Genomic DNA, 133,220 nt, shown 5'->3' with positions numbered 1-133,220 from the left:
TGCTGGTGCTCTCTGTTTTGCAGGTAAAACAGCTGCCTTCATTTTGCCTGTGCTGGAGCGCTTGATCTATAAGCCTCGTCAGGCTCCTGTGACCCGGGTGCTGGTTCTGGTGCCGACCCGGGAGCTGGGTATTCAGGTGCACTCTGTCACCAAAGAGCTGGCACAGTTCAGCAGCATCACGACCTGCCTTGCTGTGGGTGAGTATTATCCCTGGGGCTGGGAGTTTTAGCTTTCAGGGGCTACACTTAGCATTAACACTAGGGGGTGAGAGGAGCATCTTGGGAATCCTGCAATTAAAGCTGCTTGGGCTGTGGGGCTCTTCTGGGGCTTCAGGCTAGACCTGCGTCTGCTGGGCAGGAAGGGGAGGAGGTCCCTCCTGCAGATTTCCAAGCTTCCCACTGAGAGGCATCCTTCGCCTGGTGGAGGCGGGTTTGGGGCTTCTGTCCTTGCCCTACTCCACAGCTCATGGCCCATGGCGGGGGGTTTCACCTAACAGGAGGCTTGGATGTAAAGACTCAGGAGGCAGCGCTGCGCTCGGGGCCAGACGTTCTCATTGCCACACCCGGGCGTCTGATCGATCATCTCCACAACTGTCCATCCTTCCATCTGAGCAGCATTGAGGTGCTCATCTTGGATGAGGCTGACAGGTAAGCTGGGCAGGGGCGGTGCAGGCCTGGCTCTGCCACATCCATCCCCAGCAAGTGCATCGTGCCCAAGCAACGGGGCTTCCAGCATCATAGGGGAGCAGTGTGTGCCTGGTCCTGATGGGGAGACCAGTGTTGCTCCAGCTGCTGCACCGCACTGCTCCTCTCCTCTCCAGGATGCTGGATGAGTACTTCGAGGAGCAGATGAAAGAAATAATCCGCCTCTGCTCCCACCACCGGCAGACTATGCTCTTCTCTGCTACCATGACAGACGAGGTAAGAAAAGGCCCTTGGGTGGGCTGCCAGGTGGCCTGAGCAACTGGCTCCTTCTTCCTGACTGCAGTGACACGTCTCCGCTCCGCTTCGGCAGGTGAAGGATTTAGCTTCTGTGTCCCTGAAGAATCCTGTCCGGATCTTTGTGAACAGCAACACGGAAGTGGCCCCCTTCCTGCGGCAGGAATTCATCCGCATCCGACCCAACCGAGAAGGGGACCGCGAAGCCATTGTGTCAGGTGGGTGAGCCCTTGTGGGTGGTGGGCGAGTTGAAGTCCGTGGCTTGTGAAGGGCAGAGCTGACTGGCCTCCGTCTTCCAGCTTTGCTGACGCGAACCTTCTCCGACCACGTGATGCTTTTCACCCAAACCAAGAAGCAGGCTCATCGGCTGCACATCCTGCTGGGGCTGATGGGCCTGCAGGTTGGGGAGCTGCATGGCAACTTGTCTCAGACGCAGCGTCTGGAGGCCCTAAGGTAGGGTGTCGTGGGCAGCTGGAAGGAGGAGGGGTGGTGGGCAGGAGGCAGCTGCGTGACAGCCTGTGCTCTGCCTGTGTTAAGGCGCTTTAAGGATGAGCAGATCGACGTCCTGGTGGCCACAGATGTTGCAGCACGAGGACTGGACATTGAGGGTGTCAAAACAGTGAGTGCTTGCAAGGCTCTGTTTCTCCAGAGTTGCAGAAGCCTGCCCCGGCTAACCCAGCTCTCCTATCCAGGTGATTAACTTCACCATGCCCAACACTGTAAAGCACTATGTGCACCGTGTGGGAAGGACAGCACGGGCAGGCCGGGCTGGGCGCTCAGTCTCGCTGGTGGGTGAGGAGGAACGCAAGATGCTAAAGGAGATTGTGAAGACGGCCAAGACGCCAGTGAAGGCCAGAATCCTCCCCCAGGGTTAGTGGCTTGCCAAGGTGGAGGGAGTGAACAGGGAGCTCAGAGTACAAACAGACTAGAGAGAGGGTGGGGGTGGTGGTGGTGAATAGCAGGCATGAGCCATGTCTCAAGCTGGCTTTTGCTAGAGGGTGCAGGCAGGAAGACCTGGTGGGTGGCAGGTTACAAACACACTAGATGCAGAGCAAGGGTGTGAGGTGGTGAATGCAGGTGAGGGTTGCTTGAGCTGCATCTCAGGCTGGCTCTTGCTGGGTGGTTCCAGATGTGATCCTGAAGTTCCGGGAAAAGATCGAAACCCTGGAGAAGGATGTGTATGCAGTGCTGCGCCTGGAGCGTGAGGAGCGTGAGATGCAGCAGTCAGAGGCTCAGGTAAGTACGCAGGGATCTGCTGGGGGTTGGGGCACTCAGGAAAGTAGAGTTCAATTCCAGTCCCCTGGCCCAACTGCTCCATGGAGCTGGGAAGGCTGTGACCTTCTGTGGGCTTGGTATGTCCTCGGCAGTCACGTGGTGGTGTGACCTGGGTCCTGGCTTCACGTAATGCAGTCCCCAGGCGCTGTACTGGAATGAGAATAGCTTCCCAGTTTAGCTGAGTGATTGAGCTCACTCCTACTTGGGCACATCCCACAGATTAACAAGGCTAAGCAGCAACTGGAGAAGGGAAACCAGGAGAAGGTAGACAAGGAGCCTGAGCGGAGCTGGTTTCAAACTCGAGAGGAGAGGAAGAAAGAGAAACGTGAGTCAGGAACTGAGGGTGCTTAGGCTTGGGGCCTGTTCCTGCTGCGTATTTGTTCTGGACTTCCACGTATTTTTTTCACTCTGTGTCTGTCCGTCTTCAGTGGCTAAAGCCCTTCAGGAGTTTGACCTGGCGCTGAGAGGCAAGAAGAAAAGGAAGAAGTTTATGCAGGACACACAAAAGAAAAGCCAGATGACAGTGAGCAGATGGGCGGAGAGGCGGGGGGCCGAGTTGGGGTGGCTTGGTGTGCGTCCTGCCCCAGGATGAGAGTCGAAGACTGTCCCCTGGCATGTGCATCTCTTGCAGCCAGAGGAGAGGTCACAGTTTGAAATCCTGAAGTCACAGATGTACGCAGAGCGAGTGGCAAAGAGGGCCCGCCGAGGGAAGCGAGCCCGAGCCCTGCCAGAGGAACAGCCCTCGGTAGCAGCAGGTGGGGAGAGAGCTGCTACTTCTCTGCAGGGACAGATCAGGAGACATCCCTTTTGCTGGGCCCTTGTTATGGCTCCACATGGGGTGTACGCGCTGGCTCTGGACAGCAGGACTCCTTGTGCTCATGAGCGGAGGCTAAGGCCATGCCAGTTGTTTCGTGGGGTGCAGTGTAACTGGCCCCACGCAGTCTGCAATGCCATGCAGACTGGTGCAGTGGGGGCTTGGATTTGGGGGGAAGAGCCCTTCCCTGGGCCTAGAGCTTGTATCTTGGTGGCTATGCAAGTCATGCCCTGGGCCTGGTGACTGGCCAGCATTGTGCCCTTCTGTGCCGCTTGGCTGACTTTTCTTCCTGTCGCTGTTTCTCAGGCCCCAAACAGAAGAAGAAGTCATCTGTATTTGATGAGGAGCTCACCAACACCAGCAGGAAGGCCCTGAAGCAGTATCGTGCTGGGTAACCCCTCTCTACCACTCTAGGGCATGCACAGCCTTAGAGGCAGGGGACACCATTCCCAAGGGAGCCCTCCCCCCTCTTCCTTTTCTGAAGGGCACCAAGGAGCTCTGGGGGTTGCTCCACCTCCCCATGGTACCTCATGGGGGTGGGGGACAGTGAGCACCTCTGCTCAGCAGGCCCCTGCTACATCTGTAAAGCCCTTCCAGGAATGAGGGGGTGGGTGGGAGGGAAACCCCACCTTTGTTGGGGAGTGTGGCAGTAGCAGAAAGTGAGCAAGGGGCATGATGTGCTGTTCCTGAGCCCTGGGAAAAACACTGGCTGCTTATGGCAGGCGAAACGTGCACCCTCTGGGTAGTGACTGAGCTGTGCCATGGGGCTGGGGCTGCGCATTGCCTTATGGTGCTCTCTGTGCAGGCCCTCATTTGAAGAGCGGAAGCGGCTGGGTCTTGCCCATCGCAGAAAAGGAGGAAACTTCAAATCCAAGTCTAGGTGAGGGCACCATTGCTTGTGTTCTCAAGGCTTCCCATCCCATGTTGTCATCTTCCTTCCCCTATCAGCCTGTTTAAAGGGCCACAGCTGCTCTGGAGTGAGGCCCCCAGCTGAGGAGCAGCCAGACAGTACTTTCAGTAGCATGCTCCTCGGCAGGTGTTTGGTGCTTGCACCCATGGGGGCAAGGGCTGCAACTTCAGCATCAGTCCTTCTGCAGGTACAAGAGGAAGTGACATGTTTTGTTGAGAGCATTACCTGGGGTGTGCTGCCACAGGAGAGAGTGGACCTCGGCAGCAAGGATCCTGCTTCCCTTTGCGATGGCAGAAGTCACACAGCCTCTCTTCTGGCCTGAACTTCCAGTGTCTGATTCCAAGATGTGCTGTAACTGTAGGAGCACCTGGTGAAGAGCCCCAGGAGAAAACTGTATCTTCTGTAGCTATAAAGGGTCAACCTCTCTATGCTGGTGATAGTCTGCTGTGCTTGCTTGTAGCAGCTGCTAGTATTTGAGACTGGGTCTAAAGCAAAACTGTTCAAGATGCCCCTGACCTAGCTGCAGTAATCCTGTTGTCCTGCAGGTTCTCTAGCAGCTCCACAGACAGGCAAATCCCTACCTCTGGTTTCCATCCATCAGCCTCTGCCCAGCAGGAGTGGCTGCATCTACAGTGTAAAAAAGGTCTTACAGGGACGCCATGACTGAGACTGGCCTTGTAGTGTTACTGCAGCAGAGGAGAGTAGTGAGCCTCTTCCTTCTGCTTGCAAGTAGGTTATAGGTCCTGGGATATTGCAGAGACAAATGAGCTTGCAACCTGATGCATGTGTATGGAGGAAAGGTAGGGGTTGAAAAGGGAGTGAGCAGTTCAAGGGCCATGTGTTTTGCCCAGCCTGCTCCTCTTGCAGTGTGGTGATTGAAGGGTCAAGTGGGAGCTTCCCCATTCATGCTGCCTCCTTAGCTGCTTGGCAGGAGAGAGCCCTCTTGGGGGGGGGGGCACAGAGTTCCCCTGTCACTTGTGTGAAGTAAAAGCAGGGCTATTTCTGTTGGCACTCTGCAGAAGCTGCCTGGCAGGACAACTTGATCTGACTCCTGTTCCAGCTGTCATTCTAGTTGTAGATGGTTCAGGTCTCTCAAACAGCCCGTGCTGTAAGGCCTCTTTCTCACCCCGTACAACAAGCTGCAGAACGCCTGCTCAGCTCCCATCCAGTCTGCATTCCCTCACAACAGAGTGGCCCAGCCACTAGAAAGTTTTCTACTTTATTAAAAAGGGACAAATCTTACAGTCACTAAATAGAAAATATACAGTGAAATGCAGACAGTTGGGCAGGAGCAACTGGTCCTGTTCACTTAACACCAGCAGAGCACATCTTAGGGTCTGGGCGGGCGCATGCCAGGAGGAGGGGGACCTGGAAGTGGGGAAAAGAGCCTGGTTTAGAAGTCTACTCATAACAACACATCTGATGCCCATGGGCAGCCACCAGATTAGTCCTCATTACAGGGGCTGTCCTACAATACTTCCTCCAGGAGGCCTAGACTCCTTGTGGCAAGCTTGAGAGCAGCCTCCCGAGTGCCTGAACAGGAGAACACAGTTCTGGTCTGCTGCACTTGCCTAGAGCCATGCTGCTTCACCACAGAGTCAAAATACGCTCCCCACCTTCCAGAGCCAAGATGAGACCCTTCCACTCACCTCTCATCCCAGGGGGAGGCGGTCTCATTCCTGGGGGAGGCATCCCCATTGGTGCCCCTCGGCCAGGTGGCATTCCCATTGGTGGACCCATGGGCGGTCTCATGCCAGGAGGTGGCCCCATCATTCCTGCAAGGAGAAAAAAGGGTCAGGCTAGCCCTCAGAGATGAGCACAGAATCGTGGGCCAACCCTACCCAGCCACCCAACACATTTTTTGCTTGATGTTTGCTACTTTCCTAGGTGAGATGTGTAGTCCCAGCTAGACTTCAGAGTAATCCTGCTTAATACCAACTCATCATTGGGTTCAGATGAGGTTGAAATTCATCACCAGTCCAGCCAAGTACCACAGGTCCTGTATTGCCCCAGATTTTAAGCAGAGTAGTTCCTTACCTGGAGGAGGTGCTCCTCTGCTCATGGGTGGTGGAGGCCCCCCACGGCCTGGTGTGTACTGCGTAGGGGCTCCTGCTATGCTAGCAGTGGCCGCAGCAGCAGCTGCAGCTACTGTTCCGCGGCCCTGGGGCGTCATCACCTGTAATCAAAAGGAAAAGAGTTCACAGAAATGCTCTGCAGGGCGCTGCCCTGACTGCCAACTTCACCTCTGCTCATTGCTTGGATACATTGCATACAAGCCTATGTTACAAGACAGGGTCAAGAGTTCCTACACATGACTGGCAGTTGTGACGGGTAGAGAGTGAAAGTAAATTAGTTCTGTGCTGAAGGCTGCACCCTCCTTCGGCCCATCCCTTCAGTGTGTACTCTGCATGTGTGGGGGAGTCTGGGATGAAGCTCGGCTGCCCGAGAGCTTGGCTAACAGCCGTTGCAAACCACAGCGGCCTGGTGCCACCTGATCCTCATGGCATGTCACAGCTAAGGACTGGGCATCTGGGCAGAAAGTGGAGTCCCTTTCCAGGAAACCCCAGCATCTCACCTGTTGGGATGGTCCTCCCACTCCCCGAACGGGGCCTGCCAGCCCTGCTGGAGCCTGGGGCATAGGAGCCCCGGCTGGCACTCCTCGCCCAGCTGCCCTCCCCACGCCAGGTCCTCCTGCAGCTCCAGCCAGGGGCACGCGGGCAATGCCAGTCTGAAAAACCAGGAGGAACAATCAATGTGGCGAGCAGCTCGGGGGGGGCTCGGCGGCCCATTGGCCTCCTGGGGCCGGAGAGGGGAGACCGCACAGCCCGAGGGGAGCGGGCTCACGGCCAGGACACAGCCCCTGGCTTCTCACATCTTTCGGGGGCGGCCCCTCCACCGTCATGGACACCAGGTTCTCTCCCCGCAGCAGCACCAGCCCCAGGACGCGCTTCTCCTCTCGCTCCGGCTGCTTCGAGTTCTTGGGCCTTTGGGGAGTTGGGGGGGGAGAGAGGGGGGGGGGAGAGAGGCGGGGCGACGTGAGGCCCCAAGCAACCCCACCCGCCCCCGGGCAGTCCCGCCCCCTCCCAAGCAGCCCCCCTCACTTGATTTTGCGGAACTCGTCGCAGTCGCACAGGATGAGGTTCATGTGCTTGTCGAAGGCCTTGAAGGTGCCGATGAAGACACGACCGTCCTGCAGGATGCAGCGCATGCGGTAATCGATGTGCTGCAGCATCTTGCTGCTCTTCCCCACCGTCTGCGGGAGCAAGCGAACCAGCGTCAGCGTCAGTCCCAGCCCCAGCCCCAGCCCCGCTCGGCCCGGCGCTCACCATGGTTGCGGCCCCTCTTCCCCGCGCGCTGACCCGCCTGCTGCCGAGCGCCGGAAGTGCCCGGCAGACGCTCAACCCCACTTCCGGCTCCCCCGGCCTGGCGCGCGCGTGTCGCTGCCCCGCGCACAAGGACTCCTCTTCCGGTTCGCGCGGGAAGTGCTTCCGGGGCGGGAGGGGGCGGGGCCGCTCGAGGCTCGCTTTCGCTCGCGTCTGACGTCACGGCGGGGGCGCGGCACCGCCCAACTCTCGCGGGGGGCGGCCCCCAGGATCGCTATAGCGACGGTGCGCGTGGGGCCGCCTCCTGCCCAATGAGCGGCCGCGGGGGCGGAGAGGGCGGGGCCAGGCGAGCGCTGGGCGGTGAGTGCGGATCGGCCCGGGCGGGGCGCGGGCGGATGTCGCTGGGCGTTCCCGGGGGTGGTGACCGGTGACCGGTGATCGGGCGGTGCGCGCCGCCCCCCCCAGCCGTGCCCCGGTGCCGGCCTCTTGTGCCCTCCGGCTCGGGCGGGGCTGAGCCGGGCGCCCCGTGCGGCCCCCCGTCCCGGTTGGGCAGTCCCCCACGCGCCGAACTCCCGACCAGCGGCGGTCCCTGCTCGTCCCGCTCTTGTCTGCCCCAGGCCCCGCCGCTGGAGGAGACCGTGTTGCGGTGGGTGCAGCGCCGCGGCCTTGCCGGCCAAGACCCTTCGAGCAGGGGTCGCGCCCCCGCGCGTCGCCTGCCCCGGCCCCGCCCTGCTACTCCCCGGTCGGCGGGTGCGGAGCCGAGGGAGCTGCCGGGGGCGCCTTCCCCGTCCGCCGCTGCTCCCCCGCACGGTCCGTAAACCCGGACCCAGGGCCCGTTGCGGGGAGCGGGCCGCTGGACGCCAGGGACTGCCAGGCGGTGGGGACGGTCTGGCGCAGCCAGTGCTGTGCTGCTTGCCAGGCAGGAAGGCCAAACCGAGGTCTTTCTTGCTGAGACCGTCTGAGCTGCGCTCGCCGTTGCCCCGTCTGCAGTGTGAGGCCCACGCCGCGCCCGGCGGCCGTCTCCTGCGTTAAGGCAGCCCCGCAGGCCCGGGGCTCCTGCCCAGCGGCGAGGGGACACCTGGGGCCGACCCAGAGCCAAGGCAGGTCCTGCCTGTCCCACGCGCAGCACCAGCATCCAGGGGTTCGGGGCACTGACAGCGCTGTGCTCGTGACAGGGTCTTGTTCCTCACCTCTGCTCATGCTCGTGTTTTTCACACGCTTTTCTTCTGAAAAGGGAAATGGGTGCCAGTGGTTTAGTGAGGTTCGCCTCACCGTGAGCTGTAGGGGCTGTGCTTGGCTTCTGCAGCGCTGCTGCCTTGTGGAACAGGAGGCCTATTTATAACTGTAAATTTCCCCTTCATACCAAATAGCTTCGTGTTGATCCGCACTTCCCTTTCTCACTTGGCGAGGGCTGTATCCTGGTAGAAGACGAGGCAGATCCCCCCCAGGAGAGGTGCTGCCCAGAGCTTCCTGGGTATCTTGCAGCCAGGCGCTGAGTAAACCTGTTAACATCCTCCTTTTCTCTGCATCCTTCAATGGGCTTTGTGCCTCACAACCTATGAACCCTGAATGCACCATCCTTGCTGACAAGAGAATTTCTAGGGCAGGACTGTGACTACACTGGAAGGGGATTGAGAGTTATCACTCAACTGCAGATCTCTGCTCCAGCTGCAGTGCAGGGAAGGGTGGTGGGAGGCAGCTGCAAACACCCAATTGGGCAGCTCCCTGGAAATCCTAGCTTGTCCCCTGTGTTCTTCCTCTCATGCTCTCAGACTAGCAGGCCTCGTGGCCAGGATGCATTCCAGCTAAATTAATTGCAGGTGTAAGAGTTGGAACGTGCACATAGCAATTCAGACAGTCAAGGAAACTCTGAGCCTGCTTTGCCCCTCTGGCCCCAGGCCTTGCGTGCCTTCATCCTCAGAGATGCAGAGTGGGGAGGGTGTTGGGGAGAGTGGGCCCCATGTAGTCATCTGCTTGTGAGAAATTACCTGTGCAGGTAGCACAGGCCATGGTCAGTGGAGCTCTTGGTCCTGCTTTTTGGTTCATTCCTCATGACTAAGAGCTCCTAGTTAGTGAATGGGGGGCGCAGGGTGGGAAGGTCCCATGCTGGCTGGAACAGCTCTGTCTGTGTCTGACCTTTGCAGGGATGCCCGTTTATTATGTTGCCCTGCCCCTGGGCTTTGCAGGTTTGGAGTGGTTGGCAGCCATGCACTGTCCCTGGGGGTCTGTAGGGTGGGGCAATCCACGGCTTGTGCATTCTTTCTTTGGCAATCCCTCGCAGTCGAGGGTTATTTTCTTCCATGGTTGTCTTATCTGTGGGTATGAATATGACTGACGAGGCCAACCCAGGACCGACAGACTCTGCTTCAGCTGAGGCGTATGTTTCCATACAGGGTAGATGGATCTGGATTCTTGCTTTTGTTGCTCCTGCTTTTCCATCTCTTGTTGTCATCTTAAAGTTTCAGAGTACTGAGATCCTTGCAGCAGACTTCCTCCATTTGGGGAGGTCCTGGGTGATAGTCTCCCACAAGCTGACATCAATGTTGCATTTTTTTTTTTAAGCTGGCCTTGAGGACATCCCTGAAGCACTTTCTCTGCCCTCCTCTTGAGCGTACACCTTGGCTGGCTGGGAGAATAAAACTTGGCTGGGAGTCTGAAGTTGGACATCTGGATGACGTGACAGGCCCAGCAAAGTTGATGTCAGATGATCGTTGCCTCGACTTGCTTGCAAGAGGATGCTAATGTTGGTGTATCTGTGTTCCCACTGGATTTGAAGGGTCTTCTGCAGGCAGCATCGATGGCACTTCTCCAGTGACTTGGTGTCTCCTGTACGCTGTCCACATCTCAGCTCCATGCAGTAAGGTCGGGGATCACAGCTGCTTGATAAATCAAGAGCTTGGTTTTGGATCTCATGTTGTGATCTTTGAACACTTGAAGAAATTGACACATTTCTTCAGGCGTCCATAGGCTTCACTTTCACTTTTAAGGTGATGTTGGATGTCTTTGTTGATGTCCCTTTTCTGTGAAAGATGGCTTCTGAGGTCCAGGAAGTACTCAGTGTTCTCCAAAGTCTCACCGTGGATCTGGATTACCAGAGATGGGGGACTGTTCATTAGGAGCTTGTTGGTGGAGGACCTTAGTCTTCTGAATGTTAAGTGTCAGTCCTATTTGCTTGTCTGCCTCAGTAAAGATGATGACAATTGCCTGAAGGTCTGCTTCTGAGTGAGCATGCACTGCAGCATCAATGGTGTACTGGAGCTTGATGACTGAGGTCAGAGTGGTCTTGGTTTTGGCTCAGTCATCTGAGATTAAGCAGTTTATCATCCATTTGGCAGTTCGGCTCCCCTCCAACTGGAAGTTTATTGGTGGTCAGATGTAGCATTGCAGTAAGAAACATTGAGAAGGGTGTTGGAGTGATGATGCAGCCTTCCTTAACTCCCATCTTAACTTCAAAGGGATCTGTGACAAATTTCTTACGCAGCTGGTGAGCTGTGAAGATCATGTCAGTTGTGCCTTTTGATGCCCTAAACCCTGGGGATCCACTGATACTCTGAGAGGAGCTCTTCAGCAAGTGGGAGGAGATGGTTCAGGCAGGTTCCCACAATGATATTTCCTGTAGTGGACAGCAAGGCGATTCCTCTGTAGTTTCTACAGTCAGACTTGTCTCCTTTCTTGAAGATTGTCACAATCATGGCATTCCTGAGGTCCTCTTAGTTTCAGATCCTTCAGATGAGGGCATGGAGCTGTGATGCAAGCACATCTCCCCCTGCCTGAAGATTTCCACAGATGCCTTGTTGTTCATCTGCTTGATAGCTTTCCTCACCTTGCCAAGGGTTGGAGGGATTGTGAGATCGCCTCTGAGTGGGTGTTGCAGGATTGAGATGAGAAGACTCATAAACAACAACAATGTTGATTGAGAAGGTGTTCAAAATGCTCCTTCCACCAGACATTGATGGCTTCTTTTTCCTTGATCAGGTCTCTTCCATCCTTAGGTCTCAGAGGGGGTCAGTCCCTGAGTGCTTAGACCATAGATGGCTTTGGCATTGAAAAGACTCTGGTTGTCAGTGAGATATGTTGACTGTCCTTCACCTTGTCTTTGCACCATCTGTTCCTTATATCATGGGTCCTTCTTTGGACCTCTGCCGTGGCTTGTTGAAGATTCAGTTTATTTTGCTTGGAGTTGGTGTCATTCTGCCAAGCACAAACAGCCTTGTACTTGTGGTCAGTCAACTCTCGGATCTCCCAGTCATTCTCATCCAACCGGTTTTGATGCTTTCTGGTGAAGAATCCAATTGTCACTTTGCAGGTGCTGGTGATGGTGGGTGTGGAGGCACCCCAAGTGCTGCTGACGTTCTCCAATTGTTGTTGACTGGAATTTGCCAGTTTTTCCTTGAGGCACTGGTGGAAGAGGTCTTGCTTGATTGGGTCCCTGAATCCTTCAACACTGATCTTCTGCTTCTGCTGCAGCCACCACTTGGGAGCCAGTTTGAATAACAAAACTGAGCAGATGAGTCAGTGATGGGTCCAGCAATTGTCATCTCCTACCATAGCTCAGGTGATGCAGGCATCTTTGCAATCCTGGGCACAAACAGTGATGTAGTCAAGCAAGTGCCAATGCTTAGATCTTGGGTGTTGCCATGATGTCTTGTGCCTGTTTGTTGTGGAATGGGGTGTTGGTGAGTCCCTGTTCTCTGCATTTGATGTCTAACTCCCCTATTCCTTCTACAGCATTGAAGGAAGCTGCCAGATGCCTGGCACGATGGCTGCTGTTCCTGTGGGTATCTGCTGCGGCAGGCTTTCTGCAGCAGACTGAGTCTGTCTCAGTGGTTCATCCCTCTGCGCTAGCAGCCGGGGGTCAGGAGAGGTCTGTCATTTCATAGTTATTAGGGCCAGAAGGGACCTATTAGATCATCCAGTCCGACCCCCTGCCCTGGGCAGGAAAGAGCGCTGGGGTCAGATGACCATCCAATCTCCTTTTGAATATTTCCAAGGAAGGGGACAGCACCACCTCCCTTGGAAACCTATTCCATGTTTTGGTGACCCTCACTGTAAAGAAGTTTTTCCTGATGTCCAGCCTGAATTTGTTCTATTTTAACTTGTGTCCTTTGTTTCTAATTACCCAGACCGTCGCCCTGGTAAACATCATATCCCCCACTTCTTGCTGACCCCCCTTGATGAGTTTGTAGGCGGCACAAGATCACCTCTCGGCCTCCTCTTGTGGAGGCTAAAGAGGTTCAGGTCTCCCAATCGGTCCACATAGGGTTTTTTCGGTAGGTCTTTAACCAGATGGGTGGCCCTCCTCTGAACCCTTTCCAGGCTATCCACATCCCTCCTGAAGTGTGGCGACCAAAACTGGACGCAGTACTCCAGCTGTGGCCTGACCAGTGCCACATAGAGGGGAAGTATCCCCTCCCTAGACCTGTTTGTGATGCACCTACTGATGCAAGAAAGAGTGCCATTAGCTTTACTTATTATCTCATCACATTGGTGACTCGTGTTCATTTTGGAGTCGACTATGACTCCAAGATCCCTTTCCACAGTTGTGCTGCTTAGACTGGTCCCTCCCAAACTATAGGAGTGCTGATGATTCTTCCTCCCCAGGTGCAACACATGACCCTTATCCTTGTTAAACTGCATCCTGTTCTGTTCTGCCCACCTCCCCAGCCTGTCCGAATCCACTTGGATTTGTTCCCTGCCCTCTAGTGTGTTTACCTCCCCCCATAGTTTTGTGTCATCAGCAAACTTGGACAGGGTGCTTACTACTCCCTCATCCAAGTCACTAATGAAAATATTGAATAGTACTGGTTCCAGGACAGAGCCTTGGGGGACTCCGCTGCCTACGTTTCTCCAGACAGAAACCTACCCATCTACCACCACTCTCTGGGGTGCATCCCATAAGCCAATTTTTCACCCACCAGACTGCAATGTAGATTATTACACAGTTTTTTAGTTTATTTATAATAATTGGGTGTGACACTGTGTCAAAGGCCTTTTTAGAGTCTAGGTAAGCAACATCTACTTCTGTTCCCTCATCCAAGCATTTTGTGACCCAGCTGGTCAGGCAGGATCTGCCTGCTACGAACCCATGCTGATTGCCCCTTAGCATTATTTTACCCACTGGTCCCTGCAAATATGATCTTTAACTATTTTCTTAAACGTCTTGCCAAAAATAGAGGTGAGGCTAACCAGCCTGTAGTTACCTGGTTCCTCCTTCCTCCCCTTTTTGAAAATAGGGACCACATTGGCCCTTTTCCAATCCTCTGGGACTTGTCCCGAACACCACGAGTGGCAGTTGTGCCAGCGGGTCCACTATGACTCCGGCTAATTCCCTAAGTACCTGAGGCTGGAGATCATCAAGGCCTGTTGATTTAAATACATGAGCCCCTCCAGATACCCGCTTACTAGGTCTGCATGAACTGCTGGTTGGTTGGTTGGTATCTGTCTAAAGTCCAAATGGGATGCGTATTTGCATTCGTGTCCAGGAACATGGATGCAAAGAATTAATTTTGAATCTCTGCTTCAGCCATCCTATCTGTTACCAGTTGTCCTTGTTCATCCTCAAGTTTGTCCTCACGTGGATGTCTTCGGTGCACGAGAGGCTCTCTGGCCTGGCTTGCCCTCTGTGTTGAAGTTCTCTGGATACTGGTGGGATCCAGGCTGTGGAGGCCAGGCAGGGCTCTTCTCTCCTGTGCGCATGGTGCGGGCTACCCCATGACAGATATTTCTTCCCTCCTCTGACTTGGGGCCTGGGCTGGCCGTGCTCTTGGGCTGTCTCACTCCCCAGCTTCAAGGTCGAGAGCTGGTGTGGTAGAAGCTGCGGAGGAGGGGCTGTTGCAAGGTACCACTGGGTCATCCAGCTAGTGGTGGCAGTGTGTGTGCCTGGGATGACTGTGGTGCCAGGGCAGCCCCGAGGGAGGTCAGAGACAGTGCAGGAAAGCAGTTGCTATGGATACGGGCCCCCGCAGTCTTGGAGCTGGTCCTGTGGCTTTGTTCCCAGGCAGCCGGGGCTGCTCAGACACGGCAGGATCTGAAGCAACCCGGTCTCTGTGCTTCTGGCTGCTTCTCTTCGGTCCGTGGGGGGCTCTGAACGGGCCATGGGACACGGTACAGGCTGCTCCGAGGCATACTCGTGGTCTCTAGTTCTTCAGCCTCCAATAGTTGGAGCCAGGGACCCTGCTCCCGGCTGACAGAGCCTGGCCCAAGGCTGCGGTGAGGCTAGACAGTCTCCCGGGCTCTGGCCACAGCTCTGTTGGGAACGCGTTAGCAACATCTCTGAAAGGAAGGGCTCGGGCTGCCTTTGGGAGGGTGCAGGGTGTTTGCTTTCCTGAGCAGGAGGCAGCAGAGGGTTAAAGCAGATTCCCACCGTAAGTGGGAGAAGATCGTCGCAGAGGCAGCGCAGCCCATGGCAACAGGGCAGCGATGTGCTGAGGCAGCATCTTAGGCCGTGGGAGCGGCGCTTTCTTCCAGCGCTCCCTGGCTGCCTCTGTGCGGTCCAGGCCCGTGAACTGCCCCTGCGGTGAGTGTCACTTCCTGCGGGTGATCGCGCAGGCCATGAGGCCCCCGGGCACTGCCCGCTCTGCCGTCCAGGTGGCAGGGTGCAGCTGCGGTTCTGTGAGGGTCTGGCAGGAGAGCCAGCTTGGGCGTGGGGAAATAGTGAGCACTGCCTTGGTGCCAGAGAGATGGGCCTGGCGGCTTCACCCCCAGAACAAGAACTGGGGATGGTGCCGCCTGCTGCCCAAGGCATCTCCTGCACTTCTGGTCTCTCTGGGAGTCAGTCTGGGCACATCTTACCCAGGGAGGCTTAAGGAGTTGGTGTGACCTGCATCCATCACGCTTGGGTGGGGGCTCCTGCTGGCTCCGTGCTTTCTGCACCAGGCGCCTTCTGCCACTTGCTGAAGTGTGTGCGTTCCTTGCACCAAACTGCGTGGGGGATGCCCTGGCCCATGTCAGGCAGCTGAGAGCAGAGGGATGGGCCAGGAGGGGCAGGGAATTGCCCCTTGTGATGCAGGGAGAGTACCCACGCTGGCAGGGTGTTTTGGGGTGCTGGACTCGAGCCATCCTGGTCCGCAGGCCTAAGGATGGTGGAGCTGCGCTGCATCACTGTCAGCGAGTCTAAGGCTGGGTGTGGGGCCTGGATCCTGGCTTCCCCCTGGGTCGGAGGGGCAGGGCTGTGGGTCAGGACAGGTCACCGGTTGGCAGTAGGAAGGCTGGACCCGTGCGTGCTTGCTGTATGCAGGGTAGCCGCCTCCCTTTTGGAGGCCTTGGCTGCAGCCCCGGCTCGCTCTGGAATTCAGCTTTTAGAGACTTCATGGCATTGCAGAGATGCTGCAGCTGCCCACAATAGAGGATATTCAGCTGGGCAGCTTCAATGGGGCCTTCTCATGGAATCCTGGGCTGGAGGGTGCTGGTCACAGGGGGGGAAGGGCAGGTTGCTCGGGGCTCCAGCGAGGCCCGTGGATGTTTGCTCGGGGTGGTGCTTCTGCAGGGTCAGACCCTGTGTCCACAAGGCACAGCTGGGGAGTGCTGAGCTTGCTCCCTGCCCTCTATCACGGGCAGGGACGGCCACTCTGTTCATAGAATCAATGTGTTGCGGGGGCCCTAGACAGATCATCAAGTCTGACCCCCTGCCATGGGCAGGAAGGAGCCCTGGGGGTAGCAGGGGTCATAAAACCCCAGCCAGGTGCCTATCCAGTCTCCTTTTGAAGATTTCCAGGGAGGGTGAGAGCACCACCTCTCTGGGAAGCCCGTTCCAGGCTCTGGCCACCCTTATAGAATCACAGAAGTCGGGTCGAAGGGACCTTGTAGATCTTCGAGCCCGACCCCCCGCCTGGGCGGGAGAAAAAGACTGGACTCAGATGAGTCCAGCCAGGTAGTCATCAAGCCTCTTCTCAAAGATCCCCAGGGTAGGAGCCAGCACCACTTCCCTAGGAAGTTGGTTCCAGCTCCTAGCCGCCCTGAGTGTGAAGTAGGTCTTGCGGATGTCTAATCTAAACCTACTCTCTAATAATTTGTGTCCATTGTTGCTTGTCATGTGGGAGGGCGCTAGGGGAAACAGTGCCTCCCCCAAACCCTTCTGGTCCCCCCTAGTGAGTTTATAGACAGTCACCAGGTCCCCCCTCAGCCTTCGCTTGTGAAGGCTGAACAGGTTTATGTCCCGCAGTCTTTCAATGTAGGGTCTGCCCTGTAGTCCCCGCATCATGCGGGTGGCCTCCTCTGGACCCTTTCAATGTTGTCCACATCCCTCCTGAAATGGGGCGCACAGAACTGGACGCAGTACTGCAGCTGCGGCCTGACCAGCGCTGCATAGGGAGGGGGAGGATCACCTCCCTGGCTCTACCTGAGATGCACCTGTGGATGCACGACAAGGTCTGGTTAGCCCTGCTAACCAAGACCTCGCATTGTCGGCCCATGTTCATCTTGGAGTCAGTAATGACTCCCAGATCCCTTTCTGCTTCCGTGCTCTCAAGAAGGGAGTTTCCCATTCTATAAGTGTGCTGCTGGTTTCTACTGCCCACGTGCAGCACCCTGCACTTGTCAGTATTGAAACATCTTGTTTATGTCAGCCCACTCCTGTAACCTGTTCAGGTCTTGTTGCAGTCTCTCCCTCCCCACTAGTGTGCTCACCTCACCCCAAATTTTGGTATCATCAGCGAATTTAAACAGGTTGCATTTTACCCCGTTGTCCAAATCGCTGATGAAGAAATCGAACAGCGCAGGCCCAAGGACCGAGCCCTGGGAGACTCTGCTGCCCACTTCCCCCCAGGCCAAATATGACCCATCCACCACCACCCTCTGAGTACGACCCTTGAGCCAATCTGCAATCCATCTGACTGTGGAGGCATCAATGCCACAGTCGCCTAGTCTTTTAATGAGGATGGGGTGGGAGACGGTGTCAAAGGCCTTGCTGGAGTCAGAAAGACTATGTCCATGGCGACACCTGCATCCAAGGCTTTTGTGACCTGATCGTAAAAGGCAATCAGGTTGGTCTGACAAGGCCTGCCCCTAATGAAACCGTGCTGGTTGCCCTCGAGCATCATCCCTGAAGCCGGGCCATCACAGATGTGCTCCTTGAGGATCTTCTCAAAGAGTTTCCCAAGGATAGAGGTAAGACTGACAGGCCTATAGTTGCCCGGGTCCTCCCTCTTCCCTTTTTTGGAGATGGGGACCACATTAGCTATCTTCCAGGCATCTGGCACCTGGCGCGAGCACCACGAGCGCTCGTAGAGCTGTGTCAATGGCCCTGCAATAACCCCAGCTAGCTCCCTCAACACCCATGGGTGAAGAGCATCTGGACCTGCTGACTTGAACATGTCCAGCCCCTCCAGAAGCTCTCTAACCCGGTCCTCCCCAACTTGGGGTCTGGAGGCGTTCCCCTCGAGTCCATCTGGCATCCCAGCGGGGAAGTCCCGGTCCCTGCACCAGAAAACGGACATGAAGAATTGGTTAAAGAGTTCCGCTTTCTCCTCTGGCGCAACTACCAGATTGCCCAGCGTACCTTGCAGGAGCCCCACGTTACTCGGTGCCTTCTTCATCCTCCCTATGTATTTGAAAAAGGACTTTTTATTATCCTTGATCTTGGACGCTAGTCCTAGCTCTATGTCTGCCTTAGCTTTCCTGACAGCCCCCTTACGGGCCCGAGCAGAGGAGGTATACTCCTCTTTGGAGACAGCACCCCCCTTCCACCGGGTGTCCGCCGCCTTTTTGGCAAGGAGGCATTCCTGGACGCCCTTGGTGAGCCAGGGGGCTTCCGGGCACTCTTACCATGAGGTCGTTCTTCCTAATATCCAACCTAAACCTATCCTCCCTGAGCTTGTGGCCATTGTTCCTGGTGACTTCAAGGGGGGCCCTGGTGAACAGACTTGCCCCAAGTTCCTGTGGGTGGCCCCTGATAAGGTTGTAGGCAGCCACAACATCCCCCCTCAGGCTCCTCTTGCGGAGACTGAAGAGATTCAGGTCCCTCAGCCTCTACCCATAGGGCTGGCCACGGAGGCCCTCAACCATACGAGTGGCCTCCTCTGGACCCTCTCCGGGTTCTCCACGTTCCTCTTGAAGTGTGACGCCCAGACCTGGGCGCAGTACTCCAGCTGCAGCCTGACCAGTGCTGCAAAGAGTGGGAAGATCACCTCCTTGGACCTGTTAGTGATGCCCCTGTTGATGCATGACAGGGTGCCATTGGCTCTGCCTATTGCTTCGTCCCATTGGCCACTCATTCATCCTGGAGTCAATCCTGACTCCAAGATCTCTCTCTGCCTCTGTGCTGCCGAGAGGGTGTTGTGACCAGCACAGAGCCACAAGCCCAGGCCTAGCGTGTCCTAGTTCTGGAGCTCCGTGGTCCAGCAGGAGACTTGCAGTTCGTGCTGCTAGTCCCGTCTGCAGGGAGGAGGTTGGCTGGACAGGTTGACAGCTTCGGGGTCATACACAAAGACCTCCCTGCCCTCCCACAGTGGGCTCCGGGCTGGCCTGCCCTTCCCCATGGTGACACTTGTTTCTGCAGGTTAGGGAGCGCTGCCAGCACTAGGTTGCCTTGCTGTCTCTCAGGGGCTGTGGTTGCCCATCACAGGAAGCGGTGGTGGCCCTGCAGCACCTCTGCAGAGATCTCAGGCACTGCCCAGGCACGCATGCTTCCCAGGAGGGACAGCTACTTGCGTGAAGCTCCCTCTTCCTTGGGAGCACGCATAAGCCAGGTGCCTGGAGGAACTGCGAGGCAGGGAGGATGCAGTGATCTGCCTGGGAATGGGAAGTTCTCCCAGTTGCTGGTGGGTGAGCGCCTAGGAGACTCTCTAGACCTCTGCCAGTTGCAGAGGCTGCAAACCCCTCGGCCCTGCCAGGCTACATGTCCCAGCCCTGCTCTCCATCCTTATGCTGCACCTGGGTCAGGTTCTGCTCCTCAGGGCTGACACTGCCTCTGTCCACTCGCTCTTGGGAGGGCTGCTCCTGGGTCCTGTCCCCATGGAGGGGCTGGGGAATTATACTCCGTACCACCAGGCCTCATCTGCTAGGAGGGGTATTCCTAGACTGCAGATGGAGCCCTGGCAAGGGTCCATGGAGGAAGACCTTTCTGATCTCACTTAAGGTGCTTGAAATCCCCTAGCCTGAGAGGTGAGGGGACTTCCCATCTCCCCTGGTGGTTTGTGACCACAGCCCTGAGGGATCAAGGCAAACCCCTGCCTGCAGAAGCAAATGCATCACAGGCTGGGAAGAGGGGAGCCAGGCAGCACCACCTCAGCGCAGGCGAGGGTACGCGGACGGTACACAGTGCTCAGTCCTGGGGAAGGGGCTGCGCTTGCTGGTGTCACAGCTGGATGTGGCAGGCACACGTTGGATGTTGCTGTGTACCTGTCAGAGCGCTTGGGCCCCTTTGTGCTGCCAGGAGCTTGTGTTGCAGCAGACCGAGTCAGAGGGAGGTGTTTGCCCTGGGTGCCCCACTCCAGTCTGGGCAGCCCTGGTGGCAAAGGGGCGGAGTGGCTTCCAGGGAAGAGGCAAAGGTGTTTGGGGTGGGGAATGAACATACTGGGCTAGAGTATGGGGGTGGGGGAGCGCTGGGCAGGGCAGCAGGAGGTGACTGCCCAGCTGAGGTCTCCTGTCCAGCAGTCCAGCCCACCCTGTTGTGGCTTGCTTCCCTGGCAGGTGCTTGGGCCACAGTGATGGTGCAGTATAAGAACCCAAAGAGCTTGTAGGGAGCTGCTCACCTGCTCCCCTCTCACAGGTAGATGCTCTCCCACGTCCAGGCAGAGCTGGAGTAGGCTGGGACGATGCCGCCACCCTCAGACATTGTGAAAGTGGCGGTCGAGTGGCCTGGAGCCAATGCCCAGCTACTGGAGATAGATCAGGTAAGAGCTGGGGCTGGCGCTTACAGAGCCAGGCAGCACTGTGGTGCAGGGTTGGGGCGTAGTGTCGGGCAGGCTCTTCTGGCCAGGGAAACATCACTACTGAGTGTGCTCTCTCTCTTCCAGAAAAGGCCCCTGGCATCCGTCATCAAGGAGGTCTGTGATGGGTGAGTCTGGATCTCTAGGGACCTGCCATGGGAACCAGTCACCCTAGCAGGCCTCACTGGGAAGCCTTTTCCCTCACACTACAGCCGTGCTGCAGGCACCACGTGGCTGCCTTCTTCCAGGCTTTCCAGCCTGGCTATGCACTGGCTAGGGCTCCAGCAGCATCAGTGCTGGTTCCTGGGAAGTGGACCTAGCACCTAATGCTCTGGCCCTGCAGCCTGTCTTGCTGTCTGGAGCAAGGACCTGGCTCGCAGCACAGGTCATGTCTAGCATGATGACCTTATGTCCCGGTTTAGCCAGGGCAATCCTGGATTTCAAAGGCTGGTCGCAGCCGGCTGGATAAATATCCTAATGGGAGTCCCAGAAATGCGGGGGTGCAGGATGCTATCTGGCCAGGAATCAGACCAGCACAGAGCCCCTTGCAGGCAGGCAGACACCACTGCCTGCCCAGCACACAGCCCTACCCCTGCTGACTTGAGAGAGCACTGGGGAGGCAGTGTCCTGACTTTCTGGGATTTGCATGTGGGTAGCCTAGCCACACCAGACTCTCGCCCAGCTCCCAGCCCTGATCAAACTGGGACCCAGGGATTCTCTCCAGAGTCAGAGTGTCTCCTCAGGGCTTTTCTCCAAGCCTCTGTTCCACCCACCCCAGTCAAGCTCCTGCTCCTGCCCTGGGCCTAGAAAAAGGCTGCTCCAGGCAAATGCAGGGCTCCACGTGTCGTTCCTCTCCCCCAGGTGGTCGCTACCAAACCCTGAGTACTACACACTGCGATATGCCGATGGGCCCCAGCTATACATCACGGAGCAGGTCAGTGATGGGCTGTGCCTGGCTGCTTTTGGGAGGGGGCTGGGGGGGATATTGGAGCAGTTGCAGTCCTGGTTCCCAGGGGAGGAAGGGAGGGACATCCCCTCTGTGTCCATTAACCAGAGAGACATCCGCGAGCCAGTGCAGTTCCTGTCTGGGATACTCAGCCTTCCCCTCTGCCGCATGCATGCAGCAAAGTATCCCATGACTGGCTGCATTTCCACTCCCCGCCTGCTGCTGCTTCTCAGAGGCTTCTCTGTCCCCCTTGCAGACTCGCTGCGACATCAAGAATGGGACCATCCTGCAGCTGGCTGTCTCCCCGGTACGTGCCTTTTGGCATCCGTTGCTCCGCTCAGCCCCTTCCCAGTGCAGGGTCTTCCTTGCCCTGTGAGCCCACTGTGGTGCCTTGACACTGCTGGGTCGTGCTCTCATGCGCCACTTGCCATGGGGTGCGGTTCTCCTGTTATCACTCTCCCTGGTGGAAGCACCCCTGTGTGCTGTAGATGGACAGTAGCCTCCCTGCAGGGGCTCAGCCTGGTAGGGAACACCACTTCTCAGTAACTTCGGGCAACTTGACCCATTGGGCTGTCTCCCTGGATAGCCCATGAAGCTTCCCCCGCAACTGCCTCTAGCCTCCCAGGCATCATGTTTGCCAGGCGGTGAATGCATGAGAAGCCTTAGAGATTTTCCTTTGGAGCAAAGACAGGTTGGTGGGCCCTGCATGTCTTTAACCTTATGGTTTCAGTGACTGCACCTTCCTCCTCTCTAGCTGCCCTCTCCCCCCCATACCTCACGCAGGGTCCATGGAAGGGAAATGGGCAGTTCATCCAGCATTGGAAAGAAACACTGACACATCTGCCCTTAGCCATGGTTACCGCAAGCTGTCAGTAGCCCCAAGTCCAGCTAGGTGCAGCTGGACAGCTGCTTCAATTCTGTCAGAGCCAGTAGCTCTCTGGCCCTGGTATGTTCCCTCTGCCTAGCTTCAGACTTGTGCAACTGTTGGTGTTCAGCTGCGGGTGACCAGTGAGTGACCAGCCAGGTCCCTCTTGTTTCCAGTCCAGGGCAGCTCGCCAGCTGATGGAGAGGATCCAGTCACACAGCATGGAGGCCCGACTGGATGCTATGAAGGAGCTGGCAAAGCTGTCTGCAGATGGGACCTTTGCCACAGAGTTCATCAACATGGAGGGCATCACAGTGCTGACACGTCTGGTGGAGAGCGGCACCAAGCTCCTGTCCCAGTAAGCATAGCATGACACCACAAATGGTTAATTGTGGCTGAGCTTCCGCATCTAGCTCTTGTTGGCAGCTGCCAATGTCACAGCTGCCTTAAAAATAGCATCACCTGTTATTAACACCCAGGACAAAGGAGACAGTTGCAGCTTTGGGCACTCCAAATAGCAAAGTTAACCCTTGTTTAGGAGTTGCGGCCACTTCTCTTCCCTTTTCAAGTCTTCTGGGATAAAATTCATTTCCTCCTCGTCATTAGATGTTGTTAAAAGATGGTGTCAAATGTTCTGGTTGGGGAAGTCAGCAGGAAATCGTCCTGTCTGGTCTTGCCTTAAATACAGAACAGAGCAGGATCCAGTTTCAGCAAGGCAAGGCCACCTGGCACAAATTAGGGGAAAAGAACAACATGTTGCAGCTTCTGACCGGAAGAATTTTCTCTCTGCAGTCTGGTTGGGGGGAGAGCATGGGCCCATTTCACTCTTGTACTAGCTACAAGGGCACCTGGCAGACTTGCGCATGGTTATGGCATTAATCAGGTTCACAGCAATTTTCCTGGTTGGTGAAGCCAGACTTGCTAAACAGATATCAGGAAGAGAAGGACGGGGATGAGGGGAGAGAGAGAGAGCAGGAAGGTGAGAGGACACATGAGGGGACTGTGATGGCCAAAGCTCTAGTCTGTGGTCTTGCTGTTGATCGGGACCCTGCTGAACCAAGTGGAGATTTGGCAATGGTTGTTTCCTGTCCCCAGCTGCCCCCTTGTCTCAGACAGGACAGAGCAGCTGTCAGGAACAGGATAATGAGGTCCAGTAGCAGGATGGTCAGGGGCTCATCCCAGGCAGGCTGGTGGGGGTGACACAGCCATAGCCATTTTTAGCCCAAGCTCAACTCCTTTGCCTCAACTCCTGCTGGCTGTTTACCTCTTTAAAGCAGCTTGGGATGCAGCAGGTATCTGCACAGCAGGTCTCATGGCTGGGGGATCCTGCCTGAAACAGAACAGTTCAGCATGTTTTTCAGGCTGAGCAGGTACCTTCTGGCATGACTGGAGCAGCTCAGATGGGCAGTGTGGGGACTGGCAGTGCAGGGGGAGAGTGAAGGTACATTGGGCTTATTGCTGACTACCAGTATTGCTTGGTACTTGCAGCACATCACACAAGAGCCACATAAAGGCCATGTTCCCTGGCAGGTTCTGACACCTTGGCACAGGGCAGGGGAATGGACCCTCAAGGCGGGGAAGGGTGTGGAACAGGATGAAGAAGTGCGTTGTCCTGTAGTTTTCTGAGAGACACTTATCTCACCCATTTGCAAGAGCAGCGCTTCTCCTGTTAATAGCATTGGGTTGCCTCATCCCTAGCTGTACTCCCTCCCTTCTCCCAGCTACAGTGAGATGCTGGCATTCACTCTGACAGCCTTCCTAGAGCTCATGGACCATGGCATCGTCTCCTGGGACATGGTCTCCATAACGTTCATCAAGCAGGTGAGGCCCCAGCAGGAGATTGGGGGAGGGGGGCGCTTGTGTGAGCAGCAGAGGGGTGGCCTAGGGGGCAGGGAGCAGGGTTTGCTGCAGTGTGGCAGGTGGAAGGGTAGAGCCAGGACTGGTGCAGAGCCATGGTGGAAAAGAGATGACATGGGTGTGGCTCGTGGGAGACACAGGACATAGTGCATCAGGAGGATACCAACATGTCATCAGGCAGGAGGTGGAATGGAGCAGAGTGTGGATGTCAGGGGAGTGTTCAGTGGGAGAAGGGCACAAGATGGCAGCACATGGAAGGAATGTGTGTGTAGCTCCAAATGGTCCCTGGTGGAAAAGGCCCGAGGGAAATATCTCTGTGGCAGGTTGCATTCAGAGTCAGAAGGGATAAGAGATCTCGCTGCTGCTTGGCCCCACAGTTGGAGTCTGTGTGCAGCTGGATGCAGCATGACATGGTGCTCATGTTGAGAGTTCAGGGTGTCTCTCACCCCAGCCCACTGGGCCCTGCCCTTTCTGGCTGCTGGCATTGAAGCACTCCAGCTTGGCTTCAGGGTGGGCCTGTGCTGACCTGCTGGTCTTTAGATTGCAGGGTACGTCAGTCAGCCCACACTGGACGTCTCCATTCTCCAGCGGTCGCTAGCCATTCTGGAAAGCATGGTGCTGAACAGCCATACTCTGTACCAGAAGATAGCAGAGGAGATTACCGTGGGTCAGCTCATCTCGCACCTCCAGGTGTGAGTATTTGTCCATCTTGGGCAGAACTATTTGTACCTGCTTTGCAGATCTCTGCTTTATTTGAACATGTGTCGTCATTTAAAATTGATAAAAATGCCATCCTAGATGTCACTGGTAGGGCATCTGATCTGAGCTTCACAAATCTGTTGAAAAGCAGGAAGGGAGATACCGGGGAATTAAAGCTTCTGTTCTGAAAGCACTTAAGCACGTGAGTAATTGTACTCCTGTGACTAGAATCATTGACTTCAGCTGCATTAATCATGTGTTTAATGTTATTCAGATGCATAAGTGTGTTCACGATTGGGGAGCCAAACTGGATTTTTATTCCAAACTTTTCACTTAAATCCAAAACGGCACCAAACCTGTCGCCATGGAACAAAACAGCTTTATTGTTAATGGAAAGTTGTTTAGATCCTCAGTCCATTAGTGAGGTTCAAATTTATAAACTCTTTGTATACGTGCAAATATTGCTAGTAACATATTCATATTTCATAATGCAATGCGTTAAACATAATAATCATGATCCAGGATTAAAACTTACCAGCCAGTTGCCATGGAGTACTACTATTCGCAGTCAGGGAGAGTGCTTCTGTGCTTTCAGAATTAAAATGCCTGAGAAGTAAAGTACCTTAAGGCCAGTTAGATTTGTGATGAGCTTCCTCTTCTAGAACATTTTCATTAATGGTCATGGCTCAAGAAGTAGGAGTATACTTCCAAACTTTGCTGATGAGACAAAGCTGGTATCATCAGTCCAGAGAAAAATAGGACTATGACAGAGGAAGAGCTGGATGACCTTGAACAATTCCGTTTCAGCCCATTTCCATTACTCGAGTCCTCAGACTGGAAGGTCATGTGCTTAAGGGCTAACAAGAATTTCTGCTGTAAGCTTAGAGCAGCTCATCAGGTGGAAACGGCAGGGGAAGAGCGACACCCAGGAGTATTATTTATTTGAAAGTTGACCCTGAACTGCCAAAATGATGTTGCCATGGAAAAGACAAATGCAATCCCAGGATGTCAGGCAAGGTGTTTCCACTGGAGACAGAAGTACAAATGCCATCGGACAAGGCCCTGGAATCCTGGGTACAGTTCTGGTCCCACGTGTTCAAGGATGAATCAGAATGGTGCAGGTGTAGAGAACGACACTGAGGCTGATCGGGGCAAAGGAAGGCAAATGAATATTAACTGGCTACAAGTAAATCCAGAATGGAAATTAGAAGATGATTTCTAAGCATCAGAGCAGCAAGGTCTCCATAGAATCTGAATAGTTTTACACTGGAGATGGTGCAGCTTATGAATGGGATTGTCTGGCCTGGTGCCCGCTATGGCAGGGGCAGGACTCAGTGGTTCAGGAGGTTCCCTCCAGCCCTGTGTCTTCTTGTGCTTGCACTTGGATGCCCCAGGGTAGTTGTGAAATAATTTAATTGCACAGTCCCCTGTCCTGCAGCTGGAGGATCCATTTGAGCAGAGCCCTGTGGAGATCAGGGGACTTCAGGTATGTAGGACCCTGCCTGTGTGTACAGCTGGGACCACAGGCTGCAGTCTCCTTCTGGGTCTCTGGAGGGTCATTTCAGAATGGTGGCTGCCTGGCACACTGTTGACACATTTTCTTGCCAAGCTCTGTCCAGTCAGCAGCACTGGCTATCCTGGAAAGTCACATGGCACTCAGCACCTCTCCCTTTCATCTTCTGACTGTATCAGTAGTGATCCGTCATCTGTTTAGATGTGGCTGACTAAAGCTATGTGCTTGTCATGCCAGCAAATGTCACCTCTCAGTAGTGCCCGCACCGCAAACGAGTTAGCTGTGAACATCACATCCCCTCTATGTTTGTACCCATGCACTTGCAGGTAGTTTCTGAAGACATTTAATCTTCTTTTGAATCACTGGATCCAAAAGACATATCCAGAAGCGTCTTGTCACTGAAAACCCTGAAGGAGGACCACAGCCTGTTTAAAGCATTTCACATGTCTGGCCTTGGGGCTGTAGAAAGGTTGGGGGGTGGTTGCAGACCTAGTGCAGGATGTTAGCTTATTGATCTCCTTACCCTGTGTGTGCTGTTCTGATGGCACAGGATAAGGAAGGACCAAATGAAGTGCAGCTTCATGTGTGAACTTCTCAGGAGAAAACTGCTCTGAAAACCAGAGATTTTACAATTAGAAAACTGTGGTACAAAGCCTCTTCATTAGCAGTAGAAGGCTGCAAAATGAGAAGGAAGTACAGAACTATCAACAGCTTCTGAGAATGGGGAATGTTTTGGGGTTTTGCCAAGATGAAGAAAACCAAGGGTGAGCATTTAAGGAGACAGCCAGACTCCTTTGCTTACCATTCCCTGGCTATGTTTCTGCTGTAGGCTGCAGGGGAGGAGGGAGACCCAACTTGACTTGGGCATCAGAAATCATTGAGCTGTGGCATCCAGCTTCTCAGCAGGATAAACTGGCCAGTAGTGAGATTGTGCAGCTCCAGCCAGGCTTCTCCCAGGACCCGTGCTATCCAGGAGGTTCTGCACTGCACTGAACTACAGACTGCAACGTGGACATGCTCCCTAGCCAGTCAAAGTCTGTTGCCTCTGGCCAGAGCAACATCTCTGTGCCTGGTCTCTGCAGCTCTGAGTAGTTTGGTGATTTGCTAGTAAACATGCCTGGGTCCCTTCTCCCTAGGCAGGGTAGGGAAGCTGCAGGCAGAAGTGCTTCCACAGGTCCCAGAGTGTGAGAGACAGCCCAGGTAACAGCCTGTCCCCCATCTGCTCTGCATGCTTCAGCCATGCTCACCTCTGCTTTTCCATCTTTGTGCCCCTGCAGCTCAAATCAGGAGATTCAGACTTATGCCATTGCCCTGATCAACGCCCTCTTCCTGAAGGCACCGGAGGACAAGAGACAGGTCTGTGCCCACTCTCTAGCCAACCTCTGGCCTGGGTTAATGGCAGACTGCACATCTGCACCTGCAGCACTAGAGAACCACCCCTGCCCTGGCAAGGGTGCCCAAGCCCTGCCCAGATCTGTCAGTCCTTGCAGGATGTGCATCCACAGGGCAGCACTGGGGTTGAGTTCAGCAGTTTCCAGAGGAGTGATGGCAGGGGGTGTCCAGCACAGGACTAGGGATGCGCAAGGGCAGTGTGCCAGGCCTGTGGAGGCGCAGCCCCAGCAGGAAGGCAGGACAGCACCCCGGGCTGGGGAAGAGGGAGCCACAGCAGTCTCAGGGTCTCCCTCCATGGTGGATGTTTTCTGTGTGCATGCGCCTTATGAGGGCCCCACAGAGCCCACATGTATAAGCAGGACTCCTGCTTGCATGGGCACCCTGAGGGGAGGCCTGGTGTGTGCATATGTCTGCTTCCTGTAGCTTTGTTCTGTGAACCTTTGTCCTCTGGGGCCCTGTTTGTACCCCTTTCTCTGGGCTCTGAGCTAAATTCTCTGTCTGCTTTGTGCCTTTTGCTTTCTGCCAGCAGGACAAGCTCCTTAACCCGCTAGACCTGCCTGTCACTGTAAGTAACTCCAAGCCGGGGTTGGGTCAGGCACTTGCTTAGCTGTAGGCACATAATAGAAAGTTTTTTCTTTGGTTCAGTCTCCTAGGGCCAGAGATTTGGAGCACAGGGGTGGGGGACTATCAGGGACGGAGGGGGCGGATGGGCCTGGGGAGGTGCCGGAGGCCCAGTGGCATTAGCCGGCCCACAGACTGCTGACAGTAATGTTCTGTAAAGGGTTCTTCGCTTTGGAAAGCTTCCAGGCTGGTGTAAAAGCCATTCAGCTAAACTGATGTTCAAATCGAGCCCATTCCACAGAAACAGGCCAGGCATCCTGAGCTGTCTGCAGTGGAGCCTGTGCCACCACTCCTTCAGTGTACAGCAGATTTAAACCCTTCCCATGTGGGCTTAGGACTGTAGCCTGGGTCCTACCTGGTTGGGCCATGCTGCATGTTGGCTGCTCTGTGGGGAGCTGCCTTGCAAGGAGCTGTAGGCTTCCCTCTCTGCATGCCATGTACTGAAGCGTTCCAGCTGGAGGCTCCTGGGGGCTTTGCAGACTTCATAGCAGTAGAGGGGTCTTTGTGCCTGCTCAACATGAGACCCCCTCTCAGGTGGGCCCTGTGGAGTCTACAAACCCCAGGCAAGATCCCAGCAGAGAAAGCGGATGAATTTGGCACCTCAGGTGGAAGGCTCAGGAGGAAGGACATAACTACCTGGGTAGGAATTCTGCGGGGGCACTAGGCTTCAACACGCACCTCGTCAAATTCCCAGTGGGATCCTTAATGGCTGCTTCATTTTTCCTGGGCCTCCCATCCCAAGAGCACAGCCACCAGTGAAGTGTCCCGTAATGCTGAGCCTGGGTGTTTGGGAAGATACTGCTTGGCTGCAGCTAGGCAGCATGTGTGCTCATGCTTCTACTACTGTGTGTGTCTGGATTGTCTTGCTGTCTCCCATCTGTCCCACTGTTTATCTGCTTTGGCTGCCTGTTGTCTCCTCCTGTGTAGAGGCTGCAAGCTCTTTGCAGCAGGGACACCCATACATCTGTGTGTTTAGCACTGAGTGCAGCTGGGGCCCTGGTCTCTGACCAGAGTTCATAGGTGCTACTGACAGGAGAGTTGTAAATAAAAGGAAACCAGACTGACTCATCATCAGGCAGAGTGTCAGTTTGTGAACCGCTTCCTGCAGCTTGCTGGTGCTGGTTTAGGTGTCACTTACCCAAATGCTTGCTCATTCTGGCCATAGCTGGCCTGTGAATCCTGCTGAGCTCACACCCTGACACGGGCTGGCTAGAAGCCAGTACATCACTTGGGTTTCTCATAGGGGTTCCTCTCTTCAGCAGTGTGTTCCCAGAAGTGTGATTAGAGCCCCCGGGTGCCTGCTGCCATGCGCATTCTGTCACGCTCCCTGTGCAGCCTGGCACAAGCTGGGCTGTATTGAGGGGCCAGGTAGCTGGGACAGTGCTGGGCTGCTCAGGATGGTGTGGCCAGGCGGCAGCACCTGTGACGGGGGCAGGGGGTGCATTCACCTCTGGTTCTGGGCATGCCCAGCCTCAGAGTGCAGGGGGTCTCAAACGGGCAGTTCTGCCAGGCTCCTTCCAGCTGGCAGCTGGTGCAGCATGTCTGTCCTCGCATATTGTGAATCCCCTGCCAGGCCTTGCCTGTGCCAGCAACCTCACCAAATCTTCCCCAAGCCCATTAGCACTGGCGCAGCTCCCCCCCACAGTGCAGACAGGGCTGCCCGGTGCTCTCCTCCACTGGCTTGCTGCTCCCAGACGCAGCTTTGTGGCAGGCTCGTGTCCACCTTGGAACAAGGGACATGCTCAGTGTGCAGTGCTTAGATGCTGCCCTAAGGAATTGCCTTTGGGGCTGAGGCAAGAGACACGCGGGCCTGGAGGGAGAGTTATGAGAGCAAAAAGCTGCTGTCGGGGGGTGGTGGGAGCTGGTGTCATTGTGCTTGGGCTGCCAGGTGTACATACCCAGTGCAGATGGGCTGTTCTTTTCCTGGGAGACCTACAGCCACGTGCAACCGTGCATGAGTCGGAGCGTGCCTCCCCAGCTGACAGGCCACTGGCACGGTCTTGTTTGTCACCCATGGTGTGTTCCCCACAGCCAAAGCTCCAACACAGGCAGGAAGCAGCCAGCCTGAGCTCCCTCCCCAGACCACCCAGAGCATGCCCTCCTAGGCTGGGGGTGAGCCATGCTGCACTGGCTGCTTCCAGTGCAGTGATCCACATTGCTGACCCATGTTGCTCAGCTTTCTCTCCCTTCCCACAAGAGGCAGGCTTGGGTTTTGTGTTCTGCTCACATTCCTTTTCTCTGAATTCCTGACAGGAAATGGCCAATGCGTTTGCCCAGAAGCACCTGAGGTCCATCATCCTAAATGTGAGTGGGTGCCAGTAGCTCCCAGCCCTTGCTGAATTGAGCCTGGTTTATGCTGAACATAAATCCTGCTGCCCTGAGGGCATTTGTGGTAGTTTTTGCCTGTGGAGAGTGGAACTAATGCCACTTGCTCTGGAGAGGGGAGAGCTCTTGGTGTTTCCTCCTCCTGGCAGGGGTTTGCTCTTGACTGAAAGCAGCTACTGTGTGGGCAGCTGGTAGTGCTGGATCCCTGCCCCCCCGAAGGGGCAGCAGCCTGGCATGCCCTGCCGCGCACAGCAGGGAGCAGTGTATTTTTTGCTGTGTTCACTCACGCCCCTGCCCTCAATTGTTGCAGCACGTGATCAGAGGAAACCGCCCGATCAAAACTGAGATGGCGCATCAGCTGTATGTGCTGCAGGTGCTGACCTTTAACCTCCTGGAGGAGCGGATGATGACCAAAATGGACCCTAATGATCAGGTTGGGAAGCTTCAGTGGATTCTAGAAGGGAGGGTGGATTTCCCTGGGCTTCACAAGCTGTCCCTCCTCCACAACGAGGGTAGACGCTGGCACTCCTAGCATCTTCCCTGGGTGCGCAGAGTGTGGGCCCTTGGGACAGCATGCTGGCGCAGAAAAACATTGCCAGTGTCACCACTGACACACTTCCTCTGCTCCTCAGGCACAGAGAGACATCATCTTTGAGCTGAGGAGAATTGCTTTTGATGCTGAGTCTGACAGCAACACTGTCCCAGGGGGCGGGACAGAGAAACGCAAAGCCATGTACACCAAGGACTACAAGATGCTGGGATTCACTGTACGTATCTGGGGGCATTGCCAACTGCTGTGCACACAGTAACAGAGGTCCCCATCTGAGGGCAGGGCTACGGGAGGAGGCTGCTGACTGCAGCACATCACATATCCCCGTTTCCATACCCTGGGCAAGGATGTCTCCTGAAAGGAGCTCAGATGAGATGGGTTCTTGGACCTGATTGTTGTGGGCTCGCTGCCAGGGTCTGAGCTGTACTCTCCTGTGTGTGATGCATGAGGATCCCATCAGAGGACCCAGGGTCTTGTGTGTGAGTTGTACATATGATTCTGTACAGAGCCACAGAAGCAGTGAAGCATCATAGTTTCATAGTTTCATAGTTTCATAGTAGCTAGAGTCGGAAGGGACCTAGGTAGATCATCTAGTCCGACCCCCTGCCTTAGCAGGAAAGAGCACCGGGGTCAGATGACCCCGGCAAGGTGCTCATCTAACTTCCTTTTAAAAATCCCCAGGCTAGGAGCCTGCACCACTTCCCCTGGAAGCTGGTTCCAGGCCCTAGCCACCCTGACTGTGAAGTAGCGCCTCCTAATATCTAATCTAAACTTACCCTCCGCCAGTTTGTGACCGTTATTCCTGGTCACTCCTGGCAGCGCACGGGGGAACAGGGACTCCCCCAATACCTGCTGATCCCCCCTGACCAGTTTGTAGCAGGCCACAAGGTCCCCCCTTAGCCTTCTCTTGTGGAGGCTAAACAGGTTCAGGTCCCGTAGCCTATCCTCATAAGGCCTGCCCTGCTGACCCCTGATCATACAAGTGGCCCTCCTCTGAACTCTTTCCATATTGTCCACGTCCCTCTTTAAGTGTGGCGCCCAGAACTGGACGCAGTACTCCAGCTGCAGCAAGGAGAATTGATAGGGGGGTGGGCATTTGTGTGTGCTCTGCTGGGCTGGCTCCTTTCCGGTGGACATAGGAAAGTTGCAGGGGTCCTGTGGCAGGCAGCTGTGGGTGCATTCAAAGGCTCTCTAGGGAGACCCTGGCACTAACCTGTATCTACAGAATCACATCAATCCAGCCATGGACTTCACCCAGACGCCCCCAGGGATGCTGGCCTTGGACAACATGCTCTACTTGGCCAAGTTCCATCAGGACACCTACATCAGGGTAAGAGGGGTGGAAGCCACCTGCAGCTCCCCTCCCCTCCTCCCCCACTGGCTGCTGATCACACCCTCTTCCCCAGATTGTCCTGGAGAACAGCAGCCGGGAGGACAAACATGAGTGCCCATTTGGGCGTAGCGCCATTGAGCTCACCAAGATGCTGTGCGAGATCCTGCAAGTCGGGGAACTCCGTAAGTGCCTCCTGCCCTGCACCACCAGCCCCCAGGCACTGTATTCGGGGCTAGAGCTCATCTCCTGTCCCCTCCCCAGAACAGTACACAGAGCACCCTTCCTGGTCCCAGAGCCATGAGCCTGGAGCTGTGCATGCTGTCATCCATGGAGACCCAGGACCATGTCTATGTGCTGTGGAGCCTGGGGCAGTGCTGCATGGGGCTGCATCTCTCAGCAGTACAGTTAGGAGACCCCAGCAGCATTCCTGGGGCACAGCCAAGGGGCAGCAGCAGTAGCAGAGCCCTGTGCCACCAGGTGCAGGTGGAGACTGACCATCAAGACTGGGCTGCACAGCAAGCAGACGATCCTGTTCCCTTGCCAGCTGAGGGACCCCCTGAGCCAGGCCCCCAGGGTCAGGCTTGTGTCTTGTATCCCAGGACGGAGTAGCTGCCCCTTGCGCTTGCTCCCTCATGAATTCCAGCACCCCCTGCCCGGGACACTCATACAGTTAGTCCCCATGTCTCCCTGCAGCCAACGAGGGCCGGAACGACTACCACCCCATGTTCTTCACCCACGACCGAGCATTTGAGGAGCTCTTTGCCATCTGCATCCAGCTGCTGAACAAGACCTGGAAGGAGATGAGAGCAACAGCAGAGGATTTCAACAAGGTCAGTGATGGGCACCTGCTAGGGCTGGCACAGGGGGACACTTGCGCGCAGACAGCCTCAGCTGCCAGCGGGGTGTGGGGCCAAGTCATGGGTGGGCTGTGATGCAGATACTGGTGCAGGAGGGTGGCTCGGCTAGGACTGGTGCTGCTTCCCCCTTCCTGAGCCTGCAGAGTGCATGTGGGTTGGCCTGAGGTCCTGCCTTCCCTGCACAAGCCCCTTGGTAGAGATCAGCTGCTGGGCCACAGGAAGGCGACGCACCTCTTCCCTCCCACCAGGTGATGCAGGTGGTACGGGAGCAGATCACCCGAGCTCTGCCCTCCAAGCCCAACTCCCTGGACCAGTTCAAGAGCAAGCTGCGCAGCCTGAGTTACTCGGAGATTCTGCGGCTACGGCAGTCCGAGAGGATGAGCCAGGACGACTTCCAATCACCGCCCATCGTGTGAGCACCTCAGGGGGTGCTGCCTCCGTGCCCAGGCACGTGACTGTGGCTGCCGGCCTCTGTGCTTGTGTCCTGCTCACGCCACCGTCTTTTCTTCAGGGAACTGAGGGAGAAAATCCAGCCTGAGATCCTGGAGCTGATAAAGCAGCAGCGTCTGAACCGGCTGTGTGAGGGGAGCAGCTTCCGGAAAATTGGGAACCGTAGGAGACAAGGTGGGGCTTGAGGCCTGGGAGTGGGCATTAATACAGCGCAGGACCATGTGGCACTGCCGGAGAGGGGCTCTGGGCAGCTGGGGTCACTCTGCAGGCCCACCAGTTGTGAGGGACCAGGCGCGTGCATCCAGGGAACAGCAGTCTGGGTCGCAGGGTGCGGACAGACAAAATGTCACTTCAGTGGAGAAAAATGCATTGGACAAATGCAGCAAGTCCCTAACCTGTGCTGACTTCACCCATCATAGAAAACTTGAGGAAATTAGGGGTGAACATCCCCAGGTGCAAGCTGCAGGGGTGTGGGTGCAGTCTGGCTGCTTCCATCCTGGGGTAGCTGTTTGCCAAGGTAAAATAGCTATTACCGGCCCCCTGCCACCCAGCTGCAAGGTCCTGAACCACACCTACTGCCCCTGGGGCTGTGTGGCCACCCCTTCCTGGCTGCAGTGCAGCATGCCACCCCAGCCAGCTGCAGCATGGTCAGTCGCAGCCTCCTCCACCTGCTGTCAGCAGGCAGGCAGCCCTGCAGGGCTGGTGCGAGGGGGTTTGTCAGGAGTGCCACTCACCCCGTGCTGCATGTGCCCGTGTGTTGCAGAGAGGTTCTGGTACTGCCGCCTGGCTCTGAACCACAAGGTCCTGCACTATGGAGACCTGGAAGACAATGCCCAGGGCGAAGTGACCTTCGAGTCCCTGCAGGAGAAAAGTATGTTGTGATTCTTCCCGAGTACCGAGCACGACTTGTAGCGCCCCATCCTCTGCCATCTGACTGCTGGGCACCAGTGCTGGGATGGGGGAGGAGTCTTGGGGCCAAGGCAGTGGTTGGGACTTGGGGAATCTGGGTTTAATCCCTGGCCCCTACACAACCTCCGTACTTCCCACGGCACAGGCTACATGAATAAACCAGTGTGGTTGGGCCCAGGGGCTCCTGTAGTGAAGGTGGCAGAAAAGGGTGAGGGAAGTGTTTCACCCCAGCAGGGCCCTGCTCGACTCTCCCTGTTTTGCCTCTAGTTCCAGTTGCAGACATCAAGGCCGTTGTCACAGGGAAGGACTGTCCTCACATGAAGGAGAAAAGTGCCCTGAAGCAGAACAAGGTAACTGCTCCCTCCTCTGCCAGGAGGGAGCCCACGCTGCTTGTGGGGCATGAAGGCAGCTGAAGCATGGGAGCCTTTACCGATGGTGCCAGCCCAAATCTGGGACCCTAGCTCTGCTGCTTTACTCTGAGACGCAGCCAGGCAGGGTGCCAGCACCACCTGCCTGGGACTGCTGCAGCACTGGTTTGTCCTGGAGGGGCCCAGGGCTATAGTGGATTTGGGCTGGGGGCAAGGAAGGGTTCTGCTGCTATCCAGCTGCTGAGTGAAAAGCCTCCTCTCCCTGCAGGAAGTGCTAGAATTGGCCTTCTCCATATTGTATGATCCTGATGAGACCTTGAACTTCATTGCACCTAACAAGTATGAGGTGAGTCCTGAGGAGCCTGGTTCGGAGCGTGCCCAGATGCTGGAGCCTGAGAGGAACCAGCTGTTCTCCGCTGCACCTATTTTCAGCATCCTCCTGTTCTCTGCTTACTGCCCCCTTCCCTGCAGAGGCCAGGGGTGGTTACAGAAACCCAAGGCCTCAGCACGAGGGAAGAGCAGGAGAATAAAGCAGCTTGGCAAGGATCCGTTATCCTTGTAGCCAGAGCCCCCTGCACTCCCCGGCCGGCCCTGCTGGCCCAGGGCTTAGTGCCTCTGCAGCAGAGCGCTGTGCTCAGCCTCGGGGCCTGCGGCCGGCTCTGCTCCCTGCCCTCTCGCAGCTGGACGGAGGGGCTGAATGCGGTTCCCTGTGCTGCAGTGCAGGGCTGAGCGCGGTGCTGTGTCTGACCGCGGGTTCCCCAGCCCCAGTTCCCGGTCTGCCCCGCAGTAGCGCCCCTGGGCGGAGGGGCTGACCGCGGTTCCCCGTGCCCCGCAGTACTGCATCTGGACGGACGGGCTGAACGCGCTGCTGGGCCGCGACATGAGCAGCGAGCTGACGCGCAGCGACCTGGACACGCTGCTCAGCATGGAGATGAAGCTGCGGCTGCTGGACCTGGAGAACGTGCCCGTGCCCGAGGCGCCGCCGCCCGTGCCCCGCGAGCCCAGCACCTACGACTTCGTCTACCACTACGGCTGACCGACCGGGACCGGGACCGCGGGGGGCGGGCCGGGCCGGGGCGCGGGGTGTTCATTACAGTGCGGGACCAGCGCCTCCGCCTCCTTCGCCCGCGCCGCCGTGACGCGCCGTGACGCGGGGGGGCGGGGCGGACACGTGGCGGCCGGGCCGGGCCGGGCCGGGCCGGGCGGCGGGATCGGGATGGGGCCGGGGCCGGGGCCGCGGGGGCGGGCGGCCCTGGCGCTGCCGCTCGTGCTGCCCTACTACGGCTTCTCCATCGGCATCACCTTCTACAACAAGTGGCTCATGGCGGTGCGCGGCGGGGCGGGGCAGGGCGGTGGGGCCGGGCCGGGCCGGGGCGGCGGGGCCGGGCGGGGGGTGCCCGGCCCGGGGTGACGGGGCCGCCGTCGCCGCCCGCAGACCTTCCGGCTGCCGCTGCTGCTGACGCTGCTGCACCTGCTCGTCATCTTCGCGCTGGCCGGGCTGGCGCGTGCGCTGTGGCGCTGCGGCTCCGGCCGCGCCCGCCCGCTGCTGCCCTGGCCCCTCTACCTGCGCCGCGTGGCGCCCGCCGGTACGGCCGCCTCGGGCTCGGGAGGGGCTCCGCCGGCCGGGCCACGAGCGCCGCCGCACTTGCAGGGTCGGGCTGCGGCGTCGCCCCGGGGCGGTTCGGGGGGCCGGGCCGGGCTCGGCCTGGCGGAGCCGCGGGAAGACCTGTCTCCAGGGCAGAGCGCTCCCCATGCCCCACTGGGCAGCGCACCCCCCTCTGCCAGGCACGCTGCTGCAACTCCACGGGGTTCACTGTTGCCTCCAGCTTTGTCGACTGCCCTGGACATCGGCCTGAGCAACTGGAGCTTCCTCTACATCACGGTGTCCCTGTGAGTAGCAGCCCGGGCACTGCGGGGGCGTCTCCAGACGCCAGGCTGGGGGCCGGTCTGGCAGGTGCCAGCTGGATGGCGGCAGTGCGCGCCGGGGCCTGCTGCGCTGGGCGTCTGGAGAGCAACCGCACGTCGTGGTTTTTGCAGCTACACAATGACCAAGTCTTCTGCCATCCTCTTCATCTTGTTCTTCTCATTGATCTTCAAACTGGAGGAGCTGGTGAGGGTGCAGCAGCACCAGCCCCTTGGGGAGGAGGCTGGTCCTGAGGGCCAGGGGCTAAGCGCAGCCTGGGAAAGGGGCTGGGAGGAGAGCAGGCCCCTGTGATGCTGCTTGTTGCCCGCAGAGGCTGGCGCTGGTGTTGGTGGTGTTGCTCGTGGCCGGGGGGCTCTTCATGTTCACCTATGAGTCCACGCAGTTCAACACAGAGGGCTTCATGCTGGTGCTCGGCGCCTCCTTCCTGGGGGGCATTCGCTGGACTCTCACCCAGATGCTCATGCAGAAGGCCGAGCTGGGTATGCAGGAGACAGGAGGGGGTCGTCTCAGTCCCAGGGGACGTGCTGGAACCTGGGAAGGGAGCAGGGAAGTAGCAGCCCTGTGCCGGGGGGGCGGCAGGGACAGCAGCTCAGCGCAGGCGTCCGTCATGCCTCTCACCGTCTCCTTCTTCAGGGCTGCAGAACCCCATCGACACCATGTTTCACCTGCAGCCGCTCATGTTCCTGGGGCTCTTCCCTCTCTTTATGGCAATTGAGGGTGAGTTGCTGGAGAGAGCAGGGGTTGGGGCTGCGGGAGCAAGCCAGGCAGACACGGGAGTGCCTGGATTGTTCCTCTCCTGCCAGTGCAGGAACCGGGGGGGGCAGGGCCACGCTGGCTGCTGCCTCAGCACGGAAGAGCCCTGCCGCTCACCGTCCCTGCCGCCCCGCGCTCAGGGCTGCCCATGGCTGTGTCGGAGAAGCTGTTCCGGTTCCACGACGGGTGGGTGCTGCTCGCACTGCTTGGGAAGCTCTCCCTGGGGGGGCTCCTGGCCTTCGGGCTGGGCTTCTCCGAGTTCCTGCTGGTCTCCAGGACCTCCAGCCTCACGCTGTCCATCGCCGGCATTTTCAAGGTTCGCTCCTGTGGTGATTCAGGGAGGTTGGGGACCGACCAGCCAAGGCAAAGTGACTGTGCTATTGGGTTGTCAGAAACAGCTCTTGGCACCTTCCCTCCTTCCGTGCTGGGGCTGCCTCTGCCACCTTCCCATCCCCAGAGCACTCATGACTTCTGACCAGAAAAGTTCCCCAGTGCCTACATCGACCCCTTAACAGCCTCTGTTAATGCAGCACAGAGCCCAGGGCTCCCCTGCAAGGGCCAGACCTTGGCAAAGCACAGGAAAGGGTCAGAGGTAGCGAGAGGCTGTCTGTTGTCTTCAGGGGAATGGCCGATACCCCAACACAGGGAGGTCAGCTGCAGTAGCTCCTGGTGCAGCCTGGCCCAGGCTCCCTTCTGCAGGGTCCCCTTGGGACGGACTCCATGGGCCCCACGCTGCTCGCTCTGCTCTGCCACCTCCCCAGTGTCTTGTTTCTGCAGGAAGTCTGCACCTTGCTGCTGGCCACCCATGTGCTGGGAGACCACCTGAGCCTTCTTAACTGGCTGGGCTTTGCCGTCTGCCTGTCGGGAATCTCCTTGCACGTCACCCTCAAAGCCTTTGCTTCCAAAGGTAATGCTCCTCTGGCCCGATCACTGCAGGACTCCGCTCCTCCCTTCCCAGCACCTCTGTTAGGAGCCCAGACTGGGCTTGAGGCCGTGGCGGAGGGCAGGACAGGCTAAGCAGGACTGCCCAGGGGAGACTGCTCTGGTGCAGGACTGACCTGGTTGTCCGTGTGCAGGTGAAAAGGCCCAGAAGGAGGCCGGCTCCAGTCCTGACCTGGAGCTGTTGCTGCGGCACAGCGAGCCAGAGGAGGTGCCGGAGGAGGAGGACGTTGGCACTCAGGTGCAACGCTGAGTGGACCTGGAGCCCACTGGCAGCAGCTGCGTCTGACCATCACGCTCAGTGGCAGTTACCAGCGTGCAGGGGCCAGGAGTCCTGCACTGCCACCTCCCCTGGATCAGGCGCAAGTGGGGAGCCCCGAGCAGGGGCTGGGAGGGCCTGCTGCCAGCCGCGGCAGCCAGGATTCCTGCCGGCTGGGTGAGAGGGAAAGCTGCAGTGTGGCCCTGTACAGGGACTGAAGAGAAGCCCCTGCGCTGTTGGGGGAGGCAGGAATAATTCCCAGGGTGTAGGGCCACGGCGGGGGATCCCATGAGCTGTGTGGTGGGGCAAGGGAGCAGAGACTGTGACTGCAGAGCCATGGCTGGGGAGAGAGTGCTCCCAGCCAGTTCTGGTCCTGCCTCCCCAGGGGCAAGGCAGGTGGCTGTTGTGTGGGGGCTCTTCCCCAGCGCCCTGTGGAGCTGGATCTCACGCCAGCTGAAGCACAGGGAGCAGGAAGACCGCTGCCTGCTTGCGCTGCGGGACCAGGCTGGGCCCAGGGGCCAGGAAAGACCTCGGTCTCTGGCTCGGTGGGGCTGGGGGCATTAAGGGCTGGGGAAGCAACTTGTTATGCTGGGAAGAGCTCTGATGCCTTTTGGAAATAAATGGCTTCCAGCCCTCTCCTCTGCTTGTGTGAGCCTGTTGTGCGGTGCCGAGGTGCTGGTCCGTCCTGCCCTGCGCTGGCTGCATCCCTGCTTGTGCTGCTGCCTTCCACGAGGCACCTGCAGCCCCTTCCAGTGCTGCCAGCACGGCTGTAAGCAGCTGCCCTGCACGTGCCTCGGCCACGGCTGCAGCCTTGTCGCCTCCCCAGGAGAACAGACCTGTGCTGGCACTGACCGCTGGTCGTGTGCCAGGAGGGGCCACTGCTCTCCCCACCACAGGGGTCAGGCAGCAGCTCAGAGTCCAGCCATTCTTGGTTGGGACACACTGCTGCTTGGCCCCCCGGGGCAGTGTGGAGGGGTCTCTGGGCCCGGCTGAGCCTTGCTCAGGCCACAGGGACGGGCTGGACAGGGACCAGCGCTTGCCTGACACACGACGGCTGCCGTTCTCCCGGCAGAGGCCAGCCTGGCCTCTGCATTTCAGGACGGCGCAGGGAGGCTGAGCGCAGCTGAGGGACAAGCAAGAGCCGCAGTGCCTGTGCCCTGCGGTGCCTCCCAACGCCGCGCGGTGGCCATTCTCGGGTGCGTTTCTCTCCCTCAGGGTCCCTGGCCCCACGCAGCCTCCCCTAAGGGAGCGTGTCCAGCAGCACGGTGCTGGGCCGAGCCCCAGGGCGGGCGATGGTTTCCAGTGAGAAGCCCTTCTGTCGGTCTGGCAGCCGGGGTGCTGAGCATGGAGGGGCTGGGGGACGAGTGTCGTTGCTCAGAGCAGACGGCAGGTGGTGCCTCTGCGCCGTCTCCCAGAGCTGCAGCCGCGGAGCCGGTGGCGGTGCAGGCCCTGCCGTGGCTCGAGTGGGGAGCCGTGGTGGAGCTGGCCCACGCCGGGGCTGTGGCCTCCGGCGCTCGGCTGCTCTTCAGAGCTGCCGGCGGGTGTCCCAGGGGTCGGGCCTCGACCAGCAGTGCCCTGCCTCCTCTCGCCATCTCCTCACCTGCCCCGCTGCCCTGGGGCCAGAGCCCCGGCTCGGTGTTTGTCGCCTGCCCTCCTCTGGGGCAGTCGCGACTCTGCCACAGCTGCCCTTTGCCCTCTGGCCGCCCTGTCATGCAGCAGCCTGGGCGGCGCCTTGAGGTTCCTCTAGCCAAACCCTCCCCGGAGGCAAGGCTGGCTGTGCCTAAACCTCCTGCGCAGCCTGGTCCTGAGACCCTGCAGCAGGGCCTGGCTGGCTCCAGGCAGAGCGTGTCCCCTTGCGCGGGAGGGGCTGGGATAATCCTGGGGCTACTGGCTGTGAAGAAAGCCCTTGCTTAGCTGCGGGCCAGGGGCAGCCGGGAGCGAGGGCCTTGAGGAGGGCAGAGGGAGGCGCTGCTCGTAGGGAGCCGCGGGGCCCACTGTACGGCTGGGGCATGCAGTAGACACGGGCCCCGGCTGCAGGGCCTGGAGCAGGGCTGCGGGGGCCTGACCCTGCCGCAGTCGCCATCTCGGCCATTAACTGACCGCAGGGAGGGAGAGGCTGCTGCTGAACTGCTGTCGTGCTTGGCGTTGCCTGGGCAACGCGGGAGGCAAGTGCCAGGCTCGTTACTGTCTGCGGGTTTATCCTGCCCGGAGCCACTGGAGACCACGGTGTGTGTGGGGGCACGAGCATGGCGCCTGTCCCGGGGCAGAGCCCCCCCACCCGCGCTCGCCCGCCCTGCCACCTCGCTGCAGCATCTCTAGCTGGCCGCTAGCCCTGGGTACTGCTCGGCCATGGGCCCTGCAGTGGCAGCGTGGGGCCGGGCAGCCCTGCAGCTCCAGCGCAGGTGCCCGGAGGCGGGTGGTGGGTGGCAGGGGCTGCAGGCCTGGCCCAGGGCCCACCCGCGGCCCTTGCTTCCCTGGCCCCATCCCTCCCTGGTGCAGGGCGGACGTGGCTGCTGCAAGGTGACCCTAGAGCTCGCTAATGACCCCTGGGCATACAGCCAGATGACCCAGCATGCATGAGGCCTGGGCAGCGCTCCCTGCTGCTGCTGTCCCCTGCCCCCAGGGCCTGGGGCTGTGGCTCACTTAGCTGTGAGCAACTGCTGGGTCTGTGGCTGCCCCCTCCCCTCCCGCCGTGGGCTCCTCGTCCCTGGGGAGCAGGGCAGCGGTGCCGGTGGGGGCTCCCGCCCCGGGAGCACGGGGTGCAGGTGGCAGCCTCGGCTTTGTGCCTGCCCAGGGAGGCCCGGCAGGAGCCAGGCGGGGGGGGCTGCCCCTGCCGGGTGTCTAGATCCCACCAGTGTCTCATTCCATCCCTGCCGTGAGCTCACTGACACTATAAATAATTTTTAGTGCGACATCACCATTATATCACTAATTACTTCACGCTACCTCTGGCCTAGGACATAAATTAACATTTGCTGAATCAGCCCGTTCCATTGCTATTTTGTGTAAGGGAAGGGAGCTGAGCTGGTGGCAGGCGCCCTGGCTGGGGCTGGTGTCAAGGCCTGGGCCCTGCCGGCTGCAGCTGCCCCCCTGCTCTCACTGGGGTTACGAGGAGGGAAGCGCGGGGGCTCCTGCCTTGCCTGGGAGCGGAGGAGGGGTGATGCTCATGCCCCACCAGCAGCTCCGCACCAGAATTGTTGGGTCCCTGTGATGTGGCGGTTGCTGGCACCTCCCGCTGGCTTGCTCCTAGGTCACCGTTGCCCCCGAGCGGCTCCTGGCATAGGTGCGAGGGGGGAGATGGATGGGTCCTGCCTGGGTGTGAGTCCGTGCTGGGTCCGTGTCCCCCAGGCTGCGGTGGGCTGGCACCGCTGACACCCACGGCTCAGAACCAGGACAGCGGGTGGGGGTTGGGGTGGACAGTGGGTACAGGGCAGGGCTGGGGGGGGACTTAGCAGGGCGGCAAGGGGGAGCCAGCACCATGTGTCTGCTTCTCACCATCCGTCTCACTTTTATAAGCTCTAAAATTTAATGAAAAGAAGAAAAAAAGCCCCTGGAGCAAGGAGTGCTGGGCCTGTTGGGAGCAGGAAGAGATGGCATGTGGCACCGAGGACAAACAAATCAGAGGAGAGAGAGCCCGGAGGGAGCCGTGAGTGCGAGCCTGGATGGGCAGCAGGGAGGAGGCCAGCAAGGCTGTGGGAGGCGGGGGCTGGGGACCTGAGCGGAGGGGCTGGGCCAGCACCTGGCCTGCGCCTGACGGCCTCCCCCAGCCTCTCTGGCTGCTCCAGCACTGCACACCTAGCAGCAAGTGCACCCATGCACACACTCACACAGTGCACATGCATGTATGCACTTTCCTGTATGTGCTTGTGACTCCCTGCCCCAATGCTTGCACACACACACACACTGCTGCGCGCACACATACCTGTGTGCTTGTGTGCCCCCGGATGCTTGCGTGTGTACACACACAGCTGCACATGCACATACCTGTGTGTGTGCCCCCCGCCCGCCCCAAAGCTTGCACACACAGGTGCCCACATGCTAGAAGTGCACAGGCATGCGCTGCCCAACCGCCTCTCCCTGGAACAGTGCAGGGAAAGTGCCAGCTGTGATTTATTATTAATGGCGTTTAGAGCTAATTAACCGGCGGAAGCGGTGCTGAGCGTCTCGGCAGGGCCACGCTGCTTCCGCTGGCGCTGCTCTGGCCCGGGGCACGGCGTGTTCAGATGCTGGCAGCTCCTGGGCCCTGGAGAGGCCCCTGGTTGAGCAGCCAGCTCACAGTTTGCTGCTGAAACACCAAGGCAGGAGGCCGGTGGAGCAGGGGGTCTCGGCGTGGGACTCCCTTTGAGCATCAGTGCAGGCCCTATCACCAGCCCCTGTCCTCCCTGGCAGTGCTCCTGGCAGCGAGTTGCCTGCTGCTGGGGCCCTGATCCATGGGGCAGGGGCAGGCTGTGAGGCTGCAGCAGGCGCCCAGAGAGGTTGAGTGGGTCTGTGGGCGGATGGTGCAAGGCCGTGTCCACGCAGCATCGTGGGGGAGGCCGCGTGTCTGCCTCTCCGCCTGCCTGCAAGTGCAGGCTCCAGCCCTGCGGCTCCCGTCGCCCCGAGCACGGGCCGTGGCATCGCTGCCCACGGAGCCTCCAAGCCCTTCGGTCAGCGGCGGCCGGCAGCCCACCCCTCAGCCTGCTCCACACCGCCTCTGGCCTGCCAGGCTGGGCGCTGAGGTGGCTGCCAGCCCAGCCCAGCACAACGCAGCGGCATTGATCGCGCAGCCATTCATTAATGAAAGTCGCAGAGGGGAGGCCAGGCCCTGGCCCGCAATTATGCTAATTGGAGCCACTGCTGTTAATGTGGGAACAGCCTTCTCTCAGCCCCGAGTGTCCTGGAGCCTGCTGCCATCCCGGGTCCCCCGAGCTCTGCTGCTGGTGTCAGCCCCGAGGCGCTGCCTAGAGCCCAGCCTGGTGGACCCTGCGGCCGGCGGGGAAGAGCGGCTCCTCACGTGTCCACCGGGCACCAGCTTCTGGCTACATGGAGCCACCATCTCAGCACTGCAATGGCCAAAGCTGAGACCAAGGGCCTGGTGCCTGCCAGGGGCACAGGGCACAAGAGGAGGTGGACACGGGCTGGAGCAGGCAGAGGGAGCAGGGGCATGCTTCCCTTTCCCCCCCAGCCTCGTGTGCAGCTGGGAGCTCCCCTGCCCGGCCCCTGCCGGCACCCCCGTGGGGCCACAGCCCGTGCAACGTCCTCCGTGAGGCCTCTGCCCTGCTCTCTCCTGCCCGGGCTTGCATCTCCCTGCTCCCCATCCCCTCTCTGCCCTGCAGGTAGGCGGAGGGCTGCAGCGCTCTCCTGGCAGCTCCGCGGTGCCGCGCTCTGCGTCCCCGGCACGTCCTGCCGTCTCGCTCTCCTGCGCAATTGGATCAGCGTTCGCGGCTCCGCTCCCCATCTGCCTCCCGCCGGCAGCACCAGCCAGTGGTGCCCGGAGCGTGCAGGTAGGCGCCACCAGCCTGGCGGGGCGGCGCAGCCCGGGGAGGAGGGTCTCTGGGTGCTGCCCCTTGCTCGGGCCGGACAGAGCCATGCAGAGGGGCCGCGTGGCTGCTGCCAGCTCTCGCGTGCTACCAGCAGTCCCTGCTCCACCAGCAGCCTTGAGGCCTGACGGCATCGGAGAATGCCCCCGCTCCGCTGGGCCCAGCAGCTCGCGTAGGACCCATGTCCCCAGGGTTTGTTGTGTCCCCGGGGAACCCGTCCTGGTGACTCATTCCTGTTCAGCACTGCCCTTTGCTCCTAGTTGGCTCCTGCCTGGCTGCGGCTGCCAGACGCCGGAGCGCTCATGCCTTGTGCCCTTGCCCGACTCACGGTGCCTGGTTGGACCCAGCACCGGGGCCAAGTGATCCCTCGGGCTCCTTTTGGAGGTGCCGCACAGCCTGGCCCAGCTCCAGGGCTGTTTCTATGGCTCTTTCTCGTGGCGCTGGGCACTGCCCTCAGCTTGGGGCTGCTGCGTGTCCCCTGGGGACAGCTGGTCAGGGCTGAGGAGCATTTGGGTCCAGGAAGGGGATGGAGCAGCAAGAGCTGGACAGCTTGGGGGCCTGGCCCTGCCCTGCCCCATGAGCAAGGGGCCGGTGGATCCTGGCACCGCAGGGGGGGGGGCAGGCGGGCCGTGGGGCAGACAGCAGAGGGGCAGGAGCGCTGCCCCTTGGCCCAGTGGGGAGAGGGCTTCACTCATCCCAGCTGCCCGCAGGAGGGCGCAGAAATGGGCACCTGCCTGAAGCAGCTTGGTTTCAATTACTGCCCGATGCAGCTCCCACTCCCCGGTGCTGGGGGAGAGTTGATGCTGGCGCTGCTCGGGCGCCGGCCTCCACCCACCCCTGCCCTGCGGCTGGGCCTGGCCCGGGAGGGTCGCGGTGCCCAGGCACGTGATGGGATGTGCTGGGAGGGCCATCGCCTGTTCCTGAGCAGCGGGGAGCCAGGGCATCTCCGCCGGCACCTGCCACACGTGCTCCCAGCTCTGCAGCCCAGCCCCACCACTGCCATCCATCATTTCTGATCCAGTAAATTACTGCACCATTGACACGCTTTGGGAATTGCTCGTTGTCGCGGAAGGACACGAGCCCTTAAATTTCAATTTGTTTAGTGGTGATGAATGGGGAGTTGTGGCCGGAGGGGTGCCTGCAGCGAGCCCTTGGCCCAGGGCCCCTGCACAGGCCGAGGCTGGGAGCTGGCAGTGAGTGGAGGTTGTCTCAGAGGAGCAGCGGGACCCACCTACCCCACGCAGATACAGATACCTCGTGGGTGTCTGACTGCTGCGATGGGACGTGGTGCCTGGGCCCCTGCTGTGGGCACAGCCTCATGCCCCCGGTGCGGCTCCGGGCCTGACTCGCGCCTGCCTGGTGCCCCTGTGCCGTGCTGCACCTCGTCCCCTGCACGTCGCACGGCCTCTGCAAGGCACCTCAGGGTGGGGGGGCGATTCCTTCTCCCAGCTCAGCCCCCGGCCCCCATTGGGGAGGCTGTGACCCCTCCGCCCTTGCCCCTGGGCTCTGGCCTGCAGAGTGCCTGCTGCTCCCGCCCGGCGGGCTGGCACAGCAGGGGTTAAGCATGCCAGGAGCGCTGTTTAATCCGGCCGTCTCTTCCCAATGAGCCGAGATGGGAAAGTGCCTCCTGCGACCGCCCGTCCGTCCGTCCATCTGCCTGCCTCAGGCAGCCGGCGCCTCTGAGGAAATGGAAATGCGGGCGGCTGGGGATTAGGGCGCCTATCGCTGGAAATGGTTTTCTTATCGTGTCTCTGTGCTGAATTGGTGGGACAGCCGCTGGAAATTGAATTGCCTTCGCGGCGCAGCTCTCCCGCCACTGCCTCCCTCTGCCTCGCCGCCCCTGCTCTTCTCCCTCCTCCTCCGGCCCTGGCGCTGGTGCTGGCGGAGGCCTGGTGCTGGCAGCAGGAGAGGAGGGGCATGGCGGGTCAGGGTGGGAGCAGCCAGCCAGCGACTCCCCCTCTCCCCAAGCCTCGCCCCTGACCCCGGTCCCCTCCGGCATGGGGACACTGCTCCCCGCTTGGCATGGCCTGGCCCCGTGCTCCCCAGTGCGGGCACCGCCTTCCCCAGGGCTGGGCTGGGGGGGATGGCGGGGGCTTTCCAGGAGGACCCGGGGCATGGGGGAGCGCCAAGGCTGGCTGGTGCGGCGCTCCGGCTGTTTGGCCGCAGCGCTGTAGTGCGCTGGTCACTGGGCACCTTCTCCTGGGTCCAAGCCAGCTGCTGTGTGACGGGAGCCGGCGCGTCGAAGGGCTGGGCGCAGCCAGCAGACAGGGCTGCAGCAGCTTGTGGAGGGAGCGTGGGAGGCGTCGGGCCCTGCGCAGGGGCAGCGCCGAACGAGGCGGGAGATGGTCAAGGCAGCGGGTGCAGCGGAGACGTGCGGGCATTAGCACAGAGGCTTGGTGGCTCATTGGAAGAGGGCCCTGGCAGTGGGACTGCCCAGGAGAGGCCTGGCGGGAGCTGGGCACTTCCCGATGCAGAGAGGGGCCGTCACCTGCCTTGGCCTGGGACCTGTGCTCCGCTCCCTGCTGCTCGGCGCTGGGTCCATTTCTCTCTGGGTCTCGCATGCTTGTGACGGTCAGGGTGGGGGTTGGGCCTCGGCGGTGCCCCAGGACGCCCCAGCCCCAGCCCACTGTGCATGGCTAAATGGATCAGGGCTGTTCTAGGTGAAAATGGATATATCAAGGTGACTTTGTGGAGACGGAGATCCCCTGTCCTGGGATTTGCATAATCCTAGCAGACAGCATGATAACGATGTTTGTTAAAGACAGAACACAATAAATTAATACCGTTACGTTGTTACCTGCTTTGCAATTTGCAGTAATTTATAGCGGGTGCAGAGCAGCGTCTGTGAGAGCTGTGGCCTGGACCCGGCGGGGCCAGGAGCCAGGGCCGCAGGGCCTGAGCGGGGCTGGGCTGCGCTGGGCTGAGCCATGAGCCGCTGGGGCCAGCTGGCTCCTGGGCCTTGCAGGCCGCTCGTTTGGCCCTTCCTGGCTTGCCCAGGGAGGTGACCCCAGCCCGGGGTCCTGACGTCCCTCCCTGCTTCTGCTGCCCCACAGGTGTCCGGCTGCTCCCTCCTGCTCTGTCTTAGTATCGTCAGGATGGAGAGGGCGTCCCAAGCCTGGGGCCAGGAGCGGTGTGGGTGACAGCCCAGGTGTCCTGGGCTGGCCCCAGGCAGGTCGTGCTGGCCTCATTCAGTCCCAGCGCGCGCCTGGGCTGCGGATACCATCCCTGGGTGCAGCTGAGTCTGGTCCCCATCGCTGCCTGGGGAGCTCACAAGTGGAATCGCCGCCCAGGCCTGCTGGAGCCTGGTTTGGGGCACCACTGCCTGGGGTGCAACGTGAGGCCCCGCAGCCAGATTCTGGGGCCCGGGGACCGGTGCCCTGGGGTGCAGGGGGAGGGCTGGGAGTGGGGGTGGGGGTGGCAGCCCGGCTGGCGTTGGCCCCTCCTGTGCTAGGCAGCTGCTGCAGGCTGTGCCGGCCTCACCCGCCGGACCCTGCCAGAATCCTAATGCGCCGTTTATCTCTGCAGCACCGCGACGTTACGAGGGCCGACGCCGCGCGGAGCCGGAGCAGGATCCCGGCTAATTGGATTCTGCGGCTCCGGCTGCTGCGGAGGCAGACGCTGGCTTAGCGCCGCGGCTGAGCGGGGCCCCTCCCTGCCGTGCATGGCAGGGCTGAGACGAGTCGGGGAGAGGCCTGGGGGCCGGGGCCGACCCTCCCACACCCCTCTGCGCCTGGCAGGGCCTGTTCCTGCTGACCCTCGTGGGGGAGGCATCACCCGGAGGGACCTGGCACAGGCAGCTCCTGGCCCCCTGGTCCCTGGCGCCCTGCTCCCCCCAGTGCTGCTGGGAGCCGCGCGCATGCCCCCCATCCCCTGTGCTGATTTAGAGCCTGTCAGGGCAGGAGCGGGATTCACCTCATTAACACAGATTTATTCCTGTATAAACATTTCATCGCTTTAATTGCGAAGCACTCAGATGGCAGCAGCGCCAGGAATGGCTCCATGTGCGCCGGGCGGGATGCAGCCCGCCAGGTGTGCCAGCACGGGGCGTGGCCCAGCCCCCAAGTGAAGCCGTGTGTGCGGACGTGGCATGCACGTGGGGGAGCGTGCCGCGTGTGTGGATGTGGGCTGATGTGTTGGTGAGTGCCCCAGTTGCTTAACTGGCCCCCTGCACAGCCCAGTGGGGATGGAGCCTGCATGAGACCCGTCAGCGCCATGGGCGCTGGGGCATCGCACTGCCAGCAGCGATGGCAGGGACGGGGTCAGGGAGAAGGGGCAGCAGGGAACCGAGGCAGGGGCTTTCCTCTCCTCTCTCAGGCTGCAGGGCCAGGTGGGAAGGCAGGGCATGTGGTGCCGTAAGTGCCTGGGCCTGGATGCCCAACCCATGGGGAGCTCACCTGGAGGTGACCCCTTGGCGGATGGAGGAGGGTTGCACAGGCAGTCGCAGCAGTAGCCCAAAGGGCAGGATGGAGCGAGGGCGCTGACGGCTGAGCCTCTGAGCCAGGCACTGGCCGGGCATGGCCTGCTGCAGGCCTTGGAGCGTAGTGAGGCAGTGTTGCCTTGTCAGGGGACGTGGGGTGCACAGAGCCATGCGCGGGAATCGGGTTGTGCCCTTTTCATCAGCTTGCTAGTGGCGGTTGCTGTGTGCCAACGGCCGTGCCCAGCACCTTTGTGCAGTTTTGCCATAGGATGGGCGCCGCCTGCTCTTGGGGGTGCCTGCAGCTGGCCTTGGCCGGTGGAGGAAGCGTGAGGCGTGGACGGGCAGGGGCAGGGCGCCTGTCTTGGGATGGGAGGCGTGGAAATGCGAGGGGACTTGCTAACAGGCAGCGGCTGCGATTCCCCCATGTTCCATCCAAATGTTAATTTTATGGAGGCCTTTATAAATCTTGCAGCTTTCCCCTGTCCACGAGCTACACAGATTTCATCTTGTTGAGAGGTGACACTTCTGGCCTTTGGTACCAGGCTATCAATTTAATGCGCCGAGTGTAATAAAAAACACAGGACCGTATTAACTCCCAATTACTCAGCTGCTCCTTCCCTTAACCCCTTCTGCACTGCGCTCGAGAGCAGCACCTCCGGCATCCCAGCACCAGGAGCTTGGACAGGGATGGCAAAGCCCCACGCCTGAGCCGCAGACATGGCCTGCCTCTACAGCCAGCACCCAGCCAGGCCCCGGGGGAAGGGGGTTCATCTCCCTGCGCTCCAGGGCTCCCGTGGAGCTTTCTGAGCTGCGGTGAGCAAAGGGCGCAGGACTAGGCCCTCGTGCCCCGGGCAGCTGGGCAGGGGTCCTCCAAGACGAAGTGCTGGGCTGGACTCAGGGCAGCACTGTGGGCGCACGGCGGTGGCAGGCCGCGAATTTGTGTGGGGCTCCGTGTCCCGCAGGTCCCGCCTGGCTGTGATGGGTGAGGCCTCCCAGGCAGCCCTGCCCACAGCACCTGCCTTGTCCTCGCTCACGGAGGGGGCTGGGGAGGCAGCTGGAGCCTGGGCAGGGAGTGCCCCCCACCTTGCTCTGTTCATCCCCCAGGCTGGGGGCCGTCTCTGTGTGCCAGGTGTGGGCACCGCCAAGGCGCTGCAGACGGCTGCTGTGGCAGTGGGTGCTGGGGCTCAGGAGTGGATCTTGGAGGCCAGGGAAGGGGGTTCCCAGTGCCAGCAGCCTTGTGCCCAGCGCTGCGCTGCGGGGCCGTGCTCAGGCGTGTGCCCCGGGCTCAGCCTGCCCCGAGCCTGCGGAGCTGCCCTGGAGCAAGCGGGGGCAAAGGTACGTCAGGAGCTGCCACGTGCTGCTGCCTGGGCCCCAGCCCTGTGCCCTGGCACCCTGCACCAGCGGGTTGGCAGGCGCCTGAGGTAGGGCGGCGCCTGGGTTTGCCCAGCTCCCTGCACGCTGCCTCCCGGGAGGCAGAGCAGACAGATGCGGGAGCCTCGGCAGGCAGCACATGATCGATGCTAAACCCATCTACTGGAGTCGCTCACACAGTTACCCCGGCCCTGTGCATCCAGTCGTGATCACGCGGGCTTCAGCCCTGCTCAGGGGACGCTGAGCAGAGCAGGCACCGAGCAGTCACGCCTCACAGTACATTCAGCCGCTTTACCTGGCGTTTCCTGGGCTCCCGGCCCCTGGCTCCGTCCTCTGGGTTTTCCCCCCTGCGCTCTGCGGCCCCCACTTCTTCCCAGCTCCCTGCTCTCAGCCCCTTCCCCAGGTCTCCATCCCCGCTGCCAGCCCCCTGGTTGTCCATGCTCCTGCCAGTCGGCCCGGGTGCGCCTGACGCTGCGCGTGCCCTGCCTCTGCCGCGGCCCGGCTCTCCCTGCCAGGCCCTGCTCTCGCCAGCCCCCAGCCCAGGCTGCTTCCCCCGCCGTAGGCTCCCGCCCGATGCCAACAAGCATTAATACAAATGTTTGGAATGCGCTAACGACGCTGATAGTATTTCTGTACTAATTAGTAACGCTGTTCCAACGAACTCTCGCTTAATGATGTAAATTACCAGGCAGACAGCGGGGAGAGGGGGCTGCACCCAGACACGGGCAGAGCTGCAATTAGTCGGCACGTGGCTCCCAAACGGCTGCTGGTCTGATGGTGCCGCAGGTATGTCCCAGCCACCCCCTCCCTCGGGCCTGGGGTGCTGGTGTCTGCCCTGTCCCCTGCCCGCCCCGGGGCTGGGCCTGGCAGGGGCAGGGTAACGGGCAGGAAGGGGTTACGGGCCAGTCACCTGAAGGAAAGTGCCCGGGTAAGTGTGCGGGGCCTGGGGGCAGCTCCTGGCTCCCAGCCCTCCCCTGAGCCACAGACCCGGGGCTGCCCCGGGCAGCCCCCCTGCCCTCTCCCCGGTGCGGGTGGCTTTGCGGCTCCTTGCCGGGGCCGGGGCCGGGGCCGGGGCCGGTGCCTGTGCGTAGCCCACCCCCGCCCAAGGCAGGCGCCGGGCAGGACGGTGCTGCCCGCAGGCTGGGCCCGTGGCCGGGGCAAACGGAGGGAGAGGACGGGGTCGTGGGAGGACAGGGCCAGGCAGAGGGTCCGGGCGGTGTGTGGCAGAGGGCGCAGCCCCCCGGTGCCCGCACCGTGCGGGGGGCCGGCGCCAGGCCGCGGGCTGGCAGCAGTGCCCCGGCTGCGGGAGGGCCACGTGCCGCGGAGCGAGGCAGGCGGCGACAGGCCTGCTCTGAAAGAAGATGAATGGGCTGGAGCTGGTGAGAACGATTCTAATTTATAATCCGCTGCTTTGTGGAGCTCCCCAATTAATCCTCCACAGATACATAAATAGGCCGCGTGTTTGTTTTGCTTCAAACGTAATAAACATTACACTCTGTCCCCTGCTTTTGGTGCCGGTTCCTGTCAGCACATTAGTCCCTGCAGCTAATTCCTCACACCTGTCTCCCGGGCCCCGGGGGAGCAGGGCTGAGCACGGGGAGGAAGCGCCAGGCTGCAGGAAACCGGTGGCACGGAGAGATAAATGGCTGATCAAAGGGCCGGAGCGCGGCGCGGCGCGGCAGCCCAGCAAGGCAGCAGGCCCGCGCGGGGAGCGCTTGTTCCTCGAGAGCCGTCTCGGGCGCGTGCTGCAGCCTGGCGCGGGGGCAGGTGGCTCCTGGGCCTGGGGACTGGGACACGTGCCCCCGGCTGGCGCCGTCCCTGCCTTTGGGCCCGGCCCCGGGTGGGACGCCCTCGAGGCCGCTCGCTGCGGCAGCCGGGAGGCGTCGTGAAGGAAGGGGCGCGACGGGCTCGTCTGGCTCTCGCCGAGACAGAAGAGCGGCGCAAACCGGTGTTACGATCACAGCCACCGCGAGCCGCGGGTGCCTGATGGCCGCACGCTCTCAGACGTGCTTGTGCTGCGTCTGGCCGGGGGTGGGCGCCTCGCCTGGCGTTTGCGGGGAGCCCAAGGCTGGCTCCTAGGGTGCTGCTTGGCCCTGCTGGCCCTGGCCGCGCTGCCCCATCCCGTGTCCCGGCCTGGCGGGGCAGAGACCCTCTCCGGCCCCCTCCCCTTTCCCACCGGCCGGGGCAGTGCCCAGCGAGCCCGGGCTCCGAGTGCGAGCGGGGCGCGTGCGCGGGCAGGCCGTGCTGGGCCCGGCTGGGCTGCGCTTCCCCTGTCGGTCCCTGGACGCTCTCTGGCCATCCCACGCATCAAACTCGTGGGCGCATGCTGCATCGCGAGCCGTGGCCGATTGGCAGCGGGGGCCGGCGTGCATCCTCGCCTGGGCCTGGTGGCCGCTCTGCTCAGAGCCTGGATGCAGGGCGCTGCCTGCCCGCCTCCAAAGCAAGGTCCTGGCTTAGTCCCCTGCTTCTAGGGCAGCCGTTGTCCCAGTGCCAGCGCTGCCCTCCCCGCCCCCACCCCCGGCTGCTTCAGGGCCCGGGACAGTCTTGGCTGGGGTGCTTGGAGGGGAGGCAGGGCTAGCACGCCGGCCTGGCAGCGGGGAGCTTGGCAGCACATTCCCAGTGCCCCGGGGACTGCACCTGTGCCACACAGGGCTGCCAGGAAAGGGAGCCAGGAGGCAGCGCTGATCGGGCCGAGCAGCTGTCCCTGCTGGCTGCCGGGCTGGCGCCGCGCTGGGGCTCCCCGTCCAGGGCCTCTGGGGAAAGGTGTGTATGGGGGCAGCCCCTGGCCCCCTCCTTCCCGCTGTGCCCAGGGTTTGGACACCTGGTCCCTGCCACCTCAGGCTGCTGCATGCTGGCTGCCAAGGTGCTGGTGTCCCCTGAGCCCCCCTACTGCCCCCCGCCTCGCTGCTTTGTGTTGGGGCCCGAGCTGGCGGGGGCACGGGGTGGGCTGCAGCAGGAGGGGCACGCACCGCTCGACCCGCAGCGTGGAGGGGGCAGAGCCGCCCTTTCTCTGCCGTCCAACGAGCCCCTCTAACAAGGCTGCTCCGCGTCAGCACTGGAGGGGAGGAGAGGCTGCTGGCAGCAGCTCACGGCCAGGCCTTGTCAGCGCGCTGCGGGTCAGGCCAGGCAGGGCTGACTTCTCCGCCGGCCGCCCTGGCATGCTGCCACGCTCGTCGTGCTCACTAGCCGGTAAGAGTGAAGGAAAACAGCTCCCGTGGGGCTCGGAGTTGGGAACATCCCCCCTTGGGATCCCGGGACTGGCCGTGCTGCCTCACCCTCCCCAGGCCAGCCACTGCATGCCGTGCAGGGCTTCCCTCTCCACCGGCCCCTCTCCTGCCCCCAACCTGCTCCCCTGAAAGGCGAGAAGGGTAGTTAAGGGCTGACGAGTCCAGGACCTGTGGCGCTGGATGCTGCCTGGACACACAGCCTTGCCTGGGCTGCAAGCCAGGCTCTTGGACGTGGGCGCGCGAGGCTGGCAGGCAGGGCCAGGCCAGGCGTGTGGCTGCAGTCAGCTCTGCAGAGGGAGCTGGGACCCCCAGGGCTGGGGCTGCACGTGTCAGGGAAGGTGAGGGGTGTCGAGCTCCTGCCAAGGGGGCCCATGGCCTCTCTCCGACAGCTGTGGACAGAGAGCTTGGTGTCTCGATAGAGCCACTCACACTGGGGGCTCGTCATGGAGTGTGGGCGCTGGCCCCGGGAGGAGGCCAATGGCTGCGGCACACACCGAGGAGGCTGCCAGGCAAGTGAAGCAAGAAATCGTAAATGCTCTTCATCTGCAGAGCCCCAGCCGTGTCCACCGACCTTCTGCTTCCCTCGGGCTGGGTGAGCAGGAGGCCGGGGGCTCCGGCGTGGGGGTGCGGTGGTGTCTCTAGTGTTGCCCCTGCCCTCAGGTGGGGCACCCCAGGCCAGGCGGCTCTGGCTGGGGAGCGGGGAGGGGAGAGAGGAGCTGATCTGATGACAGGGGAGTTGGCCCCTTATCCTGGCCCTCTGGCTCTGCTTCCTGGTCCCCCCATGTCTGCCTGCCCTGGGAAGGGCACGGGGACAGCAGCATCCAAAGGGGAGAGCGGAGCGCGTCCATGGTGCTGAGCAGGGTGTGTGACCCACCCCAGCCCTGCACATCTGCCCCGCGTGCCCCCACACTAGCCCTGCCTCCAGCCCCGCCTGCCTTCCTGCCTTTCACAATTCTCGGAGGTTTTTAAATTTAATAGGTTCTCTTCTCTCTCTTCCTTCCCAGCACCTGCGCTGGATCCTCTCTGAGCCGCTGCCAGCTCCAGGGATTACGAGTGAATAATTCAGGCCTGATGGTGCGTTTGAAGTTCCAGGGAAGGAAGCAGAATGTCTAACCTGCTCCATCCCCGCCTGGGGCTGGCGTCGCGGCTGCTGCCGATCCAACGGCAGCTTACAGTAAACCTGAGTCTCCAGCCGAGCTGTGGAGGTGCCCTGGCCTAGTCCCCTGGAGCCAGGCCGCCAGGTTGGCAGGCAGCCGCACACGGGGTGCAGGCACCCAGCAGGCACCAGTGTCCTCCCAGCGCGGCAGCTACTGAGCCCACGGCACGGGGCATGAGGTCTCTGCGGCTTGGGGCCAATGGCCTCCTGCAAGGACCTCGAGGGAGGGTTTGGATGCACATCTGCTACTCTGCTGGCCCTGGCGTGCCATGCTGACCAGGGCCATTCCTAGCTGGGATTGTGCTTTGAGCTGTTTCTCTCCAGAAGTGCTTCCCAGCCTGCCATGCACCCACGTGCATGGGACCTGAGCCTAGAGCCAGCCCAGGCTGGGGCTGGGGCCACAGCAAACACAAGGCGAGGCAGAGCTCATTTGTCCTGCGGAGCAGCAGAGCACCAGCTCAGCGTGGAGAGCCAGCAATTGGAGAGGCTGCCGGTCGGTCGTAATGACAGAGCAGTGACGGAGCAGAGCGGGGGCGGCCATGCGGGTGGCTGCAGGCTGAGAGAAGGGCCTGAAATGCCATGGTCCAGACCAGAAATTGGAGGCATAAAGCAAGAGGAAGCCAATGAAGGCCCTTAAGTGATGGAGCCACAAGAGAAAAACGGGAATAATGAAAGCTCAAATGAGCCGCATGATTTTGAACAAGTTGTAATTTGGAGAGGTAGGTGCTGGCAGGCCACCAAAGCGCCTGTTACAACAGCCAGCCTTGCAAGGAAGTAGGAGAGACGCTGAGATCCAAGCATCTCCAGCATCAGGCGGGCAGAGGTGGGGGCGAGGGGACTAACTGCAGGACAGGTTTGGGCCGGGGGTAGGTGAGAGCAGAGCCTCGGGCCCTGACGCCATTGCACCAGGCAGGAGAGAAGCAGAGAGAGCTCCCCAAAAGAGGGGCTGCACAGCTCGTGCAGTGGGTCCTGCAGCACTCCCCTCCGCAGTGAGAGTGGGGATGAGGAGGTTGGGAGGCGGAGGTGACGGCTGCGCACATCACCGCCCAGGGTGTCGGATGTGGTAGGTGGCTGGTGGCCAGGAGGAGGGAATGGCCGAGACCAGGCCTAGGACCCTCCCGGCGGGAGAACGTGCCTGGAGCCTCCTGGGCAGGCGCCCACAGGCCCTGGACTAACAAGGCAGAGACACCAGCCAACTCTAGCAGCCACAGCAAGGCAATGGCAGGGGAACTGGTGGGATGGGGCCCTGGAGGCAGGGCAGCCACTGGACCCAGTGGCTTTGTGAGGAAATCTCGCAGGTCTTGGAGCCAAAGAAGGTGAAGGGTCATGTCTGCCCCATCCCCAGGGCCCTGTGCAGGCAGGTGGAAAGTGCCAGGGAGCATGCCAGGGCCAACTTGCAGAGGAAGCGTTCTTGGGAAACAAACCGTGGCCTCAGGCCCTGATGACCACATGAACAGCAACGAGCACAGCAGGAAGCACATCGCGCAGCTCCACGGGTTCAGAGTCTGACCACTGCACCACGGAAAGGCCCCAAAGATTATCGGGAAGACATGCGCTGGCATTGGCACTGATGCAGCAGGCAGGGATCGAAGGATGGGCTTGAAACGAATGGGTTGTGCTGAGGAGAGAAGGGTGTAGGGCATGGTGGGGATGACTGTCTCTGTTGGTGCCACCTCCACTGCCACGGGGAGCGTGAGGCTGGAGCTCAGCTGTTGCGCCAGCGCTGCCTCCAGACACGCTCCGTTCCCTGTTGACATTTGCTGGCACTGCATCAGAACAGAAAAACTGCCCTGGGCGGCGGAGGCCTTGGGCTGAGAGGGCAACTTTGAAAAGGCCCAGCAGGAGCCAGCCCTGCAAGCTGCAGCAGGCCCCTTGCACGGTTTGGGGCAGCGATAGGGCTGGGAGCCGTAGCCAGCGCATCTGCTGATGGACAGAGGCAGAACCACAACGACGGCAGCCCAGGAAGAGCCTTCAGGGATACTGCTGCCCTGCGCAAGGCTTATCTGCTGTGCTCGGCAAGACGCTGGCGTGGAGCGTCTGATGGCTGCTGCCCAGGACCGTCTACAGCCCCAGACGCTGGAAGCGTGTGCACTGGGCATGATGTCCGGATGCTTGCTTCAGCAGGCTTGTGTGAGCAGGCATGCACACGCATGCAAGCAGGTCCATGGTGCTGCGCAGGGCTCACCCTGTTCCTGCCCAAGGCTACAGGAACGCTGCATTGCCAGGGACCAAGCACCTTCAGGGAGGCCCAGCTGCCTGGGCTCCTGCAGGAACGTGCCCTCCTGGGCAGGGCTGTGGCCTGGTCTGACCTGATTATGTGGCAAGGAACTGCCCCAAGTGTTGGACCAGTCGTTCTGTGCCCTTCGCTGCAGGGCACAGCCGGAAGCCGCAGCCCTCGGGGTTAGCTCTACAAAGCCCGGGGTCCAGCCTGCAGCCTGACCCTAGCACTTTGCTGTGAGTCCTGCTGGTCCTGATGGTGCCGCAGGACATCAGCCCAGAGAACAGGACCCTGGTGGGCTGCCCCAGGTGAGGACCAGGCCCAGGGTGTGAGAAGCCTTGTGACTTTGCAGTGCCCCAGTGGGGCGTGGAAAGACCCCCCCTGCCCCCGTCTCCCTATGCACTTGGTTCAGAAAGAACCTGGATTAAAACCAAAGAACTGGACTGGAACGACATCACCGTCCCTGTAGCTATACAGACAGATGCCTCCATGACTGCCCAGCTGCTGGGCCCAGGGATGCCCTGGGACTGGACCAGGGCCCGCAGGTGTGAGGAGCAGGTGGCTTGGCCCTGAGGCAGCAGAGTACGAGCCCCCCGGCCAGCAACACCAGGTGAGAGATGACAAACCGGGGGGGCGAGACCCCACCAGGCAAGTGAGGACTCCACGCCCGCAGGCCTGGCAGGGAGACGAGGTGCTTGGGCTGTGATGGGAGACTTGTGTCCAGCCAGCACCACCCGGTGCGCAGGGATGATCCCTGAGGTTCAGCGGGTTCCCACGCCTGCTGACCCCAAGCAAGCTGTGGGCCTGGGCCATGGACAGCCAGCTCCTCTGAGCTCCGGAGCAGAGGGGCGCAGCTCGGGTTTGCTGTGATCAGGCTATTCTGCCAACATGCAGAGCAGACCGTAATGCTGCATGAATCACTTGCAGGTTCATAAACTCAGGCCTGTTGTCAGCACCGTCCTGCCGCAGGGGAGAGGAGGGAGGGCCTCGCGGCTCCGCAGAACTCCCGCTCCAGTCGTGGGCAGGTGAGGGACAGCTTGGTGCCCTCCTGGGGCAGGGGCAGCAGGGCCGCGTTGCTGGCAAGCCTGGAGGCAGGAAGCTGTCAGGAAAGGGGTGGGAGCAGCCCGTGGGGCAGGCTCTCCGCCCTGCAGCAAGGCCTCTGGGGACATGCCGAGAGCCAAGTCCTGCCTCAGCCTGGGCAGAGCTCTCTGCAGCTCTGTGCTTGGGGGCTGCGGGCACCGACATGGGGTCCCTAACACCACCGAGTGCAGCTGCGGGGCATGAGTCGGGCTGGGTGGTGGTGTGTGCAGCCACCACTCCGCCAGAGATGAAAGCCCGAAGCTGAGGACGTCAGAGTTGGCAGTACCACCCACATGGGATGAGGCACCTGGAGCACCGGAGATGGGCAAGGCGCCTCTGGAAAGTGCCGCCAGCGCCTGGGAGCAGAAAGGCGCCAGGCCTGGAGCAAGCAGGCACCGGCACAGCGCGAGCGGCGAGTGTGGCGCGCAGGGGGTGGGGGCCGGGGACCGCGGCCCCTCCAGCTGGGATGAGCTGAGTGGAGAGGTCCCGGGAGGGCCCGTGGGCAGGTACTGCCCTGTGCCCTGGCATCACCTGCACGCTGGTCCCATGGGGTTCTGCATCTTGGCACCCTTGCCCCGGGGCCAGGATCTGCCCACAGGGGCTGCTCATCAGCTCATCGGGAGCCCTGGTGGGTGTCTGGAAACACGAAAGTAGGTGTAACCAGGGTCAACCGTGTGCTCCCGGTACTGGCAGGGCTGGCGTGCTCCGGCAGAGCTGTGCACAGCTGTTCCCCAGGGGCCCATGTGAGTAGCAGCTTGTGGGGTGCTGGCCCCCTGCCCCACTCCGTCCTGCCCTGTGCTCGATGCCACCCTGGCAGAGGGTTGCAGCTCCCCACGCTGGCTGCACCCCCTTGCCCTGCAGCCCCCCACCCCACTTCCCCCCTCTTCCTCCCGCCACTGCCAAGTGCCAGAGCCATCACAGCGGCCCTCCTTCCCCTCCCGCGCAGAGCCAGCTGGATCAGGTCAATCTGAGCAGCCCCCAGGTCAGCTACCAATTACCTGCACTAGATGCAGCTTGAAAAGGAGCCTCTGAAGTCTTCTACTCCTTCATTTTCCTCTTTCCATTTCAAATTCTCCGCTGCTGGAAATAGACGCTTCAGCCTCTTTTACAGACCATAGTAAATGAGGATTTCGTCCAGGCCTCCCGCTTTTGCTGATACAGACACTTTCTCCTGCAGAGACGATGCCGTGGCCAATCCGTGCTGCTGCCAGGCCCTTCCACCCCGGCCCCATGGGTGCCATGAGCCCGTCGGCACCGCAGCGTGGTGGGACAAGCCCCTCACATGTGCCTGAGCTACCTGGCCCGGCACCTCCTCGCACCGCGTGATGAGCTGGTGGCGGGCGCTGGGTTGACGTCTCTGGTGAGCAGTGCCCCTCATTTCACCAGCAGGCAGGTGCTGCACAGGCTGTGACAGGGATGATTTCCACTGTCCCATGCCAGCCCTGCCCTGGGAGGAGAAGAAAATCCAGTCCCCGCGGCCCTGCCACTTTGCCTCTGAGGCCAGGGGACAGCCACAAAGTCCCTGCTGCAGGGACGGGACCTGCAGGGCCCTGCTGGAGGCCAGGGCTGAGGCACCGCCTTGCAGCACTTGACCGAAGGGACTGCACCCCCTTGCACGGGGGGAGGGCCTGCAGGCATGGGCGCAGTGATGAGCCCGAGGCAGAGCTGCAGAGGCCAGACAAGGAAGGTCACATCCTGCTTCCCCGAGGCCAGTGCGCCATGAGCAGCAAGCGCTGGGGGAAGGAGGCCAGCCGCTGGCAGGAGTATTCCCCGCCTGATGCAGTCACGCATTCCCCATCCCAGACTGGCGGGTTCGGCTCTCGGAGGCAGCCGCAATTTTACATAAAGTTCAATTAAATATTTGCTTTATAATTGAGCAACAAATTATTCATAAAGGCATTGGAATCTCATCACAGGGCTGACACTATGAAGTCTGCAAGTGACACGGTACTCAGGGAGAATAAAGATTGGGGAGAGCTCCTGGCCCCCCGGGAGGGAGCGGTGCAGGGGGTGGGCCAGGGGCTCAGGGAGCCGAGGGAAGGGGCTGCTGCCAGTGGGGCAGGCTCAGCCTGGGATGTCCCCCAGGTCACGGTCAGGCCTCTCAAAAGAAAAGGCTCAGCCTGGGGCTTGCTGGGCGGCCAGCTCTGGTCTGCCCTCGCCTCGTGGGGTTCCTGCTGCCAGGGGCTGCTGCACCCTCCCTGGGTCCCACAGAAGGAGCTGCAGCCTTGGGCAGCTCAGAGCAGAGCAGGACCGCGATCCCAGCAATGTGTCCTGCTCCCCACCCCCTGAAGCTGTAGCTGCCCCATGGGAGCTGGGCTGGGCCCTGTGAAGGGGAAGGAGGCTGGCAGGGGCTGCTGTGGCTTCCAGAGGCTGTCAGTGCCCCACATTCATTCCTGTTGGGACCCTGGCTTCAGAGGAGCAATCTGGAGGAGGACTGAGCACCACCAATTAGCCCTGCAGCAGTTGCTACAGGATGAGGATTCTGCACCGCACAGCCTGAACGCAGCCCTTGGGGCGCCTCCGCAGACTGCAGGACCCCCAGCTCTGCCTGCACCCCCACCCCAGAGCCCTGGCTGCAGGGAAAGGTAAGGGGCTCCCTGGTTTGTAGCAAGCAGGCTTTAGCTGGCACCGCGCACAGGACCTTTCCTGCTGCATGGTGCACGGAGCCAGCCTGTGCCCGGCACAGCCCGACCGGGCCTCCCCCTGCCTGAGCACCGTGCTCCGGGACCGGAGGGGCCTGGAAGGGCCCAGGCTCTACGGCGCTCGGTGCCCCACGTGTGCCAAGCCAGCAGCTGCCAGAGAAGACTGAGCTGAAGGCCAGCATGCACAGAGCAAGTGGCAGGGCGGGAGGGCCGTGCCCAGGATGGCGCGTCGGGCAGGGAGATGGATAGCCTGCCAGCCAGGCGCGGACAGCAGATGGAGAGCTAGATTAATAGGCACTGGCTCTGCCGACAGAGGTGAGTCACGGAGCTCGTCCACTCCCGCACTGGGCCCGTCTCGCCGGTGGGGGGACAGCCACAGGAGCCAGAGACTGATCTCGCCTCGGTCGCCAGGATGCGCCGGCCTCCTCCGGAGCAATGCCCACGGAGACGCTGAGCCCTGGAGCGGCTCCAGAGCAGCCGGACGGCCCGGCCGCGCCACAGACAGCCCCACCAGGAGCCGGCTGCACAAAGCGCCGGCCCAGCCCAGCACCGGCTGCGAGTGGCCGCCCCCGGACAGGTCACCTGGGCGCACATTCCTGGGGGACCCCAGCAGCGCCGGCCCAGTGGAGTAGCGGGCACAGCAAAACTGTAGCAGGCCGAGGGGGTAGCAAAGGACTGCAGCTGTCAGGACTCGAGGGTATCTGCTGGGGCCTCCGGAGCAGGCCGGAGGGGACCCACCGCTGGGCAACCTGCTGCCTGGCACCTGGTGACGCAGTGGGCAGACGAGCCCAGCCCAGGCCAGCCGGCAGCACTGCCGTCATGGCAGGGCTCACGGGCGCTTCGGCTCCCCGGGCGGCTGCATAGGGAGCGGAGCACGAGTTGTCGGCTCCAGACCAGCTGCTGCGGTCAGCAAGAGCTGAAGGGTCGGGGCCAGGGGCAGCTCCACACCAGCGGACTCTCCCTCTGCCAAGGGACGAGCAGGGACCCTGGGGCAGGCAGAGGAGAGGCCTGATCCCATGTTTGCAGCAGCGGAGGGAGCTCACCTCGTGCTGGCGACCAGGGAGGCTGCTGAGAAGGCAGGAAATCTGCATCCGATGGCGAGAGGCCCCGTCTCGCTCTGGTATTTCTTTAGTTGTTCGTGGCACGGCCCTTCAGTCTGCCGGTTTTACAAGCCCGCTGCGGAGATGAAAGCGGCTCCAGATCAAGTTGGGGAAGCTTTTAACTTTCAAGTCCTACAGACAAAGGCGCGTGGAGACAGGGGGACGCAAAGCCTGGCAGAGAAAGGGGGCGTGAAAAAGAGATCCGGAAAAAGCGGGTGACGGGGCAGAGCAGGCGAGTGGCGGCGGGCCGGGGGGGCCCAGATCGCCCTTGCTCCGAGCCGCGGCGGCGGGAGCCCGGCCCGCCCCGCTCCGCTCCGCTCCCTCCCGCCTCCGACCCGCGGCGGCGCGGCGCCTGGCCCGGAGCAGCCGCCGCAGCGGCCCGTCCTGCCGGGAGCCCGCCCGGCCCGGCCCGGCCCGGCGGCGGCGGCAGGGGGCGCTGCGGGGCCGTCGGGCGGGAGCCTGCCCCGCTGCGCGCCCGGGAGCGGCGTGCGGGCAGCCCGGAGGCGGCGGCCGCGCCCAGGTGGGCTGCGGAGACCCCCGCCCGCCCGGCCGCTCCTGCGGTGCCGCGAGCCGGCCTGTCCTCGGCCGCAAGCGGGGCCCCGGGGCGGCGGCTGCGGGACAGCCCGCGCCGGGGGCGGGGCGGGGCGGCGCCTCTCCCGCACATGCAGCCGCCACCGCTTCCCCACGCCGCTCTCGGGCCAGGCGCCGCCCCGCCCCGCAGTGCACCGCACCGGGCTCCGGGCGCGGCGGCTGCTCCGCTCCGACCCCGCGCAGGTGAGGCGGGCTCGGCCGGGGGCGGGGCGGGCGGACATCCCTGCCCGCAGCCGGGAGCCGCCGCGGCGGAGCGGGAGCGCGGACGCTGCCCACGGTAAGAGCGCGCGGGGCCGGGGCTCCGTGCGGGTGGGCGGTGCCGAGCTGCGGCCCCCGGGGGCCCCCGCCGCAAACTTTCCCGCTGCTCCGCGCGGGCGCCCGACCTGCCTTCCCCCCCCCCCCGGCCGGCCGGCCGGGGGGCGCGGTGCGGCGAGCTCCTCGGCGGCGGCGGGTTCCCGGGGGCCCGTGGCCGCGCTGGGCGAGCAGCCGGGCACCAGCTGCTCCGCGTGCCCGCCTCCCTGGGGCGACTCGGGCGTGCCTGGCCGCCGGGCTGAGCCGCGGCGCCCAGAGCTGAGCGCGGCGGGAAGCTGGAGCGAGCAAGCGGGCGAGGTGGAGGAGCCGCGGCTGTCGGGGCACCCGGCGCTGGGCTGGCACCGTGCGTGGAGCGTGCAGCCGGCGTGCGCGCTGGGGTTTGCTGGCGCGCCTTCGCCGCAGGCCCCGAGGGCTTGGGTGGCTGCGGGCTGCCTTGTCTGCCGGGACCTGCGAAGGCAGCCCGGAGGCTCCTCCAGCTTCCTCGGCCGCTGCCGCTGCCCCACGGGTACGTGGCGCAGTGGTGGGCCCGGCCCATCCCCGCAGCCCTGGTGCCGGCCGGCCCCGCGAGCTCCTGGCTGCCCCAGCCCCTGGCAGAGCCACAGCTCGAGATGCTTCCTGCGTCCTCTCGCAGCCGGGCAACGTCCCTCGCTCCCGAGCAGTCGTTTCTAATAGTAAAGTAAAAATAACTGCTGAAACGTGTGCTCTCCCGCTTCACGGCGAGGTTCCTCAGGCTCGGGAGACGTCTCCGCGGGGGCGGCCCGGGAGCGTGGGCCGGTGCCGCCGGTGCCTCGGACAAGTCTCGTGCGTGCTCTGCCGGGTGCCGCGGCTCCTCGGGGCCCGACGCTGCGGAGGGCCGCAAGCCCGGGCGGAGGGTTTTGCAGCACGGTACCTGCCCGCGCCGCCACGGAGGGAGGGAGCGGCCGCCCCAACTCTGCCTTTTGTTCCTGCCTGGCTCGGAACGTGCTGTGAAGTTTTGGGAGCGAGGGGGTTTTGCTCCTGCTCCCTCCCGTCCTCTACATGGGCAGAGCGCTGCGGGCAGCCCGGCGATGCCGACAGCTCGGGGAGGAAGGGGTGAACCGCTGGGCAGGGCAGGGCAGGGCCTGTGAGCAGCAGGGGCCAGGCCAACCGCCCACAGGCCTCCCTGCCTCCCCATCTCAGCGTGGCCTGGGGAGCGAGGCGCTGCATCTCCCTGGTTCTGCAGAGCCAGCAATAGGCCGTGGGTAACACCCTGCCTCCTAATGATAACCACACGCTGCAGCCTGATGTTCTCCTGGGGACGTTTCAAATTCAGGCTCTTTCCCCGGCACTCGTTTTCGTCTCAGGGATGAGGGTGCTCCAGCAGCGCTGCCAGCTCCAGGCTCCCAAGCCATGTGCCCTGGGCCCTGCTCCCCAGAAGCTCAGCTTGGAGGCATCCCTGGGTTTTGCTGAGTGTCTCGAGGGGACCTGTGGTGCTCCCCCTCCTCTGCTCTGGGGGGCTGGCACAGACCCTCCACGGAGCTGGAGATCACAGCCGATCCTCATCTTTTTTCAAAATCCTGAGTGCCAGCTGCATCCTGGGGCCGACTGGCCTCAGCGCCCGACACTGAAAAAATCAGGAGCAGGAGTCTCGATTGCTCTTCCTGGGCTGAGACCTTGTTGGCCACAGTCCAGCCCACGGGAAGGATAGGTGGGGGGACGGTGGGTCTCAGGATGAGCCCTGGAAGTGCTGACGTAGCTGCGGCTACAGCACAACGCGCAGCCCATTTCGTTCCGAATAGGCTGGGCCAGGTTCGGCCCTGCCTTGCATGCTGCGTGGCCAGGTTGGCTTCAGCGAGACGCTGGGTAGCGTGACCCAGGCTGGGTCCCCTGCAGGGAAGGCTGGCTGGAGAGTGGCTTAAAGCTAGAAATGCGCAGCTTAAAGAGCCTCGCCATTTTACATACAGTAAATGCCAGTTTTGTCCCTGCAACAACAGGAAGCGTTTGCCCCGGTATAATGCGATACCTTGATTTCATGCCCTGGATGAAGAAGCTGTTGCTACGATGAGGTGAGTTTTAAAAACTTTCCTCTGGATGAAGCTAGCCCTTCTTGCAGGAGGTGTTGGCAGGGCAGGGAGAGCCTATAGAAGCAGATGCCCTTGCTCTTGTTTCACATAACAACTGTGGCTGTTTCTTAAAAATAAGAATTAGCCAAGTTCCCTAGCTCTGCTCCTACTTGCATGGATTCAGATTTGCAGCACTGGCCCTCAAGGTACTGGTTGCGCTGTATTTTGGGCTGTTACAGTTTGGATTGCTCTTCACGTTGATAGGGAAACACAGGCAGTTGTTTCACTTTTATTTATAATTACTTTCTAGCAAATTCCACTGTCATCTGTGGGCGCTAGCCCCAGGCAGCAGGATTCGGGTTGCAAAGGCTGCAGGGGAAAACCTTTGACTTGATGTATTTGCATGGAGGCGTTACACGATTTAAAAGCTTCCTCTTACAAAACCTTTGTTTCGGGTCAAATCTGATCTGACTTTGTCTTTCTCAAATGCAATTAAAGAATTTCTAAATAGTCTTGTCTGCTGCCCAGCAGCCTGCGCTTGGGAAGCAGAGGGAGGCTGGTCAGAGGAGGAACGTGGTCGTGCTTGTTTTCTCCCCCGTTGGTCCCCACACGGTGTTTGTACATGTGAACACAGGGGTGCCTGCAAGCGCAGGCTGGCTTTTGCATGTTGTTTGCAGCATGTGCATGCAAGGGCCTGGCGCAGATGTGCTTCAGTGTTTGCGGGCAGGGGGTATCACACATGGGAGGTTCAGGTGGTGCGGCTGTCTGAAGTGCTGTGTGATGGTGTCGCAGGGCCATCCCAGTCAGTTCATGCCCGTGGCAGGCAGCTGGGCTCTGGGCGGAGGTTTGCCGTCCCATGATCTCTGCCCTGGGGCTGCACCAGCATGCTGCGTGGCGTTCCCTGTGCTCTGGATGGATGCGGCTGTTGAAGGGGGTGCGGCCTGGTCCCGGGTGCTGCTCCCAGCCCTTGTGTGGTCCTGCTCTGGGCTTGCCCCACATCCCTGCCTGGCGCTGCAGCTGTGCCTTCCCCACGAAGCTGGGACTGAAGCTGCCTCCTTTGGGTGCCGGAGGTGGTAATTCGGAGCTGTGGGTGAGATGGGGAGACCGGTCTGGAGCTCCCACTGCTGCCGGACCCTGCTGCAGCATCACAGGTTGACCTGGGCAGCTCTGTCCCCGGTGTGGCTTCCAGTCCCCTCTTCTTGGTGCAGCTGGATGTGGACTTGCCCAGCCCTGCTCGGTCGTGCAGTGCCCAGCACTTGTGTGCTGGCAGCAGAGGCATCCATTAGTGGCCCCCCCCCCACCTTGGCCAGCACAGACAGCGGGTGCTGAGGTCCTCGGCGCTGCTCGCTCGCTGCCATCCACGCCGGCCAGGTGCTCGCTGCAGCCTGGTGCTGGGCGGCCTCCGTCTGCTACGACTCGCGCCACCTGCGCTGGCCACCCCCCCCGGGGGTGGTACTGGGTGCTAAGCCACAGGCGCACAGATCCTGCTGGCAGCCACCGCAGGGGTCCTCGCTGCAGGATTTAGAGCCTTTGTTGCACTTAATCGTGACTTTATTATCTGCGAAGCCTGTGAAAGGAGCAAGTGAACGCATGGGGATGTCACATCCAGCCAGTTCCAGGCTTATCCTTTGCAACAGCCTGATTACAGTGATGGCCCGGCTTCCCCTGGTCTGCCTTTGTGTCTCTGTCTGTCTGTCTTCATGGCGTGGTGCTGAGGCCCGTGAGATCTAGTGGCGGGGGGGGCAGGCTTGTTGCAGAGCAGCTCGGTGCAGCACTGGATTTTATCTTTGTTCCTGTGCCCCCTGGTTGGGCTGCCCTGGGGGTCTCTGTGCCTGCAGCCCTCCCCCCGTCCCTGGTGATGGGACCTCCCCTGCACTGGAGGAGGGGGTGATGGGTCTTTGCTACCACCCCCATCTCTCTTGGGGCTCTTCTAGTGCAGGAATTTCTGGGCAGCAGAGAGGTGAGATTTGCTGTCTTTAATCCCTTCAGCTGGGCTGAGCCACCCCCCACCCAGGAGCAGGGTCTCCCTCATCCCCTGCGGTGTCTGGGATACGCTGCTCCTCTGACCTTGCTGTGGGCCCTCGCTTGGGCTCTTCCTGCGTAGGGGCAGCTCCGATTTCTGGAGCTTGCAGCGAGTTTGTGTGGGCCCCGGGGAGCGAGCATGGAGCTGTGCAAGAAGGGAGCTGGGCTGGGGGCCCTCGCCCCGTGTGAGAGGCTGCTCCTGTTTGCAGAAACCGGCTTTTAGAGCAGGTATGTTTTTGTGTCTACAAGCCAAGCCCCTACCCGCAGCCCTCCGGGCCTCCGTGAGCTCCCCCTTACCCTTGAGGAGGCCCCTTACTCTTGAGGCACTCTGATCCCCATGCGCTTCCCCTGTGCTGGCATGGGCCATGCCCATAGTCTGTCTGGGGTGGCCCAGACTTAGCCCAGTGCCCAGGGCCAGTTGGTGCTGTGTGGCTGTGCTCAGCCACTGCTGCCCCTTTGGGCCTGGGGCCACGCTGCACGTGTGTTGGGACCTGGATCCACTCCTGGCTCCTGTTGGAGGCGCTGGCCAGGGGTGCCTGGCTGCAGCACCCCTGTGAGCCCCTACCCGGCGTGGTGGGCAGCCTGGCATGCGGCTTCGGCTGTGCCCGCCACGGCGCAGGAGCTGGGCTTTGTGACACCCCGGGCACTGCCTGGCGGTGGCGGCTGCGCTCAGCTGCTGGCGCTCGGAGCTCTTGGAGGTGGTTTTGCTAATCTCCTAATTAACTGCAGCTGGTGGCGTTAATGACTGCAGGTGACTTGTGCTTGGGGCCTCAACTCACCTGAAGTTGCTGATGACCACATGCCTCTCCAGCAGCCAGTCACGTGGCAGGACGGGCGTCACCATAGAAACGTGTCGCCAATAATAGAAGTGTCAGAGAAATTGAACCTCCTTTGGCAGAGCGGGGGGTGCACGTGTGTGTGCGTACCCGCATGCGTGTGTGCCCACACGTGGGCGGCTGGCGGGGGGGCGGGCGCGGGCGCCTTGCGGAGCAGTCTGGAAGCAGCAGCAGCTGCAGGAGCAAGTGAAGCCTTCGCGCCGTGCGTCGGTGAGCGGAGCTTCCCCAGGGCCCGAGCGCCGCGCAGCCCCGAGCGCGCCTGCTCGCGGGCTGCCTCCCGCGTGCGTGTCCTGCAGGCTCTGCCCCGGGCGGGCGGCTCGCCCGCTGTGCTGGGGGCCAATGCAGCTGTGGCCCGGGGTGGCGGGTGCCGAGCCTCTCTCGGTGTTACCGAGCCTGGATCCGGGACTACCAGCGCCGTCGGGCCTTTCTTCAGGGCTCCCAAGAGCGTCTCTCTTGTCCCTGCCCTGGAGTCCCGGGACCGCGGGGCTGGAGGGGGCCTTAGCCCCCAAGCACGCACCAGGCCTCTCTCGGGCACGACTGGGGCCCTTGGGCTGGCCTCGGGTGCCGGCCCCCGTCTCCGTCCCAGGGAGGGAGGCAGCCGCTCAGGTCAGATGTGGCGTCTGCCCGCCCCGGGGAAGGACCGAGCAGAGCGAGTGCCGGCAGGCCGGCCCCAGGGGCTGAGCTGTCAGCCGTGATGAGCAGCTGGCTCTTGAGGTGTGAGGGCCTCCTGCTCCTGCCTTTCCTGGGGCAGGAGCAGTCCCTGGGACCCCAGCCTGCAGGGCTCCCCCTTCCCAGGAGGGGCAGGGAAGGGCCTGGCAGCTCTGGGCAGCAGGCAGCCCTGGGGGTGGCAGAGGACCCCTCTGCACCGTGTGCCCCCCGAGGCTGCCTCTTCGCTGCCCCTTTCCCCCACTCCCGGGGCGGCCATGTCCTGGTGTTGGCAGGGCTCTTCTCCAGCCGCCCGTTGCTGGGAACAGCGCCCGGGTTGCAAGCACATCCCTCGCCCGGACCAGCCTCCGCTCCACCTCCCCTGCCCTGCGGGCCCTGCTCGCAGCCGCCTCTTCTCCCAGCAGCAGCAGGGACACGAGCGGCTCCTGGGCTGAAGGCAAGTCTGCTTCTCCCTGCGGGGAGGCCTGTTAGAGGACGCAGGAGCGCACTCGAAGTGCCCAGGCCTCGGGCATCTTCCCGAGAGCCAGGAGGGTCGGTGGAAGGCCCCTTCCCTGGCAGTCCCCACAGGCTTTTCCCTGGGGACGTGGAGCAGCCCTGCCCGAGGGGACCCGGTTGTGCACGGCTGCAGCCAGCTGCTCCCTGTTCCCCGGGGGCCGCGGGACGCTTGGGCTGCCGGTTGGCACATGAGCCCCTTCGTGCTCAGGCCTGCCCAGGAGGGCACCAGTGCCGGGGGCCGATTGGGGAGGTCACGGGCCCTTCCCTGCGCACCTGGTGCCAGAGGGAGCCGTGCAGCCTCGCTTCCTGGTGCCAATTAGTGCAGGCACTTGCCAGGCGCCGTCAGAGGTGAGGCCAGACCCCAGGTTCCCCCATGGCGGCCGCTGTGGCACAAGGCAGTCGTGGTACTGGGCCCAAGCGTGGCCGGCGTCTGGGCGCGTCCTCCTGGCTGGCGCCCACGTCTCTGCTCCTGGCCGTGCAGCGGGGTGCGGGAGGGCGTGCGCCCCAGGCGGGAGCACCTCCGCTTCGGTGCGTGGGCTGGGAGCGCCCCGGGGCGGTCGTATGGCGCAGGCTTTCTGTGCCCAGGCCCGGGCAGGCAGCCGGGAGAGAGCGGCGCAGGAGTGGGAGTGCTGGAGCTCGGCACCGCGGCGCTGCCCGGAGCCCGGGCACTGTGCTGGCAGGCGATGTGGCTGCCGCCGGCCCGTGGCACCGCGTGGCATCCCCAACGCCTGCCTGAGCCACGGCAGGCGAGCGCTGAAGGGCTCTGTCCTAATGAGCTGTTGACAGGTTTGTGCGGAGCGCGGCTGGTGCCTGCTGGACTGACCCCAGCACCATCAATCCAGGATTGATGAACTGGGCTCAGGCCCGGCGTGCCCGTGCGCTTTGGTTAATTAGAGATGGATGGTGGGCGCGGCGCTGGGAGCCAGCACAAAATAAATCGGCGGTAAGTTGGTGATGCTGGGGCCTCTCCGAGCTGAGGCGGCGGCTTGCATCACAAGACCCAGCAGGCTCCAAGTGCTGAGCCAGGCGAGATAGAGGCATCCGCTGTGCCGCCACCTCCTTCCGATAAATGTCCCCGGATTCGGTCAGGCTGCCCAGGCGCGTCTCCTGGCTTGGGGCCGGCGGCACGGTGCCCCCGCGGCCAGTCCTGCAGCAGCATGTGTTGTGCCGCTCCTGGGGGCAGGCGTCCTCGGGACTGTCTCGCTGGTGCCCGCGGGGAGGGCGGGGGGGTGCAGCCCCTGCCCGGGGGAGCCGGAGAGCACCAGCACTGCCAGCCCACTGGCCCGGGCTTGCCTCCGCCCAGACTCGTAGCCCTGACGCTCCCGGCTGCTGCTGTGGTGGGGCAGGGAGGTGTGTGAGCCCTGCGTGAGATTTGCAGGCGAGGTTCACGTGCAAGCCAGGGCCAGATCTCCTGCCCCTGGAGCATGCCCAGTTCCTTCGGCAGAGGGTCTGCCTGGGGCTGTCGGGTCCCTTGCTGGGGCTGGGATCGGCTGAGGCCGCTCCCCTGCAGGGCCCGGATCCGTCCTCCTTCGTGCGCACACAGCCCTTGACCTGGGGGCCAAGTTCGTTGCACAGCAAGCGTGGGACAGCAGGGCTGGGCTGGGCCGGCAGGCTGTGTGTGAGACCCGGCGTCCCAGGCAGGCGGGTGCTTGGCACGAGTGCTTGCGTGGTGACTGCCTCCCTGCCCTCACTCGCCTCAGGCCCGATCCCTGTGCAGTCTGGCACCTCCCAAGTGTTTATTAATAGAAATAATAGCAACAGCCTGGGGGAGCAGCTCAATTCCTTTATAGGACCTCCCGTGTGATTTCCTGTGCACATGGTCTGCTTATGTGTGTGTGCATGGGCACACGTGCAGTCTGGTTGCATGGGCACGTGCAGGGGCTGCCTGCCCAGCCTTTGCCAAGTGACGGGAGGGCTGCGTCGCAGTGCAGCTGTGGGTGCCCTGGGGTCTCCCCTGCGTGGCCGACTTCCACCTCCCGGCTCCGGGGAAGGTTCTGCCTCGCGTGCCCGTGGGTCTCGTCTGCTTGGTCACCGGTGCCATTGCCCCGGGAGATGTTGCAGAGTGGCCGAGGGGCTCCAGGTGCTTCAGGACTGAGCGCGCTGTGCCTGGAGCAGGGTCCCCGGGTGGGGCGAGGAGCTCGTGGTGGCCTGTGGCAGGGAGAAGATGCGCTGCCGCACTTTGCCCTGACTGTAGTTTTTCCAGGGCTGCAGCCACGTCCCGCGTGGAGCCCGGAGGTCACAGAGGTGTCTGCAGCCAGGTCTGTGCTTTGAAGGAGGCTTTTGCCAGCTGCAGCTGAGGGAGGGCGCAGCGGCTCCCGAGCGTGGGCACCGCGGTCTGCATGTGCTCTGGGAGCCCGGAACAAGTGCGATGCCACAGGGGTGTGCAGGCCACAGCGAGGGTCGGAGAGCTCTGGCGTGGACGCTGGCTGGGCACAGCGGGTAGCCGGGTATTCAGGGCAGTGCCGCTGCCTGGAGAAGTCGGGGCCCGTGACCAGCTCGGCAGCCGAAGGACGGATGCCTGGCATGGGGCAACGGGTCAGGGTGTGTCGGAGAGGAGGAAGGTGTGTGTTTGGTTGCCAGCAGGCCTGGCCGAGCACTGAGGCCCTGGGGCTGCGTGTGCGAGTCCTGACACCATCAGATCATCGTCCGTCGAGGTCAGAGGGGCCTGGAGCAGCTGCAGGAACGGAGGGAAGCGAGCGTGCAAGACAGTAGTGCAGTGACAGGGAGAGCAGGGAAGCAGACAGGCAGTGTGTGTGGGGGGGGGTGTGACAAAGCCAACCACAGGCGTTTGCCTGTGGGCAAGTGTGGTAGCGTGCCAGTGTGTGCATGTATGGTGGGGTGCATGTGTACGGTGTGTGCCTGGGTGCATGTGTGTGCACATGCCCCGAGGCTTGTGTGTGCAGCTGGAATGCCGCCAGAGACTTGGAAAGGGAAGGAGTCACATGTGTACCCCCGCTGGCACACGCCACGATCCCGCTGGGCCCATGTGGATGCAGGCTGCTCTCTGGCTCTGGGCACAGTTGCACGGTTCCCTGCTCCCTCCTTCCCTGCGTCAGCTGCTCTTGCGAGCTCTCTGGGCCCAGGTGCCCCTGGAAGCCCATGCGCCGCAGGGAGCAGAGCCGCATGCGCAGGGAGTCTCTACCTGCTGTCGAGCCAGGCTGGCGCGGGGCCGCGTAGGGCATCCAGGAAAGTTGGTGGAGAAGCTGCGGAGTCAGCACCAGGGCCCCAAACTTCTGTGCTTGTGGTGGCGTCAGCCAATTAGTCTCCTTATGTGGCTCGCGCGGGGCCTGGCTGCGGCCCGGAGCTCCCAGCGCTCCTTTCCTCATTAAGCTGGGGCAGGCGTTGGGGCGCAGCCGTCCAGGGCTCTGCTCCAGCCTGGAGCGTGTGACTGAGGCTGGCTCTGGGGAGCCTGCTTCGGGCTGCCGGGAGCGGTGGGTCTGGGTGGCGAGCGCTGCCTGCCTGCATGGGGATGCCTGGAGTCTGGGGCTGGGCTCACGCATGCAGACTGCTGGCACCACGCAAGCCCGTGTCACGCCTGTGCTGGTGCCTTTGTCCAGAGCCTTCTCGCTGGGGAGACAGGAAACCTGAGCGCTGCAGCGGCTGGAGCCCTCGGCCCTGCACGGTCCGTGGGGCTCGTGCGCGGCACATCAGGGGGCTGGCGCCCGGCTGGCGTGTGGCACGGGTCTGCCTCGCCCTGCCCCGGGCCAGCCTCTGCACAGGGAGCCCTGCCACGAGCAGCGCAGCCGGGGGTGGGGTGTCTCCACCATCCTGCTGCCCCTGGACGGATGCGCACGGGGTGCTCCTGTCCTCTGTGCCTGCCGCGGCCCTGGCCCAGCCGGCTGCGCCCCCCTCCATCGGTCCCTGCCTGTGGCCGCCCTCCTGGAGGGCCTGGTCCCTTTGCTGTCGACTCTTGTTTCTGCCTCCCGGCCCCTTCTCTGCGGTTCCTAATAGCTCCCAGCGATGCCGGGCTATGCGCCTGCCGTGACTCCCCGGGGAGCACGCTAATGACTGGAGGGGGACGAGCGGATCGATGCTTCCCTGCCTGAGACTCGCCGGTAAAAATAAATTGGCCCCGGTCGGGGAAAGCAGCTGAAGCAGCAGGCGAGAGCCGGCAGGGCGGGTCCGTAGCAGTCGCCTCCCCTGGCACGATGTCCGCGGATGGCGGCTTTGCCCTGAGGGGCCTAGGCCGGGCGTGCGTGCGTGGTGGGGCGTCTCCCCAGCAGGAGGCGCTCTTCCCAGGGCGGTGGCCGGGGGCCCAGCGTACAGCGGCCCTCGAGCTGGGGGAGCGCCGCGTCGCGCTGCGTGGCGAGGGCAGGGAGGGAAGTGGTGCCCATCACTTCAAACTGTCCCCTGGCTCCAGCTCCGCGAAGTCCTCTCCTCTCGCTAGTTAATATTAGTATTCAGTTTGTGGAACGGGCTATGCAATTAACACAAAGGTACAGTCATTCATTCTGACTGGAGGACTCGTGGGATCAGATGTACTGGGGGTTGGAAGCGGAGGCTTTCTGCTGGGAAAGAATGTCACAGCACAGCGGACACAGAAATGAAAAGCTATTAATAATGATCCCGGAACTTCACTTCCATCAGCTGTTTATTTAAAGGTGCTCCGTATTCAAAGCCTCCTGATTTATGTGGGCAATAACACTTACAGTCCTGGGATCACTTTTTTAAGCAAGGCTAATGGGGTGAAACCATCATACTGCGACAGTAGAGATCAAGCTGGGAAAATGATACTGGAGAGAAAAATAAACTATTGCCTAGATTATCTGGGAGCCGCGCCGGGGCTGGGAGCCGGTGTGAGCTCCCTGCTCCTCCAGCATCTATTAAGGCTTGTACTTCCTTTCCTCCTTTTATTTTTGAGCAGAATTTATTGTCTGTGGAAGGAAATAAAACGCAATTCTCCAGCTAGGATGCTAAAAGCTTCCGCTTGCCCTTTGCGTGTGCGGCAGCGTGCTTGTCTGTAGGTAGGAACACGTGTAATAACTGCTCTGCGCGCAGGGCCTGGGGAACTGGCCTCTGGCCCTGGCTTCCTCTCAAAGCCCCAGCTGCTGTCCCCGAGGGCTGCCTTCATCTTCATGCAGAGCTGTTTGCACCTGGTTTCTGCATCGTGCTCCTCGCTGCACTGTTGGGGCATCGGTGCCCTCCAGGGACCGGGCCCAGAGAGACCTCTGCCTTCTCGAGGCAGGAGAGGGGGGCTTGGTTGGTTCCTGTCTCCATCCTGGTTTTTCCCTTGGCAGCTGGGGGGAAGGAGGAGACCGAGCAGCCCATGTTGCAGCCTGGGAGGGCAGTTTGCCTGGCAGCAAAGTGCTCTGCGGTCCCTGGGTCATGGGCTCAAGTGAGTTAGATGCACAGGCAGATTCCAGGGGCGCTGGGCGTGGAGCCACGCTGGGCTGTGCACGTAGAGAGCTGTGGCAGGGGGTCTGACACAGGACACGGTGCTGCAGGGAGAGGGGCGCCATTCCCCTGGGGGCTCTGGGGGGAGCCCCTGCCAGTGCATCTCCCCCAGCCAGCTGCGTGGGCATCTGGGCATGGCTGGACACGTCAAGCTGAGATCTGGTGAGAGGGGCTGGGTGGTCCCGGTGCTATTGCTGCTGCTCCCCCCAGGTCGCAGCCCTGCTGCACAGAGCCCCTGCGTGACTGCCTCTGGGTATCTGGCTGGGCTGGGCAGCGAAGCTTGCTGTATGGACATGTGCCAGGCCTGGCGCTGCTGGCCTGCAAGCCTGTCCCCTGGGGCGGCATCCCCGTGCAGCGCCCGTGCCTGGCACGTAGGGGTGGGACACGAGCAAGTGATGACAGCAGTTGTTAGCGTAGTGAAGCAGGTGATTCCGAATAAATAATAAATCCCCTGTGAATAATTAAATGCGTCATGGATCCGCCGCTGCCGCCTCCTGCATGTTGCTACAGACAGGTGGTCATTGTTTAGCTCGTTATTTGCCGAGTGCTCCGTGGTCGCTCAGTTGTTGGCACGCTGCATCCTGTGAGCATCCAAGGGCCTGGGGCATGACCATGTTTGTGGGCACAGGTGTCAGGTGGCCCCGCATCTGTTTCTGTCCAGTCAGGGCCACCCCCAGATGCAGGCTTTGCAGCAGGGAGGTGGAGTTCACCCCGTCCATCCTCTGTCATGTGCTGATGCTGCCTGGGAGCCACTTTCCAGCTGGCATGATGCTCACTCCTGGGCCTGCTCTGGCAAAAAATGATGGTTTCTGCTTGTGGTTCTGGCCCGGAGGAGGGCTCGTGGCCGGCAGACTCCACCCGGCGCCACGTGAATGGCTCTGGAGCCCGTGGAAAACGAGCGTTGTTCCAGGAGAGCCGGTTCCACACAGGAGGTGGCCTGCGCCCGGGCAGGAGCTGGGCTGAGGCTGCCGCCTCGTGAGAAGTCTCGTGTTGGGTGCATCCTCTCTGATGTGGTGCTGCTCAGTGTCCGTGTCTCCATCCAGGTTGGGGGTGAACCTCTTGCGGCGTTGGTCCCAGTTCCAGGCTCGTGGATCCCACAGTCCCGAGGGTGCCTCTTTGGGGACAGCAGCGAGCGCCCCAGCTGGCGCCCCTCCTCCTCAGCACCTGGCAGCTGCAGGCCAGGCCTGGCACGCCCCGTGGCTGGGCTGACGGCTGAGCCCTGCGATGAGATGTCCCCAATGCCTGCAGGTGCCGCGATGCTGCTGGGCCCCTGAAGGCAAGGAATGTCACCCGGGGCGTGGCAAGGGGCTTGATGAGCCGGGAGCTGCGGGCTTTGGCAGAACATCATTGCAGAACTAATTCTCTTATCTGTTATCCCATCTCGCTTCTAATTCTTATTTAATGAATTCCTCTGAAAGTAAGAAAATCATTGGAACAATTTTCTTAAGTGTGAAAGATTAGGCTGAAATTGGCATTAACAGTACTAATTACCCTCATTCTTCCACCTTTCTGACGGCCGCGTGCTACCGCAGAGAATGATTTCAGCGGTGCTGGGGAAGCCGCTTGGCTTCGTTCCTCATCATGGATGTCAGTAACTGAGCAGCGCCTGCTCCCTGCTTGGGGACCACCCCATGCAGCCTCGAGCTGCCCACGTGCGCTGCCTGGAGCATGGCGCTGCTGGGCCTGTCCAGCTTCCCCAGGCCTTGCCCGGCTGGTGCTCGCCAGCGCCCCCTTCTCTGCTCCCTGCCGCTTGTCCCTCCCTGGTCGGTGCTTTTGGCTCGAGTTTTCCAGGGCTTGCTTCTGCTTCAGCAAGGTAACCCTGTACTCGCTCCCCATCTCGTCTGCTCACCATGACAGCGCGCTGCTGTAGAGAGGACTCTGGTATCAAGTGCACTAGGAAGAGAGGTCACCTGTCTCCTGTCATATGGATTGAGAGAGATTTCCAGGAACAAAATTGCCAAGAGCATTAAAATGTATGGGGAAGAAGAGTCAGCAGCAGCGAGACCTCCCTGGGAGCGCTGTGCCTGCCATAATATTTATTTAAACCAGAGCATTGAGTGTGAGTCTGACCTTGAAGCCTGAGCCGTGGATGGAGGGAACTGGCTTTGAACCCGGCACACTCGGTAATACCCACTTGTTATTCTCCGTAGGAATTTGGGGGAATTTTTGCAGAAGGTGGGGAGCTGCAGATGGGAAAGCTGCACACATCTTCAATTTTCCATTTAACCACACAATATTGAATTATAAATAATTCATGCTTCTGCCAAACATTTGATTAAAAGAACCCAATTCCCTCCGCGTTTGTCAAGGGGTAAGAATTCCATTTCGTGTTTTTATTTTAATCTGTCCTTTAACTGCTCGGCGGAGGCTTATTTGTCCTGGCTCTCGGCCCTTGCTCCAGTGGCCCTGTTGCTGCTCGGCTTGGAGCCGGTGTGTTTTCTTCTCTTTCGCTCTGTCATTCTCGCCGTTGCAGCCGGACGGCCTGGGCAGCGGTGCCGGAGGCTGCTCGCAGCCATGTCACCCTGGCAGGCTGTGGCTGGGTGACAGCCCTGGGGAGCAGAGGCAGGGTGTCCGGCTGTGCCCTCGGGCAGTGGGGAAGGGGGTCAGCTCCACTGAGCCCCCAGGCAGCCACATCTGGTGTTGGCACCAACCTTCAGCGATGGTGGCTCGGTGTCCCCATTACCTCAGTGGTGCAAAGCCTGAGTCTCTGCAGAGGTGGAGGGGCACAGGTGGGTGCGTCCCGGTGCATTCTGCAGACGTGGCAGTGTGGCGGGCAGGTTGGGACCTCGGAGACCCTGAGAAGACCACGTGCCCCGGGTCTCTGGTGTTGCTCGCTCCTCCGGTCCCGACCAGACATTTCTGCATCTTGTGCAGCTGTTGCCACCTCCCCATGCACCCTGCCGCAGGGGACCTGCCCTCCACCACCTGTCCTGACAGAAATGGACCCTTTCACCCCCTCCTTTGCATCCCATCTGGGCTGGTCCCTATCCATGACAGCACCATGCCACGTGCCCACCCACGACTCAACTTCCTGAGTGGCCCCTTGCGGGGTCCAGTCAGAGGCTCCGGGGTGCTGACTCCCCTCCGTCTGCAGCGCCGCGGCTCCTTCACGGGGCTCTGAGCAGTCAGCGAGGCGCCGTGTCCGTGGCTGACCTGTCCCTCTCGCATCGTGACCTGCCGGTGCTTTGTTCTGGTCCTTGTTCGGGGTGCAAAACGCCGGCCGGGTCCAGCCAGGGTGGCTGGCAGGTCGTGGCACCAGGGAGACCTCGCAAGGAGCCTGCATCACTCTTGCTCCTGCCGATGCTTGTCAGGGCCCTTGGAGGGAGCCAGGGACTGCTGCTAGCCCTGGCTGTGCCTCGCTGGGGCGTTGGAGCCAGTTCTGCTGCGCTGGGACCCAGGGAGGTGCCAGCGCTGGCCGGCACTTGGGTGTGTGCTGGTGGGACCAGTCGGTGGCGGGGGGGTGCTCGGTGCCGGAAGGGCATGGGCAGCGCCGGTCTGGACAGCTGAGCTGGCGCAGGCCTGTGGCAGGGGGTCGCCCTGGGGACTCGGGCCTTCGTCGGGAAGTCCCTGGGGGGCGCAGTGGGTTAGGCAGCAGGAGCGGGGTCCTGGCGCTCCAGCTCGTGGGCTGCAGCCATGTCCCAGCGCAGGGGGTCACGGACATGGAAAGCGAAGCTGGGCGCGAGGGCTGGGGTGGAGGATGGCCTGGCCAGGGCAAAGGTCTTTTGCTTCCAGGGCTGGCCCCTGTGCAGCCAGTGCTCCCACCTCTGTTTGCTCAACTGGGCCAAGGGCTCGTTCCCGGGCTCTGGGGCTGATGCGTCTGCCTGGTCACCATTCGTCCCGTCCTGCCCACTCGCCTGGGTGTTGTGCTGGCAGCGCGCGGCACGGCTGCCCCCGCTCGTGCGGGGGACCAGGTGCTACCGGCAAAGACGGCCTCCAGCCCCGCTGTAGCCTCAGGCACACGAGGCCTTTGGGACACCGGGTTCCTCTGGGGCCAGAGTCCGGCCGCATGAACGCTCAGACCCTCCGAACATCTTGTTCCTTCACCTCCCGTCAGAGTTTACGTTTTTAAAGGCCAATTAAAGCATTGTAGCCACGTAGACAAAGCATGAAAATGCCGTGTTTGGGAAGGAATTACTGCGGAGCGAGACCGTTCTGGCTGTAGAACTGTCTCCCCTGAGGGAGACTTTGAGACTTTCTTTGCAATTAAAATTTCTTTGAAACTTGGACCAAAGAAGATTTGTAGGAGAAAATCTTCTAAACTTTGGAAATACTTTTCCTAAACAATGATTGTGTGAGAATTTTAACCAATGCAATCTCCTCCCAGCGTGGCTGGAACCCATTGCTGTGCCCTCTTTTTGGAGCTTCTCAAGGCAACATCAAAGGTGACAATAATTAAAACTTCAAATTAAGGCAACTTGCAATGAGGAAAGCAAGTGGGCTCTCAGTCCTGCCGGCCTGAGTGACAAGTCGGTGGAAGGTTCCCGTGGAAAAGCAGCTTTACCTGAGCCCGCGTTCCAGTCCAGCTAAGAAGAAAAGCGGAGGCGGAAGTCCCCCGCCGGGAGAATAATTCCAAGAAACCAGAAAGGAAACCCAGAGATTTACTTCAAGGACGAGAAAGATTAAACTTTTGCTAAGTAGAATGGGCTTTGCGTCCCAGCTTTATTACAGCTGGAGTTAGGGGGAGATTAGCAAGGGGACTTCATTATTCATCGTTATCTGCCTGTGTCGTGCGCCATGGATCAAGGCCGAGCCATGGCGGGGTGGCAGGGCTCTCCGCTTTCCTCATGGTGCCTGGGCCTGGTCTGGGGAGGGGCTGCTCCCAGCGGAAATGTGGGGGGGGCAGGTCTAGGTCGGGACCCGGTGCTTTGTGGTCGTGGGAGCTGCAAGCTGGAGGGAGCATGCAGCAGTTAATCGCGTGGCTGCTAAAGGGCTTCCTTGGATAAATGGAGTTAGTAGCCAGGTGAATATCCCTTCTCAGCACGTCTACAGCCTGGCAGTGCTTGCCCATTTACTTCCGGCACTTGCATACGCTGCTGTGCCAGGCGTCGCCACGATTGGTATCTCCAGCTCTCTTCTCTGCTTGGCGCTCGCGGATGTTCAGGATCTGCAGAGATGCTGTGAATCGGTGTCCCGGCAGAGTGGGGCAGGCCTGGGGCCCCAGGTTCGCAACGGCACAGTGGGGAGAGGTGGAGGGGCTTGCTGTCTGCAGCACCGGGTTTTCCTCTTGCCTGTTTCCACGGAGGGAGGTCTGAGACCGCAGAGCTGGAGCCCAGTCCCACAGGCCCCATCCTCACTGCACTGGAGCCCCCAGGTCGAGTTCAGCCATGGCACAAACAGGGAGTGCCCTGCTGCTCCCACCCACGCCGGGGACACAACTGGTGTCCTGTTGCTCTTCCAGAAGTGACGAGAGACGAGGCCCTTGCTCCACGTGGAGGACATGTTGCTTGTGCAGCTGGCAGGCGGGTGCTGCCCTGCTGTAGACAGCGCCTATGCAGCAAGCAGCTTGCTGTGCTTGGGGAGTGCACCCGGCGCTCATCTCTGGCCTTGTCAGACTGATCCCAGCGAGGGTTGCAGGCCCGGGAGGAAGCCCCATGCCCATCCCAGTGGCCCAACAGCAGCTGCTGACAGAAGTGGTCTAATAGGTGGCGCAGCCAGGAGTCGGGGCAGCGCAGGGCTGCCGTCGCAGGGGGGATCTTGAGGTGAGGCCCGAGCTGCATCGCCGGCACGGTGGGTGGCGTTGTCCTCTGCTTTGTGCAGCCCCAGCCTGGTGCCAGCAGCTCTGTGTTGAGCATATCGTCCTCCTCTGCTCTGAGCGTCGGGGCAGGAGCACGGAAAGGGACTGGCTCCTGCCCTCTCTACTGCAGGCAAAAGGCGCGTGATTTCTGGGGCAGGTAGGACTGGATGTTGCGTGTCGTCCTGCGGTCTCCAGAGACCCTGCCACGCCGAGCGCACGCCGGCTCCCCGTAGACAAGCCACCTCCTTCCCCAGAAAGGGGAGAGTTAACTGGCCTCGAACCTTGTTTCGGAGGAGGAGATGCGGCTGCACAGCGCTGTTGACAGGAGGAAAGAGGAATGTGTTGGTGGAATAATTGCAACTTCTTGGCCCATCTCTGCGAGCCCCGGCGGTGATGGCTGCCGGAGATGAGCTGCGAGGCAGGTGGTCTCGCCAAGGCATTAAGTGGGATATAGACTCTGATCCCGCTCTAATGCACTCGTCGGGAACATGGTTCAGGAGGCGGTGAGGTTCCTCCGTGGGCAACAGCGCTGCTTCGGCAGCTTCTGCCTGCTGCGGCTCGGAGGCGGCTGGCGAGCGGGTGGACTCAGGCCCTGGGCTGGGCTGGCACGGCTGCCCCCTGCACCGAGCAGCGATGGGCTTCCGGGGGCTGGCGCCATTGCGAGAGCCCAGCAAGAGCCTGCCCTGTGGCCTCCAACCCGTGGATGCTTCTGGTCCTGAGCAAGCCTGGGGCTAAGGGCTGGGACAGCCCAGCCCAGCCCAGCACGCCCCGACTTCCCTGGTCTGTGCCGCTCGCCCTCCTGTGCTTGGTGCCTGCTGTCTGGAGGGTCCCCGCAGCTCCTGCGGCTCTACCCGGCAGCTCTGCTCCTGGCCCCGGCAGGAGGCACCGCGCCTCCGTCTCTGTCTCGCCCGTTGGGCACCTCCTGCTGCCCCCGCGCTTTCACCCGCCCCTTCCCTGGGCAGGATCCGTGCCCACGGGAGGGCTGGGCATGAGGGGCCCACCTGGGGCCTGAGCAAGAGGACAGGGGACTTGTTAGCCTGGAGCTAAACAGAGGCCCTGGAGTCCAGGCCTGCCAGGCTGCTCCCTTGGGTCCTCTTTCCTGTGCACGTTCCCCTGCCAGCCTCAGGGGCCCAGCAGAGCAGCCAGCTCGGAGCACAAGTGGACGCGAGTGACTGCTGGGTGCGCGTGTGCATGCCTGCATATGCATGCACATCTGCTGGCCCTGCTGCGGGGCAGATGGCTCCCTACAGACCCGTCCCTGGTTGGGCAGCTGCAGCAGGCTGCCCCTCTGGCACCGGTGCTGGCAGGGCTTGGATGCAGCTGCAGGTGCCCAGCTCTGAGCTTCCCACCTGCGTACCCGTTACGCGGCAGGGCTGGCTGTGCAGTGGGAACAGGTCTGCAGCAGGCCTGGATGAATTTGTTCTGCCTGGTCTGCATGTGATGGTGCCCTAAGCACCTGCTAGCCTTGCTATAGGGCCCACATGGTCTGTACGTAGCCCCTCTCACCGCGGTGCTGCTTGGAGCCGGGGTTGGGGCCAGGCCTTGGGCTCTGGAGCGCACCCCTGCCTGGCCCCGCCATGCTTGGTGATGCTCGCACAGCCTGTGCTGGAAATGCTGCCCTGCCCCACAGCCACCAGCCAGGGAGCCCTGGCCCTGGCGCCTGCTCCCCCAGACCCGCTCAGCCTTAGTTGCATCTGGGCAGCGGGTGCCGCCTGGACATCCGAGCTCGTGGCGAGCCTGCTGTGGCCCCGGTGGGATGGGGCAGCTCCTTGGGGCACGGTTCTTGTGCCTGGCACCGTGCATCCAGGCTGCCGCTTTGCTTATCAGTGCAAGGTTTCTCTGGTAGCGGACCCCTACCCTGCCCGCTGTTTTCTTGCACATGCTCAGGCCTGGTCTCATCTGCCGAATTGTGAGCTTGTCGGGCCTTTGTGCGCCTGTGGCACGTGCACGTGCAGTCTGCAGGCCGCATTTGTGCTGCCCAACGGGGCCCCTGCGCTGTCTCGGGCGCGGGCCCCGCTGCCCAGGCCAGGAGGACTGCAGTGATGTCGGAGCCCACTGCAGCACCTGAGCGCATGTCCACGCTCTCGGGGCTGTGTCAGGCTGTGTGATGTATTAGCAGCTCGGCTGTGCTTCCTCGCAAGCGCTGGCGCCGGCCCCCGCTCCCCCCGCGTTCCCGCATCGGGCTGCATTTGTAAAATGAAATAAATATTGACACGGGCGGGATGCTATTCAATTTGTCCTGATCACTGGGCTGCAGTGAGTTCTGACAGGGCAGAGTGTAAAACATAAGCTCAGGATGTAATTTCTACTGTCAACATGATGTACAGTACAGCTCTGCCAAAGACGTACCAACCAACCCAGCGAGCCCGCGCCGGGGGAGCACGGGGGGGCCCGAGCCCTGCTGCGAGCGGGGAAGCCGGGGCCGAGCAGCTGCAGGAAGCTGAGCTGGGGGGGGCTGGCAGTGGGGGGCACATGTGCCAGCCAGGGCGCGCGCCCGCATGTTGGCACCGGTGCCTGTGACAGCCGGTGCCGTGTGTCTGGCTGCACGTGTGAGCAGCGTGCGCAGCCCTGCCCGCCGCCACATGCTGGGGCGCTGCCATGTGGGCTGGCTGCGGCTGCAGAAGTTCCCTCCGGTAACTGCCGGCTCCGCGTGGCAGGGAAGTGGCCCCCGGGCCAGTGGTGTGTAAGGCTGGGGAGTGAGCGCCGGCCCGGCTGCTCGGCGCCTCCCGGGCGCCAGGCCCCGTGGCCCCCCGGCACCCAGGTGGGGAGGGCAGAGCCCAGGGGCTCAGGCATGTGCGCTGGGGGTGAGCGGGGCCTCATCCCGGTTCCGGGGCAGGCGCTGGGGGTGCAGCGGGAGCAGGGCCAGCCGCTCGCCGTGTCCTGGAGCTGCGGGAGGCAGCACGGTGGCTGAGCCGGGGAAGGCAAGGTTGCAGTTCCCACAGCAACGCTGGCCCAGCCCCTTGTGAACCGCAGCAGCCCCGACCACGTCTCTCCTGTGACCGTCCCTGCTTTGGGGCGTCCCTCATTTGATTTCTCAGCCCTGTGCTTTACCGGGGAAGTGGCCTGAGCGCCAGAGCTGTGCCTCGTGCGTGGCGGTGGCCGTAGGAGCTGCCCGGGGCCGTGGCAGTTGCTGCTTGGGTTTAAAAGAGCAGGGTTGGGGTGGTGCTTTGCACTCCTTGATGCCGGCGCCGTTGTAGAGCTGAGCCCTTGCCCATGCAGCAGCCAGTGGGGGCCTGGCCCCAGGCTTGCTGTCCTCCGGCCGTGGGCGCTGCCTCGCGTCTGGAGCGCAGGCCTCCGCCTGCTCTCTCGTGTGAACGCCTCTCCTTTCCCCCAGTCGCTGCTTGGGAGGGTGCTCGGGCAGCCCGGCCTGCTCCCCGACGGCCAGGGCATCCCATGTTTCAGTGATCCTGGGCACGTGCAAGGCCCCACGTTTGGTTCTTGTCGTGGTCACGGCTCCTGGGGGCAGCCCCATTGCTCTGGGGAGCGCATTCGCGGGAATGATGTAGTCGCCACCGGCAGGGAGGTGCCCTTGTCTGGCATGGCTCCTTCCCCTCCCCACCTGGAGCTGGGGCGGGGTTCTGGGAGCCAGCAAGCAGGCCAGGGGGACGCTACAGGCAGGCCTGGGCCCCCCCTGGATCTTGCTTCATGCCCAGGGCAGCTCTGGGGTGGGGGTGACCTGCGGAAGGCAGCTGCTAGCAACTTGGCCAGATTCACTGCGCCATGAACGTCCCGGGGCTCAGGCTGTGCTGAAGTGAGCAGGGGGCAGGGAGGGGGAAGAGTCCTGCTAGCTATCGGGGCAGAGCCAGCCAGGGCAGAGCTGAGGCTGCCCCTCGATGCCAGCTTTTAACCGTCGATTGTGGCTCTGGCACTTGGGCCGGTTTGCAAAGCTCATGAAGCACTGGCAGCGTCAGGGCTGATCACCCAGCAGGGCTGGGCTGCAGCTCGTGCGGTGGCCTGGCGCAAGTGATGCAGGATGCGTGATGCGACATGGTGTGGCTGCTGCCACCACGAGCACGCCCTGGCGAGTGTCTCCATGCACATGTGTGTGGTGAGAAACCAGACTTCCTGCATGCGTGCTCCCTTTCCTGCTAGTCAGGGGGGCGGTGGGAGTCTGGCTCTGGCCTCTGCTGGGATGCTCCCTGCACCACGCCGCGCCGCGCCGTGCCATCGTGGTTTTCCCGGCCTTGCAGGGGGTGCGGGGTGGAGGTGCAGGCATGCCAGCTGATGAGTGTATGTGGTGTGGTACAGGCGGGGGTGTCCAGCTCCCCCACTAGATCTGCCTCTCTTACAGTCTTCTGTGCTCTTTGCTTACAGGGGAACCTGCAAAATTGGCACGAGCACCTCGGGGCTGTCTGCACCCGGTAGGAGGGCTGAGTCGGCAGGCGAGACGACAGGGTCTGGCGCCCACCGCGCTTCCGAGTGCGAGCGAGCGAGCGTTCTTGGCAAGCACCAGCCGGCATCTAGCAGCACGGGAGGCATCTCCGTGACATGAGGCATCGCTGCAGCCCTGCCTGCCGGTGAGTGGGCCCAGGGCGTGGGATGGAGACGGGAAGGAACACGAGTGAAGCCGCTCCATCCTTCCTAGAGATGCTCCGGAGCCCCGTGTTCCCCGAGCACACGCTGCGTGCTGCGGGCTGTGTGTGCTACAACATGTGTGGGGGGTGGGGGGGAGCTCTAGCATGGGGCCCTATGGATGCCTCATGGCATGTGCATCACGTGTGGGGCCCTGGGCACTGGCTGAGGGCCTGGGGCTGCATGAGGTGGGGCATCTCCCCCCGCCGTGCCCTGGGCTCTGTTTGCACCTGGGGCTGTTCTGGGACAAGGAAGCACCAGGGTGACACCGCGGCAGCCTGCCCTGAGTTTGGAGTCCGGGGGGGGGGGGGGGAGTCATGTCCCAGCTGTGCAGATCTGCAAGTGGCTGCTGATGTGGCACTTGCCAGCTGCCGCCTCTGCACCTGGGTGCCTGGAGCCCACCCTGGATGCTCCTTCCCCCGAGGTCAGCTCCGTGTCTCTGCTGGGCCAGGCTGGGGCTTGGGGGCTCGGGTTGTGGCTGTGTGGGTGGGAGCTGGGGAGCCAGAGACCAAGTTGCAGCTCCAGCCCTGGGAATCGGACCAGCCTTTTCCTGTGGGAACAGGCCTGGGAGCTCCAGGCACCTCCTGGGGCACAGTAGCATGCTGCCTCCCCGCAGCGCTGGCCCGTGTCCTCCCCTGCGTCTGGCGCGGGGCAGGGTGGCATGGCGTTGGGGGCACATGGGCTGGCAGAGCATGGAGCCAGGCTGTGCAGAGCTGCTGCTTTGGGGGCTTGAGACCTCCTTGCTCTTGGGGCCCCTGTGAAATGCAGGATGTGCCGCAGAGAGGGAACCGCGCAGCTTGCCACCTCTGCCCGCTGTCCCTGCCTCCTGGCTCTGGCTGTGCTGGGTTCCCATGTGTGGCCCGGGGGTGGCAGCCCCACAGGGCTTGTTGCCCATGGGGGAATGTGGGCCCTGTTCCTGCGCCATCGCTAACATCTTGGCCCTTTTCAGGCTCCCGGAGACACTGCTGGCCGCCTTGGACTCGCCCGCGTGACCCAGCAGAAGATGGAGGTGACTGGCAGCCTGTGGGCCAAGGAGCCTTCGCTGGAGCCAGGAGAACAACAGCCACGAAAACAAGGATTACAAACGCCCTCACGCTGAGTGCAGTGTGTGCACTGGGCCTGCTCCCGGATTCAGGGGCTCCCGTGCTGCCCCAGCCAGTGCCTCCCTCGTGGGACTTCATGCCGAGATGCTCGCCCCCTCTTCCTGCGAGCTCCCGGCGCAGATGCCTCGGGTCCTGGCAGACGGCTGTGCCCCTGCCCCCGCATGCTGAAGGACCTCGTGAGTGGGGAGTGGAGAGGGGGCCACAGCTGCTGTCCGGACTCCAGCCCCCGAGGCAGCACGGCTGCTGCCAGCGGCCCGCCCAGCAGATCCAGTGCCACGGGCAGCCGCTAACACCTGCTCTCTCCAGGCACGGAGCCTGCGCGGGGCTGGCCCAGGACTGCTTGTCGCTGTCCGCAGCGGGGCCCTGAGGGCCGACATGTGACTCCTGGCCCGCTGGGGTTGCGAGGGGTCTGGCTGCCACAGCAGGGTCCCGGCGGGCGCAGAGACCCCCTGCGGGCTGGCGAGACGCACCGTGGTGGCGCCCAGAGGATGCCGGCGTCCTGTCTGCCAGCCCCACTCCATGCTGCTGCCCAGGGGATGGGGCTCTTGGGCTTCTCGTGGACCCTGTCGCTTCTGCTCTGTACCCTGGAGCGGCCGAGGGCCCTGGCCGTGCGCACAGACGCAGCGAGCCCTGGCCTGGAGCCCGCGGGGGACAGCGTGCTGCTGGTGGGCGGCCGCGTGAAGCGTGGCTGGGTGTGGAACCAGTTCTTCGTGGTCGAGGAGTACACGGGCACGGAGCCGCTGTACGTGGGGAAGGTAAAGTGACGGGGGTGCCTGCCTGCCCCGCCGGGCTGCCCGGGGCTGGGGCAGGGCAGGAAGGGGCTGGGGCTGGCCAGCGGGGAGGTGCCCGAAGCACAGCCACGTGCTGGGGACAGCTCTCGGCCATGCAGCAGGACCACTGGCCCGAAGGCTGTGGGCAGGCCGTCCTGAAGCCTGTGGCAGTGGGGATGGCCTGGGCCCTGCGGGCATGCGGGCTCGTTCTGGCCATACCGATGCCCAGCCAGGCCCAGCATGGAGGCTACAGCCTCGCTGCCCCCCTTCCGGAGGAGGCCGGGGCCGTGTGCCTGCTTGCTCAGGAACACGTGTTGGGGCCAAGGCTGGCGAGCAAGCACCGCAGCTGCCGGCAGAGCCATGCTCCTCCACGGCGGCGCTCGCTGCAGTTACAGTTAATTCACAGCTCCCCTGGGGAGTGACTCGAAGCATCAGGCCTTGTCAAATTCCAGAGGTAGCCTAGCAACAGCCTCATTTCCAAAATGAACCCGGGAACCTAAACTAACCCATTTTACAGCCCCTTTCCACACGCTCGCTGTGTTGCCTGCCAGCCCAGAGCAAATAGCAGAGCCACGCACAGCCGCTCCCGGTCAGCACCGCTCCGAGAGGCGGGCGCAGCTGGCACGGCATGGCTGTCACCCCCGCGGGTCATGCCGCAGCTCCTGCTGGGGGAGCCCTGGGTGGGGGGTGCCTGGATCGGCGCCCCACAGCCAGGCCTCCTGCCTCCGTGCTGCAGTGCCTGTGCGGGAGGGGCTGGGGGCCAGGGGCAGCCTGCTCTGCCCCTGCTCCAGGCTGGGGCTGTAATCACTGGGAACCTCTCCTGCCCATTCCCCTCTGCGCCCCTCCAGGGAGAGCCCGGGCTGGGGTGGCCAGGAACCCCCTGCCGCAGGCGCCCGCATTGCCCCTGCCGCACCCTGGAGGGCTGTGAGCTTCTCGTAGGCAGTGCCCTGGCCCCACGCCCGCTGGCACCCCCTGCCGGGAAGGCGCAGCCCTGCGGTGCCCCTTCCGCCCCTGCCCGGGCTCTTTGGAGGTCCAATAACATTTCCATACAATCTGGGCTCTTTGGCTAATCCTTTTTCTGAACTGTAATTTCCCCTGAGGCCGCTGTCAGTTTGATGTGGATTTCTTTGGGTTTTTTAAATAGAATTATGGGGTCAGCACTAGCTCCAAACTTCTGCATGTGGACAGATCTATTTTAGATAGAGATGGGGATTAAAGGGAAAAAAGCAGATTTAATTAAGTTGCTAATATTTAAAGAAAATTGATGAACTCGGGCTTTATGAGTTGGAGCAAACAGAGAGTGCGCCTTCATTACGGGCCAGTTTTTATTTGATTTTCTTTCTTCCTCAGTCCCAGCGTCATGTTTTATTTGTGTATCTGTGCTTTCTGCTTAATCGCTTTTCATAAGGAAAATGCACCTCTGTTCACATTTAATTTTGAATTAATTAGTAGGAAGTAATTAATGGCCTCGTAAAATCCCTGTTTTTAGCCCTTTTGGGCAGGGAAACAATTTCCCTCTTTAACAGACAGAGCCGGTGAAAGGTTCTTGTCTGCTTGCCAGGGGCCCTTGCCTGGCATTGCCCAGACGTGTTTGCCTGGTCCCTCGGCAGAGGGGCTGATACTGGCCCTGGATCCTGCCATCTCCTGGGCACGTAGCCCTGTCCCGGGTGCAAAGGGGGGTGAGGGCGGAGGTGGGCGGGAGGCAGTGGCACAGCCAGAGCCAGAGGCAGACGTGCCCTGTGCTGGTGCCGTCCACCCCTCCGGCGCTCTGCCGAGGCCCTCCAGCAACCGTGCAAGGGAGGAGCAATCCGGGGAGCGCGTGCAATGGGGTGCAGGGCTCATAGTTCGTGGCATTTCTGCAGTCCGGCTGTGGGTGCTCTGCGCCAGCCTGTTGGCTGCACCATCTGTCTGCCTGGGGCACCTGCCTGCACCCTGGGCCCGGGCGCCAACGCCAGCACCCCTTCCTAGCACAGCACATGCCTGGGCATGCCCTGGCCTGGTGCCCTGTGGCTCCCCACCCTCCCCATCAGGAGCAGTGGGGCCAGACGCTGCAGATTGAGCATTTAATTTTCCCTGATAAATCAATCTCCAAGCCCCTGGGGTGCAGGCTCTGCTTCCCTTCCCAGCTCTGGTTTGTGTGTTTGCTGGCGGCTGCTCCGGGGCGGTGGCCTTCACGACAGGGATGTGCTGACGGCTGTGTGCCCGTGATTGAGCCTGAGCTGGCTGGTGGCATCAGCGGGGACGTGGACCAGCCCCTGCGCTGGGCGCCCAGAGGCGATGGGGCCAAGGGGCCGTGCTGCTGCAGCGGTGGGGGGGGGATGCCCAAGGTGCAGCGCCATCCCTGAGCGACGGGACTTAGGCTGTGCTAGAAAAGGGTTCGAGGTGTCCTCTCTGCAGTCACGGGCAGGCAGGGGTGGTTTCTGGTGGGCGGTTGCATTTCCTAGGTGATGGCAGGCAGGCAGATGCACCTCCTGGCACTGGGCAAGTATTTTGAAGCGAGTGGTAATATACAGATGATGTGTAAAAGGCACTGAATTGTCTAATGTGTGGGCACCTCACTCATGAAATAAATAAATATATAAACTGTATCTAACAAGACAAATATAATGAAGGCGTCGTAAAAAGAGGCAGCTCTGGTATAAATTCTTGCTGGTGGAGCTGTGTGTCTGGAAGGTGGATTATAGAACTGCAGTTTGGAAGATTGAATGGCCCATAAACATTTTCATATTTCATTAGCCGATTAATGGACGGCTCTTTTTTTTTTGGCAACTTTGCTGATTCTCAGCAGAAATTGTGGGGAGTAAATGAAGGCGTCTAATGAAACCTTTCCGGGGGCCTGTCCCGTTATGGATGGTCCCAATTAATGCCCACGCCGCTCTCCGTAGAGATGCATTCTGCCTGTCCAGTTACTGTTAATAGATTTCTCATAAGTGGCTGGATTGTAAAAACCTCATAACTCAGTTTAATGCCACCAATAAAATTATCTCCGGCCGCCTGGCCTGGATTCCAGGCAGCGCCAGTTCTGCGGGGAGCTGCTGTTTACCCTTTCCCTCCCTTGTTTCAAATATGGTCTTAATTAGAAAATGAAGAGGAAATTGTTGGCCACAAAAGCAGCTTCCCCAGGGGCTGTTTTTCGCTCTGAACGCCGGGCAAGCCGCTCCATTTGTTGCCGGCTGCAGCCAGGCCGGGTAGTCTGTGCCTGACGTGCGGCGTGTTTACGAGCTCCCGGGTGGAGAGCAGAGCAGCTCCGGCAGCACGGGCTGCCCGCGAAGCAGGCAAGAGCTGGAGCGGTGCCGGCAGGGAGAGCCAGTGCCTGCGCCTGCGCCGTGGCGTAGCAGGCCCAGGGGCAGCGAGCTGGTGGGGGTCTGGCGTGAGCCCTTTCGCAGCGTAGCACAAAGGGGCCTGAGGGGGCTGGTGCTGCACCCCATCTCCATCCCCCGGTACCTGTCGTATTGCACTCTTGGTGCTCGGCCAGCTTGAGCCATGTGGGCTGATCTGCGTGGCTTGTTTGGTGGCTGGGCGGAGGCTGCGCAGCGAGTCAGTGGAACGGACTGGGTTTGACCCTCTCTAGGGTGGTGTTTGTGTGCCCGAGCCCAGCTGGCCTGTGTGAGGATGGGCAGGGGCTGGGTGCGTGCGGCACGTCGCGTGAGTGCGGGACTGGGTCAGAGCAGGAGGTTGTGCCCAAGCCTGGGCACTGCTGTCTGCGTGGCACTGCCCTTGCCTCTGGCTCTGTGCAGCCAGGGGCTCCTGCGTGGGAGCAGCAAGCGAGGCTCGGGCCTGTGCTAACCCTCTCGCTCTGCTCCTCCCTTGGCAGATCCACTCGGACTCAGACGAGGGGGACGGCTCCATCAAGTACACGATCTCCGGGGAAGGCGCAGGCACCATCTTCCTCATCGACGAGGTCACGGGCGACATCCATGCCACCGAGCGCCTGGACCGGGAGCAGAAAACATTTTACACGCTGCGGGCTCAGGCCCGGGACCGCCAAACCGACCAGCTGCTGGAGCCCGAGTCCGAGTTCATCATCAAGGTGCAGGACATCAATGACAGCGAGCCCCGCTTCCTGGAGGGGCCCTACATCGGCAGCGTGGCCGAGCTGTCGCCCGTAGGTAGGTCCCCGCTGCTGCGCCGCGCGTCTCGGGTACGGCACCGTGGCCGGCCGTAAATCCTGGGGATTCCAGCCGCGACCGGAGCTAGGGGGAGCCAGGAAGGGAGAATAAATAAGGCGTCGTCAGGAAAACAAGTAAATAAATCCTCCGTGCTGAGCGCTGGCTGGGGCCAGGCGTGCAGCTCAGCTTGGCGGCCTGGCACGGGGGACGGCTGCGCCGGATGCTGGCTGTGCTCCAGCAGCGCTGCGCGGGTCTTGGGGCAGGCTTGCAGGAGCAGGCCCTCGGCCCTTGCCCATGGTGCACGGAGGAGGCAGTGGCAGCTGCGGGGACAGTGTCTCGCTCTGCCCCTGGCCACATATGTCTGGCAAGTGCCTGCGCTCCCCGGCTCATCTCTGCCCATCTGCACAGGCCGCCGGCATCTGCCGAGCACCCATCCGTCCTGGGCTGGGCTCTCCCAGCCTGTGCAGCCCCAGCACGCTGGCTCCTCACGGCCTTTCTCACCTTGGCAAGCAGCTGACCGTGGAGCGGGCCAGGTGCTGAGCTGGGGTGTCCTCCCACCACCCCGCGCCTGGGGGCTGAGAGCAGACAGGGTGGGCAGAGTTGCTGGTTGTTTCCTGCGCCTGGTGTCCCTGCCCTGCACTTTGCAGCCCTCCCGGCTTCCTGTGGGTGCCGGGGGGTGGAAGGCTGAACCAGCCCGTTGCCCCAAGCCAGCGGAGTGGCCTGGCCACGCACGGTCCTCGCACGTGCAAGTTCTCTTGTGCCGCTGTAGTCGTGCTCTTCCAGCCCTGGGCTCCCTGTGCCACCCCCTCTGCAGCCTCCTGCGGCATGCACCGGAGCAGGCCATTGCTGCTGGGGTGTCACGGCCCTGGATCGCCCTCCCTTCTGTCCACCTCATGCATGTCTGTCTTGTCTGAGGCACAAACCCATCCCATTCCTGCCCCCCGGCCTTGGCTCTGTGGCACAGAGGTGATGGTTGTCTGGGTGCGGGCAATCCTTCCATGATGCCTACGTGTCTCCAGGGCTAGGCAAGGGGGTCGGCTGTGTTCCCTGTCCACAGGCTTCAGCTAGCGCCCAAGTCACCATCTGTCTCCAATCCAAGTACAGACCCCCTGTGGCCTGGGGGGCCCCCAGCTGATGGGTACTGCACGTGGCTGCCCTCGTTCCCTGCCTGGGGCTGAGAGACATTCTGCCTCGTTACCCGGCACAGTTGGAGGCCCCCAGATCCAGCCGTGGTTTCTTGCTCTCTGACCCCTCGGGCTCCTGCTTGGGGTGCCATGCGGCTCCCTGTCTGGGCCAGGCACCCCGTGCTCACCGAGGTGGCTGCCGGTGTGGGGCGAGCAGGTGGAGCGCATGCACTGGCGCTGTGGCCGGGAGCTGTAAATCAGTGCTCTCCAAAGGCTGCATCAAGGCACAAGACAGAGCCTGCAAAAGACTGACTGACATCAAACGATAAGGCAGGTCCCTCCGGGGAGTCGGCAGCGGATGAAAGGGGGAAGAGTGACAGGTGCGCGGAAGTGCGGGAGGAGCTGCAGCCGGTGGAGCTGGGAAGGCCCAGAGGCCCTGCAAGGAGGCAGCATCCCTGAGCCTTGCTGATGCCAGGGCAGGGGGCTGCTGGCAGCCCTGCCCCGGCGGCAGAGGGGCCAGCGCCCCTCTCTGCAGGTCTGCCATGGGCAGAGGCTCGTTCATGCTAGGAAAGGGGGCTGGGCCATGGTACCGTGAGCACCCGCAGGGGCACGCGGCTGGTGGGGGCAGCGCAGCCTCAGCCCCATGCAGCATGGCATGTGGGGCATTTCTGGATATAGCAAATGCAGCTTGTTTGTTAGCTGGCTTGTTAAGGAGCTGTGCAACAGCCTCTGGCATCTTCGCAGGAGTCATCAGACGGGGAGCTGCTGTGGGAACTGCCTGGCACCCCGAGCTGCTCGGCGCCCCGCAACGAGGCTTCTCCCCATCCATGGCCGTGCCGCCAGCCGGGGTGTTGGCACCCACAGCAGCACCAGAGCCGTCCTGCTCCTGAAGGGCTGTGGGGAATTAGATTAATTTATTTTGCTTCAACAACTTTTAGGAAGGGAGGGGACTGGCGACTCCATGCTCCAGACGGGGCTCCGGCTGCTTTGAAAATCACTCACAATTATGGAGCTGCCTGATCAGAGGCTGATGTGAGCAAGACGTATCAAAGGAGACGTGTCTGTGCGAAATCGGAGATCAGAGGCAGGGAGACGCGTGGCGCCGCAACATGAAAGCAGGCGATTCCTGCAAATTAAAGTGCTCAGAACTTGAAAGTGGGGAGAAGTGTTTGGAGCAGCACTGACGTGCTGCAAGCCGGGGACGAGCCCAGGCCTGGGAGCCAGCGCTGCCCCCCAGACCTATGGGCGCCCGCACCCACTCGGTGCCTGCGAGCTGCCTGCTCGAGGTCCTGTTGCGGCAGGGTCGTCCGCGGGGCGGCGTGGAGCTGCCGGGAGCAGTCTGTGCCTGCAGGGCTGCATTGCACAGTGGTGCTGAGCATGGGCAGGGTCATCCCGGTGGGAGCTCGCTGCTTTGCTTTGCCAGCTCCGCACCCAGCCCAGCTCCGCACCCAGGCCACAAGCGGCCTGTCCCGGACACAGAGGAGACTAAAGTAAAGGGACCAGATCAAAGGCCAGTGTTTGCATAACGAAGGAGGGCTAATTGGGGGGAAAAGGCATCCACTTTCCCAGGATCTACTAGGAAATTCAAACCAGCAGGGAGCAAGAGGAGAGTGCCAGAGAGGAGCTGGGAGCCTTGGCCACACAGCCCCTCTCCTCCTGCCCTGGGGCCCGCAGAGGCAGGCATGTGCTGGGCTGAGCCCTGCCCGTGTCCACGGGGCGGGCCCTGGACCCCCTGGGGCTGCTGCGGCGCCGAGGCACCCGTCTCGCCGTGGGGGCAGGTCGACGGTGCAGGCTGGAGCACTGTCGCTCTTGGTGTTGCTGCCGGAGCGGGGCTCAGACCTGCGCCTGGGGCTGGAACTGGATCGGATCCTGCCCCTGGCCCTGGCCGGGACGTCCTGCGGCAGGTGTCCCGCCAGGGTCTCTGGAGAGCGGAGGGCTGCTCTGGTCCCAGGCAAGGCTGGTGGAGCCAGAGCGGGGCAGGGCAGGGCAGGCCGGGGGGACACGGGCTCATACGGAGGCAGGAGGACAGACCGTGGGCGGCTGGCCGAGCGCCTGGGAGCCGCAGGCACTTCTCCTCCTGACAGCAGGCTCTAAAATCCTTTGCATCACGGCACCGTTCCCCAGCTCCCTGGGGTGCGAGCAGCTGCCAGCATCTCCCATGCCAGGCCCGAGCCCCGCCTATGCGGCCGTCTGGTGCGAGGCCTGCGGCCTGGCGCAGGGGCTGCAGGGCGGCTCCGGGGCCCAGGGTGCAAGGCCTGCGCTCCCCTGCCCCACCGCAGTGAGGCTTGGCAGTCCAGACTAGAGGCGATTTGGTGGCACAGAAAGAAAGCATGGGGTCAAGCCCCGACTCGGCACCAGCGCTGATTGCCGGGAGGGATCATTTAATCTTCCCACTGGAAGCAGAGGAAAGGGATTTGTTTAATGTGTAATCAGAGCGTTTACAGGCAATCCGACAGGTGGGTTTTAATTTTTAATACCAAGCGCTTGAAATGCGAGCCAAGGCTGGAGGCAGCCGGGCCAGGGACCCACGTGTCAGCCGTCCGCGGCACTGGTGGGCTAATGCCAGCCACACTTTGCCAGCCCTGCTCCGGGGCCGTGGTGCGGCTGCAGCTCCAGGACCCGCTGCGCGCTGCGGCCGTCCTCAGCAGAGTCCAGGGCTGGACCCTGTGGCTCCCAGCTGCACCAGTGCAAGTTTCCCACCCCCAGTGCTGGCTGTGCCGGGCCCTGCCTGCCTGCGGGCTGCGCTACCCAGGGTGCCGCTGCGCCCAGCAGAAGTCCTCGTCCTGCTGTGCACCAGCGAGGGCTTGGCCATCCCTGCCAGGTGTCATTAGCCCCGTGTTTTTCCAGGCCCAGCTGCAGCCAAGCAGGTTCCTGCCTGTTTGCCCCTGGGTGATGGGTGCTGTCGGTGCCAGTGCTTGCACCAAGTCACGGCTCCCTGCCAGGGCCAGGCACAGCTCGGCTTGGGTTCCCTTCCCAACGGCAGCATGGACGTGCTCCAGGGTGCCCAGCCCTGGCATGCAGGAGGCCAGAGAGGGTTTTCCCAGCCTGTTACTGCCCGGAGGAGAGCGCCCCAGGTGGGGATAGGGGTGGGCAGGCGCCCAGGCCCCTTCCCCCCGCATCCGAGCGGGCTGCATTTGCCTGGTGATGTGTATTGTAGCTGAGCACTGCTGGAGCGGGCGCAGCAGGCCCAGAGCAGCATGGATAACAAGGTCCCAGGGGCACCTAGAGGGAATTTGCCCCGGGTGAGTGGCAGGGAGGTGGTGCCGAGCCCTGGGGCAGCGCAGGCCCTGCTGTGGCCCCTCGGGGCAGGGGCCGCACAGCAGCCTGTGCTGAGATGCACTGAGGCGCGGGGCAGGAGGGGACGATGCATGGTAGCTGGGGCAGGTAGCCTAGACAGCGTCTCTCCTCTCTAGGCCAGCACCTCGCAGAGCAGGAGCCGCTCCTGGCGGCTGGGCTGGGCTGGGCTGGGCTGGGCTGGGCCCCGACTGGAGCTCAGCCCTGCCCTGGGGCACCAAGGGTCAGCCTCTCAGCCCCTTCTCCAGCGTGGCCTTGGTGTAGCAGGTGCCTACCAGGGCGGTGGGCACTGCTGCTGGCAGGGACCCTGTGCTGGGCCCCAGCAGCGCCGAGCGAGGGGCCGTGCTTGCAGCACAGTGGGGCAGAAGCGGAGGCCTGCCCCGCGCCGCCGGTCCCACGCAGCCCCGCTCTCCACGCCGTGTTCCCTGGCGGGCAGGAGAGGCGCTCGCTAATGTCTCTGGACAAGCGCTGCGCAAAGGCAGAGGCTTCCCATCAACCAGATCCTCTGTCGGAGCCACGGCTAAGCAGTCCCCGGGGACGGCGGCTCAGACTGTCTAATGCACTGAGCGAAGCAGCTGGCGGTGTGGGGGGAGCGTGCACGCGGGCCAGGGCTGAGGGGGCTGCAGGACTCGGCCGTGGGGCAGGGCCTGTTGGGCTTCTTGCCCCTGTGCCCCAGGACCCCCTCTGTGCTGCTCCGGGGTGGGGTACTTCAGCCAGGGCCGCTGCGGATCTGCGGCAGCCGCCGAGGGGTGCACGTGGCCGGAAGCAGGCATGGAGCTGAGCCGCGGCCCTGCTGGCTCTGCAGCAGCAGTGGTGGTGGTGGGGGGATCCTTTGGCAAGGGGGATGCTGCTTACCGCCCCCCAGGATCTTCCCCCACCCCTGGGTGCTGAGCAGGGGTCTGGCCCCCGCCAGCTGGAGCAGGTATCAGCCATGTCAGGGGCTGAATCCTCTCCCTCCTGCAGCCCGCCCTGCCCCTCCTGATCATCCCTGCTGGGGCCGAGGGCTGCTTGGACCCTTGTTCGCGCTCAGGGGTCTTCCAGGAGTGGGGGTGACCCCCGGCGGAGCCGGCTCAGGCTGTGTGTGGGCCAGTCCGTCCGTCCATCCGTCCAGGCTTCACGGGGGCAGGGCAGCTCCTGCTCCATCAGCCACAGCACGTCTCACCCTTGCAGCCAGAGAGTCGGGGAGGTTGTGCCCGAGCCATTAACTGTTATGTAGATGGGGCCAGCGGCGAGGGAGGGGCTCATGCCCTGAGCTCTGTGGCGGGCCAGTAGGGGGCGCTCCCGCGTTGAGCCCTCACCTCCCTGTGCCAGACCACCTTCCCGGCTCCGAGCACCTCCCTGGGGCGCCTCATGTCTGGCTGACCCCCTTCCCGGAGCACACTCGCTAGCCTGGGGGTAACGTCGCCACCACCACCCTGAGAAGGGACTGTCTTGGCCCTGTGTCCTCAGGGAAACACAGGCCTAATGTCCTACGGGTACTCGACCCAGTACAGGCACTTGGGGCACTTCCCCAAGTCGGGGCAAAAAGTACAAAAAGTCTCCCTTAGTCCACAAACCTAAGGGGTCTCTTAGGCATAATTTAGACCCACCCCTCAATAAGTCTCCCACACCAGTCAAAAAGGAGAACTTTATTGATTACAAGGGGTAGGGGAAACTAGGGTACAGGATTGAGCAATATTTTAGAAATCCTAAAGAGCAAACAGTGTGGCTGAGGTAGCCTTTTGATCACACATCTGTGTTACTGCCAGCTAAATATCTAATCAGATTGAGTAGCTTACTCACAAGTATCTTCCAAAGGCCGGTGAAGTTTCCCTTTGGAGGCAGGCGGTTCCTTGCTCGTGAGTTTTGGGGGAGAGAGAGCTAGTTTCACATGGTAAAGCTCCTCTGTGTCCCCGGCATGGCTGCTGCTTCGCCTCATGGCCGAAGAGAGAGAGCACCTCCTCCCCCCCCAACCTATATAGCCCCTGTGACCTCATTCACCTGGGCCAGTGGAGGTCAGCCCCAGTTGGCTGTCGGCCAACCAATTTGAAATACATCACCTATTACCGGGCAGATTCCAGCCCCCAGGTAGATGCCCCCCACCCCGGTGGCGGATGCCAGTCCCGTGGGCAGAGGGAGCAGGTTCCCCCTCCCCCAGGACTGCAGCCAGCTCAGGTTCCCTAAAGGGACAGGCTGAGGTGTGACTCCTCTGTGCTGGCCCATCTTGATCACATTGTCACAGGGCAGAGATTTTGGGGAGAAACCAAGATGGCTTTCTGCCACAAGCTCATTTTACGTGGCTAATTATCTCTGCGGGCGCGAGCTCAGGATTCCTGGTCGCGGGGCCCACGCTGCCGCAGGTGATGGATGTTTGGGTTTTATTTATTGTATCTTTTATGGCGAAGGCAGATGCCAGGAAACTCAGTCAACGAAGGAAGGTACATGCTGTCCTCGCTGCAGGCTCGCCTGCCTCCGGGCGGGGGCCTGACGCCTGCAGTGAGGGACGGGAGCCAGGACTCCTGGGTCCTCCTGCCGGCACTGCGGTGGGGGTCTGGCCGGGATGGGGCCAGGAGCCCGGTCCTCTGTGCTGCAGGCCCCCCACCAGCGGCAGGGGCTGTCTCTGTCCCCAGACCTGCAATGGGGGTTGATGCTCCCCCTGGCCTGGGGCCCTCAGTGGCTGCGCACCAGGTGTGGGCACAAGGGGTGGAGAAAGGCACAGAGTTGGGGGCCCTGGGAGCATCAACCCCGTCGGGTTTGCTGCCTGTTGCCTTCCAGCACCCGCCACATCCAAACAGGGTGATTCCTCCTTTATGATCCAGGCCTGTCTGTCACATGCGGAGCAGCAGTGCTCCCGAGCCCTCGCCTTGAGCAGGGGGTGGGGAGCACACTGCAGGTGCCAGGCTCATGTCGGGCAGTGGCTGGGGGCCAGGTGGAGCGGAGGGGGAGGGCAAGGGGCAGCCCAGTGCCAGCTGGCAGTGCCTGTGTCCACAGAGCCGGGCAGTGAGCTAGCCTTGCCTCCGGCTCTGGATAGGCCTGGCAGGGAGCCGTGGGCACGCAGCAGAGCCGAAACAGGCCGCTGCAGCTGGCGGGCATGCAGGGCCACCCACAGCGCCTGCTCTCGTGGCCCAGCCTGGTCTGAGCTTTGCAGCCCGAGGCAGTGAGCTCCTCGGCCCCGGGCGCTGCCCAAAGGCAAATGCATCCCATGATCGGCACATCCCATCCTGAGCTGGGCCCCAGCCTGCCGTGTGGGCTGGTGCTGCCACCGTGGTGCCTGGCATTGGTGGGGAGGGTCTGTCAGCAGGGCGACGCTGCTGCGTGGCCTCGCGGTACGGCTGTGCCATCTTCCTGGTGCAGGGGAATCGGCTGCTCCTCCCGCCTCCCCCAGCCCCTGCCTGGCTCTGCCTCCTCCATCCCCGCCCCAGCTCACGTCCAGGGTCCTGCCTTTGTCAAATTGAACATGATGTCAAATTAGAGCCATCACAGGGACAGTCAGTGCGAAGCACCCTGTTTAATGAGGCAGCGTTGAAAATCAATAACTTAATTGCAGCCGTTTGATGGACTTTTATCCAATTTATACTGCTCCTGCCCTGCTACGTGTGGAGCATGAGGACGTGCTGCTTTGTCTAGGCCTCGGGAAGTGGGGGCGTCTGCAATGGCCCCCGGCCTCTGTGCAGGCTGCGGCAGAGGGAACTTGGTGCTGCCGTGACCGCCCCGGGCTCGGCCACCCCCCTGTAGCCACACGCAGGGGGCTTTATCTCCGGGGGAGACTGCCCTTTGGCAGTACCTGAAGGGGCAGCCGGGCTGTGATGTCCCTGCCCCTGGGCGCCATGCAGACCTCCCAGCCCCTTCCCAGGGCAGCGTGTCCTGTCCCCAGCCCCCCAGACACCGAGGCTCGAGAGCGATGCCCTCTCAGCAGCTCCTCCCAAGACAGCAGCATCCATCCCATCCTGCTCCCCTGAGGAAGGGGTGCTGTCCCTGCTAGCTCTCAGCGCTGTGCATGGTCCTGCAGCCCGCTTCCCTCGGCCCAGCTTGCTCACGCTCATCCCTCTGCTTTGCTTTGTCTCCCCGGCCCAGGCACGTCTGTGATGCAGGTGATGGCGTCGGACGCTGATGACCCCACGTATGGCAGCAGTGCCAGGGTGGTGTACAGCGTGCTGGACGGCGAGCAGCACTTCACGGTGGACAGCAAGACAGGTTAGTGGCCGCCGGGCAAGGGACTTGGTCTCCTGGGGCCAGGCACAGGTGCAGTGGCTGGTCCGTGCAGCCTGGGGGGTCGGGGCGGCTGACTGGGCAGTGCTCGGAGGGGGCCCTGCTCAGAGCTGCCAGCATCGGCTGCTCCGGCCGGCGCCGAGCCCAGCGCAGCAGCCTGCCCACAGGCGCGCCAAGCTTTCCGTGTGAGAAGCTTAAATGCTACCGGAGGGGCTCTACCAAAGGCTGTGTTGTTATCACCAGGGCTTTGATTAAAGGTAACACTTTAAATTAAGGATCGGTTTATAAATGTTCTATTAATATTTAACGAACGCGCAGGAGAAGCTACTCCGTTCCTTAATAACTGGTAATGGAGCTGTTGTAAAATGCGCCGGCTGTAAATCCCGAGCAGATGATGCTCCGACGGCCCGGTGCCGAGCAGTGCCTTGTTGGGGCGTGTGTTCTCCTGCCCTCCCGGCCAGGCCGCTCGTTACCTTTAACTGCAGCCTCGCTTGCTGGGGAGGGAAGAGGCTTCAGTCTTAATCAGAGGTTGAAGGCACAGGGCGTGCAGTGAAGCACCAGGAATTTATCGAGCATCGGCAGGAGCGCTGTGTCCTGGCAGCACGCGGCTGGGCCCAGCACGCCTGGCTCCCCTCCCCAGCGGGTCCTGTGGCAGGGGCTGGGGCCCTGGACGGGGCTGTGCCACGCGGATGCTGTGGCGCGCACTGGGATGACTGGTCCCCGCGAGTCGATTGTGCAGTCGCTTCCCGTCAGGCTGACATTTCTCCGTGCTGCTCTGGGCCCCGGGGAGGCAGCTTGTGCAGGTTTGAACCAGACCCGTTCTGCTGTTGCTGAGCAATGAGAGCAGGAGCGATGAGCAGGCTGCCTGTCGTGTGCACACAGGTGTAAGAGCTAGGGTGTGCATGCATGCGTGTGTGCATGTGCTTGTGCCGAGGCACATGGCTTCTGAAACCCGGGGCTGGGGGAGGTGCACCTGGTGCCCCCCAAGCAGCTCGTGTGAGCTGCCAGTGGTGGATGGGCACGAGCGAGGCCAGACGGGCGCAGTGGCCCTTCTCTTCTGCGAATGGAGGCCGTGGGGAAGGCTGTCCTGCGGCAGGCCTGAGGCTGCTCCAGGAGGAGACACAGCTGCCTCCCCGGGTCCTGTCCCAGCCGGCCCCGGTGCCCTTCCTGCGCTGTCAGCGCCGCGTACGAGTGCTTTGCACCCCTCCCTGGTGGGGCGGGGCTGGGAGGGGGGCTGCTGTCCAGAGGCAGCTCCCTGCCCCTCCTGCATGCAGGTGGGACTCGCATGGGTGCTGGGGGGGCTTAGCCTGAGTAAGGGCTGGGTACAGCTTTGGGCAGAGGCCCATGATTGGGCCCCTGGAGACATGGGCATAGGACGGAGAGTGCAGAGCCCTGGAGCTCGGGTCACGCCAGCGCTCTGGTTCCTGCCTTGCATCCCCGGGAGGGTGCCCCCGGCTGGGGCCCACCGTGGAGCTGCTCTGGGACTCCGAGCTCCTGGGATTCGACTCCATGGCCCTGAAACCCTCCTGCTAGATGCTGCGCTGCGAAGGGGTTGGGCTGGCTCTTCTCCAGGCACTGATGCTGCTGGAAGAACAGACGCCCTCTCCAGAGGGGCTGCTCTGAGCCGGCACTTTGGGCACGCAGGCTGGTGGCCGAAGGCTGCCGATGGCCCTCGGCGAGCTGCCGGCTCCAGGACTGTGGAGATGTGCCGCCCTGTGTGCCCAGCTGCGATCCCACTTCGGCTGCCAGCATAGTTGCAGAGCACTGCGGGCATCCCCCGTCCCCAGAGATGGAGTCGCAGCCTGCGCAGGATACATCTGTGGTGGGGGACGTGGGGTCGGTACACTGGAGCCACGTCCCCCTGCCCCGGAGCTGTTCTCCAGCTGTGGCCAGGCCTGTGGGCTGCAGAGGAGGGTGAGTGCCTCCCTGTGCAGTGCTGCAGCCGGGAGCCCACCCTGACCCCTGCAGAGGCCCCGCATCTACCCTGAGCGCAAGGTTTAATTGCCCGTAGCCGCAGCGTAATGCACAGAGCCACCGCTGTTATTAATGGTCATAAAAAGATCCATAAAGGCCTGGCACATGCTGTTGCTGATAACATACGGCATGAAGAACAACACACCTTCCCTCTGGCTGTGACCAGCCTCCACTGGGCTCCCGCCCGCCCCCATGCGGGCAGCTGTGCGGCACGCTCCCTGCCCCTGCCCCGTCTCCCTCTCCTGCGTCTGGCTCCCTCTCTCTAGACCAGCATGAGAGCAGCATGGGGGCACGGAGAGAGGCAGGGCATGGCTGGTGCACCGGCTGGGCAGCCAGCTCCTCTGCCTGCTGGAAGGATCTGGGAGCAGCCGGGGAGGGGCCGGGGCTTTGCTGCGTGCACAGCAGCACCTAGCGCATGGGTCCTGCCTTGAGCGAGGTGGGCAGCCCCTCTGCCAGCTGCTGGCAGGGAGCATGGCGGGTGGCGGCGGGGGGCGCGTGCACGCCTGCGTCCCCGTGGGGCGTGCCGCGTCGCTGGGCCCGTCTCCGCCGCGCACATTGGAATGCGGGGCGCGCGGAGCACAACAAAGCGCTTGTGCTGCAGCTGAGCCGTGCCGGCATCTGTGGGCTTGGAGGATGTGAAGAAAGAGCGTAATTGATGTTTACAAGCTCTCCTTGCCTCCAGAAGAACAGCAGCCCTGTGGCGTCTTCCAAGAGCCGCCTCCGCCAGCCTGTATTGTGTGTGCTCCAGCCCCCAGCGTGTGCCTGCACGTGCCCAGGGCCTCCTGCCCGTGGCTCACGCAGGCACTGGGGCTGTGTTGGCTCTGGACGTGCCCATGGGCAGTGCCTGTGGGGCCAGAGCACTGGCCCTGGCCCGCCGGGTAGGTCCAGGCTTGGAGACTGCGTGCAGCTCTCCTGTTCCTCCTCCTCCGCCCTCCCGCCAGCTGTGGGCTGCACAGCTGCTGCCAGCTGCCTGGCTCTGCTGGAGGTAGCAGCGGTGAAGGGAAGAGCTGGTAGCACACAACCACAGCCTGCCTAGGGTGCAGGACACGGCTGCGCCAGAGCAATTGCTCGTGGGGACGTAGTCAGGCTGTCTGGGAAGGTGCACGACTGGCTAGCATGGCTCTGCACGGGGTGCCAGGGAGGTGTCCTGAGTGCCTGGGCAGCAGTGCATGGTGGAGCTGTCTGGCGGCAGTCGCAGCTGGTGCCAGCCCTGCGGCCTGGCAGATATGCAGTGAGCTCTTTGCTCTGCTGCCTCTGTCTGCAAGGACGGCTCAGCGTCCCCGTGCACAGGGCAGCTCCCTCCAGTGCTGGGAAGGCACCTGTCCTTGCGATTGGGGGCTGGGCCCAGGCTCTGTCCAGCTGTGCTGGTCTGAGCAGAGCGGTCCCAGGACCCTCCCCCCTCGGTGCAGAGACCTGGCCTTGGCCGAGACCCTGGCCACCAATGCATTGGCAGCAAGCGAAGCCTGGGCTAGGGCGTGGGGCCGCCGGGTGCGGCCTCAGAGCTGGGGGGAAAAATGTGCTTCTGCTTCTTCCCCAGAGCCAAAGGGGCCTGCTCCTGCCTGGCCCCTGGCCAGCGGCACTGAGCACGAGGCGTGTGCAGCAGTGCTCACAGGTGTGCCCGTGCTCCTCCCAGGGGTGCCAGATGCCTGGGCCATCTTGGGATTGTGCTGCTGAGTGGGGCAGGGACAGGCGCCAGGGACCCGCGTTGACGTGCCCCTTGCAGAGGTTTCTCAGTGTGGGTGGGAGATTCCCGGCCCCTCTCCAAGACACTGGCCCTTTAATGAAGCCCAGGACTGGGGATGCGTTTACTCTGCAAAGTGGAAATGAATGTTTAATGGCAGGAGGGATTTGGGATCCAGCACTGCTGTGTGTTGTGGGGCTGGGGAGGGGCAGACGCAGGGCGCACTCCCCTCCCCTCCCGTCCCCACAGCTGCCCCTGCCTCCAGGGCCGTGCACTGGTCCCCCTGGGCAGGCGGCCTGGGGGCCAGGGTCAGTGCAAGCAAGGGGCTGTGCCCCGGTCGCTGTGTGCGGTGGGGACGGGGCTCTGCACCTGGGACTGCCCCAGTGGCTCGTGCTGCAGCCGCGTGCCCCACCACAGTGCCAGCCCCGCATCTTCGTGGCCTGCCTGGGGGCTGGGACCTGTCAGCCTTGCAGCTGCCCCCACGCAGAACTGAGTAGCCCACGGTGCTCGCCCTCTTGGGAGGCGCGTCCGTCTCACCCGCGAGTGGCTCCGTGGCGCGGAGCTGATGGTGGTTGTGTCCCCTCACCTGGCGACTGCGCTGCGATTCACCTGGCTCACGCTGGAAGCTGTTGGCTCCAGCGCCAGAGAGCGTCGTCCTGCATCTGCATTATTCGCCCATAACAGATGCTGGTGGGGCTGGGAGATGAGCTGGGTTTGTGGTACTCTGCGGAGGGCCATGTCCATGGGGCCAGGAAAGCGCAGGGTGGCTCCCCAGGTGGAGGGGGCGAGTCGCTGGGTCTGGGCAGGTGGTGCTGCCCTGGTGCTGTGGGTAGGTCGTGGTGGGTGGTCGGTCCCTTCCTCTGCTCCATCCACGGCCTCACGAGGAGTTGGCTCTTCTGTGGGTGCGTTCCCCGGCAGGTAGGCTGTCTGCAGAGCCCCGCTCCAGCCGCGGCGGGGCCTGGCGTCCTTCCACGAGGCACCTTCTGCACCTGGTTGTTCACAAAGGAGCCTCGGTGCTGCCCTGGCACCTGCTGCTGGGCTGCTTGGGCAGGCGGGTGCAGGCTGGGAGCCCATGGAGCTGGGGTTTGCCATCCTGGGACAGTGCCTAGCATCCTGGTGCAGCGGGAGCTGGCTGTGCCCAGGGCCCAGGCCAGAGTGGAGCTCCCGGGGGTGCGGCGAGGTCTATAAATAGCAGCGATGCCGCTCTGGCCACGCTGAGCACCTGCGCAGCGTCTCTCCTCCTCTCCCCATCCATCGCTGCCAGGCTGACAAGGATCATTTTCATCATGAAATGCTTCAGACCCCTTTAATTAGCAGAATCACTTAAACTTCCAGGAGACGGTGCCGTTCCCAGACGCAGCCTTGGAAGGGGAGAGGGGCAGGGCTGGCGCCAGCCCCTGCCTGCTCCTGGGATGCCCGGGTAGGAGCCAGTCTCCTGTGGATGGCAGGCGCGGGGGGGCCAGGCCGTGCCGGTGGGGGGGGACGACCGGTGTCGCTGGCTGGGACCCAGCCCTGCTGCGTTCCTGGGCCAGAGGTCATAGGACTGAGGCAGCACCCTGTCCGGCCCAGGGGAGCTCTCGGGTATCCTGCTTGTGGCTTCCCTTGGTGCCAGCGAGCCGCTGCGGCGGGTGCGACTCCGGTGAGGGAGGGCACCGGCGGGGCAGGGGCAGGAGCAGCGGAGCCCGTGGGAGCCTGCTGGAGGTCAGGCCAGCGAGGCGGCTCCTTCCCGTGGAGGCTGGGCAGCTGCTCTTAGAGAGCCCCGGTAATTGCAGAGCTGAATGTCAGGCAGGCTGGGGGGACGGGGGGGCTTCCTGCCCACGAGAGCCAGGGAGCTGCAGCCCCAGGCAGGCAGGGGTCCATCACCATAAATCCTCCCTGCGATAATCACTGCGATAATTGCTACCTGCAGGGGAAGTGGGGAGGGTTTGGCATCTCCGAGCCGCGTCCCCTGTGTCTGCCACGCTGGAAATGTCACCAGAGACGGCGTTTCTGCCCATCCCCCTCCCGGCTCCTGGCAGGGGGTGGCGGAGCAGCGTTTTCACCGTGAAATGCTTCAGACCTTGGGAAGGCCTCCTGCATTTCCCCCCCACAGCTCACCTGAGCGCCCAGCGTGCCGCAGGGCTCAGTGCTGCCCCTCTGCCCCTGCAGGCGTGATCCGCACGGCGGTGGCTGACCTGGACCGCGAGACGCAGGACCGGTACGAGGTGGTGATCCGCGCCACGGACATGGCAGGGCAGCTGGGCGGCCTGTCGGGATCCACCACCGTGACCATCGTCATCACGGACGTCAACGACAACCCCCCACGGTTCTCACAGAGTAAGAGCTACCCTGCGCCTCATTTCAGGCCCTGGCACATCTGCCCCCGGGGGGTGCAGGCTGGGCCCCCAGTGTCTGTGTCCTTGCAGCAGGGACAGCCGCAGCCCCTGGCAGGGTGGTTTGGGGACGGGACATTGCTGAGACTGGCCTGAGTGAGGCATCCTAGGCTGCTGCAGCCAGGCCCAGCCTACCCGGGGCCTGGGCTCTGGCGGGTGATGGGTTCAAGGGGGCGCTGCCAAGTCCAGGGGATGGAGTGCTGCAGTGAGCATGGCAGGGAGATGCACCATCTGGCCTGGGCCCTGGCAACCCCCCTGGGACCCAGGAGGGCTGGGGGGACCCCAGCTAGAGATGGGTGCAATACCCCTGCTCATGCCCCCCACGCCCAGCCCTGTCTGTCCCAAACAGGTCCCATCAGCGCTTGGTCGGGAGTGTTCGGGGCCAGCCCAGGCGGTGCCGTGACTCCCCGCCCCTCTCCTCCCCTGTTGCAGAGATGTACCAGTTCAGCGTGGCAGAGACGGTGCCCACGGGCACGGCAGTTGGGAGGGTCAAGGCGGAGGATGCCGACGTGGGGGAGAACACGGACATGATGTACCAGATCAAGGATGAGGAGGGTGTGGAGCTGTTTAGGGTCACCACTGACAGCAACACCCAGGAGGCTGTGGTCCTCGTGCAGAAGGTCAGCAGGGGCCAGGGGGGGCTGGGCTGTCCCGCAGTGGAGAGCTGGGCCCCGGTACTGGAGGACCGTGCCCAGCACATGGGCCTTGCGCAGACCCGTGATGCAGGCGGGAGCAAGCAGTGGCTCGCCAAGGCTGCTGCCTTCCAGTCACCTTTCCCGTAGCAATAATCACCAGGTGATTAATGATCCCCGTGCCGCTGGGAACTGCTCGCGCCCGCCCTGTGCATGCTGATGTCTGCATCACGCAGTGGGAGCGGGCAGGGTGGGAGGCAGCGGGTGTCCTTCCCCCAGGGCAGCTCCCGACGGCTGCGCCTTCCCAGCAGCTCAGGAGCACGGGCTGCCGGGGGCTCCCACCACGCTGCCTGCCCTGCCCTGCCCTGCCCTGCCCTGCCCTGCCCTGAGCGGGGTCTGTAGGGGGCGGGGCTGTGGGCTGGGGGTGTGGTAGGGGGCAGGGCAGGAGCATGGGCTTAGGGATGGCGCCGCTGATGCCAGCCTGTTGCACCGCAGCCGCTGGACTACGAGTCGAAGCGGGTGCACACGGTGGTGGTGGAGGCCCTCAACAAGTTCGTGGACCCACGGTTCGTGGACCTGGGCACCTTCCGGGACCAGACCATCGTGCGCGTGTCCGTGCTGGATGTGGACGAGCCCCCCGAGTTCCGGCCGCCCTCCGGCCTGATGGAGGTGCAGGAGGACGCCCGCGTTGGCTCCGTGGTAGGCGTCGTCACCGCGCTGGACCCCGACGCCGCCAACAGCCCTGTCCGGTGAGCAGCTTGCCCCTCCCGGCTCTGTCCCTGCACTGCTATTGGGAGGGCCATGGGCAATGCAGGGTGGGCAGCTGGCAGGTGAGCGACAGGAGTAGCGTGCAGGGCCTGGCCAGGGGCAGCTGCGGCCGTGTGAGTGACAGGAGTGTCACTGGCAGGTGACGGCTGCACGAGCGGCACGGGGGCATCGGGGTGATGCTGGCTCAGACTTGGGACCGACGGGCGGGCAGCAGCCGCGGGCCTGAGCCAGCTTCAACAGGTGACTTGAAATGACAGACAGGCCATGAGGAAGAACGACAGTGTTGGTGGCACGGGGCCGGAGCCGGAGCGAGGTGCTGAGTGCGGCAGGGTGTCCAGAGCCAAAGCCGCCGGCGTGTGGGCAGGGGCCTCGTTCAGGCAGCGGCATGTTTGCACAGACCCTTCCCCGCTGCTGCCAAGCGAGGCTCTTATTACTCAGGGCACAGAAGTGGCCCCGTGGCTCTGCCAACGGGCCTGAGTTGTGAGCAGTGTGGATGAAAAGCTGCTGTGCTACGCATGTCCTTGGCAGCGGGAAGCCCCCCTGAAAGGCCGCGGGGCTGCGGGGAGAGCAGCGTGCTCTGCGGCGCAGGCCTGTGGGCCTTGGGCTCTGCCGCTTCGGGCAGGGGCTGGTGCTGGGGCAGAGGGCAAAGAGAGGGAGACTCGCAGCGGGGTCCCATGATGCGCTCAGGCAGGAATCGTCCCTGCGGCTGCCCCCAGGCCAACAGCTCCTCAGGAGCCCGGCAGGGCTCCCTGGCGGCTCCGTCCGTCCGTGTGCCCGCTCGCCTGTCTGCAGCGCCTCTCGCCACAGAGCAGGCCGCGTCCGCATCCCCGCCCCTGAGCCGCCTCGGGGGCAAGCCTGGGGCTTGAGGCCAGCTCACCCTTCCCGTTGCAGCACTGGCCCCACGAGCTGCCGGCATGGGGTCCCGGTGCTGCCCCTGCTCTCCCTGTGCAGCGTGGGGAGCCCCGGCGCTCGCACGGCACCAGCACCAGCTCGCAAGTCCTGCCAGTGCCCGGGCGGGACGTGACCCACGTCTGTCCGTGGGAGGCAGCCCCGTGCCTCTTCGCCGTCCAAGCGCTCTGCTCGCGGGTGGGGCCGCAGAGCCAGCTTTTGTTCTCGCAGGCGCTGCTGGCAAGTGCAGCCCCTCCTGACAGCCCTGCTGGGGTTTGATCTGGCCCCTTGAAGTCCGCGCCGAATCCTCTCAAGTTGCCACTGCTCGGCAGATTCCCTTCAACTCTGGTCCTTTGTTGCTAAGGAGGAGAAGGAAAGAGGCTGTCTCTTCTTCGGCGGCGTTTGCAAGGGCCGCGTGCGGGAGCGGTGCAGACACAGCCATCCCCCTTCTCCTTGCTGCAGCCGGGCGCTGGGAGGGGCGGCTCGCTCTCCCCTCGAGGCGGCCCCGAGTGCCTCTGGCCTCATCAGCATTTCCAACTCCTGCTGACTGGGCTGCCTCTAACAAGACTTAGCGGGTATTTTTAGCCAAATAGGCAGGAAGAGCCATCACAGGTGCCCACGGCCTGTCCCGTGGGCTCCCCTGGCAGCCTGTTCCCAGCCCGGGGAGCTCCAGGGTGCGAGGGAGCATCTCGGGGTGTCATCACCTGCATTTGGCTTGAGCCCAGGACTTGATCCGGTGTGTCCGGGGCAGGGCAGGATGGCTACAGCCAGGCCCCGCGCGCGCACAGGTGCCTGCAAAAGGCTGCTTGGGCCCTGGCATGACGCGTGTTCTGGGAGTGGCGGGCTATGCGGAGGTGCACAGGCAGTTTCCTTTGCGCCCATCTGAGCCTGGGAACCGTGTCGCCCTGCAGAGATCCTGGAGCGTGGAAAGGAACGGAGGGAAAGGCGTCCCAGAGCAGCAGCCGGCTGCCTCGTGGCCGAGGAGCCCCGGAGCCGCTTGCTTGAGCTAGCTCGTGCCTCAGGCCTCCGGGAAGCGCTGGTGGCCAGCAGAGACCATGCTGAGCGCCCGTGGGCCGCCGTGCAGCAGCAGGCTCTGCACCGGCGCTGGCCTCTGCGGTGACAGCAGCTGCTCGGGCCTCTCCGGGCCTCGGCTGGATGCTGCCGGCCGCAGCACGGGCGCTGCGCCAGAGCCGGGGTTAACGGGCACAAAGCTCTCCTGGATGTGCCCAGAGGGGCACGAAAGGCCGCGGGGACATGAGCAGGAAACCTTTATCTGACGAGAAAGCACTTTGCTTTGTCCCGTCCCTCATTCAGATGCTGACAAAGCTGGGGCTGGGACACCTTTAGAAAGGAACGTTCTGTTCCAGTTGGCTTTTGGCTCCTGCGCCGCGTTCCCCGCGCAGATGCGATTGCTCTCAGCCGCGCCATTGTATGGGTAATGCGTTGATAAACTGTGTACGTGCGCCTGTGGGTATGGGAGCTTTTTGTTTTCCTCTTGGCAGCAGGAGCCTGTGCTCTGATTGTACGCGCTCCAGGCTTTATCAGCACGGGGAAGATGCTACTTGGGATTTAAGGTTCTCAGAGATATTCTTGTTTGGCATTCACCAAATCCAGAGACATGTGTTGGACACGGGCATTTTATAGACTCCAACAACACAGTGAGCACTACAACCTGCTTCCACACAAAAGGGAGAGGAGAAAAAACAAACCCAACAAAAAGCTTTTCACACTCTGCTTGAAAAGCTTCCCATTAACGAAACCCAGCACACGTGGTAGCAAACGTGTTCCTCCGGGTGCTTGGGGGAGAAAGGAAACGGGTTGCTCGAGAGGCATTCAGGAGGATGAGGAGCACCAAGAAGCTGGCTAAATTAAACAGCCACTTGTAACATCTAAACAACAGGCGATGCCGGCAGGGAGAGCGGAGACGGGGCAACGAGGGCCGCATGCCAATCGGGGCCGGAGCCTGCGGCACGCGGCATCCCCGTCCGAGCGCCGCGCTGGCCTTGGCCGGAGGGGGGGCGGGCAGATCCGCCAGGGCCCTGCGCAGCCGCTGGCACGGCCTCCCTGCGCCAGGGCTCAGCACTGGGCGATGTGATTTGAGGGCCCGTTAGAGAAGCCACCGTCCCCCAAAAAGCTGCGTCTGCTCGGCATCATCAGCAGCTCCTGCTCGCTCGCACCCCAGGCCTGAGGTGCTCGCAGCTGACCCTTTCCTGAGGACTGGTGGTGCTGCACTCGTGTAGGTGCAGCGTGGGCACCTCGCCTTGCAGCCCCCTGCGCGCCTGTGGCCTTGGGGAAGTTTCATAGTTTCTAGGGTCGGAAGGGACCTGAACAGATCATCAAGTCCGACCCCCTGCCCTGGACAGGAATGAGTGCTGGGATCAAACGAGGAGAAAACTTCCAGCCTCATCGGCTTCCAGAGCCAGAGTCCCAGCCGCCCTCCCACGACCCCGGCGGTGTCCCCAGTGTCCCAGGGGCATGGGCCCCTGCCTGGAGCCACTGCTTGTTTGCGTGACCGCCCCGGCATCTGCCTGCCAGTGGCCCACATGGTGACTGCATCCATGTCTGGTGCCTGATGTGCGTCCCCGTGTTCCCGTGTCTGTGCTGCATCTCCATCCCTCCTGCCTCGCGCTGGCCCCGGACGGGGGTCTTGCTGGCTCTTTCCAGTGCAGGGAGGAATGAGAGATGGTGGAAGGGCCTGGCTGCTCCCCTCGGCCTGAAAGCAGGGGCCAAGGAGGGAGGCTTTCATTTGCCAGAGTGAGCGTGTGGGTCCATCACATTCCCAGTGCTGATGTGGGGTTTGGCCCCCCAAGTGTGAGGAGTGGGCACTGGTGCCCAGCGCGGAGAGAGACTAGAGAGTGGAGCAGAGTCGCCGGGATCTCGGGGGAGGCTCGGGGCCTGGGTGCAGGAGGCGAGCTCAGCCCGTGCTCCTGCCTCCCCGCTCGAATCAGGCAGAGGATACCGGCTCGCAGGGAAGGTAGCGGCCCAGGCCCTGCGCTGGCTGCCGCGCCGCAGAAGGACTGTCAATCCTGAAAGGCCGAGCTGGGCACAATTGAAAATAAACCCAGCAGCAAAACAATTAGGCCTGTGAGGAGAGGTCGGGGAGGGCGCGATGCTGCGCTCCCCTGCACCGGCCCTGGCCCTTGCACGCGCGGAGGCTGCGGATGCCAGATGCTGCCCGGCCCAGGGGCCCCTCTCTCTGCAGCAATTGGCTTTTCCTCCCCAGTTATTCTGATGGGAAAAGATTTCTGTTTGTGCCGCAAAGACCAGAGGACAAAGCAAGCGGGCGGGCAGCTACCAGAGGCGCAGGCAGCCATATGGCAAGCGAAGCACCGTCCCGGGCTGCAGCATCCACTGGGGCCTGGGGCAGGGCATGGAGGCAGACCCTGGCAAGGCTCAGGCCTGGGTGGAGGCCAGTCGGTGCTGATAGGAGCTGCCTGGCTGAGCACATGCCTGCACGGGTGTATGTGCCAACACGGGCGGGCTGGGTCGTGCCGGGTCTGCCCTTCTCTCTCTTGCCCGCCTGGGCCGGCACCTCTGCGCCACGGTGGTGGGAGCCCCGGGCTAGCACCGGTTCAAAGGGAGCTGGCAACTTACGGCTAGAGATGATGCATGAGTGCCGCCCGCGAGCCATGCCCGACCCGCTCCAGACGGTGCCTGCAGAGCGCTCGCGCCCGAGGCCCCTCACCCTGGCCCTTTGCAGCGTCCTGGCTTCGCCCTGCCTCGTCGGCTCTTGGTGCCTCCCCCTTCCCCAGCTCCGCTCTGCCTCCCCCGTCCCCCCCGTTATCAGCCTGGTGACTGAACGCTGTAATTTATTCGCGCCTCTCCTCCTGGTAATTTATCCCTTGTTCTCTGCGCTGTCTCCTATTATTTAATTCTGCTGAGCGCTTTGCGATGCCGTGCATGCGGGCGATGCCGAACACAATGAAATCACATCACATTGTTTGACTTGTCGGCCGTCCGTGTTCCCGGCCCCGAACGCTGGGTTGGGGGTGTTGCGTGGGGCCCGGGCAGAGTGCCCTGGCACCATGCTGCTGGCACGCTCCCTGCCCCCAGGAGCTCGCAGCCCCTCGGTGCCAGGGCTGATGCCATCGATGGTGTGTGGGACTCAAGACGGGCAGCGTCTGCCGCCTCCCGCAAGCAGGGGTGAGGGCCCGGGGGACGATGCCCTGCCCGTCTGCCCACCTCCTCGTGCTGGCTTTCTGGCCTGTCGCTCCACGGAACTCCCTGCTCCAGCCCTCGGCATTGCTGGGTCTGGCGCCAGGTGAACCCACCGCACTTCTGATCTGTGAACACGCTGCGCTCGTGTTGTCTCTCTGAGTTGTGCATGCAATGCTCCTGTCCTGCCAGACCCCGGACTGGGGTGACTGCCCGGGTGCGGTGCCTGGCTGGGGAAGGGCTTCAGCACTGTTCACTGCCCGCGGGGCTGGGCGCTGCGATGGGCTCTGTCAGTCCTGGTGGAGGATGGTCTCTGGAAACCCCTCCACGCAGGAGTATGGGCAGAAGCCAGGCCAGTGCCCAGCCGCCGTTCACACCCCTCTCTCGCCGTGTCCAGGTACGCCATCGACCGCAGCAGCGACCTGGAGAGGATCTTTGACATCGACACCAACACTGGTGCCATCGTGACCGGCAAGGTGCTGGACCGCGAGACGGCCGGCTGGCACAACATCACGGTGCTGGCCATGGAAGCAGGTGAGGCGCAGCATGGCGCGGGGTGGGCAGTGGGCAGCCTTGCAGCTGGGGTGGGGACAACTTTGCCCACGGGCGTGGAAGTGACGGGGCAGGGGAGAGGCTGGCTGCGGCGAGGGCTGCGAGAAGCCGGAGTCTGACATCTCCCCAGACAGCCTAAAAATACTCCTCCTGACTCATGCATTAATGAGGGAGCCGTGGTCGGGCGGTGCCTTTGATGAACACTAATCAAAACCCGTGTTGGCTGCGCAGCCGTGCCACCAGCCATCCCTGCGCTGCTCGTTTGCTGCGTTCGCACCTGATGAGATGCCTCTGAGGCTCCCGGGAGCCCGTGTTTACATTGTGCGCTTCCTCCTTCTTTCACGTCCGTCCTGCCGCTGGATTCACCGCGTGGGTGGCAGGGACGCGGGCGCCAGGCAGCGCTTGTCTCGAGTGGCACTGCGGGGCCTGAGCACCGGCTGGAGACGGGCTGGGCCCAGGCCTTCCTCTGCTGGGTCGGGATCTGGCGGCTTCTTGTGCCAGGCGCTGGCCGTGGGCAGTGGCGGGGCCTTGGCTGAGGACGGCTCCCCTCACCCCTGCATGCTGCCCAGGCGGGCCGGCCTCGGGCTGTGGGGGGCTGCCTGCGGGGAGGGCGGCTGCAGGAAGGGTGAACCTGAAGGGCCCCTGGGAGGTCTGGAGATGCTCCTGGATTTGCTGCCTTGGGCCTTTGCAGGCTGTGGGTGGTGGCATCTCTTCTGCTGTGGCGCTCCTGGTGCCCGCCCCAGGCCTCCCCCGGGGTGCACAGCCCGCTCCTCTGCGCTCCAAAAAGCCAGCGAGGGAACAAGCGCCCCAGCCGTCACACGAGCACCTGCGCTTGATGAGCCCGTCAGCTCCCTCGCCGGGGCCTGGGAGGACCGCAGGCAGCGCGGGGAAGAGCTGGCAGGCGGCGGAGAGGATTTCTGAGCGCGCCTCTTGATGCTCCTCTGCTGCCGCTCCCCGAGAGGGCTGGCACACTCCGTTCCACTAAGAGGAAGGCGCTTTTTGTTGGTGAATAAATATTCAGCATGGTGGCAGGTAGAGAAGGAGCACCTGCCTCGTGGGTGAATACAGATGAGCTGGAGAGAGAGCCAGACGCCGCTCTGGAGAGGGAGCGTGGCCGGAAAGATACTGAGATGCGGGAAGGGCGAGCTGGCTGGGCCGCGAGGCGGGGAGCGGAGCGCTCGGGCCTGGGCACCGAGGACGGGCTGTGCTGGGGCAGCCAGGACGCGCCGCAGGGAGCACCTGCCTCGGCAGCCTCGCTCGCTGTCTCGTGAAATGTCTGCTCGGGAGCCCCGGCTGCAAAGCCTCCGCCCGGCCCCTCCGGTCCTGATGGGCTCGCGAGCCCTTCCGGGCTTCACGTGCGGTGTGCGCCGGTCCCGTCTCCTCGCCTTGCCTTCCCTCCCCTTCCCTGTGGGATAAGGGGACGTGCTGGCTGGGTTCGGGACCGCTCATCTGCGAGGAGCCCTGGGCGCGCGCGCCTGTCGCAGCGCTGGGGCGGCTGCTGAAGCCGGGCTCGGGCAGAATCGCCCCCCACAAGTTGTGCTCATCCTTTCTACTTCGCTTGGAAAAAGAAAAGAACAAACCCTTCGTCCTGCTGCTCACAGAGGCTTTGAATCAGCTGCTCCTGGGGAATGAAAAGAAAATAAATAATAATAGCGCCAAAAAAGAAAAGGCTTTGATTAACCACGGGCATTCGACTGCCGGGTAGGGGGCTGGAGAGATTACCCTCGAAGCCGGCTTCTCCCCGTAATGTATGCGCAGACCCTGGGCTCATTATGTGCAGCCCGGCAGGTTTTTCCCAGTAAGACAATGGACCTGACCCTTTGGCTTTCCTCCGCCGTCTCTTTCCACTGGCGCTGAGGGGATCACGGCTTTGCCAAGCAGTGGGAAACAGGGCCACCGCCTCGCCGCTCACCCGCCCCTCGAACAGGGCAGAGCGGATCGGCCTCCCGCACCCCGGCAGACTTGGCCCAGCCGCTCCCACCTGCCCGGCGCAGTCCCTGCCGCTTGGGCCCCTCTCCTGGCGCCCGGGCCTCAATCCCTTGCAAGAGGTGACGAGGGCGTTTGCAGAGGCGGGGGGCGCAGCGGGCCTGGGGGGTGCACGCTGGCACTGCCCCGAGGCCTAGGGCCCTCGTGACCTGGGGGCTTGGCGTTGAGGACAGTGGCTGTTTGCCGCACCGGCTGGCGCGGGCAGCGTGTTCGCAGGGAAGCTGTCATGCCACGTGCTGTCGAGAGCGCCGACTGACACTTGATGGGTCCGGGCAGGCCTTGGCAGCGCAGCAGGGCTGCGTGTCCAGGCTCCTTGGCTGCCTGTGCTGGTACAGGCTGTTCCCTCCGCAAGGGCACGGTGGCGAGGGCGGGCAGGGAGCGGGCCACGGCGGAGGGGGTGCTGGCGATGCCGAGCGACGCGTCTCTTGCAGCAAACACAAGGTGACAAGAATCAGAAGGAAAATATTTATACACGGCAGCTCCGATTTGGGAACAAGGCAGCGAAAGCTGCACTTCCCCTCCAGCAGGGAGGCTGTCAGATCCGATTACTCCGGGAGCTGGGGAGATTCTTTAGTATGCCGACTTCTCCCCATCACCCAGTTCTGACTCATGCATTTTAACTGTCCAGACATTCCTTCCAGTGACATTATCCTTAACGTTTTGTAATCATGAAATATTAATGACTGATATTGAATTTAAAGTACAATTTATGTCTGAATTCTCTGGTGGAAAGGGCAGTTGTAAAGGTAAGGCCTTCAAAGTGACAGAAGGAGTTTCAGCGTGGGGCCTCGGAGCAGATGACAGGCTGGAGGCTGGTGGTGACAGGCTGTGGCAGCCGGGTGAGCACGGGAGATGTGGGTAACTCTAACCCTAGCCCGGTGCAGGGTCTGTCTTCTGGTACTGCTTAAACCACATGTAACCGTGGTGTGCAGCCCTCAGGTCCTTGTCCAGGACCCAGCCCCATCCTCCATCCAGACTTCCCTCCCGTCGTTCAGCCGTGTGGGATGCGGGCCCCAGGGGAAGCCTCTTCCAGCCCAGGCGATCCTGCTTGGTGCGGAGCTGGTTTCCTAAAATAACGAGCATTAGAGTGGATGCTTCTGGGGCAAAGGTTGTCATCAAGTGCTTGCGGGACGTGCAGTTCAGGGGTTTTGTGCCTCCTGGGCCCCACAACAGTTCCTGAAGCAGGAGCTGGCATGGCGCTCGCTGTTGTGCGTTGGCTCCTGGACCCTCATCTGCTCTGGCTGCCAGCAGCTGGAGGCAGGTTTGGCTCGGACCTGGCTGCTGCCCAGTCCCGGTGCTGTGGTCCCTGGAGCGAGCAGCCGGGGCTGTGGCTCTCGGGGTCCATGCACTCCCCGCGCCCGGTTCCAGGGCGAGCAGTGCTGCTGCCTGGTGCTGGGCACACGGTTTGGCCCTGGTAATTGTGCATCCAGCAGGAGACTCGGCCTTGTTCAGCAAACCTGACCTGGGACCAGCCCCAGCCTTTGCAGAGATAAATCTCCATCTCTCACGCAAGCTGTTTACCTTCCTTGGGCTAATATTAGCGATTCTCTTCCTGTTTTCCTCTTTGCTCATGTGAAATGATGAGGCCTTGACTGCTGTGTCCAATGCTGGTAATTGAGATGATAAATCTTCCTGCTGGAGACCGGCTTTAATCAGAGCATTGTGTTTGGACGCAATTTAATTACTCTCAAGCCGCTGAGCGAGGGCAGGGCCTGGGGGAGGCGAGAGCTCTCTACACACGATGCATTCGTACCTGCTGCTGCCACTTCACTTCCACTCGCCTCAGGAGCAGTGGCTGCGGCTGCAGCTCGTCCTCGGAGGGTGGGTGCCCCCGTGTCATGTGCTGGCAGCTGCAGCCGCGCCGGGAGCCCATCTTGCACGTGCAAAGGGCCGTTTGCCCACCCGTGTAGGCAGCCGTGCTCGGTTCTCACTGAGGAGAAGCGTGGGTGTACCCCCCTTCCAACAAGCCTGGGGCAGCTGAGTGCCCAAGTGCTCCATTCGGACCTGCGCCCTGATGCTCACGAGCGGGGTGCAAGTCCCTCCCTCGCGCTTCTGGCCTCGCTGCGATCCTGAATGTCGGCTCTGGGAACGGCAGCGATGCCCCCGCTTCAGCTTCGTGGCAAGGAGGCCTCTCCCCAGGGCGCTGCCACTTGCCACAGGACTCGTCGTGTCTCTCATCAGCACCGTGCTCTGGGGACTGAGGTCCCCTTGCAAGAATGAGAGCACGCAGCTGCAAAGGGGCCCTGGGCGCACAACCTGCCTGGACCGCCCTGCGCCCGCATCTGCAGGTGGCAAGGCGGCCCCCGCTCCAGCTGCCCAGCGTGTTGAACCGTGTGGCCGTTCCAGCGCTTGGATGCCTGGAGGAGAGAAGTCCTGTTCGAGTGCCGCCCATCTCTGCCGGGTGCAGCGGGGCAGCCGCCTGCGGTCCAGGGTTGCCGGACAGGAGCTCAGTTGGACCTCAAGTCGCAGAGCATGGCTTTCCTGCCTGTGGGGGCGAGGTGGAGGCGCCCCTCGACACCCACCTCCTGCTGCCAAAAGCCTCCGCCTGAAACATCCAGCGTCCCGCAGCGACAGCTGCCCGCGGTTACATGCCATCGGTGCTGCAATCTGCTGCGCGCAGAAAGCAGGGACAGCATGAAATCATTGGAATTTAGTGTCTCAGTAAATAGCATGAGGAAAACGACCTGATTAGGTAACTTTGGTTAATTGAACAACAGCTTTTACTGTGGAGTGCACCTCGGGATTCGGCGCTGCTGGGGCTGGGGATCCCTGGGCTCCAAGCGCTGCAGGCAGGGTGAGGGTCCCTGCGCACGTGCGCTGTGCCACGGGCTGCCCTGAGTACTGGGCTTGCGAGGCGCCGTGGAAGATAACGCGCCTTGCGGACAGCGAAGTCCTCTTGCGGCCGGATTTGTCCGGGGCAGGAAGGAAGCGGAGAGGAGCCGGGTCTCGAGACGCGTCGGCTGCCTGGGAACGGCGCTGCACGGCCCCGTCCCGGAACCGCGTCGGACTCGACCGGGGCCGCACATCCTTCCCCTGGTCCCAGGTTGAAGCCGGCAGCTGCCAGTCATGGGCCTGGCGCTCCCTCGCCGCGTTCCCAGCAGCTTGCTCGTGCTCCGCGTATTTTCCACTTCTCTTTGCTTGGTCTTTGCAGATTAATGGCATTCAAACTCCTGAAGGAAATGCAGGAAAACGGCATGTTTAATTTTAATTTAGGAACCCGTTTAGGTAGCAGCCTCGTTTCCTCACTGCTGTCAATCAGGTTTTCTCAAGGCTGACATCAATTAGTTTAAAAATATTGAATGTAATTTTGCCTGACACAACATATTGCAGCCACTGCAAAATATAATTTATTTGAGAAGAAGAAATAATTAAACTAATTTGCATGTCAGTCAGCTGAGCGGGAATGCTGCGGAGAGTTGCTGCAATGCAAAATGATGCCCTCTTTTTCTAACGGAGCATGCTCTCCCCTGGCACGTGCCCGCGAGCCTGCCTGGCGCTGGCCCCGAGCAGGTTTGGTTTTCCGTTGGAGTCGGTGTGATGATGTCATACATCTGTGCCTTCACCTCGTTCCCAGGGATTGCGAGCCGAGGAGACTGAAAACGTGGCTCTTCCTGCCAGCGGGCCTGTGCGCTCATGAGCATATGGATCTGGCTGTGTGGGCCTGGATGCATGTGTGTGCGCATGTTTCTCTGCACGCACAGAGCGGCTGTGTGCAGGCGAGGCGTTCTGGGGTGTGTTTGGGCCCGTGGGTACGTGCTCAGCATCCCGGTTGATCAAGAACGCAGTCCAGCGAAATCTTGATTGTGCTCCAGGCCATCAGCAATTCTGTCTATGCTGCTTCCCTCACAGAAAAAATACTAGAGAGGTTTCTTATTAAAAAAAAGAAAAGGGAAGAAATGCAGAGGGAGTATTTTTTGTAGCTTTGCACCTTATGCGCAGGTTGCAGATGGGAGAGGTGCAGGTAGGAGGCAGGAACCAGCTTTGCCTGAACATGTTGCAATGCTGGGCCTTCGAATCGCAATCGCTCGCGGTGCCTTGGCAGTTGGGAGAAGCGGAGCCTGCCCCGCTGCCCTGGTCTCCAGAGACCGGCAGCGCCACTGCTACTCTCACTGGTCCCAGAGAGATGCCAGGGCCAGGCAGCAGGCTCGGGTGGCCGTAGCTCTTTGGGGGTGCCGAAGACCTTTGTGTGAGGGCACTTCGAGGAGAGGCTCTTTTCAGAAGCGGTTTGCAGGGGCGGTTCGGGGGGGGGGCTGCACCCGTGGACAGGCGGCTGCAGGCGTTCAGCAGATGCGTCTTAGCGCCATCCTGCACCCTGGGCTCCGGTCCCGAGGTGACATGGAGACCGCGTGTCGCTCGCCCCAATTCTGAACATTGGCAAATACTGTTTGCAGCCGTCGTCACGAGGTGGTGAGCCCAGTAGGGACACGGTCTGCCGGCCTGCGTTGCAGGGGCTCAAGCCTGGCTCTGTGGCGTGTGGGTCTGGACCGTGTCTGTGCGGCGCTGGCAATGTGGCGTCTCTGCTGGTGCTGCGAGAATAATTTGGAATCGACCCCGTTGCCCTCCGTGTGCTGTGAATGGACCTGGCCAAGGCAAGGGAGGGGAAAGGGAGCCAGGCTGGGGGGAGAGCAGACGGCCCTGTCCTATCTCCCCATCCTTCCTCTCTGCCTTCTCTCATCTCGCTCTCCATCGCTCACCTCGGGGCAGTGCCACCTCGCTTCAGGATCAAGCAGCAGGGAAAGGTTATCCATCTCGCTGTGAGCGGCCAGGATGGCAACGTGGCACCCTTCGGTACCGTGGGCTGGACTCGCCCCTCTGCCTCGCTCGCAGACCACTGCAGCCAGGACTGGGCACACCTCTTTCCCCCCCACCCAATTTTCTGCCTCCCTGCTCCCTCCGCCCGGCTGCCTTCTGCTTCCTTCTCCCCGAGAGCAATCCCAGTGCATTTTGCTGCACTAATGTGCTCTTTATAAAATAACAGATCGTTTCTGTCTCTGAGTCACGACTCCTCCTCCCCCAAAACACCCATCTCATCCCCACACCGTCAGCTGGGGCTCTGGGGGGCTCTGGGGAAGGGTTTGGGCTCCCAGCTCATTACCGTGCTGTGCGAACGCTGCTCTGCCCCTCTCAGACCAGCGCTAATTTTACCAGCAGGCAGCCGGCTCCTGTTGCAAGGAGAGGAGATGCGGCTCCCTCCCGCCCTGGCCTCGCCAGGCCGTAACCTGCGGGCAGAACAAAGGAGCCAGAGAACGAGGGATTTTTCATTTCTGAAGCACGAGGCGCTTCAGAAAGCAGGAGGCCCTCCTGCGGGATTTGGATTGCGCCAGCAGTGCTCAGCCTGCTTTCAGAGCAGGGGCCCGTGGGCACGGCGCCGTGTCCTGCACACAGAGAGCTGGCACGGCTCGTGGCTAGGCACAGCCTGTGCCTGGAGCCGTGGTCGTCACAGGCCACTGGGCTGAGTCAGGCCATGCACGGGGGTGCAGCCAGGAGCGGGGACAGGAGCAGGCAAGCGCCGCGGTGGGGGAGTGGTGGGGCAACCGATAGCACAGGGCGGTGGCACCAGCGCCTGTGGCGCGGAGCCGGAGCCGGGCTGCCACAGCCAAACCCGGGGAGGACGGGCAGAGCCGCAGCTGCACCCTCCCCAGCAGGCGTCTCCACCCTGGCAAGGGCACAGCCGTGCCAAGGCCTGGCCCCGCGGAGGCTATCTCAGGCAGGCTGGAGCCACGGCCCATGGCGGCAGACCTGGGAGGTCTTCCTGCTGGGTGTCACGAGCTGGGAATTCCCCACGTGGCCATGGCAAAGTCTTTATGGGTGCCTGGGGTGGCCCATGACCCTCCTGATTGGTGAGCGAGCTTGGGGGCACGGCTGGGCTGGGGCCGAGGCTGGAAAGCCTTTCCCTGCCTCCCCCGGCTCAGCACCCCTGTAGCTGCGAGCTGCTCTGGGCTGCAGTGCCACCCCGCACCCGGCAGCGCCACGCTCCGTGCCACCAGGCTGAGGCAGGGGCTGGGCAGGAGCCGGGCAGCTCGAGCAGCGTCGGACGCGGCGGAGGTGACGCTTCGTGCAGGAGGAGCAAAAGTCACCGGGGGTTTCTGTGCTGATGCTGTTGGAGGCACCACAGCCTCGGGGCCTTCCAGCTCCTCTGAGCCACAACTTGGGGGCATCAGCACCAAAAAACACCTCTGCCAGGACCTGTGTCCTGCCCCCCGGGCCCAGCTGCAGTCGGGTGCTTCGGGACCCCGTGCGAGGTGCCTGCCGGGGCCCAGTGCATGCGCGGCTCCCCTGGCTTGGGCCTGGAAACCCGGGGGTTGGTGCTCTGGTTAGCAAGGACCGGGTGTGAGCCTGGCCTCAGCTCCCTGCTGCCATCCGGGGACAAGGCCACTGCAGCCCTGTGCCCTTCTGTTTGTTTCAGACAACCACTCCCAGGTGTCCAGAGCATCTCTCCGTATCCGCATCCTGGACGTGAACGACAACCCGCCCGAGCTGGCCACCCCGTATGAGGCCGCGGTGTGTGAGGACGCCAAGCCTGGCCAGGTAGGGCTGTCCCAAGCGGCTCCCCGTGGCACGGGGTGGGTGCATCCTCGCGGCTGCTCGTGCTCTACTCGGGAAGGGGCTTCATCCTTGCGGAGCGACTGCTTAGCACCATTCATGGCTCCATACTAGACCCTCTGGGGCCACCCGTGGTGTGGGGCTGCAGCACCGCTTGGCTGGGCCTTCCCCAGCGGTGGCTGCTGTGGAGCAGGGTAGTGCAAGTGCCCAAGCAGCCAGGCTGGGTGCACGGCCGTCTCCTGCCACGCGTGTGCCTTTCCCATGGTGTGATGAGGCCTGGCTCTTTGTGAAGGGATCCAGGAGAAAGCTCCAGCCTCTGCTTTCTCCCTGCAGCTGATTCAGACGATCAGTGTTGTGGACCGGGACGAGCCACAGAGCGGCCATCGCTTCTACTTCACACTGGTGCCGGAAGCCACCAACAACCGCCACTTCTCACTGCTGGACGTGCAGGGTGAGTCCTCGCGGCTCTCCTCCCCTTCTTGCGACCCAGAGCCGGCAGGGAGGGAGGGGGCACGAGCAGCCACCCCCATCAGAGCTGCCAGCTCTGGCAGGGGCTGGGCCCTGGGGCAGGAGCTCGAGCTCACGGGCAGCAATCGCACCTGGCAGCTACAGGCTGCACCTTGCACCTCCCATGCGGGGACAGATGCTTAGCTCCGTGGCTAAGCAACCCTGTTACCCCTCTGTCCTGCCTAGAGAGCTGGGGGTCCGTGTCGCATGCTGCCCAGGCTCCTGGCACCTCTGCCCTGCCAGCTTTGCCGCACAGGGCAGGGGGAGTCTCTGCCCTCGTTGGCTGTGGCTCCGTTTGGTCTGTGCTCACACGTGGTGCTGGCCACGGCTGTGCTCAGCGCTTCGGGGCAGGAACCCTGGCTCCGCGCTGCTGGGGAAGCCGTCTGCCTGCAGGCCATCCCCGCATGCCCTGCAGCAGCAGTTTGATCGCCCTGCATCTCAGCCTCTAAACCAACAAACGGGACAAGCAGCCCATGGGGCACTCGCTACGCACTGCCCCCGCGGTGCAGGCAGGCCACGTAGACGGCTCCAGATGCACTGCCTCTTGCCGGGCCTAATGCAGGACCTTGGGCGGAGGGCCCTGGTTCCTCTGTCATGGGACAGAACCAAGTGCAGGGGCAGGTCAGTGCCTGCCAGCTCCCATCCCCGCTGCGGCCAGACCCCCTTGTGCCCTCACCCCTCTCTGTCCTCCCTCCTTGTCCCCAGCCTCCAGGCAAGGAAGGGATGTGGGTTTACAGGTATGGCATGACCGATCCTGGGATCCTCAGGCTGAAGTTGGGATTCTTGCCATGTCTTACCGGCCTGGTCCTGCTGCCTGCTCTGGGCTGCCCCTGGCCCCAGCTCCCCCCTGCCCGTGGCTGCATTACGCACGTGGCTCGGCACATGCCAGCTGGGGTGTTGCTGCCCCACATCCAGCTTGGGGCTTCTCCTGCGGCAGGCCCCAAACCACGATGTTCAGTCCCAGGGTGCAGGCCACCCCTGGGCTCACGCGCAGCCCCCACTGCACCCAGGAAAGACTGGCTCTGCTGTGGACAGTCGTCTTCCATGCCACGGGGTCCCGAGATGTGTCTTGTGTCACCACACTGAGCATCGCCTACAACGCGCTGCACCACCTCGGCTGCAAACTGGCCAAGCCATCCTGTGGTTGCGCTGTGTGCTCGGCTCCGGGCCACCGTGCGAGGAGGGTGCTTTCCCAGCCCGACCCTGCTGCTTTGTCCCATGCCCTTCCCCAGGCTGCCCGTACAGGTCCCTCCCCTTGCTGCAGCCGCTTCTCCTCCCCCAGCACTGCTGGTCCCTCTTCCGTGCTCGCCCCCTCTTGCACCCTCTGCTCCCTCTCTATATAAATATCAGTGGTGACAAACTGCTACCACCAGCCCATCTGTTTCTCTGTACAAATTTGTAGCCAGTTTTGAAACGTGATTTATAAATATTGCTTCTGCAGCCAAGGAGTGGCACTGATGGATGTCGGCACAGATGGGCTCTCCAAGCACGCTCCAGTCCTGCTTGCTCCCTTTGCACCCACCTCTCGCACTTCCTGTTAGGCAAGAAAAAGCAACATCAGGCGTGTAACTCATCCCCGCAGTGTGACAGGGGCCAGCATCCTCTCCAGAGCCGCGAGCACCTCTCGGTCTCTGTGGAGCGTCAGGCCTGGCGCAGAGGTGCCGGCGGAGGCAGAGGGAGCCTGGCGCGGAGCGGATGGTGGGGTGGTGGCGGTCAGTGGAGCATTACATGGATGATGTTCGCTCACATGCTGTTTGCTCACGTGCTCCAAGTGCCCCATTGGCTGCGCGTGGCCACGCGCCGGTCATCCCTGGCACCAGCAGACCAGAGGCAGCCTTGAAGGGCAGGACCGGGACATGCACGAGTGCTGCGAGCCCCGTTAGCTGTGCATGACCGCACGCTGGCCACCCCAGCAGCTGTGCAGGGCAGGACCGGGACACACGTGGGGCTGGCAGGGCACTTGGCAGAGCATGGAGGCACCCGGGAGGGCAGCAGGCTCTGAAGCAGGAAGGAATTGTGCTCGGACAGGAATGGCCCGGATCTGGCCCTAGCCCTGCAGGCAGTGCAGATGGGCTGAGCTGGAGGGGCCTGGCAGCATCCCGGGCAGGTCTGTGCCAACCCTGCCTGCCGTGAGGACCCCTGGAGAGCCGTGCCGGAGAGCTGGAGTCCCTCCTGCGCTCTGTTCAGGGTCCTATTTCCGTCGCCGCCCCCATCCCAGCACACGCCGAGCACAGAGCATGGGGTGGCGGCCTGCCCACCCCAGGACAGCTGGCAAGGACCCCATCCTGCCATGGTACTGATCCCAGAGCAGAGGAAGAGGCATCCCCTGTGCTCAGTTCAGGAGGGGTCAGTGGCGGCTCCCTGCAGGCACCAGCTCCCGACAGCGTGGCCTGGTCTGCACAGTGTGAGCAGCCCCGTGCCACAAGATGTGGCCCCAGTGTGGCGGCTGTCCTTCGTGGTTGGAGCACCTGACAGTGGCAGCTCTCCTGGGAACACGCCCGTGTGCTTGCAGGGTCCCACGGTGCTCTGGGCTGTACGAACCCGGAGCAATGACGGTCTTTCCCACAGAGCGCTGATGCAGCTAGTCCTGCTGGTCTCTTCCCCAGCCGCATGCACGCGCTGGTACTACAAAGGACCTGGCCTTGCTCTGGTGCTCACAGGATCACAGACCCTGCTCCAGGTCAGGAAGGAGTAGGGGAAGGCTGGGGCCAGCTGGATGCTGCCTGCCCCGAGGCTGGGTGCCCCGCTGCACCTGCCCGGCCTTGCTGCGTGAGTGAAGGGCCCAGGCCCCTTGGCGCCTTGATTGCTGCATGTCAGGACTGAGCTAATCTGGCACTTGGTACCAGCTTTGCTTCTGCTCCTTCATCTCGTTGCTCGCCTCCAGCCCCCCCAATCAGCTGGGAATGTTAAATGATGTTTGTCCTGCCGGGCTCCCCGTGGCAGAGCCCCCGGCCTCTCCTTCCCACCCTAGCATCAGCGTCACAGCGGGGAAGCTGCACCTACAGACCTGCCTGCAGCAGGGCAGGTTAAATGCTGTAAGCAGCAAGGGCCGAGCGTGTGCGCCCAGCTGGCAAATGCCACGGCTGCGAGGAGCCGCCTTCCCCCAGGTCTGCCCAGACGCGTTGGCCTTCCTGGGGCTCTGGTCATGCCTCCGGGCTGGGTCTTCCTGTCGCAAGCAAATCAATTAAAGAAGCATTTGAGGCAATTAAGGCCCAGAATCATGTTCTCCAGGAAACACTAAGTGCACTAGAAGGGAGCGCGGGGGGAACCGGCCGGGAGATAATGTGGAGTGACGCATGGAGGCCACCGACTCCGCAGCTCGGGGCTCGACGAGCAGATGTCTGAACTCTCTGAAGGTCTCATTAAGAGCCGCGTGGTGGGCGCTGGCAGGCTTGGAAAGCTTGACAGTTCAACACCAGGATCCGTGCAGCGCCGGAGGACAAGGAAGCCGATACTCCAGCTGCACCGGAGCCTCTTCTCCCCGCTGTGCCAGACACCGTGGCAGGTCTGGCACGGAGCGGGAAGAGCCCCGAGTCTTCGCCGGGGCAGACCAAGGCTGCCCATGTCCCTGAGACCTGTGGGTGAAAGGGACGTTCAATGCAAGCGGTTGAGTTCCTTCACCCACCTGAGCCCAGCACGGAGGGAGTCTCGCCCCTTCCAGAGAGGCCTCTTGGGCAGGGGAGCTGCTGCTGCGCTACAGCTCCCGCGAGCGGAGGGGTGCGCGGTGCGAAGTGCGCGCCCCGGGAGGCGGAAGCTGTGCGCATCTGCTGGAGGAAGGGAGACAGATGCTGACTCTGGCCCTGGGAGCACGGGAGAGGGCTCAGATACGAGAATCTAGCCCTGAGGTTTGATTGCTCTCATCTGCTTCCCTCTTCTTGCTCTTGTCGATTTTGAGTTATGGAAAAGAGTTTTATAGCTCGGTCTGTGCACAGAAGGATGGGGGGAGGCTGAGCTGCCGCGTTGCCCCACGCGGGGACCTGGGCATTGTTGCAGGGGGACTCCGTTCCCGCACTCCCTGCTCGGTGCCGCTTGCACAGCTCGGGCTCTGCTCTGGCTCTGGGGACGCAGGGCATCCCGCTTGGTTCATCTGGAGACGTGGGCAGGGGATAATGAGGGACTGGCACCTGCTGCTCCGTGAGATGCTGGAGGCTGGGGCCCCACAGCGGTGAATGGGGAGTGAGGCTGCAGGGCAAGAGGGCAAGGAAAGCAGCCAGGTGCTGGGGCTTGTGAGCCTCATGAGGGGCAGAGGCAGCCTGAGTTTGACCCTTGCTACAGGCTGGGAGGAGCACCCACGCAGGCAGGGACAGGGACAGGCCCCAGCGAGAGGCTGAGTGAAAAAGCTGCAGGCTGGGAAGGCAACATGGTCTGGGCAGGATCGGCATGACGCTGGCAGCAACCAGCCACAGCGTAGTTCCCCTGAGCAAGGAGACCCCGCGTGGGGTGATGGAGAGGCAGGGGCCGGGGGGTGCAAGCCCCAGGCTGGGAAGGAAGCCCCAGGCAGCAGCGGGGTCAGAGGTGTGATCTGAGCATCCCGAGGGAAGCTGAGCACTGCCAGCCTTTTGGGGGGCATCACCACCTGGCATTGCACTTGCTAACATTCGCTGGGCAGAGATGGGCCATAGCGTGCGTCCCCGATACTCCGCAGCCTGGCCCAGAGCGCAGCCAAGCTGCCCGACTGCTGAACTTGCATCTGTTGTGGGCTGCTCCGACCTTGGCTTCATGGGCACGCAGCGAGCCCCTTCCTCCTTGGGAGCTCCTGGCTTCTGTGTTTGATCTGAGAAATAGGGCTGCGAGACCAGGGCGCGCTGCAGCCGCCCCCCCGTCTGGCCGGAGCCGGAGCAGACCGGGAGCTGGCAGCGCGCTGCGCTTCCAGAGCACCAGCACTGGTGCTAAGTACATATTTACATGGAGCGACAGCGGTGTTTACCTGGCAGATGGGCCCGGCTCCAGCCTGGAGCTCTTCTCTGGCAAAGATCAGGGGCCGCAGCCTGGCCCCCAAGCTGGGGGCTGAGCAGAAGGACCTACCCAGCCTGGCCTTCCCTGCTCTGCGTTCACAGGCATGCAGCCAGCCTGTGCATGCGCCGTGCCAGTAGATCAAGAGCCCTGGAAGCCGCTGGCCTGGTGAGTATCTCTGGCCCTGCGGCACCACATCCACGTGCCGGCAGCTGCTGCGTGGTGCCTGGGCAGAGCGGGAGTCCTGGCCCCATGCTCTTGACAGTGCTATTAATATTACTTATGTCTTCCTGCCACGCTGCAGGGAGCTGGAGCAGCAGCACCAAGCCAGAGCAGGTTTACCTGCGTACCAGCAATTAACATAACAATACACAGCGTCTCCTGGCTTGTCCTTGTCTGCTGCAGGCAGAAGCAGTCTGCCCCCCTGCCAGGTCTGCCCCGCTGCAGCCGGCCACCCTTCTCTCCCGGCTGGTCGCAGACCTTGCAGCGGATGAGTCTGGGAGTCTGGCGGGGCTGCGTGACTGCGTGGCCGTGCATGCTTCTTTGTGCTGCCAAGGGACCGGGCCTGTGGACTATTTGATGTCCTCGTGATAACGCGGTGTGAACCGCCAGTCTCCTCGGGTCGCCTGTGGATGGCGGCCGGCAGTGAACGTGAACCCCGCACCCCCACTGGGGGTGCGGGAAGGCAACTGATGGTGAAACACCCCCGAAGGGGTGGGTCCCGCTGGTCGTTGTCCTGACGGCATGTTGCTGCAGCGAGGGACGACCAGCACCAGAAGACACCAACTAAAACAGTTCGGAAAGGGTAATACACTGGCGTCTGGCGCTCGATGTCTTTGTTAAAAGCTAAAAGCATAGAAGCGTGGACGTGACCCAGGAGGTGGCTGCCTTGGGAAGCCAGTCTCCTGGCAGGGCTGTGGGGCCAGGGCGGCTGTCCCGGGGCGTTGCGGCCTGGGCACGGGGCATCGCTGGCAAAAGCCTGCTGCAGTGGGTGGGGTGATGCGTCCACCTGGGGATCTGCTCCCTGCGTACGCATGCTGCATCCGGGTCTAGCGCAGGCTTTTCCGCCGCAGCCCGCCCTTGGCACAGCGCTGTGTGGCTGAACGCTTGTCCTGTGCCTTGCCTGCTCTGAGTTGACCTGGGGGCTCCCTCCATGCCCAAAGAGGAGGGGAGAAGCGAGGAACTCCTTCATGTTCCCCCCTGCTAAAATCCCCAGCTGCTTGACGGCTTTCCTGAGCTGCCCCGACCTCCCTGGGACAGCACGCTGGAGGGAGGCCGTCGCGCGTCCTGCACAGCACCCAGCCCACGCGCCAGTTTGCAGGGTGGCAGACAGCGTGACAGCCAAGGTCAAAATGGGCATCTGCCCATGGAGGAGCTGATGGGTAGGGAAGGGCTTGCCCAGCACAAATCAAGCAGAGCTGGCAGAGGCCACTCTGCATTTGATTAGGTCAAGATTGCAAGCGGCGCCAGAGCCATGTCTGATGCTCGCCGCTGCTAATCCTCTCGGCCCTGCACCCCCGGGCACGGCTGCTTGTCTGGGGCCGCGCAGGGTGGCACGGCTAGTGGGTCCCTTGCCCCCGTGCTCCCCGCCATCTGACCTGCAGCGTGGGCTGCAGCCACTGCTCTGGGGATGCCCCTGTGCCCAGGTCCACGCCACTCCCATTGCTGCTGGTGTTCGTGGCCGCTGCCCTGTTCTAGGCTTGGGTTTGCCTGTGACTGCACGAGCAGCTCACGCCTGGGGGAGTCGGGCAGGGGCCCTGTGACCTGGGGGGGCAGGGGTTGAGAAGTCACCGGCTGCCTCCCCTGGCTCGTTTGTCACTGTGGGTCTCGTATGGGCACCGCGCAAGCGCAGCTGCCCAGGATGCCATGGGACGGGGACACAAGGTGTCGGCGCAGGGCCTGATGCTGCTCCGCTTGCTCCCCCAGACAACACGGCTGCGGTGCACACGCAGCGAGTGGGCTTCAACCGCCAGGAGCAGGACGTCTACCTGCTTCCCATCCTGGTGGTGGACAGCGGCCCGCCAGCGCTGAGCAGCACGGGCACGCTGACCATCCGGGTGTGTGGCTGTGACAGCGCTGGCGCCATCCAGTCCTGCAACAGCACCGCCTATGCCATGACGGCCACGCTGAGCCCCGGCGCCCTCATCGCCCTCCTGGTCTGCATCCTCATCCTGGTCGGTGAGTCGCCCAGCCCTGCACTGGCCCCTTCCTGCCCCATCCTGCCCTGCACCTCCTCCCTCCCGCCGGCTCGGGCTCCCCAGCCGGGTGCTCCTGCCATGCGGCCCCTTCCACGTGCCAGCACCTGGTTCGCTTCTGGTCGGATGGGGTTCCCCCAGGGCCCGGCTGGGCTGGCCTACCCTCCACGGGAAGCAAGCGGGGGTCCTCTGGGATGGGGTCTATGGACAGACCCCAGCGCAGCAGGTGGGTGGCCCCTGGGGTCAGGCAATTGCTCTGTGCTCCCTCGTGCTGGCACCTCAAAGCTGCCGTGGGAGGACGGAGCGATGGGCCCTGTGACTGGGGTGGGAACCGCCAGGTGCCCCAGCACTCGGGGCAAGCAGAGACGAGCCGGTTGCGTCAGCAGCCTGGGCAGGGCTCGTAGTGGCGCAGGCACAGCTGCTGTGGGAGCGTCCCGCTGACCCTGCTCCGGGTAGGAAACGCTGCGCGAGTCGCTGGCGGGACCACCCGCCCGTTCCCTTGGCCCCCACCCTGCGCTCGCAGCCTGCCGCGGCGCCTGTGCTGCCCGGGCCCAGCGGGAGTCGGGTCTGGCATCTTTCTGCAGGCAGAGGTCTGAGCGCATTGGGATGCTCCTGGGGGCTCCTGCTCGTGTTCCCAGCGGGGTGTAGGGCTACAGCCTCCTGCAGTGTCCTCCCCAGCGTGGCAAGTGCACGCCTGCCCGGAGCACGTGGAGCCTGGCGCTTCCCTGCCGCGGTCTCATTGCCCTGCGCAGTACAATCGCTCTTCTGCCCCCTTTCCCACAAGCGGACCCCCTGGCCTCGGTGCTCGGGGCCGGCAGCACCAACAGGCGATAAACCAGCAGGCGTCCGCCCCACCTGCTCCCTCTCGCCACGTGGCTGCTGCCCCGTGTCCCCTTCCATCCTTGTGCCCCTACAACCCGCCAGTCCACCCATCTGTCCGTGCCCCCATCCCTGCCTCCTGCTCTCCCTCCTGCAGCACGGCTTGGGGTGCCTGGGCAGCTGGGGGAACGCAGCCACCTGCCCGGGACGCCCCCGCCAGTCGGTGGTGGCTGCCAGGGAGGAAGGTTGCATGCTCGGCCCCCTCCCTCCGGCCAGCTCTGGGGCAGCGAGGCAGGACCACAGCCCCCGGTGCTGACTGCTGTCTCCCTCCTCAGTGCTGGTCCTGCTGATCCTCACCCTGAAGCGACATCACAAGAGCCACCTGGCATCAGAGGAGGACGAGGACATGAGGGACAATGTCATCAAGTACAATGATGAGGGGGGCGGGGAGCAGGACACCGAGGCCTATGACATGTCGGCCCTGCGCAGCCTCTACGACTTCAGCGAGATCAAGGGCGGGGACGGTGGGGGTGGCACGGGCGACGGTGGCCTGAGCAGCAGCCTGGCCTCTGAGCTGCACGCCCTCCCGCAGTGGGTCCAGAGCCCGGACCTGGACTTCTCCATGTTCAGAGACTACATCAGCAAGAAGGTGGAGCAGGCGGATGAAGACCCGTCGGTGCCGCCCTACGACTCCTTCCAGACCTACGCCTTTGAGGGCGCGGACTCGCCCGTCCCGTCCCTGAGCTCCATCAACACCTGGTCCACCAGCTCGGAGCAGGACTTCTCCTACCTGGGCAGCTGGGGGCCGCGCTTCCGGCAGCTGGCCACGCTCTACGCCGGGCACCGGGGCGAGGAGGAGGGTGAGGAGTCCTAGCCACGCCGGACAGCCCAGCCGCACCGAGACCAGGAGCGCCCCCGGACCTGGGGGCTGCTGCGGGCGCAGGCTCCGGCGGACGATGTGCCAGCCGGAGCGCGGGGCCCGGCCGCGGCACCGGGAAGCCGAGGCGGCGCAGCCGACTCTGGACGGGGCAGCGCCGGGGATGTGATGTGCTTTGTTACCGCCTCGTTTCGGAGGCTCCGGCGCACACGCGTAAGGAGGCTGAAGTGCCCAGCAGAGCCGCTGTCGCCATCATAATCTCTTTAATAACAATCTCCATTAAAGCACTACACATTAATTTAAGAAAGGGAAAATCTAATTCAAGAGAGCTCAGAGGGGGCTTCCCCCCCACAAATTATCATTTAAATAGATCTGTTCAATGAGCCTGGGCAAGGGAAGGAAGAGAGAAACGGGAGCCTTTTGTTGTCTAAATTGTTTTTGTCACTTGATTCAGAGCATTTGAAGTGCTTTGATTTTTTTAAGAGCTTTCCTCACAGAGAGAAGCCAGCTTTTAACTCCTGTTCTGTCCCCCCCCCCCGCCTTTCCTCCCCCTCCCCGACTCCTCTCCTTTCTTTCTGTCCCTCCGGTGCGGGCGGGGGTCCGGGGAGCCATGTCTGCGGTCCTGGCTGCCCACGTCCCCAGCGTGTTTGCCGGGACGTGGGCCCCGTGCTGGACGCCTGTCCAAGGTTAGGGCCACGCAGGCGGCTGCTGTTCAAAGGAGGCCTCGCTCCTTGCAGATTTTGCCCTTGTTGCTACAAGTTTCCTGCCCCGTTGTTGCCAGTTGTTGCAGAGAGCTGTGCTCAAACCATCGTCCCTCTCAGCCCGTTGCCCTGCACTGCAGGCTGGGGCCTGGAGGTGCCATCACCCTGCGCTGTCACCGCAGCAGGGGCGCAGCTGCAGCTCGACAGAGCCGGCTCCTGCCCTGAGCCCCCTCTCGTGGCAGGAGCCGAAGGGGGCAGAGCCATGGGGTGAATGTGCACGCGCAGTCCTGACACGGTGGGCACGTGGTGGTGCGTGGCTGGCACCAGCACACTGCTCCTGCAGGACCTGACCATGGGCAAGGGCGAGTCTTGTGGGGCCGGGCCCTGGGGTGAATAAAAGCACGGTGCCTGGGCTGGTGTCTGTGAGGCAGATGCTGCTCAGAGGGGATGGGGCTCATGACCCTGTGCTGCTGGGAGCTGTAGGCTGGTGCCAAAGCAGGGGGTGGAAGCTGCCAGCCCGATGTCCCAGGATGGTGCATCTTACCTGGGCAGCCCCACATGAAGCCCCACAGCACTAGCGGGCCAGAGCACCCCAGTCCTGGGGAGGCTGCTCATGCCTGTGCTGCAGAGCAGAGCGTGGCAGAGGCCGTGTGCTGTGGGCGCGTGGCAAGGCACGGATCAGGGAGGCTCAGCAGGAGACCCGTGGCCCCTGGTGCAGGGGGAGCAGATCCCAGCCTAGCTGGGACCCCACAAATGAGACGCCAGCCCAGCATCCAGGCAGAGGCTTGTCTGTACCAGCTCGGAGCGCAGGCAAGCCTCTCCCATCCCCACCTGCGGTGCCATCCGGTGCTCCTGTGCAGGCAGCACCCCCAGCGCATCTGCCCGGGCGAGCGTAAGCAGAAATCTCTTTCCAGCCCTTGCAGGACCTGGCTGGTGCCCGGAGGTAACAGGGGTGTCACAGTGCAAGAGGTCAGGGACACTTGCAGCGCTCGGAGCCCTGCAGGTCCCCAGATGCGCTTAGGGGTGATGTCCCACAGGCCCCGGGGAGCTGCTGGCAGGATGGGCTTGTGAGGGTGGGAGCGAGCAGGCACAGTAGACGGCTCTAGAGAGCCCGGGCCCCAGGTGAGCTGTGCCTGCAGGGCGGGCGATGCTGCAGGCCCGTGCCCTGTCCTGTGTTCCCGCGGGGCTGGGTGAAGGGCGTGCTGGGATGGGCACCTCCTGCCCAGGGCTAGTCAGCCCTCGTGAGTGTGCATGGGCTGAGCTCTGCTCCCCGGCTGCACGAGGGCCCAGCCTGCTGCCCCGAGCACTTGCTATGGTGCCAGGGGGCGAGACGCATGCCGAAGCGGGGTGCAGAGGTCCCCGCTGCAGCCACCCCAGGCTGCCACATCTTTGCGGTCCCAGCAAGTGCCCGGGGCTCTGCCCCGCGGAGGAGAGCAGCTCCTCTCGTGATCTCACTCGGCCCCACGTGGCCGTGGCCGTGGGACGCAGGCGCAGCCCTTGTCCTGGCATCTGTGCCCTGGTCGCCATGCCTTGAGGGTCTTTCCCTGCAATCTCTACCCGCCGTCGGTGGAAGGGGCTGTACGTAGGCAGGCTCCTGTCCCGTTCCCTCCGCATGTGCTCAGCGCCCCGAGCCCTGGCAGGGAAAGCCCTCTCTTTCCTCAGGAACTTCTCCGTGCTTTGCCCCAGGCCTCCCCGCCTGCCCTCTGAGCCGGCCTTCCTCGCAGAGGGCCGAGCGCGGTGGCAGGGGCAGTCTAGCGAGCGGGGTGCGTGTCCCCCTGCCCGCGCTGGCTCCCAGCCCAGCCCCTTCCCTCCGGCCGCTGGCGCATACAGCGGTGCCTGGTGCCGCCCAGCTCGGCGGCTCCCTGGGACAGGTCCCAGGGCATCGGGGCGCCGGGTGGGGGGGTCGCTCCCTTGCCACCGCCAGCACCTGCCACGGCGGAGGGAAGGCGCGGGCAGGGGGTCGGGGCTGCGCTCTGCCCAGACAGACCCGGGAGGTGATTTCCTTGCCTTTGTTCCTCTTTTTCAAGGTCTTTCTAGGACCTGGAAATAAACGATTTCCTTGTCGCCTGGACTGAGTCTTGCCTGCTTATTTGACGGGGTCCCTCGTGCTGTGTTGTTAACATGCTTTCATTAGACGGCAGCTCCGGTGCTGTGGGGCGCAGCCCCGGCTGGCGCTTGGCCCTGCCGCGCACGGCCCGGCTTGCACCAGGGCAGGGCTGCCGCAGAGCCACACCGCAACAAGGCGCTGACGACGGCGCGGGCCTGCTGCTCCGGGCCCCGGGCAGGAGAGCGCCGTCGTGCCCCTGGAGGGAGGTGCGGGGCCCAGCGCTCTGGGCCGTGCGAGCCGCTTGGGGCACGGGCCTGGTCCTCGCAGGCGCCCCGGGGCAGGGGAGGCGGGAGGAGGCTGCTGCCTTGCACAACACGCCGCCAGCCTGTCCTCGAGGCAGACGACCCGCGCTCTGGCTGTCGTGGGGTCAGGGCAGCCCTGGACGCCTGCGCTGCGCTGTGCACGCAGGCGGGAGGCAGCGGTGGGGGAAGGGGACACTGCTCCCTGGAGTTCGTTGTGCACCTGCCAAAAAGGAGGCTTGTGCTTTGCGGGTGGGGAGCTGGGCCTTGCGCCGTGAGAGGTGCCCCCACGCGTGGTGCTGCCTCCCATCCTGCAGTGGGGCTGGGCACATGCCTCTGGGGGTGCAAGGAGCCTGCAGCACCGGGGGCCCTTCCGGCCCTGTGCTCCTGCATCCCCGGCGCTGCAGGAGCAGCTCACCGGGCTCTGCGTGGGGGCACTGTGTTGGGAGCGTTGAAGCGCGGGGAGCCCCGTCTTCCCTGCCCCTCGCCGGGGCTCGGTGTCCCGCAGCCCCCTCACGCGTTGCTGGCTTGGGCTGCACGTTCAGCCCCCAGAGGTCGAGGGATCCCCCAGGCACGGACAGGCCCAACAGGGGAGTATGCGCAGGGCCCAGGCCGTGACCTTGC

General features: G+C 62.5%; 6 protein-coding genes across 18 annotated transcripts in view; 4 read left to right on the top strand and 2 right to left on the bottom strand.

Moving 5' to 3' along the window:
• DDX27 (DEAD-box helicase 27) overlaps positions 1–4,363 on the top strand; it is a 6,462-nt gene extending 2,099 nt beyond the window's left edge. The window contains exons 8-21 of the mRNA XM_090065102.1: positions 24–197; positions 497–647; positions 821–920; positions 1,015–1,156; positions 1,238–1,391; positions 1,476–1,557; positions 1,631–1,808; positions 2,068–2,174; positions 2,433–2,538; positions 2,642–2,736; positions 2,845–2,968; positions 3,334–3,418; positions 3,833–3,907; positions 4,125–4,363. Of these exons, the coding sequence (XP_089921228.1) occupies positions 24–197; positions 497–647; positions 821–920; positions 1,015–1,156; positions 1,238–1,391; positions 1,476–1,557; positions 1,631–1,808; positions 2,068–2,174; positions 2,433–2,538; positions 2,642–2,736; positions 2,845–2,968; positions 3,334–3,418; positions 3,833–3,907; positions 4,125–4,140 (1,589 nt within the window). The 3' untranslated portion in view covers positions 4,141–4,363. The remainder of the gene's footprint in view (positions 1–23; positions 198–496; positions 648–820; positions 921–1,014; positions 1,157–1,237; positions 1,392–1,475; positions 1,558–1,630; positions 1,809–2,067; positions 2,175–2,432; positions 2,539–2,641; positions 2,737–2,844; positions 2,969–3,333; positions 3,419–3,832; positions 3,908–4,124) is intronic.
• Positions 4,364–5,137: 774 nt separating this feature from the next.
• On the bottom strand, positions 5,138–7,413 carry SNRPB (small nuclear ribonucleoprotein polypeptides B and B1). Its single transcript, XM_090065120.1, has 7 exons — positions 7,264–7,413; positions 7,039–7,190; positions 6,810–6,921; positions 6,513–6,665; positions 5,975–6,113; positions 5,587–5,712; positions 5,138–5,305 (listed from the first exon to the last, which is right to left on the bottom strand). Exons 1-7 carry the CDS (start codon positions 7,264–7,266, stop codon positions 5,268–5,270), a joined length of 723 nt encoding a protein of 240 aa, XP_089921246.1. The 5' UTR covers positions 7,267–7,413; the 3' UTR covers positions 5,138–5,267.
• A 70-nt stretch (positions 7,414–7,483) lies between these two features.
• On the top strand, positions 7,484–35,920 carry ELMO2 (engulfment and cell motility 2). Of its 10 annotated transcripts, none has more exons than XM_090065104.1 (23): positions 7,484–7,620; positions 9,823–10,122; positions 19,967–20,090; positions 20,214–20,254; positions 20,988–21,060; positions 21,329–21,379; positions 22,114–22,295; positions 23,659–23,758; positions 24,335–24,486; positions 27,284–27,362; positions 27,928–27,963; positions 30,273–30,323; positions 30,655–30,777; positions 30,977–31,111; positions 32,120–32,224; positions 32,301–32,409; positions 32,921–33,057; positions 33,333–33,496; positions 33,596–33,708; positions 34,298–34,405; positions 34,711–34,793; positions 35,080–35,157; positions 35,647–35,920. In XM_090065104.1, the coding sequence occupies exons 3-23, from the start codon at positions 20,013–20,015 to the stop codon at positions 35,845–35,847; spliced, it is 2,199 nt and encodes a 732-aa protein (XP_089921230.1). In that variant the 5' UTR covers positions 7,484–7,620; positions 9,823–10,122; positions 19,967–20,012; the 3' UTR covers positions 35,848–35,920. The 10 variants fall into 10 exon arrangements, with proteins under 10 accessions (XP_089921230.1, XP_089921237.1, XP_089921238.1 ...); XM_090065112.1 differs by lacking the exon at positions 7,484–7,620 and adding an exon at positions 7,635–7,906 and having other exon boundaries at positions 23,665–23,758; XM_090065108.1 differs by lacking the exon at positions 7,484–7,620 and adding an exon at positions 7,636–7,906 and having other exon boundaries at positions 9,823–10,088.
• A 30-nt stretch (positions 35,921–35,950) lies between these two features.
• On the top strand, positions 35,951–39,329 carry SLC35H1 (solute carrier family 35 member H1). 3 transcript variants are annotated; one of them, XR_016444486.1, is made up of 9 exons: positions 35,951–36,138; positions 36,247–36,397; positions 36,638–36,701; positions 36,849–36,921; positions 37,046–37,214; positions 37,369–37,452; positions 37,544–37,804; positions 38,266–38,395; positions 38,565–39,329. XR_016444486.1 is itself a non-coding variant. In XM_090065114.1 (9 exons), exons 1-9 carry the CDS (start codon positions 36,028–36,030, stop codon positions 38,678–38,680), a joined length of 1,164 nt encoding a protein of 387 aa, XP_089921240.1. In that variant the 5' UTR covers positions 35,959–36,027; the 3' UTR covers positions 38,681–39,329. The 3 variants fall into 3 exon arrangements, 2 of the variants coding, with proteins under 2 accessions (XP_089921240.1, XP_089921241.1); XM_090065114.1 differs by having other exon boundaries at positions 35,959–36,138; positions 37,539–37,804; XM_090065115.1 differs by having other exon boundaries at positions 35,965–36,138; positions 37,629–37,804.
• A 13,183-nt stretch (positions 39,330–52,512) lies between these two features.
• Positions 52,513–62,279, bottom strand: LOC149856943 (uncharacterized). Its single transcript, XM_090020663.1, has 2 exons — positions 58,673–62,279; positions 52,513–58,310 (listed from the first exon to the last, which is right to left on the bottom strand). The coding sequence occupies exon 1, from the start codon at positions 62,226–62,228 to the stop codon at positions 61,542–61,544; it is 687 nt and encodes a 228-aa protein (XP_089876789.1). The 5' UTR covers positions 62,229–62,279; the 3' UTR covers positions 52,513–58,310; positions 58,673–61,541.
• CDH22 (cadherin 22) lies at positions 62,128–132,544 on the top strand. 2 transcript variants are annotated; one of them, XM_090020661.1, is made up of 13 exons: positions 62,128–62,284; positions 83,802–84,004; positions 85,009–85,917; positions 89,747–90,041; positions 98,513–98,632; positions 104,451–104,618; positions 105,107–105,294; positions 105,802–106,055; positions 111,515–111,651; positions 120,062–120,183; positions 120,532–120,649; positions 127,585–127,836; positions 129,008–132,544. In XM_090020661.1, exons 3-13 carry the CDS (start codon positions 85,651–85,653, stop codon positions 129,544–129,546), a joined length of 2,460 nt encoding a protein of 819 aa, XP_089876787.1. In that variant the 5' UTR covers positions 62,128–62,284; positions 83,802–84,004; positions 85,009–85,650; the 3' UTR covers positions 129,547–132,544. The 2 variants fall into 2 exon arrangements, with proteins under 2 accessions (XP_089876787.1, XP_089876788.1); XM_090020662.1 differs by lacking the exon at positions 62,128–62,284 and adding an exon at positions 64,323–64,343.
• The last annotated feature ends 676 nt before the right edge of the window (positions 132,545–133,220 follow it).

This window comes from Crocodylus siamensis, chromosome 10 (assembly GCF_052110815.1).
Source record: "Crocodylus siamensis isolate JL-2025a chromosome 10, ASM5211081v1, whole genome shotgun sequence".
NCBI classification, from domain to species: Eukaryota; Metazoa; Chordata; order Crocodylia; family Crocodylidae; genus Crocodylus; species Crocodylus siamensis.
The sequence above is the reverse complement of the archived record's forward strand: the minus strand, read 5'-3'. Positions and strand labels throughout refer to the sequence as shown.

Coding starts and splice junctions, on each gene's coding strand:
- CDH22 (XM_090020661.1), top strand. CDS start 85,651: ATGCCGGCGTCCTGTCTGCCAGCCCCACTCCATGCTGCTGCCCAGGGG. Junction 90,042..98,512: donor GGCCGAGCTGTCGCCCGTAG/GTAGGTCCCCGC, acceptor TCCCCGGCCCAG/GCACGTCTGTGATGCAGGTG. Junction 104,619..105,106: donor CCCCCCACGGTTCTCACAGA/GTAAGAGCTACC, acceptor CCCCTGTTGCAG/AGATGTACCAGTTCAGCGTG.
- SNRPB (XM_090065120.1), bottom strand. Junction 6,114..6,512: donor TGGGAGGACCATCCCAACAG/GTGAGATGCTGG, acceptor TTTTGATTACAG/GTGATGACGCCCCAGGGCCG. Junction 5,713..5,974: donor CAGAGGAGCACCTCCTCCAG/GTAAGGAACTAC, acceptor TTCTCCTTGCAG/GAATGATGGGGCCACCTCCT.
- LOC149856943 (XM_090020663.1), bottom strand. CDS start 62,228: ATGTCCGCCCGCCCCGCCCCCGGCCGAGCCCGCCTCACCTGCGCGGGG.
- SLC35H1 (XM_090065114.1), top strand. CDS start 36,028: ATGGGGCCGGGGCCGGGGCCGCGGGGGCGGGCGGCCCTGGCGCTGCCG. Junction 36,139..36,246: donor ACAACAAGTGGCTCATGGCG/GTGCGCGGCGGG, acceptor CGCCGCCCGCAG/ACCTTCCGGCTGCCGCTGCT. Junction 37,805..38,265: donor CCATCGCCGGCATTTTCAAG/GTTCGCTCCTGT, acceptor TTGTTTCTGCAG/GAAGTCTGCACCTTGCTGCT.
- ELMO2 (XM_090065104.1), top strand. CDS start 20,013: ATGCCGCCACCCTCAGACATTGTGAAAGTGGCGGTCGAGTGGCCTGGA. Junction 32,225..32,300: donor ATCAGGACACCTACATCAGG/GTAAGAGGGGTG, acceptor CCTCTTCCCCAG/ATTGTCCTGGAGAACAGCAG. Junction 34,406..34,710: donor CGAGTCCCTGCAGGAGAAAA/GTATGTTGTGAT, acceptor TTTTGCCTCTAG/TTCCAGTTGCAGACATCAAG.